Source organism: Saccoglossus kowalevskii, chromosome 4 (assembly GCF_978046115.1).
Source record: "Saccoglossus kowalevskii chromosome 4, keSacKowa6.1, whole genome shotgun sequence".
Classification (NCBI taxonomy): domain Eukaryota; kingdom Metazoa; phylum Hemichordata; class Enteropneusta; family Harrimaniidae; genus Saccoglossus; species Saccoglossus kowalevskii.
The window spans coordinates 8,702,595-8,823,164 of NC_140644.1; the positions used below are offsets into that span (position 1 = coordinate 8,702,595).

The 120,570-nt window shown below is 36.0% G+C and overlaps 7 protein-coding genes across 10 annotated transcripts; 4 read left to right on the forward strand and 3 right to left on the reverse strand.

Annotated features, from left to right (window-relative positions):
• The first annotated feature begins 3,120 nt into the window (after positions 1-3,120).
• On the forward strand, positions 3,121-29,767 carry LOC100377672 (ATP-binding cassette sub-family E member 1-like). Of its 2 annotated transcripts, none has more exons than XM_085497711.1 (16): positions 3,121-3,188; positions 4,554-4,672; positions 5,037-5,122; positions 5,759-5,856; positions 12,332-12,449; positions 12,695-12,832; positions 13,637-13,706; positions 14,263-14,359; positions 15,266-15,355; positions 19,034-19,155; positions 21,231-21,380; positions 23,535-23,669; positions 24,298-24,467; positions 27,889-28,031; positions 28,335-28,457; positions 28,888-29,767. In XM_085497711.1, the coding sequence occupies exons 2-16, from the start codon at positions 4,567-4,569 to the stop codon at positions 29,045-29,047; spliced, it is 1,806 nt and encodes a 601-aa protein (XP_085353837.1). In that variant the 5' UTR covers positions 3,121-3,188; positions 4,554-4,566; the 3' UTR covers positions 29,048-29,767. The 2 variants fall into 2 exon arrangements, with proteins under 2 accessions (XP_085353837.1, XP_085353835.1); XM_085497709.1 differs by lacking the exon at positions 3,121-3,188 and adding an exon at positions 3,741-3,873.
• A 2,968-nt stretch (positions 29,768-32,735) lies between these two features.
• On the reverse strand, positions 32,736-38,893 carry LOC100377517 (malignant T-cell-amplified sequence 1-like). Its single transcript, XM_085497713.1, has 6 exons — positions 38,786-38,893; positions 38,035-38,187; positions 36,771-36,868; positions 34,755-34,888; positions 34,160-34,227; positions 32,736-33,819 (listed from the first exon to the last, which is right to left on the reverse strand). The coding sequence occupies exons 1-6, from the start codon at positions 38,794-38,796 to the stop codon at positions 33,744-33,746; spliced, it is 540 nt and encodes a 179-aa protein (XP_085353839.1). The 5' UTR covers positions 38,797-38,893; the 3' UTR covers positions 32,736-33,743.
• LOC100366505 (CWF19-like protein 2) lies at positions 38,865-53,688 on the forward strand. 2 transcript variants are annotated; one of them, XM_002733503.4, is made up of 15 exons: positions 38,865-39,047; positions 40,648-40,752; positions 41,194-41,289; positions 41,531-41,638; positions 41,764-41,886; positions 42,987-43,199; positions 43,675-44,523; positions 46,193-46,426; positions 47,276-47,416; positions 48,108-48,320; positions 48,914-49,030; positions 49,714-49,869; positions 50,710-50,790; positions 51,130-51,231; positions 53,471-53,688. In XM_002733503.4, the coding sequence occupies exons 1-15, from the start codon at positions 38,916-38,918 to the stop codon at positions 53,615-53,617; spliced, it is 2,817 nt and encodes a 938-aa protein (XP_002733549.2). In that variant the 5' UTR covers positions 38,865-38,915; the 3' UTR covers positions 53,618-53,688. The 2 variants fall into 2 exon arrangements, with proteins under 2 accessions (XP_002733549.2, XP_085353838.1); XM_085497712.1 differs by having other exon boundaries at positions 48,980-49,030.
• A 1,056-nt stretch (positions 53,689-54,744) lies between these two features.
• On the reverse strand, positions 54,745-63,492 carry LOC100366350 (uncharacterized). The gene is made up of 11 exons (XM_002733502.4): positions 63,365-63,492; positions 63,055-63,162; positions 62,176-62,323; positions 60,878-61,033; positions 60,337-60,382; positions 59,225-59,359; positions 58,492-58,619; positions 57,980-58,192; positions 57,058-57,154; positions 56,036-56,540; positions 54,745-55,359 (listed from the first exon to the last, which is right to left on the reverse strand). The coding sequence occupies exons 2-11, from the start codon at positions 63,159-63,161 to the stop codon at positions 55,152-55,154; spliced, it is 1,743 nt and encodes a 580-aa protein (XP_002733548.2). The 5' UTR covers position 63,162; positions 63,365-63,492; the 3' UTR covers positions 54,745-55,151.
• A 555-nt stretch (positions 63,493-64,047) lies between these two features.
• On the forward strand, positions 64,048-88,339 carry LOC100377370 (F-box only protein 8-like). The gene is made up of 6 exons (XM_002733491.4): positions 64,048-64,179; positions 67,111-67,396; positions 79,907-80,033; positions 84,536-84,654; positions 87,534-87,718; positions 88,025-88,339. Exons 2-6 carry the CDS (start codon positions 67,158-67,160, stop codon positions 88,219-88,221), a joined length of 867 nt encoding a protein of 288 aa, XP_002733537.1. The 5' UTR covers positions 64,048-64,179; positions 67,111-67,157; the 3' UTR covers positions 88,222-88,339.
• Positions 88,340-98,302: 9,963 nt separating this feature from the next.
• Positions 98,303-100,314, forward strand: LOC102805927 (carbohydrate sulfotransferase 1-like). Its single transcript, XM_006814917.3, has 2 exons — positions 98,303-98,409; positions 98,666-100,314. Exon 2 carries the CDS (start codon positions 98,674-98,676, stop codon positions 99,946-99,948), a length of 1,275 nt encoding a protein of 424 aa, XP_006814980.3. The 5' UTR covers positions 98,303-98,409; positions 98,666-98,673; the 3' UTR covers positions 99,949-100,314.
• Positions 100,315-105,522: 5,208 nt separating this feature from the next.
• LOC100379009 (L-aminoadipate-semialdehyde dehydrogenase-phosphopantetheinyl transferase-like) lies at positions 105,523-116,104 on the reverse strand. Of its 2 annotated transcripts, none has more exons than XM_085498473.1 (6): positions 115,891-116,104; positions 114,783-114,941; positions 112,923-113,148; positions 111,269-111,390; positions 109,030-109,269; positions 105,523-106,183 (listed from the first exon to the last, which is right to left on the reverse strand). In XM_085498473.1, exons 2-6 carry the CDS (start codon positions 114,924-114,926, stop codon positions 106,016-106,018), a joined length of 900 nt encoding a protein of 299 aa, XP_085354599.1. In that variant the 5' UTR covers positions 114,927-114,941; positions 115,891-116,104; the 3' UTR covers positions 105,523-106,015. The 2 variants fall into 2 exon arrangements, with proteins under 2 accessions (XP_085354599.1, XP_006814968.2); XM_006814905.3 differs by having other exon boundaries at positions 114,783-114,945.
• Positions 116,105-120,570: the final 4,466 nt, after the last annotated feature.

Consider the following 120,570-nt stretch of genomic DNA (forward strand, 5'->3'; position numbering starts at 1 on the left):
ATACTAGTATCACATGGATATGTGTAGTTGTAGTCAGATGGTTGAGGTGATATACTAGTATCACATGGATATGTGTAGTTGTAGTCAGATGGTTGAGGTGATATACTAGTATCACATGGATATGTGTAGTTGTAGTCAGATGGTTGAGGTGATATACTAGTATCACATGGATATGTGTAGTTGTAGTCAGATGGTTGGGTGATATACTAGTATCACATGGATATGTGTAGTGTAGTCAGATGGTTGAGGTGATATACTAGTATCACATGGATATGTGTAGTTGTAGTTGGATGGTTGGGTGATATACTTGTATCACATGGATATGTGTAGTTGTAGTCAGATGGTTGGGTGATATACTAGTATCACATGGATATGTGTAGTTGTAGTCAGATGGTTGAGGTGATATACTAGTATCACATGGATATGTGTAGTTGTAGTCAGATGGTTGGGTGATATACTAGTATCACATGGATATGTGTAGTTGTAGTCAGATGGTTGAGGTGATATACTAGTATCACATGGATATGTGTAGTTATAGTCAGATGGTTGGGTGATATACTAGTATCACATGGATATGTGTAGTTGTAGTCGGATAGTTGGGTGATATACTAGTATCACATTGATATGTGTAGTTGTAGTTGGCTGGTTGGGTGATATACTAGTATCACATGGATATGTGTAGTTGTAGTCGGATGGTTGAGATGATATACTAGTATCACATGGATATGTGTAGTTGTAGTCGAATGATTGAGGTGATATACTGGTATCACATGAATATGTGTAGTTGTAGTCGGATGGTTGAGGTGATATACTGGTATCACATGGATATGTGTAGTTGTAGTCGGATGGTTGAGGTGATATACTAGTATCACATGGATATGTGTAGTTGTAGTTGGATGGTTGGGTGATATACTAGTATCACATGAATATGTGTAGTTGTAGTCGGATGGTTGAGGTGATATACTGGTATCACGTGGATATGTGTAGTTGTAGTCGGATGGTTGAGGTGATATACTGGTATCACATGGATATGTGTAGTTGTAGTCGGATGGTTGAGGTGATATACTGGTATCACATGAATATGTGTAGTTGTAGTCGGATGGTTGAGGTGATATACTGGTATCACGTGGATATGTGTAGTTGTAGTCGGATGGTTGAGGTGATATACTGGTATCACATGGATATGTGTAGTTGTAGTCGGATGGTTGAGGTGATATACTGGTATCACATGAATATGTGTAGTTGTAGTCGGATGGTTGAGGTGATATACTGGTATCACATGGATATGTGTAGTTGTAGTCGAATGATTGAGGTGATATACTGGTATCACATGAATATGTGTAGTTGTAGTCGGATGGTTGAGGTGATATACTGGTATCACATGGATATGTGTAGTTGTAGTCGGATGGTTGAGGTGATATACTGGTATCACATGAATATGTGTAGTTGTAGTCGGATGGTTGAGGTGATATACTGGTATCACGTGGATATGTGTAGTTGTAGTCGGATGGTTGAGGTGATATACTGGTATCACATGAATATGTGTAGTTGTAGTCGGATGGTTGGGTCATATACTAGTATCACGTGGATATGTATAGTGTAGTCGGATGGTTGGGTCATATACTAGTATCACATGGATATGTATAGTGTAGTCGGATGGTTGGGTCATATACTAGTATCACATGGATATGTGTATTATATGTACATGTCGGATATGTTGTCTTTTACGCCTTGATGAGTCTGTCACAGGGTTCACAAAGAATCACGTGTAACTGCCCCTTAAAAGAAAAATAACATTGCATACTCTGAGGTTAGTATTAAAGCCAATCGGCGAATTTTGCAGGGGCTTATTGCCAGTAGCCCATATTCTCGAAACCGTGGCGAAATGAAACATTAAGCTCAGTGGTTAGTTTACGCATCTTTTAAATGTGTTTTGATTCACAGTGCATTCGGCAATCAACTGCAAGTCAGTTATGTGAATATGAATTGCATTCACTGGCAGCCGTACTAATGAACAAGTTGAAATCGCATTTAACGGTAGAAATATGATAATTCTTAAAACATCTACATTTCTATGAAAGGCCTCAGTACTCTATATTGTTTTAATTTTTATGTAGCTGTTGTTGTATTGTCTGATTTAGTAGTAAGTGCAATGTATATTTCATTAAATGAGTGAAACAAAGACGTGGAATTCATCACCTAAACTGAGTATAATAATTTGTCAAAATAGCAATAGAAAATAATATTTCTTTGGCATTACCCAATCTCATTTAATATACTTATTAGACAACAGAAAGACAGACAATATGCAGGGTTACATCCTTAAATGACGATTCACCGTGAATGGAAGGGGTTCACTGCCAAGTTGAAGCTCCTTGTGTTGGAGAGGTATAGGTACATTCTGCGCTACGGAGTTCTCATTTCAAACTGTTTAAGCCCTCTTTTCAGTGTAATGTAGAACTATGTCTTATTATGACAACACATCTTCATCAAAATGTCGAAATTTGAATATCCATTTTAGTACAATTTACCCAAAATGGAGCCTGAGTTTTAAGACCTTTTCTAATATAAATAAGAAGTGGAGTTTAGAACACCTATTAAAACATACCATCTTACATATTTCGACATTGATTTTGCAAATAAAACATTCGCTTGAATGGTATCATCACACTGCTGTCATTTGAAATAAAATTTGCACTCTGAGAGAATTTATAAAGCGTTATTAGTGTACTGGAAAATGCCATTCTCTGTAATAGCACGGACTGTGACAAAACGTGAAACCGTGAGTTCTATATAAGTTTGTTGAACGTAAATAGTTCCATTACAGCATTAAAACATGAAACTTAGTGCTGATGGTCAATTCAAATAATGGGTCAAATATTTTTTTAGTCTATGAAGACGAATCATGTATATTTTATGTAATAGATTGAGAGTTTCCTGTCACCCAGATTATTTGGAAATCTGTTTTTCAAAGCTAAATTTAGATAGCACCGCAGTTCTATTCAACCCACACATTTATAATTATAAGCAAACGCTGTTTTATTTTAGAATTATCTTGCGAGCATCATTGTTTGTTGTCATCAGAGTACTTCGCTAGGACCTACAGGACTCTATAGTAAACGTGTCGCTCTCCATGACCAACTTCTACAAAGTACCGAAAAATCTAATTGTTGAAAACATCACTACCGGTAAGTTGAAGATTATGAACTGGAACTCGAAGGCCTCAAAACACATTCTGTGCCCAGGAATATAACGGCACACGGCGTTTGAATCAGTCACAGTACCGACCGTTACATCGCGAGTCATCGAATAGTAGCACCGCAAACCAAGGGTCATTCAATAACCAAACACTCCCTTGCTCCCTTGCTCTGTCCGACTGTGTGCGACCCGAGTCCACGTCGCGAGCTCAGTTTCTATTTACGAAATACCAAATATATTGATACTAATGGGCCCGGCAACGTTAAATTATAACGTGCCACAACGCCATTGAACAATCAATACGTCACTTCCTGAGTCCTATTCGTGAGGTCGTATCTGTGAGGTTCTATTCGTGAGGTATATAGCGTGCGCATACATCCACCGGCTTCATACGTGAGCAATCGACAACTGTGTTTTCTGCAGTGCGCCCTCTGTATATTTAGATGTCTCGCTTTGCCGCACTAAACTCGTACCTTGTACAAGGTACGAGCTAGCTCAATGACACATGTGTGCGCAGTGAGCTATGCGCACACGTGTTACACCGCCATTTTACTTCGGAAGCGATTTTCCGACTGTGATGTCTGGAAAAGAAGTTCTTCGTAACACTCAAAATATTTGAAACTCGTATCTAAAAGTGATCTTAAATAACATCCTAGTTATTCGTTTTTCTTCAGGGTAAGTTTCGAAATTGTTGACCTGTGAGCTTTTATTTTTCAAGTAGTTTTATTTCTTGCCTTGTTTGTACCATATTGAGCTTTGAGTATTCTTTACATGTAATATTAGCCATGCTGACGATGGTTCCCATTCATACTTTGAAGTCGTAGTCGTAGTCGGTGTTTTAATGTTTTCACCGCAAATCAGTGATTGTCGTAGTCTTTTTAAACCTTTCGTTAACCCTTCTCGTGTTCGTATTGTATGTGTACCTGGAGAGGACTGTCACGGACTATGCGCATGTCACATCAAATAGTATTCAAATAGTGTTTCACAACACTAGGAAATGGTTGTATACGCGGTTTACTTTCTTATCAGAACATAATCTTTACTATTTACTTTAAAGTGAGAGTAAGAGTAGAAAATTTGTTAAAAACTATGTTGCCGGTGTTGGATTATTGATTACCAAGCCTAGTATTGTTATTTTGTTTTTTCAAATATTATTCTAATAATCTGAAAAATACCACTGAGACAGCAATCCAACATGATACGGTAAATTTGTTCAATTAGTCAAACATATAATTATTATAAGTGGCAACTCTGCTTATACTGTGATGCGTAAACACTTAATAACTTCAATCTGTTCAACCTGTCTGTAGTATCTTCATTAATAATACGGTGACATTGTGATTGTGTTTTTACAGGAGAAAAGGCAAAATGTCTCAAGACAAGTTAACACGTATTGCTATAGTGAGTACAGACAAGTGTAAGCCTAAGAGGTGTCGTCAGGAATGCAAGAAGTCATGTCCTGTTGTAAGAATGGGTGAGTATAATCATGGTGTACAATTTGAACTATCCCTCCACTCGCTTATACTTGTCACAGCTAAATGTCACTCATCAAACTATTTTGAAGAGATTTTGTGAGATTTTATCAGGATTCCCCTCACTTCACAAATAGAGTTACGATGACAGGTGTATAATAATGTTCAATAGTCAATGGAATACATGTAAATAACAAACTCACTTTATGTAGGGCAATTTGGTTGTCATGTAATCCCTAGACAAACATTGGTACATCAACTGCCCTACCGTCTTCACCTATATCCAAGTTTTCAGATGATGTATAGGTACTTATAGTAGTGTGCTTGGTAACTTAATATTGTAACAATATCTGTATTATTTTCTAGGAAAGCTTTGTATTGAAGTGACGTCAAACGATAAAATAGCATACATCTCGGAAGAATTATGTATTGGGTGTGGTATATGCGCTAAGGTAGGAATCAGTTGTTAGTTAGAGCAGTTGCATCACTTCTGAGACGACAGTTAAAATACTTCCTCTCTGGAGAAATGCAATATTTGTTAAATTAAGTGATCTACCGTAAGTGTTATTTGTGGTGATTGGTTTGTGGTTATTTTAATTAAGAAGTCCTGGACACTCAATTTCTCAACAAAAACCACTGAAAATACCATTCATAGAAAGTTTTGAAAAGTTTTATATAATTTGTACTGCACTTTAGCTCTGCTGGTGTGGATTTATGTTATGTTAATAATTTATGAGAAGGCAACCAAAGATTTGAGTACATGATATATTCATTTGTTATATCATAATAATTATTCTTTGGGAAATAAATTTTGGGTATTTACACGAGTCAACTTGATTATTAAATATCATACTTGATATCACAATACCCAACATGCACCTTGTCAGTCGTCGAAACGATGCGTTTATCATTCCTTTTTGGTTACATTAAATGGACATGTGTAGACAAATTTTTGAGTCGACTCTTTTAACCTTAACCCCTGTCAGACCATTCGGAGGGCGTATGAAAAAGGAATGTAATGTTGGCATGTTTATTATTTTCTCAATATTTATTCAGTGTTTTAATGGTTTCTCAATAATTATTTACAGAAATGCCCGTTTGAAGCTATTTCTATCATCAATTTACCAAGTAATTTAGAACGTGATACAACCCATAGATACAGTGCCAATTCTTTCAAACTTCACAGGTGAGTCGTGTGTGAAACCATCCTCAATCATATAAATTCCCCATCATCGCCCAACTCCAAGGGCACAGAATTTCTATGTGATACAACAATTACCAGTGAATTTATAATTGCAAGACTATCGTGAAAATATTAGGGAGTACAGTGAAAAAATAAATTATTCCAAATAGCTTTATTGACAGTATGACTTTGTTACTCAGTCAAAAAGAAACAAAACATAAAAAAATTGAACAAAATTGGTTCAGTAGTTTTCAAGATATCGTATGTTGAATGTACTGAAAAACGTGCATTTTTGGTAAAATTGCTGGAAAAATCGTCAAATCAAGCATTTTCAAGTTTTAGATCACTGATAACACCAGGAAAATGTAATCTGGAAAGATGTTTTTTTTTTTAACAACAGCATTATACTTGTTTTAATAAAATTTAACTAAGTAGTCTCTTACAATACACCACAATCTGCACAGAAGACAGGCAAAGTTTGACAAAATTCAGTTTGACTTAGTTTTTTTGGGTGCGGCACCGTTGAAAATTGGCATATTCATGAAGTTTGGAGACCTGTAACTCAAAAATTAGAAAGTGAATCACAGTAAAATTTTGGCTTGGTGATGACATCAGTTTATAGACAGCATAAACAGTATGTTTTGATTCATAGCATCCTTACTTTTGTGGAGACAGTTTGTGCAAAATTGAAATAAACATTAATTTGTCTTTTGCAAGGTGGCGGCCATTTTGGATTTTCAACACTTTTGAATGTAAATTAACATTCAATACTTAGAGTCTGCTTTATTAATAAGAAACCTTTATAATATTAAATTAATATTATTCAACTATTCAATTTTCATTTTAAAATGAAATTTAGTGGTTAGGGGTGACCAAGGCAGTTTGTGGGGGGGGGGGGCACGCAACTTAGAAGGAAAAACCCATAACTATGGGTTGACTTTTATTTCTATCTCATAAGATTTGTACATTTAATTATAAAATGTGTAATTAGTAAACAATTATACATGTGAATCACTGAGCTATACAAAACAAACCCACCCCCTCAATCAACATTGAGGTGAACATGTCTTGTACAACAAGCATATTTTAGCATAGAAAATTTATATTTAACACCGAATAATTACACTTTAGTTTTCTGCAAAAATTGTCAGCCTATAACTTTATGAAAAGTACTTTGTTTTAAAATTGTTATACAGTGCATCAATCCTGGTTACGTTGTCCACTTTCCATGCCCTCAATAAAGAGTCCTTTGGAGCGATGTTAATTTCTGATAAAACAAATTTTATGTCAATGTTATCGATGTCATTACGTGATGGCCACCTAAATGAGTCACCAGTTTTCCTCTCCAGACAATTTACTGTTACAGTGGTAGAGTCAGAAGAAACCCCTATTATTTCACCAGCAAACCACTGTGCTTCATATGCTACAGCTACATACATGCCAACAGTCACATGTTTTATTCCAAAAGTATTGTGTACATTCTTCTTCACTCTTTTCTTGCTCCGTACTGGTACTGCATCATTTGCTTTTCTTTTCCTGATGTTATCATTTATTTCTTTCACATACTCTGGCATGCCTCCATTTGCTCTTATGATTGATTTCAGATTGTCTGTAAGTTCTTGTACAGTTAAAACAATTTTGTTACTTTGCCATTTTGCTAATTTCTTGTTTGGTAGATTTGATTTCAGTACTTGACAATGGTAGGATATTTGATCTTTTATTGCTTTCATTTGTTGCACTCTATTCATCTGTGTCAGCATCATGTCAACTTCTCTTTCTGTTTCCCAAATTCCCCACTTATTTTTTATTCGTAATTCTAATTGTACTTTTATTTGTCTTTTGCGTTCTAGCAGTTTACGGTTTTTTTCCAGTCTTTCAGTCTGCAGCAAAAGTCTTTTTTTTTTAATGTTTCTGCTGTGAACAAATTCCTTCTTTCTTCTTTCAGGGGCTTGTTTTCGTGCGATTGATAAATATTTTCTTTTGATGTCTGTTCCCAAATTATAGAGATATAATGAGGTTTTGTTTTTGTTGAAACAGATACAACCAGCTTTTGAAACCCGACTTTTCTGTGGCGCCCTGTGAATGTTGCGATCAAGATCAGAGAAATCCGACTCTGATCTTACATTAGTTAAGGGTGCACTTGCAACTTCTTGTCGCAATGACTCAGAGGGCTGGTTTTCTAAACCACCAGGTAATTGATTACCAACCTGTCTCTCTACGATGACCAGCATAGCTTTGCAGATACACCGTGCACTTTCTAATGTAAATGTGTTTAGTTCTGGACTACATTCTTTGAATAGTGCAGCATAGATTTCATCCTTGTTTATTAAACTGTTGGTAATGTACTTTGTTTCTTTCAACAGTGGTGTTGCATCAATCGCGTTGTCTGCTAGGCAGGTTTTTAATTCTAACCAGTGTATGTTCATATCATAATAATTCATATCTTTTTCCAGAAGTCGCATCAAAGGTCCAGTTACCAGCTTAGAAATAATTCCAAGGGCTCTGCACTCTGCAATTATAACCTGTTCATCCAAAACAGCCTGAACCTGGCTTATGAGTTTATTTGTAGAATTACATCGTCCTGATGACAGAAAATCTGAAATGTGCTGTTTGTGATAGTACAATGCAGCTCCCTGGTAAAATGCAACGTTGAATCTATTGTGTTCAAACTTTATCAATCTATTTTTCTCTTTCAGCTCATCTTCTAAATATGGCCCAAAATCAGTGTACACACCAGATTTTTGACAACCCTCATCAGTAAAACTTTTACTCGCTTGATATAACAAATTAAAACAAAATGACTGATTAGATTTATACCAAGCAAGTTTTTCAGTGTTAATTTGATCTTGTTTTTCCTTTTCAAATTCAATGCATGCTGAACTGGCTGCGGCAGCCATATTTACCAATACATGCATTCCGCATAGAAGATGGTTCAGTTTTCATTTTTGTCTTTTCATTTTCATCAAATGAGTCCCAGTTTTGTTCAACAATAGGCAATAAAGATTCACGCATTTCTTCCATCTTGCTTTTATATTTTTTGTTCACAACATGTCTGTCACTCATAATATTTTTGCTTCGAAGAATTAGTTGTGCGTATATATTTTTTTTTTCTTCATCGTTTACAGCTATTGACTGAGCTAGTTCTTCAAATGTTTCTATGGTAGCATTCATGTAGTCATCAGCTGACCCACTAAGCAATTCTTGGAAACCAAGAGACAATGATGACCTGTCTGGCAATGAAACCTGAAGGCCAGCATAGTCAATAAACTTTTTTCGAGTGCCATCACTGTGAAGTGTGTTTGGATCCTGTTGCTCAAGTATTGCAGTGGCAGCTTGGGCTTGAGCCAATACCAGGGCTTCGACCTGCATCATGGATGTCAGGGACTTACTTGGCAACCTATCAACATCAACATTCAGGATGTTCTTGAGCACTGACTTTACAACTGCTGTGCAGTTTTGTACCGAAACATTGTGTGTCAAAAGATCATAATAAACCTGTCTTATACTATCTGTATACTTTCCATTTTCAAAGGTTTTAATTTCGTTTGCATCCATCAAATCTTCTATTTTTTCACGTAGCTTCATATTGTCATTTTCTAAATGTTTCACGTGTTCCAGATTACTCTTCACTTTCTGAGAATGGTGTTCACTTGCTGACTGGGCTTTTGTTTTCCAGTAACTTTTGCTTTTCTGAAGGTTTTTTTTTTCCATTAAGATCTGATCTAATTTCTCTTGTAGTATTTCATTATCTCTTGTTGATTGGTTTATGTCATGTATATATTCTTTCATCACTTTATTTTGTTCTTCAATCTGATGTGTCATCTTCTTTATTTTCTCATCTCGCCTTTTAATTTTTTTGTTGAAATTTCTGGGAGTTAATGCTGCAAGTTTTGCTTTTAAATCATTTATTTGAATCAATTTCTGCCTATACTTGTCTTGCTTCTTGCTCATTTCACTAATTTTATCTAGTGCAGCTAATTTCTCACGTGAAAGCTCTTCCATACTTTGAGTAATTTCGCTAATTTCTTGGTAACTGTCAGCAAGATTTCTACTCAAACTTTCTAGAATGTTTTCCAGATCTTGATTACTTCTACTTGTTTCACTTACAGTTTCACTGACTTCATTGGGATTTGTCCTTGGAGCTTTGTATGACTTGCTTAGGAAGTCATCTAACTCATGCTGATGTTTGCTGCATTTCAGTTTTAAATATGCATCATGTAGCCGAGTCCACTGGCGTCTAATTCCAGTGACATTTAGTTTTGTTTCAGCACTAGGCCGCATAAATACATTTAACCAATTTAAAGCATTAGCCCAGGGAAGATTGTTTCTAATAAGAAAATTACGAAGTTCTAACACATTCTTAATTTCTAGGTTGATACTGTTATCCTGACTGGCTGTGAAACTACATGATATCAAAACTTGTGGTGTGACACTCTTTTCTGCAAACACTGCTGATAAACATTTTGCAGACTGTGTTGCTATAACTGTACTCAAGACTTGAACTTCCTTTCCATCTTTTCTAGCTTTCTCTACATTTCTGCGTACTCGTTTTGTTAAGTTGCTAATTTTCACTGGTAAAACAATATCTGGGTCAAAAAGCCTAATTATATCTGGCATGGTTTGTTGTATATTAATTCCCATTTTCTGCAGATCATCATGTAAATTTAAATACAGACCATAACTTAGTGGAACATTGCAGCTAATATCAACTAACTTCTTCTGCCCTGACAATAAACTTTCTAAGTTGTCCCTGATTCTAAGTGACACATCCATATTGGAATATCTAAATATAAAAAACAAACAATATTTATTATCTGTTTCTAATGTCTAACAAGAGTATATTAACGAGTTTAGAAATTAATTACTTATATGTTAGAACTAGGAAAAAACACAGAAAACAAACAATTGTGACTAAAAAGTGTATTTTATTTACAACATAAACAACTGTGAACACAAATTAAACAGGCAAAAATAATTGAAAAAAAAATCCAAACAAACAAATAATTGAGATGATTTAATTCTCTCATGCCATAAGGTAATAATAATGTGATTTTCGAAATCTTCAAAATCAAAGCCACGAAAGAAGTAAAGTCGATGTTGAACTTTGAATGAGCTACCGGTACTCAGATTTATAGTGCATAGCGTCGGCATATGGTTTCAAAATGCACGTAAACAACACAGAATTTCCCTAATAGTATACCAAATAATCGTGCAAAGTACAATTCACAAATAATTAATGGTAATGCCGGCGTAATAACAATAATATCGCGCTTTTGAAGCTTTGCGAATAATTGCCGTATTTTTTGAACCCGGCAACTAAACCCGTAGAAAATTTGCATTCAACCACTTCATTGCCGATTATGTGCCGAAATTAATGTAAAATAACAAAGGACCTTGTAAATTCGGTCACAAAATAATCGTACGAGAATTAGTTTCTTTGAAATCAATGTTACTACCCAGAAATTGGCGTCCCGTGAAGTGTAGACCTCCAAGGAAAAGTTCTGGTCGACTCAAAAATTGGCGCGTCGCCATTTTTACGTTCGATCTCAACTTTTGACCTGTCTTCCGATGACCTCGATTTTGTACCGGAGTTTTCTCAGTGGAGCTGGTCAATGAATAATTACAATAATAGTTTTAAACGACAGTTAAAATAGTAAACATGGTGAAACTTTCAGTTTAAAAAATTTACATACCGTATTTACATAAGAAAACGAACGGACAAAACTTTGACCTCAATTTTCTTTCGCATGAGTCATAGCTGCATAAATTAAACTAGTACCATCTTACAGCGAATTTTATTGGCCATATTTTCATCTGTGTTTGAAAGATCTGTGTTGATTGGCTCCCCTTTGGCTTTTCTGTTTTATATCACGCACCCTGCAAAATGTCGAGGGCCATGTTTATTTACAGCGCAGTTTTATCACTAATGGTCGATTTTTCCGGCGGGAGTGTGATTCAGTCACACATCGTACCAAGCTTTTTACGCGCGAAATAGACACACGACTAACCTATTTCAATAATTAGCGTTATTTTATCGATGTGCAACGTCTAGAATTTGTAAAATAAAAGTTTAAAATTCTTGGGAAAAGTTACAGCGTGCGTGAATTCGTACGGCCGCCATATTGGATTCTGAACTCCCTAAAAATATGGAATTTGTAATTTATAACTAGAAATTCATGAATTCTACATTCCCAAAAACTGAGATTCCTACTTGCACATTCCTGTTGTGCTTTCCCAACTTGATTTTTGCGACCAATTTTCAGTTTGACGTAAGAATTATACCCAAAAAAATGTTGCTAAACAGAAGGAAAATGCATTGCTACATGATTGAAATAGCAAAGCACATGTTGCTACCTCGCAAAATGTTGTCAAGTGTATTGTATTCATGCCTTTGGGAATTAACCTATGTATATACATTTCACATTTTTTTAGTGATGGTTACGTAGTCAATGTATTGAAATGCATTTCTCATTGACAGGCTTCCAATGCCAAGGCCAGGTGAAGTGTTAGGACTAGTGGGTACAAATGGTATCGGGAAGTCAACAGCTCTAAAAATTCTAGCTGGAAAACAAAAACCCAATTTGGGTAGATTTAATGTGAGTTTAACCTGGTAAAACATGGTAAGATAAATGAGTAAATCAAAGATGTAATTTTTGGTGATGACAAATTATATTCACAATCCATGAAGCCAGTAGATTGATATCAAACTTGGAGGCAACATTATTAGCAACACGGTTGTATTGTCAGCCTATTAACTGATATAGCTGGTTTGGTGTACACAAAATATTTGCGGCCATAGTAGTGTCGTCATTTTTAACATTTTAATACTTTCTTATCCCAGGAACCTCCTGATTGGACGGATATCCTTACATACTTTAGAGGTTCCGAATTACAGAATTATTTTACTAAGATTTTAGAGGATGATCTCAAAGCTATCATCAAACCGCAGTATGTGGATCAAATACCGAAAGCTGTCACGGTGAGTCATTGTTTAGAATCTAGTGGTGCTAAAACTTTGAGAACATTTATGTAACATTATATTGGTGTATTGAGAGGATTATGTGAAATATTTGATTGTATGTACATTCACTGATTGCTGGGTGTATTGAGGATTGAGCAAGATTTGTCGCGAACATTAATATTGATATTTATTATTGTTATATTTGATGTTACAGTGATATTGCCGATATCTTAGTGAAATTCTTAAATTATGTTAATTAGGGTCAATCTATGTCGGCACATGGTTTGCATTGACCAATCAGTGTTTAACTTCTGCTCGCGTTCAGTTAAATTTAAATTTCTGTTCCTGTCGGATATTTTCTTACCACTGTATTTTAGTAGGGTCGTTTTGGAAATAATTGTTTACAGGTTAAGTATTGTATCATATCGTTAGCGGAAGACTTAATTGTGTCTGTATTTCTGTGATGCTACTCACAAGATTCACCCATGAGATAAATCTTCGTGAAAATCATTTGAGAAGCCGAATGATCACCAAATTTAGATGTACTGAAAATAGTGCAACATGTATCTAGAATATTGGCAATTTCACAACAACTCATCACTGAATTTTGGTGAAACATTATCATCGTATGCAGCGGGACAATTTCAAGATTGTTCTGGTAGAAATCTGTGAATACACATGTAATAAATAAAATCTTGGAAAACTTGCTTCAAAGCAAATAATCTCATGTTAATGAAATCCTGGAATGAAAGTATTTGTGAAAATGTGATACTGGATTAGTAATGTGCATTTATAACTGTACTTGAGTTTTTTCTCTTTTAGGGAACAGTACAGTCGCTGCTGGACAGAAAAGACGATACAAAAACGCAGGTTCCAGTTTGTAAACAGCTTGGTAAGTTTCAGTAGTTAAGTAAAGTTATGAATAAGGTGCAAGATGTATGGCAGTTTGTTGATGCCTTTTAAGTTAAAATAATTACAATATACATATGTTCAAACCATTATCAAAGCAACCAAAGATTTGAGTACATGATATATTCATTCGTTGTATTATAATAATTATTCTTTGGGAAATAAATTTTGGGTATTTACACGAGTCAACTTGATTATTAAATATCATACTTGATATCACAATACCCAACATGCAACTTGTCAGACACCGAAACGATGCGATCATCTTTCCATTTTTGGTTGCATTAAATGGACATGTGTACACCAACATTGTAGTGTGTTTTAGCATTCATGCTTTTAGATAAACGTTGTATAACAACCTTGAATGATAGAACTTGTGCGTTTCTTTGCTACCTCAATGTGACTATTTAATTACATCAGTGTAGTTGTAACATTGTGTTGTGTGACTTCATTCATTGAATGAGCAAATCATAAAAATTGACTGGATGAAAAGAGTTTTTTCTTTTTTTATGTAAACATGTTTTCATTCTTATCTATAGATTTACTCCACATACGAGATCGTAATGTGTTGGATTTATCCGGCGGTGAGCTTCAACGATTTGCTTGTGCTGTTGTCTGTATACAGAATGCTGATATGTGAGTAATATAAATATAAAAATAAATTGTAAAATAAAATAAAATATAAATTTGCCTTGTCAAAATTGTCCACATAAAACTACGCAGTAAAATGGTTTACTTGTATCAAAACAACTTTTGCAATCAATTTGGTATACTAAAAAACAATTACTATTACACAACTCTGGCGTGAAAATAATTTTTATAGCACTGAAATTTACACTTGGAGGCCTCGGCAGGGAGTTAAACCGACTTCTGTGGCAGTCTTTGTGAATGACTTATCAAATCGCAAGTTGCGACAAAATCCAAAGAGTTGAGTACGTGGTATAGTTTATCTGTCATACCATACTAATTATCTTTGGGACAGTAATCTGGATATTACACGAGTCTGCTTGATTTTTACATGTCAAGTTAGATATCAGTATATCCTACAATAGATACCATCCTTAAAGCATTTCAGGCGCGACATGTCGTCTTTGGTGTACATACCATACAATGTATAAAAGTCTAAAATACTTTGTTTACATGATATTAGAACATGTGCTTCACAACCAGTGTTGTGAAATATTCTCTAAAGATTTGGTTTATACAGTGAGTGTATACCATGACAAAATCTTTCCTACCATCATGATCATTCTCCATAGTGATCGTTATGGTTACGTTTATTTGATATATTTACAAACTTTGATGTATTATCAATCTGCCAGAGTGCTGGACATTATTAGGTCAATGTGAGGAGGGCAAAGGCTTTTCACAATTTAAAACAATTGGATATTAGTGGTTAACAAAAAACATAGCTTACTGGACATTGATTTTGGTCAATCTTGAATGTTTGTTCATATGTTTTGCATACATTATTTATTTTCCTCCGCAGTACTGGGCCAATGTGTGCCAGTTGTTCACAATTTTTGTTGCTTTCATTTGCAGTTTTATGTTTGATGAACCTTCCAGTTACTTGGATGTTAAACAGAGGTTGAAAACTGCTGTGCAAATAAGAAATCTCCTATGTGACAAAAAGTAAGTCAATGCACAGTTCTATTTACGATCGTCATTTCTCAAAGAATGGTACAGTACTCATTCCGCCCAACCTCCCGCTTTTATCGCTTTTTTTCCGACCGCTTATCGCTTAATTTCCGATCGCTCGCTGCTTTCCGACCGGAAACCGACCGCTTTTTTTCCGCTCGCTCGCGTTCGCTTTTGTTCGCTCGCTCCTGCTATGGCTGGCTTCAGAAACATCGTCCGCTTGCAAACCGACCGCTGGAGTAACAATGATCGTACATTGTATGTATAAACTTAAGTTTTTATTCGTAATAAATTTAGGTTTTAATGACGATTCAAAACACAACGCCTATTGCTTCTCTGTTTTGGAACAAAGACGCCTTCAAATCACTTGACACATTGTAACGTTTGCTACGCAAGTCGAACTGTGACCTGTATTTACATATTTACGTCCTTGTGTGTGTAGTTCAAGCAGCTATATAACTGGTCAATCGCGATATGTATTGAGTACTAGTATTTGTGTGTGTTTCTGTGTGTGATTTTGACTAAATTTATTCCGAACGGCGCTCAAAATAATTTGACACTTTGTTATTTTCGAACGCAACTCACACTATGACCCTTACTCAATTTGCATAAGTAATACGAATGCTGTAGTTCAGAAAATCTATTGGTTAACTTTTGCTCGTGTCTGGGTGCGCAAAACAAAACTGCACATATAATTATCGCATAGCTGAATTTCTACAAATCAATTGGACTTAAACTACTAGTATAATGACTGTGACAATTAATCGCTTGTCTGAGTACATGCGGCGACGAATTATTGGATTGGCAGCAGCCGGACGAAAAATGAAAGATCTCGGAACAGTTAATTTGTTGAGGAAAACAAAACAAACGCAGCCAGTGATACATTTTGAAAACAAAAATATAAAATAAACGCAATCAGAGGCGCCGACCACGCGCGTTGGAAATAAATAAAACTTGTTGTGACAGTCTCACCAAACTCTTTCACTCGCGCAATATAATTATGTTATTTCCCAAAACACTTATATTTAATACATTGACGAAAAACACCGCAAGAAAAATGTAAATCAGGCTTGTAATTACTAGTAACTCTACTCGAACGCAATGTTGATCACTGTAAAAGTGGAGAAATTCGAACCGTCATCAAATTCAAAATTCAAGCGATCTCGTTGAATGTCAAAAATAAACTCGATGTTTAGAAAGACAAAAACAACACCTTATTAGAGTGCAAAAAAAGTTAGCAGCAAAGAACGAGAAGTGCATGTGGGAAAGCGATGAGTGAAATCGAGGGAAAATTATGCTGATGTGAGAACAAGCCATATACCCGCGGAGTACTCGCTAAAACATCGAGAAAATGTGCCATTTCAAAGGGCACCCTTACAAATAATGTCTGCGATTGTGTGAACATGATAACGTGCAAACAAGGAACAGAGCTCGTGGTCCACAAGGAAACTTAGCGATGACGCAGTTAGATGTATACGGCTGTTGAAAACAGAGACTCCTTCGATCTCATATAAGCAGGTTCACGTGGATGTATCATTTTCAACTATTACCAACAACGCTATGATAACAAAGACATTGTGAAATTCTTTTGTTTTTATGTAGAAAAAATACAGTAATTTTACCAAGTAAAATCATATTTATTAAAATTGTTGTTCATACACGAGTTGTCGAACACACTACATACTAGTAGTTTGTAATTTCATCTAGCTCCTTTCAGTCACGATTCAATACAAATAAAAGTCACAAATATAGATAATATAGCAAATTATTTTTTTCTGTAATATTCGTGTGTAATCAGTAATTATGAAAAAAAATTATGGGTACATATGAAATAGATTTCGTTATGAATTATTCTTAATATCAATTTCTAAATTATTTTGTCAAAATCAGTTTTTTTTTCCAGGTTTTTTCCCCCAAAACGAAAGAATTTCATAATGTCGGGAACGAGAAGTTTTTTTCTTCTTATTATTTATTGGGAACGGAAAGTCTTTATCGTAGTGCTTCGCCTCGGTTGAAAATGAGCTCTTCGGGTCGCTAAAACTGTATTTCCACCTCTGTTGGGGTGAACATTTGTATTATTATACTGAATAAATCTTAGAACAGAAATGGTGGCACTCAATTATGGCAATCTTCCAGCTCATCGTTAGAAATATTTTCGGAGGCAAATTTAATCTCGAAGGATTGCAGGAAATTGACCCTTACCGATTCATATTTATGAATTAATCGGGATTCAGGTATCATAGTGTTTGTAACAGGAAAAAAAAACGCTTTCGCGTGGGATTTTTCATGCAAACATTGTGAATGGTTCCCCGACACTGATTCCTTTTTAACTTTCAATTTTTCTAAGACGCGGCAAACCCTGCTCATGACCGGAGACGTCGTCGAGATGCAGCTGCGATTCCTCTTAGCAACGCGTTCTATTTATTTCCAAAGCGTGTGGTCGGCGCCTTTGATTGCGTTTATTTTGTTCTTTTATTCACGTAATCTATCACTGGCAGCGTTTTTTTTGTCGCGCCTCACAACTTAATGTCCAAGCTGACTTTGTTTTGGCTGTAAGTGAACTACGTACAGCTCATGAAAGTATTTCGCCCAGAGTTCGCAAAAAACGGAATACCCTGCAAAATTTGAATCCTTTATTTTATAACGAGACATTGGGCGCAAACATAAAAACCACAATTGTAGTTCAACAAGTTTATGTAACGTGTTAGTCCGCTTGCCAGCCGCCTAGTTAAAAAACGCGATCTCCAGTGATGTCGGCTTCGACAACTTCGGACAAGTAAGATGGGCGCTGGCCGACATTACATTTGCAAGTATTGTATTTGTTTGACAAATTGTACACTACGGTCATTCTATAACAATCGATCAGTCGTTTTTTCACAGTCTTACTATTCCTGCAGATATTCTTCAATTGTTATAGGTGCCACAGATTTTAACATAACTACAACTTGACCCGTGTTAAACCCAAACCATGCGTGCATGACAACCGTCACCCTACACACGGTTACTCAACGAATACCGTACTCTACTACAGTAGACATTTTTCGCTCTCCACCAAAAATAGAATGGTTTTATTTCATATTAGTTGTGTCTGTGTCAGTGTCGTATTTGATTTCACATGTTTGGTTCGATCTTGTTTATGGTGGACATTATTACTACGCGTATGTATTATTACCAATTTTATATGGCCGTGTGATCCACCGTATTTTTTTTCAACGGTCGTTCTATAAATTTCTGATTGTATTTATTCTTATTTTAACATCATAAAAACAAAAATGATACACTTGTACATGAAACAGTAGGTAATGAACTGTAAATGCGGGCGCTTGCGCTGTCAGGCGAGCGAGCGATTGCGCGAGCGGATACTTCCGGATTTGCGCGGTCGAAAAAAAAGCGGAAATTGCGCGGTCGAATTGAACAAAGCGAGCGAAAAAAAAGCGATCGAAATCCGGAAGCTGGCGGGAGGTTTGGCGAAATGAGTACTGTACATTGGTGGGTGTGTGGGTCCCCCTAGGCAACCAAACAAAAGCGAATAATTGGTTGAGTTTAGAGGTTAGACATATGCTGTTGAATGAGTTTAGTTGATAGGTATTTTGTAACATCCAGACTCTACTGCATTAATTGCATTAAAAGACTTGCTACATACCCTAGTACATTGTCTTTGATTAATTTCAGTTATGTGATTGTAGTGGAACACGACTTGAGCGTTTTAGATTATCTATCAGATTTTATATGTGTACTTTATGGAGTTCCCGGTGCCTATGGTGTTGTCACTATGCCGTTCTCAGTCAGAGAAGGTAAGATGATAAAGATTGTGTATGCCCTATGCAATCTTGGATAATTTTCTATTTTATTCCCATAACTGTACATGCTCTGCAGGGTTCTCCCCAGGGCTTTTTAGCGCCGAGGTCCGCGGCGCTATACCTGTGAATCTCGGCGCTTCACTTGGGACATCGGCGCTATGTGTTCCCACCTCGGCGCTTGATTTCATATTTGACATGCCAATATCAGATGTGAAAAAGCTTTGTTCGCCACGCCGGTCGGCCCCGACCGTCACTCAAAATTAGTGACCACCACGGAAATGCTTCCGACGAGGACTATTGTCTGATTGTTGGTATAATTACGTACCGACCGACACGCATCCTGCCAGTCGTGGATTATAATTTATAAACAATAGACCTACTGTAGTCGCACGATACGTAGCGGCTAGTCAAATTTGTGGAATTAGCACCTCTTTGTTTGTAAGTAAATACTTTCTGCGATAGACACAGTCTTTAGATTGAAAGCTAAAATTATTTCAAAATCAATTCCACCTCGATATAACATGGTCAAATTGGAGTTCACGATCAGTTCACGCTACTCAAGAAAAAACAATGTGTTTATTGCGTGATTTGGTAAAATACATTTGAACTGTTATCATTGCGAATCATGTAAAAACTCTTCTTACAAGACCTAATTTACCTTTTAAAAATTGCAAATCACCTCTTTCGAAAGCTGTCATGCAGTTTTCAATTGAAATCGATGCCAAGACATCGTGCTACGACATCGCTTTACTTCCGCAATGTAATTTTTATGATCACGACCATTCGGAAAACTTCGGGTTCTACCGGCATTACCATGCGGCATTTTGATTGGTTAATGGAATTCTTGACCCATCGGGTCAAAGGACAAATGCTAATGTTTCACAAACATCATGGCGGGTCTGTTTTTTTTACCGAAGCGATCAAGTGATCAAAAATAATCGCTCCCGATAAAAATAAGTCGGATTTTACTTGCATTTCATATCAAAAAAAAAAAGAAGTAAAATTTGTTGAGGAATTATTGCTATAACTGGTGTATAACATGGCCAAGTAAGTTATGTCACGTCGTAACTTTGATGATCGTTTTGAAGCTTTATTTGTTCGCTCATTACTGTAATTGTAAACGTTTTAGAAGTTGATGGTACGAATAATAAATTACAACAATACGTCAATTACGTGATCGATTTTTTGAAGGAGAATGTTTTTGGAGTGAATAAAATTATGAGATTCGTGAACATAAATCTGGCTTAACGTTTTGAATGCGTTTCCTTCAACGTTTTACAAAACAATTAAATTGCAACAATAATGTATTTGTGTTTGTTTTTAGTCTGTAGCATTTGTATTTCGAGAATGTTTCAAACTCTTCTAAATTGTGAAACATAATGTGTTGATTCCATTAAAAAAAATATTTGCCCTGTTACTGAGCTTACTAATATTCATAATTGTAAATAAGTTCTGTTAATCAATGAAGGAAAGATATGTAAATGATATGCAAATTATTATGCAAATTAGCCCCGGCGCTATGCATTTTTTCTGGGGAGAACCCTGCTCTGTTAGTGGAAATAAGTTGCATGCAATAGTTTTGCTTTTGTGGCCCTTCTGTTATTGCATGGTAAGTCGGAATATGCAATAAATTGACAATTTTATTCCTAGCACATACTTGGCAATATTGTTTGACCAACAAAACGCCTAATTGGTGATGATCTTGATACAAAGCAAGTTTTTTTACAAGATTAATGTCCCATATTAATAGGGATCATGCAATGAATTCTGGGAGTTTAACTCAAGTGGATGCATAATACTTCTGTAATAGTATAGATGTTGTAACGAATTGTTCGCCTATGATGAATTTATGTGGCTAGTGAGGTAGAGAACAGTTGTACTATGTCTGGTGAAACCCAAATGCACAATAATTTTACTGTAATTTTCGATGTCAGATGTAATAACGAATTTAATTCAGCATCTACCATCCATTTAGAAATCAGTTTGGACAAATTGTGTGGTGCTTTCTGACAATTTAAAAACTTAATTCACTCAGAATTTTTAATTTCAATTGTTTAATCTCCTCCTAGGTATTAACATTTTCCTTGATGGTTTTGTGCCGACTGAAAATCTACGTTTTCGTGAGTCGTCCCTCATCTTCAAAGTCTCTGAAACGGCCGATGAAGAAGAAATAAAGAAAATGTGTCGCTATAGATACCCACAGATGACAAAAAAGTTAGGTAAGATATCATTGAGCAAGTTGTACGTTTTCATATTTGCATTGATGTTCTCAAAAATGCATTTTCTCAATCCATATAATTCCAGATAATAGTATTTTGAGATTTTGGTAACTTTATTATCGGGAGGTCTTTTCCCCCTATAATTTTTTGAATTATTTCAAAATTGCAAGCCAATCAGATTTATTTTTAAATTCCTCACATTTATTTTAGCTACAAAATTTGATTGATCCCTATTCACAATGATGACAATATTAAACTGATGAAAACTCAAATGAGGGTTACTGTTTACCAAGTCTGAGTGATGGGTAACTATATTTTAACTTGATTACTGGTGTACAACTAATAAAAAATACTAGCTATAAATATTGCATTCTCAGAACCATGCCATTGGTTTTGTCTAAGAGACTGCTCTGCGTAATGACCTCTGACCTCTGAATCACATCCAAGCTGTTTCAACAAGTGATTCAGCTTCCCTCTAAATTATGTATAATAATTTGCAGGTTTTTGTTTAATTTCCAAATGTCCTATCACTAGCAACCAGTGAACTATTGCTAGCAACCAGTGAACTATCGCTAGCAACCAGTGAACTATCACTAGCCACCAGTGAACTATCGCTAGCCACCAGTGAGCTATTGCTAGCCACCAGTGAACTATCGCTAGCCACCAGTGAACTATCACTAGCAACCAGTGAACTATCACTAGCAACCAGTGAACTATCACTAGCAACCAGTGAACTATCACTAGCCACCAGTGAACTATCGCTAGCCACCAGTGAGCCACCAGTGAACTATTGCTAGCCACCAGTGAACTATTGCTAGCCACCAGTGAACTATTGCTAGCCACCAGTGAACTATTGCTAGCCACCAGTGAACTATTGCTAGCCACCAGTGAACTATCACTAGCCACCAGTGAACTATCGCTAGCAACCAGTGAACTATCGCTAGCCACCAGTGAACTATCGCTAGCCACCAGTGAACTATCGCTAGCCACCAGTGAACTATCGCTAGCCACCAGTGAACTATCGCTAGCCACCAGTGAACTATCGCTAGCCACCAGTGAACTATCGCTAGCCACCAGTGAACTATCGCTAGCCACCAGTGAACTATCGCTAGCCACCAGTGAACTATCGCTAGCCACCAGTGAACTATCGCTGGCCACCAGTGAACTATCGCTGGCCACCAGTGAACTATCGCTGGCCACCAGTGAACTATCGCTGGCCACCAGCGAACTATCGCTGGCCACCAGCGAACTATCGCTGGCCACCAGCGAACTATCGCTGGCCACCAGCGAACTATCGCTGGCCACCAGCGAACTATCGCTGGCCACCAGCGAACTATCGCTGGCCACCAGCGAACTATCGCTGGCCGCCAGCGAACTATCGCTGGCCGCCAGCGAACTATCGCTGGCCGCCAGCGAACTATCGCTAGCCGCCAGCGAACTATCGCTAGCCGCCAGCGAACTATCGCTAGCCGCCAGCGAACTATTGCTAGCCGCCAGCGAACTATTGCTAGCCGCCAGTGAGCCACCAGTGAACTATTGCTAGCCACCAGCGAACTATCGCTAGCCACCAGCGAACTATCGCTAGCCACCAGCGAACTATTGCTAGCCGCCAGTGAGCCACCAGTGAACTATCGCTAGCCACCAGTGAACTATCGCTAGCCACCAGTGAACTATCGCTAGCCACCAGTGAACTATCGCTAGCCACCAGTGAACTATCGCTAGCCACCAGTGAACTATCGCTAGCCACCAGTGAACTATCGCTAGCCACCAGTGAACCATCGCTAGCCACCAGTGAACTATCGCTAGCCACCAGTGAACTATCGCTAGCCACCAGTGAACTATCGCTAGCCACCAGTGAACTATCGCTAGCCACCAGTGAACTATCGCTAGCCACCAGTGAACTATCGCTAGCCACCAGTGAACTATCGCTAGCCACCAGTGAACTATCGCTAGCCACCAGTGAACTATCGCTAGCCACCAGTGAACTATCGCTAGCCACCAGTGAACTATCGCTAGCCACCAGTGAACTATCGCTAGCCACCAGTGAGCCACCAGTGAACTATCGCTAGCCACCAGTGAGCCACCAGTGAACTATCGCTAGCCACCAGTGAGCCACCAGTGAACTATCGCTTAACAATTATTTTTTACTTTCAGGTAATTTTAATCTGTCAATTCAACCAGGTGAATTCACAGATTCTGAAATTCTTGTCATGTTGGGTGAGAATGGAACTGGCAAAACAACTTTCATTAGAATGTTGGCTGGAAGACTCAAACCCGACGAAGGATCTGGTACGTTTATATCATTTGCACAGTTACTGTGAATGAAAAAGCATTCCCAACCATCAGTGTTGCAATATAGCTTACAAAGTAGCAATATTAGTACCGGTATGAGTTTAACATTACAGACTGCTATATTTAAAATATAAATATTGCTGTTTTGTTTGCAAAGCTGTGAGCTATATTGAAATACTGATGGTTGGGTTGCTGTGAATGCAACAATATAAACAAGTTTTGAGTTTCCTGGCGAGTTTTCTGGTTGCAGAGTGCACTTGCAATAAAAATTCGTGTTAATCATAACCATAGCTTCACTAAGTACTCACAGTGATGATTAAGTTGTGCTGATGCATAAGCAAATGAGGCTTAATGTTTACCAAGTCTGAGTGATACTTTAAACTGCATTACTTTCACGCAAGACTGTGAAGTCTTACTTCAGTGACATGCATAATTTTGTCTTCACGAATACAATATAATCGTGATAATTTCTGGCTTCGAAAATTTATTGGTTAATAGTTTGTAGCTGTTTTTTGATGCAACAGATGAGGTATCTGATTTATGTTTGATGATCGGTTAATCAAATATCAGTTACAACCAAAAGGGCAAGGTTTTAATTGTTTCACTATGTTTTCTCTTTTAACAGGTGACATACCTCAATTGAATATCAGTTACAAACCTCAGAAGATCAGTCCCAAAGCACATGGTACAGTGCGTCAGCTGTTACACGACAAGATCAGAGATGCCTACGTCCATCCACAGTTTGTGTCTGATGTCATGAAACCACTGTTAATAGAATGTATTTTTGACCAAGAGGTAATATATCCTATTTCAGTCGTCCAGATTTGCGAGGTTAGGGTAGGTTCATGACTGTCTGTTTGGGACTAAAGCTGTATCTGCTACGAGTATTACATCACAATGATGACAATATTGAACTGATGAAAACACAAATGAGGGTTTCTGTTTACCAAGTCTGAGTGATGGGTAACTATATTTTAACTGCATGTATTATTATCGTAGTTGTCGGAGTATAAACCCCTCTGGGAAAACAGCAAATTGGCGAAAAATTAGGGATGGTGGGCTTATAAACAGATAAAAGTTAAAACTTCTCCCCGAGCGATATTCACCTTACTGAGCAACTCGCTGTGCTTGGTTCGTGGTGGGGGAATTTATAAATGTTACCATGTCTCTCCTTCACAGATTGTTAGTACTGTTGTGCAGATGTTTTTAAGGGAAGAGTAGGAAATCAAACGGGCGGTGCACCGCGGTCATTACCGCGGTGTATCGCAGAACGCCGAGGAGAGCCGCGGACTGCTTATAATTAGGGGTCTCTACCGCTGTACCGGTCACTACCGCGGTCCTCGGTAATGTGTGAAATACGTACTTAACAGTTTCTTTGTGATTCCACGAGTCATTGTTTTAAAATCCGATGCTGTAAATGAATACGATATGCGCGCTTGTTTAGTATTTAGTACATGTATTTAGCGTAACACTGGAATAAAGTTTACAATTGAAAAGAGGACGATTTACAAAGTTTTAGCGTATCCAAGCCGTATCCTGGTTCTTGTTTGATTTGGCAGTATTGTGTCACACTCCAGAAAAAATGGCCAGCAAACGAGAAACAGGCGAACTAATCAAAACAGGTCAGGCTGTCTGCATTGCACTGACAATGACATGATTATTTATTTTCTGTTTCGTTTCACAAATCTTGCCTTGCGCATGTATTCTTGGTTGACAGAATCTTTTTTAAACAAAAGACGTTATTTTTCTGTTACATGTCCGTGTTCCATGGTACTCGTGAGTGTGAAAGGCATTTTGAATGAATAATTATTGAGTTTATGATACCGTACGATAACGCTAGCTGGCTTGATTAGAATTTCATTGCGTGTGAACCGCTGAGGTCATTGCCCGTTACTGTGTCAACCGCACGTAGTTCAAAAGCACCTGACGTTGTTTTGTTTTTTTTCACTGGAAATGTAAGCGATCGAATACTCTGCGTTCAAAGTACGCTGCCCCGAGTTTGAAATTACAGTAAATTGTAACGCATGGATTTTATTTACATGAAATTTAGTTTATTTCAAAATGATATAGATGTCAAACCATAATTATTATTTGAAATGTTGTTTCTTGACTTGACTTTTCTGGCTTTAATGTTTTGTGTGTGCGTGTTTGTTTACAATATCATTATCAACAACAGTTATTCAGTGGCCCCGTCTCTGAGGCAGTTAGTCGCGGTTTCGACTAAGTCGCGTAGTTCGATGGCTCCGGACGATTGTATTGTGTTTTGCCGTCAGTTTTAAAGTAGAAAAACTAAGTCTGGTATTATCGCGTATTTAATTGCCCGCTCAATCAGTTGGAGGTGACAACTTAACACCTACAGACCGTCAATTACTGAAATAGAAAGGGTGATAGCAGCCTGACTCGAAAAATAAGTTTGCGTAATTATTGCAAAGGCAACGCATTATCAAGTCGGCAAAGTTGAAATATTCACAGCCAGTACGTAAGCAATGGAAAATAAGTTTGCGTAATTATTACGAAGGCAACGCATTATCATGTTGGCAATGGTAAAATATTCACAACCAGAACGGTAACAATTTTTACGTAGGCTACGCAGAGCCAGTAAAAATTTGCGTAATGGGATGTGTATAATAAAAAGGTCAACGCGCAGAGCGCGAATGGTCACCAAGGTAACAACCCACTTGTTCAGCGCGTGACTTGGGGTTAAACTTGGGCCAAGGTTTATTAGATTAGTCAGTTTCGCCAAGAAGTGTGCTATTTTTTTCGCTGATCACCCAGTTGTTGTAGTATATATTGTAGCACCAAGTGTGTGACACTCCCTCTTCGACTTCGGCTTGCTTTTCCTACTTAGTGCATGGTCTCGAGGTAACGTAAACTGCGGCCTCTCATCGAGTGTTGTACACTCGGAATTTATACTTCGCCCGATTATATTGGTATACGCGAAACATTAATCTTTTAAAATAAATCCTGAGACTATACATGATGTAAATTCAAAATAATGTGATAATATTTTACATTATGTGGGGTCTACATTATTCTGGGTTGCTTTGCGATGTTATACCAAGACTCGTGAAAATAAAATAGTGTTCTTCTGCGAACTAATATAGACGATTTTTCCAATCTTCTGGTACCACTCGATTTTATTATTTGAACTTGGCGGCAAGTAACCTTTAGTTTCCCAGTCTATTGTGTCCGTCCATTCATAGTCTTAACAATAGGGTGTAAATTGCCATGTGAGCCGACCGCACACGACCGCGGTAAACCGGGGTCATGGAATCTATGCATAAATTTGCATAAAATGCGGTCGACCGGCGAGCACCCACCACCACCGCGGTAATGACCGCGGTAAACCGCGAGTTTGATTTCCTACTCTTCCCTAATTGTCTTGAAAAGTTAACATTTAAGAACTTATTAATGAATTTGTTTAAATACCATAACAAATCTTGCCAATAAATTCAAGGCAAGGCTTCCACTAAGCCTCCACCAGTGGCCGGGCTTTCGCTAACCCTTTCTTAGTCGTGAATAGCTGGCTGCTAACACTTTATCAGTTGCTAATAGCTGGACTTTCACTATACTTTTACCTCTCACCAGTTTACTTTCAAATTATGCAACAACAAAATCATATCACTAATATTCAGGGAAATTCCACGGATTTCTAACCCCCAGGGATCGATTTTTTGAATTTCAGTGGGGGGGGGGGTAAGAATACAAATCGTGTTCATTCACCGGAAGTAAACACGCTGTCAGGTCATTGTTATCGGCTGCAAGAGACCTGTATCAGTGTATGTAGACAACTCATGGTGTCTCCAATGCGGCATGTTCGCGACTCGTTTCATCAGTGCAATCGTAAAATCCGAAGTGGTTTTGAAATGTTAAAAGTAATATGTAACGATTAACATGATTGGCTAGGTTTGTTCTGATGGACCAATCAGTGAAGAGCTTTCATTTTTCTTTTCACCAACGCCGCAGTTTTATTGTTTCAATTGTTAGCTGCGTTGGATCGTTGTTTACAAGTTTCATGCAGCGATAATGGTGAAAGGCACAGTGTCTTTATTGTAACGATTTGATCAACTACGGTTCTCTGACCCCGGCTGCTTTACTTTCAACTGAAAATTAAAATTTCTATTCTCATCCCTGAATATTTAAAGACTGATTTAATAAGTGTATGTTACAGTACAGTTATTTTTTTTCTACTATCTTTTGCACATTTTTTTTGCAGGTTCTTAACCTTTCTGGAGGAGAATTACAGCGTGTAGCGTTGACGCTGTGTTTAGGCAAACCAGCTGACGTCTACCTTATAGATGAACCGTCTGCGTACTTAGATTCTGAACAACGTCTTGTAGCTGCTAAAGTCATAAAAAGGTACGCAAAAATATTTTCTAATTAAAGTTGCATTTTCACTCCTTAATGTCTTGATTACTCAAAAATCCTTATAAACTATCAATTAAAATGGTTTTGATTCCAAACCAGAAAAATTGCTGATTAAGATTTGTGTGTAAAAACTTTAGGTGAACTGATCAACATGTCCAACACTGGACTGCTTGCATAACACATTTCATTCAGTTGTGATTTTTGTAGCAGTGTGCATTTCATTCAGGAACTTCTGGACAGAGTTTTTGCTTCTAGTTTAATTCCATACTACAATTTTTTTTTTACCATTTACAGGTTTATCCTGCATGCAAAGAAAACTGGTTTTGTTGTGGAGCATGATTTCATCATGGCTACGTACTTGGCCGATAGGGTCATTGTTTTTGAGGGTGAACCCTCCATCAATACAACTGCTAACACGTAAGTAAAAAAAGATATTTATTACATTCTGTAATGTTTTTCAAATTTACTTTGATTCACTGAGGACCGACTTGGGGGTTGTGAACCAGTAAGCTGAAACTTAATAACGTGGTGATGCATTGGTTTGAATTCCATCACTGGCAGTAGTGGATAGTTTTTCATCAGAAACAAAAATTGGTTCAGTGTTCACAACACAGTAAGGTCTTTTAAAACTCAACTGAGCATCCCATCACATCCCTCCCCTCCATCCTATGCCCTCCATTCTATCCCATCCCATCATTCCATCCCACCCTTGCATCCCATTCCTCCCTCTATCCTATCCATCCTATCCAATCCCTCCCTTCCTTCCATCCCCTCTCCTTATCCCATCCCTCCCATCTATCCCATTGTTATTGATTAATTATGTTTGACTTTGTTTGACTCCTTGTAGGCCACAAGGATTACTTCCTGGTATGAACAAGTTCCTGAAATCTCTTCAAATCACATTTAGACGAGATCCCAACAACTTCAGACCACGAATCAACAAGTTGAACTCTGTAAAAGACTCAGAACAAAAGAAGAGTGGGCAATACTTTTTCCTGGAAGACTAAAATCAATCAGACTTTTAATAATGGAGTAACATCACTTAAAACTATTTACAAGATGTTACTCGTTCACTCTGCCAATCTCAGCTGCCAGGCGGACCTGTCGCAGGGATTTGTACTGTAATTACTACAGTGTACAGCAGACCACATTAAATGTGTAACGTTAAAGGGTGCATATTTACACTACCCTGAAATTTTGTATTATAAAAATTAATATGCATGCCTTTCTTATGCAACCAATCACCACAGGTTTCGTATTTGAATTTCAAGTGATTCTAATTCTTGAAATACAATGCAGATTTTATAAGGCAAAAAAAAATAAAGGGTTTATTTAATTCATTTGAACAAAAGTATTCAACCAATTTTGGTGTTGGTTTGCACCAAGAGCCTAGCTCCTCTATTCATGATTTCTTTACAAGTATCTACATTTTTCTGAAATGTTAATGAACATTTAAATGAATTGTTACAACAAACTCTGCTCAAGTTTTCCCTTGTATACAGATATTAAGTACAGGTTCAAATGCAGGAATCTAAATTATAAAATTTTATTTTACCAGCAAATACTGATTTCATGGACACAACTCGTGTTGTGGTCATCTGCTATGTATTGTGTGCATCCTTCATGTGAATATTATAACTGTAGTGTATTTTACTTACCTTGTTTCCACTCTGGTATTGTGAAGTATATAAATGAATTTGAGTAGAAATATACATATTCAACATAAATCAATATTGGATTTTTGTTTTACTATATACCGGTACATTGCATATGCTCAACTAGGTAAAAATGTGCACCTGTAATCAAATATGTACGATACTGATGCACAACTCAATTCTGCAAGAAATGATTCTGGACAAATTAGCTTAAATTCAACAAATTTGATAGTCTGTCCCACATTTACATCAATTTGTTCAGTGTTTCTGAAGATGATTTTCACATTTTGTGGGGGGATAAAAACGTAGTGGAAAGTCTTACAACTGTCATAGTTTGGCTTCTACAAAGAAAAATTCAAAATGTCTAGACCATCAGGAAGTTAAAAATGGCAAATGGCCACTTTGGGTTTAACTTAACTTAACTTAAATTTAAGATGGCTGCCAAACATTCTTGAAGTGGGAGTCACGAGGTCACATTGGCCTCTGTCAGTATAGAATGTTTGAGACCATTTCAGCAGTTTACTCAAATGACAAAAGAAAAATAGAATCCCTAATGTATGTCTGAAGGTCCTTTGTTTTTGTTTTCCGTAAACATAGGAAGCATCGGATCCTACCAATATCAGCAGAGAGGTTGTTATCGCCGTCCCTCCAACTAAATGTTCTGCAGATGGGTGCCAATTCAAAATTAGAATTTCTCTGCATGGTATATCCATTTCAACGTAGTCCCTCCACAAACATTGTCTACCTCTTGTTCATTTCAGAAATAGTTTAAACAAATATTGACTTTGTTATTTCTTGTTCGGACATAGTCCGAAAACTGAGACTTACAGATTGACCTATATGAATTTGTTTCTCGATCTGATTCAAGATGGCTGAATGGTGACCATTTTTGTACTAAAAAATCAACAAAATCAAGCATTTCTCGGATGTCTACGATGGATTTTGTTCAAACCTGGTACATTGGACATTGAGACTGTGATGCACGTCATTTTTTTTTTCAGATCGGATTTAAAATGGACCACCAGCGTCTATTTTGTTTGAATGCAGTTCTAGTGCCGATCTCTGACATGCTTTGACTTTGACTATGTTCATTATACATCATGTAACAGATATACAGATGTATTCAAAATGGTCGACTGGTGGCTGTTCCAGAGCAATGTCTCTCATTATGGACAAGTACTCGTTTATTTATGGACAAGTACTCATGACTATCAGACACAAGATAACAATGTCAAACATTTTAATGTTAAAAAAATCATCAGCTTCTAGACTCGTATCTCTGACATGTTTATGTTCCAACTATAATGCTATAAACAAAACTGTATATCTTAAATTTCTATACTGGGACTGTGCCATGTATGGCTTGTTATAATTGCCAGGGCTGTACTGCATTCTAAGATTTGGGTATTGGCAAAAACAGAAGTATTTGGTCCAGCAGCAGCCTGGTGACTGCTACCCAAATTTGCACATCTTAATCGGCCTTGATGTAATCACAAATATGAACAGAAACTGAACCTGACATTGCATCTTGTGAGCGAAACTGTAAATGGAAAGGTAAATCAGTTTTTCGAAGTGTGGTTATCACTTGTATACCTGTAGTCTGAAAATGAGTTCAATGACAGAAAGTAAAGCCAACTTTAATGATCTTGACAGCGATATTTTATGTTAAGATATGTACATTAGATGTCAAAATTCAGTAGATAAGACTTAAGACGAATCTATGTAACAGTAGGGGACAATCCTCATACTTTAGGAGCTAATCAGCGACTGTCTTACAGTTGGATGGCAATTTCGCTTTGAAATATACCAGGGAAAGTGTTCTATGCCCTTCGTGTCCACACAAAAACGACGAATGAGGTAGATTTTTTCAGCGGTTGGCTTAATGTTACCTCAACGGATCGTTTGAGTGGGAAAGTTTGTTATTTTCTCCGATTTGTAGGAAACTGTTTCTCAACTTGTCTATTTAGTTTCAAGTAGTGTTCAAGATGGTTACCCTCGTATATTCTCATCAGTGGATTAATCGCATTTATAATATCACGCCAACTGACTGTGGCCATTTTTTTCGGGCTCAAATCATTCAAGGGAATCCAGACATGTACCAGTCTGAGGATGCGTAAAAACATTCTATGTCCCCTAATGCAATATAGACTCGCCAAGAGTGGACGCGATTACAAACCGGTGCCAGCGAGATTCGAAAGCCAACCGTTTAGTCAAAACACAAGCAGTTAGCCAATTCGCTAGCGAGTTTGCAAATTGGCTGCCCCAATACTTCAGAGACTTGCTGTAAAATTATTTTTCAAGAGCAAATTTTGGCACACATGATGCAAGTTGAAATAGAACATTGAGTAGGGTTCTAGAGGTACTTGCATTTACTATTTTTCCAGGGTAGTACCGGTACATTGTATTTATCAGGACGTTCTATGTCCAAACTGGGCTTCCTGTAAACCTACATGTACACTTATTGGTAAAATAATTTTAGCTTTGACTATATGCAATTATGCCACTTTTACCACACAAGTATTTTCTGAATGAATTTGCTTAGGAAAACAATGTAGTATTTATTATCTACTAAGGTTACATCTGTTAATACACTTAATGGATTGATTGTATAGTGCATTGCCATGACAACACTTCAACCAAAATCACACAGTATCTTGCCAATAACTGAAAATAACCTAATATCCCCAATCATGTACAATGCTCATCTAATATCCGAATAAAAAGATTAGACAAAGGAATTTAATTTAAGGAGGGACATGAGACTTTAATTGACGGCACAATTTGTTTTACTCAGTGCATGAGGTAACATTAAGTAATTATTGGATTGAGACTGAGGTAGCCTGGAATCCAGACATTTTGAGTGTCTTCCCAATGCATTCAAGAATGGCCTGGTGAATCGTTGTGAAGACTGAACCGTGCTTAAGGCCTGTCCACAGCCCTCCAGAACAATACACAAGCCTATTATTCGTAGATTTTTCAAAGTCTTGTGATATTAGACGACATCTTGTCTAAGACTAAGGCAATGATTATAAGCAATAAGTTTTTATCTGCAAGAAATCATTCTTTAATTGTTTCAGAAAAAAAGTTTTAACAGAAATTGTAACACATGATTTGTACTCAGTCACCATATCTCAATGATATACTGTTGAATAATATATAATATTTTGATGAAAATGTTTTTTTTTTGCAGTCATTAAATAGCTGCAAAGTAAATATGCATGATGTAATTCACAACTCGTTCGACATTTGCCATATATGGCGTATGAGAAAACAGCTCCATATATGGCATACTGAAACTGAAAATACTTCCCCATACATGTAGTGCATGAGGAAATAACTTCCATGTACATATTGAAAATACTTCAACGTAGGGCAAACAGAAAATACTTCCACATATGGCTCATGGAAAATGCTTCCATATATGGCATTCGAAAATACAATATGTGGTATAAGGAAAACGCTTCCATGGATGGCCTACCGAAAATACATGTAACTTAGGAAAAATACTCCTACATATGGCATATAGAAAATAATTTTGCATATGAAACCATAATTACATATGGCAAATATCGCTATAAACTTGTCGTTAGTGAATTCCTGGGTACATGAATTAACTAACAGATTAACACAGATTACTTTTTTTCCCAACACCGAGGGTTCTGAAGGTCATATCAACTACGGTACATTCACACCATAATGTAAAGGTTATTCAAATTCTCTTAGAGAGGGTGGGGGAGGTGGTCATTGTCCTTCAAAACAAGCATAGACATGGACAATCAATACATTTTTGGGGGGATCATGCCTGTAAACTCTTCAATCCAACGAATAAATAAATGAAATAGTACAGTATTTAAACACTTTTAAAATGCATCTCCATGATGTATATACAATACATTGATGCAAATGTAATGTCATCCCTGTTAGACAACTCTCCGCATAGTTGTTATTTTGCAAGAATACCATGTTCGGAGGATGAAGTGCTTGTTTACTGTGTTCCAAGGTATTGTAGACGTTGTTTTAGCATATTCTTGAGGTGGAGTAATTTTTACTAAAGTTTCACATGCCATAGTCCGTCATTCAAGTAGTGAACATTCTCTACACCAATCCCTTTGTTAATTGTTTGTCTGTAAAATTAAAAACGATATAATGAAGTTTCCTAGAAAGATAGGGGGCACATATAAGCAGAGCAAACTCCTTAAGTGATCCAAAATAATTATACTTCAACTGAATTTCTTCTTGGAAAATACTTGAATCCAAGATGGGTTTAACAGTAAGCTTGCAGTAGGAGTGAATACCCAAGAATAAGCTAACTCACTCAATTTTGTTGTTTATTTGTTTGTTTGTTTTCTATTTAACTTCAATTTAATTAGCATGTAATCAAAATCTCAATAAGGATAGGAGTTCAATTTTATTTAATATTATTATTATTATTATAGGAACTCTAAAAATATACTGCCAACTTACATATCAGTTGATGACATTTTCATCACACCAATCGCCAATGCATGCTCTTTGCCTTCTGCCATTATCGCCTGTACAATGTGGTTAAGGCAAAAACAAATATCAACCATAGATAGAGAGATAGATCATGATTATCATTCTACCTGATGTGTGGCATGATGGTTAGCATTCCCGCCCATCCTCAGTAAGATTTAACCTACCCAGCTACCTGGAAAAAAAATACTGCCAACTTGCTGGTTCTGTATGTTACTGTGATCTTGTGTGATGTTTCCGTTTCTAGTATGCTCTTTGCAACAAGAAGAGGATTACTAAATCCAAAAGTGACATAAGGAAGGTTTGCCTCAAACTTCTGCCTTTATAAATAAAGTCTAATTAAATAGAAATATTTGGTAAGTCAAAAAACAGCAGTATTAAAATAAAATCCATCAAGGATATCCAAATTTGTTGTCTTAGAAGCCCAAACTCAGAAAGCAGGTACTAGCTATCATAGGCTTGTAGTTGGGGAATGTATTAATGTGAGCCCTGCATGCAATGTGATAGTAAATATATTCATCTCTTTCTAAAATGGCACCAACTGTCACACAGTTTAAAAGGATACCACCACTGAGTCTTGCTCTGCTGGTATTAGGGTAGCTCCCGGCGATGTCAACCCCGGACACATGATATTTGCACCACTAAGAATAAACCGTATGGCTCCCCTGTCGACTCTCTGCTTAGGTAATATCATAGGATCTGAAAGAAAACTTGCACACTGACTTCTAATAATGCTACAAAAGGGTACATTACAAGATAGCAATATTGTTGGTGGTGTCGTAATCTCCAACATTCAATCAGTGGACTGCATATAAGAAGAATACAAAGCTCACTGCCTGTACATTAGACACAGCCTGTTTCAATCATTCTTTGTTCACGATGCTTAAATTTACATGGGTCCAGTTTTTTTTTGAAAACACAAAAAGCAATTTTTGTTACAACACTGGGAACACAACTTTTAGCAACTGAGTAAATGGGTCTTAATTTCCACTGCTGTCTAATCAGTGATGCATATAAAGCCACCAAAGTATGTACAGATTAAAATTCAGGGACATTAATCAACCATCAGACATGTCAGTTAATGAATGAATGAATGAATGAATGAATGAACAAGTCCAACTCACCGCTCTGAGAGACAAGTTTGCAATATGGGGATAGAAGAATTTAAAGCATACACAGCATTTGTGTAAAAGACAAGTCATTGTCAATGACACGTCCCTGTTCCGTTCATATTTGAGTGACATATACATTCAAAGCAGATCATGACCGAAATGCACCTGCATATGTACAACACATTGTGCTAAATCTGAACAAAATCCATCCATGCATGACTGAGATCCGGTTCTGGAATTGTGAAAATACGTGATTTTGATGCATTTTCGGCCTTAAAATGGCCATCATTCCGCTATTGTTAAGCAGATCATGAAACAAATGCACATATCTATTTGTGACATGATGTACCATGTGTGTGTGAAGTTTGAACTTGATCAATCCAGACATGTCTTGGATACGGATCCAGAACTGAATTCTTTAACAAAATGGCCGCCAGTCGGCCATTTCGAACTTGATCCGAAAAAAAAAAAGACGTGCATCAAGGTCCTATTATGTTTAATGTATGTACCAAATTTGAACAAAATCCATCCATGCATAACTGAGATACGGGTCTGGAATGGTGAAAATGTGCGATTTCAATGCATTTTCGGCCTTAAAGCGGCCCCCATTTGGCTATCGTTAATGAGATCATGAAACAAATGCACATACATATTTGTGACATGATGTACCTTGTGTGTGTGAAGTTTGAACTTGATCAATCCAGACATGTCTCGGATACGGATCCAGAACTGAATTCTTTAAAACAAAATGGCCGCCAGTCGGCTATTTCGAACTTGATCCGAAAAAAAAAATGACGTGCATCAAGGTCCTATTATGTTTAATGTATGTACCAAATTTGAATGAAATCCGTCCATGCATAACTGAGATCCGGGTCCGGAATGGTGAAAATGTGCGATTTCAATGCATTTTCGGCCTTAAAGCGGCCGCCATTTGGCTATCGTTAATGAGATCATGAAACAAATGCACATACATATTTGTGACATGATGTACTATGTGTGTGTGAAGTTTGAACTCGATCAATCCAAGCATGTCTCAGATACGGATCCAGAACTGAATTCTTTAAAACAAAATGGCCGCCAGTCGGCCATTTCGAACCCGATCCAAAAAAAAAAATGACGTGCATCAAGGTCCTATTATGTTTAATGTATGTACCAAATTTGAACAAAATCCGTCCATGCATAACTGAGATCCGGGTCCGGAATGGTGAAAATGTGCGATTTTGATACATTTTCGGCCTTAAAATGGCCGCTATTCGGCTATCGTTAATCTGATCATGAAAAAAATGCATGTGCATATGTCCCATATAATGTGTGATGTATGAGTGAAGTTTGAACTTAATCGGTCCATGCATGTTCGAGATACAGGTGATCCCGGCGCACGGACGCACGGACGGACGGACGCACACAGGGCAAAACATAAGTCCCCGTTTTCGGACTGCGTCCGAACGGGGACTAATAATGGTACTTACATTTATGTAGAAGCCTAAGGCAAGGGTAGTAAGGACTTTCTCTCTGTCTAAAAAAAATTAATTCATTCCCAACAGCAAATAATTCTATATGGTCATGACTGAAAATAAAACAGAAACAAATTAGAGATGAACAAAAAAATATATTACAAAACAGTACAGCACAATTAACCCCCAAAACTGTTAGTGCAGACCCATGGGGAGATGACAAAGCAACTGTTCCCATAGGAACAAGTTTGGGTATTCCTACTTTTCATTCACTTTTTTTTTCATTTAGGCAGCCTTGCTCTATACACATTATCAAGACTTTTCTACAAATATAATGTACCCAATTATATCCTGAACACTTTCCAAACAGCTCACAGTCAGCTGGTGCACACATGATAATAAAATAAATGTGATATTTACTATATGGGAGTCGCCATCTTGAATAGGACATGACACTAAATAAAGAAACAAGTTTTGAAACGCATTTTTCAGATTCCTACAAATCAGCAAAAGAATACCAATCTTTCACAGCCAAACCATCTTCGGTGTTTTATTAACCAAACCACTAAAATCGTTTTTGTGTAGAAAAATCTCTTGCATACGAGCAACTAATTACACGAAAAACATAGAACATTTTCCCGGTGTATTTGAAACCGAAATTGTCATCTTACTGTAAGACCTTTGCTGATTGGCTGCTGAGTTGGAATGCCAATTTTTGGTTTCAAATACCCCGGGAAAGTGTTCTATGTTCTGAAAAATGCAATTCACAACTTGTTTCTTTATTTAATTTCATGTTGTATCAAAGATGGCGGGCCCCCATGGCGTAAATATCGTCTTTATTTTATTACCACTTGTGTGCCAGCTGAATGTGAAACAGGTCGAGGAAACCATGGCATAGAAGTCATGTGAATAATGACCACTGAGACCTTGACATTAAATGTATTTTACAGCTTATCAAATCCGAAATTATTCTCAAACTCAGGGATCACACATATAGCGCTGTAATAAGTAAGAGAGGAACTGAAAGTACTTTACATGATATGCTATGTACATGTACATGTATTTACATATGAAAATGCCATTTGATACGTAACACTTGCTTTATCCCATTAACAACTAACTTTCTTTTTGTAGTAGTAGTTATCACAACTAATATTTATTTCTATTAACTGATAGTAACATTGTATTTCTAAAGATGCAATAAAGTTATTATTGTTATTATGATTATTATTATTATTTGAGTACAGGAATTACCAACACATGTACATGCCAAACTTACCATTTTACTACTTTTAATCCCTCCTTCTTGGGCATAATCTGAGTAATATACGGTTCTATATTGGGATACATTTGGATTATTTTATTCTTCATAGCTTTCTGGACAGATGACTTCAAGGGTGTCATACCCGAAACATGTTCTTTCTCATCAAATCTAAATGAAAAAAAAAATGCATGAAACTGTAGACGTGTAGTATTTCATTAATAGTTTTGAATACCATGGCATTCTGTTATGCGAGGGAAACTTGATAGTCACATGCCCAGTAATCTTGGGTACACATACATGTACTCAGACCCCTTGGGTGGGAAAATTCACACTACTTAAAAAAAGAGGGGGGGGTCAAATTCACCCATTCAACGAAATTGTCTCTATAACAATTAACAGAGCATACGTACACTTCATGACAGATGCGACAGTATCAATATGTAATATTTTAACGATCCACCATACAATTGTTTTATTTAAATAAACTCAAAATAAAATAGAAAATAGCTTACGAAAAATTATGTATATGAAATTTACTATCAAAACACTATGAAGTTTTGTTTAACAAATGCCGGCTGTGAGATTGGGGGTACATACACAGGCGCGCCTGTGAGTACATATGCATGTCACATTGACTGTGTGTCCCGCTGTCTTATACAGTCTATATGAAGCGTTAAGTATTAACTATTTTTGGTGATGTTCCCGTTATCCAGAACAATATCTTCCTTCAAGATGTTATCATAACCAATAAGACAACTATACTTACTTTTTAAACATGTTGATGACGTATATGCTGATTTTCTGTCTTAGTTATTTCTCAACATGGATTACTATTACCCTTTAACGACCAGTCGCAAATAGCAAATCACCGTCGCAAAACCATAAGTTTTTATGATATGCGCATGTACGGTTCTCATGCGATGTGTCAAAAAACAAAGATGGCTGCTCCCATAGCTTTCGAAAGTTCGTGGGTGAAATCCAAAGAGCGCAAGCAGAAAAGGGAAGCAAGAGAAGTCGTTTTGCAGAAAGTAAGTGCGAGTATAGAACATCTTGTCGATATAGGGAGTGGTTGATACATTTAAATTTAAAAAGCTGTCTAAATGTCGCAATAGAATGCCCTCGGCTTTACATGTCGTAAACATTGGCTCGGCTCGTCAGTCAATGTGTTCACGGGGTGACCACCGAACTCGGCCAGATTTCTACTCGGCCAGTGACCGATCACGGCCAGTGACCGTTGTGACCGTTGAGTTCGGTTGTATTCGTTCACGGCATTTACTTCGTTCAGGTAGCCGTGGTTCCGCTTTGTTTTGGACCCGGATAGGTCCCGGGCATTGCATATCAGAAGCTCAGAAACTATCCTAACCCAAAACATAGCGAAAGCGCATTTATACCTTGGATATTGTCTCGTAGGTTGTGTGTCAGTAAAAATTGTAATTACATGTACAACTTCTACGCCGTCAAGAAGTTCTACCGTCGATGGGTCGCCGTAATTCGCGATTCTGTTGCCAATTTTATAGGTATCAACTACATAGTTTTATACAGTAAAAGTGTTGCTGCTTTCGACCATGCGATAATGATGTTTCCAAATGGAATACAGTCGATCTCGGCCAGATTCTAACTCAACCACATGAAATAGACAGACTCGACAAGTTGTAATCGCCGAAGTTTGAAGTGGTCAGTGACATACGTTTACAAAAAAAAAAAAAAAAACTATATGCGACACAACATGCCCATATTCCACACTAATCAGGTCGCTGTAGTAGAGCATACAACAGCTCCAATTGTAGACAAAATAAATTTGGTTCGCTGTCTACGACATGCATTAATACAATTCTGTATTCTGTTACACTCGTTGTATACTGTTTCTGTGCATCCAAATAAGTTGGTCCGTCTTCTTTCACGTTCCTGTGCACGTCGCTTCAAAATTAGAACAAAACATGCCAGCAGCAGAAATAGAACCTCGCGCATGTCATTCATTTTTCGTTCGTAAATAGCGGCTTACCAAAGGTCACGACTAATGGCACCCCTTAGCCCGTGCTAACGACTGGCCCTCCCTGTGCGTGGACGCAATTGGGTCTAGCCGAAACGCAAATATGCTAGATAAGCCTAAATCAGCTTAAATCTTAGCCCATACTTCGTGTAACGTGAACACAACTAATGTTTGACTCACTGGTGATACATTTGTATGTATGGGTGACTGATAGAACTGTAACCAAGTTTCTCCAGTCCCCAACTTACAAGTGACTCGTCGGGTGCCTGTGATGGAGTCACAGTAGTACGCAAGTTGGTAGCTACCATTGAATGGTCCTTGTTAATGCATCTGTCTTCATCAAGTAAACTGCAAGCTTATTGGATGACAACACTTTTCTATCAAACAATATGAGTTTTGTAAAAAATAATAATATCTTTATTGCAAGCAATTATCCACTTTGGAATGTTGATGTTAAGGAACAAAATATGTAAATAAATGTATTTGCATAATGGTGCAGCTCATCAATCATGCAGCAAAATGTTCTAGCTATTGTTACTTGCTGTTTGGTGCTGAATCATGCTGAGTATTTTTGTATTCTCATTCTGATTGGTTGATTTCACTGGAGTAATAATATTACTGTATTTAATGATTTGTAGGCAAAAGAACGACATGATAGGAAAGAGAAGAAAAAAGAAGAAGCGCGACAAAAAGGTGATGATGTCTGGATGCTGCCGTCAGTGAATCAAAGAATAACAGCAGAGGTAATCTCACGCAATGATTATTGCCAGTGCAAGTTTTTGTAATTAGAACTTACTTCAATTCCGAGCCTATAAATGGGCTCTCATCTCATTGCAATAAGCTCTAGTCTTTGAATAAAATACTGTAAAATGACTTATTTTCACTGGGTTTAAATTTCGCTGATTTGCCATTTCAGGCATATTCAGTGGGTTTTAAATTCACGGTTTTGTCATTTAGATAATGTGTTCTATGCTAAATTTTACATATTCACTGGGTTTTAATTTAGCGCATTTTCCAGTCAGCGAAATAAGCTAAATTAAAACCCAGTGAATAATTAACCCCTTTACAGTATATTTATATTTAGTGCATCTTTAAAAAAAACAGTTACTCTTTTCTGTTTTCATTTTTTAATATTTCTGTCTTTCTCTAGAGATGTAAAAAAAAATGTGTTTTTTTATTAACAGGAAGAAAAAGAGAAGAAGAAGAAACACAAAAAGCATAAAAAGCATAAGAAACATAAAAAACACAAAGACAAGAAAAATGATGATGAATCCTGTTCGGTAATTCAGTTATAAATTATATATGCAACTGACAATGAAGAGTGTTATAATAACTTCTATTAGTAGCTTGTGTACTTTTTTCCTATATTCTACATCCAACTTGTCAAAAATCAGTGAAAATAAATTCCATACAAAGCTCCAAAAATGTCTTTTCAGCGAAAATTAATTCAAGCTAAAATAAAGTATTTTACAGTAAGTCATATATACAAGTATGAATTCATTTCTGCACATTCATAAACAGGAATCCGGAGAAGACGTCTGGGTGGAAAAAAGTGATTTGAAATGTGAATCGAAAGACGTGTCTACAGAAGAAGAGTCCCACACCACTGTGAAAGGACCTCAATTACCAGTAAGATAATGACAATTATATTTCTAATACAATACTTTAGAGCCTATTATTATTCAAGGATAATATCTGACGTGCGTGTCTTTATTCAAACTTGTGTAAAGATCCCATGTCATTTCTCATTGCAGAGACAAGACTGGATGGAAAGTGACCCGTTTTCCTTTGCTACATTTACACGCGACGACCTAAGGAAACAGAAAAAAGACAAAAAGACATCGGAGAGAGAGGAAGAAATGTCAGTACTTGATACTGTAAGTTGTACAGATCTGCACACTGTTTTCTGTTTCAGATGCATTTTTCACAGCACTTCTGACTTGCAGGGCTCTCATAGTATACTGTAAAACATGTTGAAAAAGCGACATACTATTTTAGCGAATTATGGTAAAATGACGTAATAGCGAAATGTTGATTTAGCGAATCTTTCTTGTCTTTGTTGATTTCACAATATATGTTTGTTGCAGTTATCACCTCCATAAAAACAAAGAAAACTATCAAGTGTAATAAGGTAGCACTCCAGATTATTATGTTTTCTGTGTTTAAAAAGTGTGTGCGCGGAGAAAAAGTCGTTGTTTGGCCGCTATTTTGATTTATAATGAAGTCATTAGCGACATCTTAAATTAGCGAATTAGTTCTCTCGCTAAATTTTCTAAAAAGACATGCTCGCGAAAAAGACTTGTTTTACAGTATTTCACCTGACTGGTTCTGTCTAACAGGAATATATTAAAGAGAGTGTGTAATACTGTAAACACCTTAATTTATACTGCTAGAAATGTATACGATTTAATAATTTATGCCAATCACCAACACCCCATATCATAAGGACCCCAGAGGATTATACCAGCAAAAATTTGTCCATGGTTCTATTATTGTACTTCTGTTCTGTTTTAGGGTTTGTATTGACATGCGTAATGCACACTACTATCTATAGAACGTTTGCTCAAATGCAATACGGCATGAAAATTAAAAGCATTGCTTGCAATTGTAAACTATAAGACTGTATTGTCCAAAAAAGCTTTGAACTATGACCCGACACCTAATTTGCTATATTAAGCATGATGTAGCTTATGTATTTACTAACTTGTCAGTACATGCACATCATGCAATTTGTTTTTGTAGAGATTCATATCAGCCTGAGCAGTTAGGCACAGTTACTGACAGTGTCACTTTAATGTTTTAAATTCAAATTTATAATTGCTAGCAGCTGAGATGCTGCATTCCAGTTGTTTATCAAAGTATTTAGGTCACGCTACCTTCACATTATTGGTCGCAGAGTGTTTTGAATGCATACAAAACATAAATTACCGTAGGGTAGCTGACTCAATGTCAGTTGTTCAATTTTCTTTGCTTTCAGCCAGGGCAGAGTAAGAATGAACTGAATCCCTATTGGAAAGATGGTGGCACAGGCCTGCCAGAGGAAAACCCACAGAAGCCGAAACCTGTACTTTCATCACTTGGAATCGGAGATGGTGGACTGTCATGGCTTAAAAAATGCTACCAGAGAGCAGTTGAACAAGCTGAGGACAGAGGTGTGCAAGTGGAAGAAGTTATGGCTGAGAGATATGGGGTAAGGAACGCCATTTTTATCATTCATAATGTCTGTATTTTATGAAGCCCATACTCAGGGGTAACAGAATAAAAACTGAATAATCCAAGCCAAGAAAAAAAAAAAACTCATCTTTTCTTTCCTCATCTTTTCACACATTTCAAAAGATGTTGGTTTCCAAACAAACGAAAGTCTTGGCTGTTTGATGTGTCTCCGAAGAGAGTTGGTCTTACTGGTAGTTGTTAAACATGGCGTGGCCCAAAGTGCCATGTTGTCAAATGTTGTTGTGGGAGGGAGCTTCTGAAGGTCTAAAAATAACTAAGTGATATCCCATCAGCTACTTTGGTTTTTACTATGGCTCTTTTCATGTGCATAGAACCAGAAACTCAATTGGTTGTGTATTAACTCTGTCTAGTATCTTATCTTTAGTGGGTGTTCAAGTCATTATGTATCTGTCATGTGACTTTAATATATCCCTTCCCATTTCGCTTATTAGTCTATGGAGAGATTTCAGGATATGATGAATGCAGCTGAGCAACACCAGCGAGATAAGTCAAATGACAGATACAAGGGTAGGGATTGGGAGAGAAATAGAGAAAGGGATAGATACAGAGACAGTGATAAACAACGAGAGAGAGACAGAGACAGCGATAAACAAAGAGAGAGAGACAGCGATAAACTAAGAGGGAGAAACAGAGATGATGAAAGGAGACAGCGAGAGAGGGGTCAAAATATGTATAGAGATAAACACACAGACAAGGAAAGATGCCATGACAACTACAGTGGTAGACATGAATACACAAGAGAGAGTCGCAGTGAGAGTAGAACTGGTAGAGATAGTAGAAGTAGTAGTAGAACAAACAACCCAATAAGTGATGATGCTCCTCGAAAAAGTGGACTCCTAAGCTCCCTGGGTGATAGGAAATTCAAGCGGCCATTCGATGAGCCATGTGATCACAGTAAGAGTCTGGCAAGCAGAGACAGTTACAGAAATGATAGTGATGTGCCCAGATGGAAGAACAAGGGATTCAAGAAACCTTCTGATGAGAAACTGGATTCTACTTCGTCTGTTTCCCACAGTAACAGGAACCGAGATGGAACTCCAGGATGGAGAAAGAAAGCATTTATAAAACCAACTGATACATCAGAAAATAAAGCTAGTGAAAAAAGTCGTAGTCCTCCGAGTGAGCACAGTAGTGAATCCAGTGATGGCGAGTCGAGTAACAGTTCACTGTCAGAGTCTGAGGAAGAAATAAGGGTGCCCTCGCCTGTCCAGATATTGACTGAAAAGGAGATGAACGAACTTGGCGCTAAAATTGTCAGAGCAGAGATCATGGGAGATGAGGTGAGTGCTCTGATTTAGTTTTGTATTTATGTTTATTTATCTGGGAATTATTTACCTATTCAGTAGTGTTAAGCTTTGTACTTACAATTCAATATGTTAATGTAACATTATAGTCTTTGTCATGTGACCATTTGTTCAGGCCTTCCCTTGAAGTGTTATTCCCATAAACACACATTTGCCACTTTGTCTTTGCACAGATTGTAAACTGCAAGGTCGATGTGATTTTCATGTTTATACCCACAGTACAGTCTATAATTTTAAACATATGACAAAGTGCACAATTATCTACTTATTAGATGGGGCTATTGCTATTAGGAGGATACTGCAACGTATTCACAAAGACAGTACAGTGAGAGTATCAACTGACCCTTAGCAGAGCTTGATGTGACTGCGCAATGTGTGTTGCATACTTGGTGATTAATTCGTAATAACATTATTTCTAGTCCCCGTTCCTGTGTAGTTTGATAACAAGGACTTATGGATTGACCTCTGTGTGTCTGTGCGTCCATGTGTCCAAACTTAGACCTGCCTGGACCAATTACATTCAAACTCCACACATACATCATATTATACATGTGCACATCAATTTGTTTCAAGATGGCCATTTTTGCACTGAAAAATCATTAAAATCAAGCATTTCTTTGCTGTTTATAAATGGATATGGTTTAAACTTGGTACATACATTGGACATTATGACATTCAAAATGGCTGAATGTTGGCTATTTTTTGTGCTAAAAAGTCGTCAAAAATCAAGCATTTCTGGCATTCCAAAACTGGATCTTGGTCGTTTATGGATGGATTTCCTTCAAACTTGGTACATACATTAGATATTGTTGGTCTTTGATGCACATAATTTTGTTTTTCAGATCGGATTCAAAATGGCTGATTGACAGCCATTTTGTTTTAATGAATGCATTTCTAGTGCCATACCTCTTAGATGCTTTGACTGATTATATTCAAATTTTATGTACGGTGTCAGAGGTACATTACTTGGGGTTTGCAACGCGCATAGTACTGTATGGTGACATCATGTCAAGATCCCATTCAAGTCTCATCTCGTAGATAGCGAGACTGATGCTACGACCTTCAAACATGAAATAGGCGGTTTGTAATAATCAATAAAACATGTATTACCACATTCATAGTGAAAAAAATTAATACATCGAAAATGTACAGAAAATAAAGTTATCGTAATCCGTCATATCGTGAGCAGCTATTTTGGTCCACCTGGACGTTCCAGTATCCTAGTTACCTCGGGCATGCGCATTCGCATTTTTCTGAGTTGGAATGCTTATGCGAGAGCGAGATTGAAACGGAATCTTGGTATCATGTCACCGGTGTTCATTATACATCATGTCATACACATACAGATGTATTGATTTGACGATATAATTCAATATGCCCAACCAGTGGCCATGCTTGGCTTGTTATACATCCGCCCGATCTTATCGTTATTTGTATGATGCCCAGAACTGAGCAAAATGGTAAAAATTATTGGAACTTTCTTGATGTGAACTTTGTTTTCCATATTTGGAATTCAGAATGAAAGATGCAGTTTTAGCATGTTTCTTCCAGTTAGTACAGAAGTAATTTGGACTCGTGAAGCCTGGTTGACGTACATTGCAAATTTGTGTTTTTTAATTATTTCATGTACCGTTCCATTTGACAGGATACAGCTTGCAAACTAAAAGCTAAATTGGAAGCTGCCAGGAATGCAAAGGCGACACAAACTCAGAGGATACAAGAACAGAAATCTAGAAAAGTAAAAAGTGAAGAGAATTCTGAAGATGAGGATGATAATACAGTTATACTAACAAGAACTGATCAAAGTGGACAGAGTTGGCCTTTAGAACAAACCACAGAGGGAGAACACAGGCAAGGCAAAAAAAGGAGAAGAAAAAAGGTAACAGTCTGACATTGAAGCAAATAGCAGGAAACTTAGAAGGGAACGTCTTGTTTACCATACTCTATTTCTCTATTTTGTTCATCACTCCATCAAATTTTTCCAGAGACTCATGGATTGATTTTTTAGTAATATATGATACGTAATGGTATACATATGTATACTCCCGATTAGTGGCCATATTTATTCTATAAATTGCCTAACACTCTACATTTACACAGTCTCTTGTGCTAACCAACTGAAACTTGGAATATTGATAACACCTGTTGGCTTAATATCACATTCATAATTTTTCAGAATTAGTTTGAAATTGACTGACTGGTGGCCAGTTTGTATGTCAAAAATACTTTTGGTCACTAAGTACAATTTTCAGATCTTGCACTGCTATGCAATTGCTTTTGTTATAGTATTTCTAGAGTTTTCTGTTCGTATTATCTACTTTTTTTGGATCAAATTGCTTTCACATTGTGCATCCAAATGGCAAAGTTAATTTCAAAGATATATTACCTATATTTATTTCATGTCTCTAGAAGCACATAGGAGTGCCCTATCTAATTTTTTTTTTTAATTATTATTGATATAAAATAAATACAAATGAGTCTGGGATGAATATTCAAGCGGTTATCTTAAAGCGAGGGAGTTGTCACCTGCGCATGCGTCAGATGGCCATAGCGTGATATTGTTTACAAATAAGCGTCTACCCATGAGCCTTTGGATTTTTAACATATATTGTCATCAGCACTTGGGACTCAATTCCTGCATGTCCGCAGGTGACGACCCTCCCACAGTTTAGTACTTTCTGTTGTCATTCTAGACGATAAGCGTGACTTTTCCTAATATTCATTATAGGTTGCCACCCATGACAGCGGTGGGAAACGGGAACGTTATTTTGCTGACGATGACAGGTACGATCTGAAGAAAATGGTGGAACGGGAAAAGATGAGCACGTCTGAAGATCATAATGCAATGTTTGCGAGATTGGCTGGCCGAGTAAGTATAGTGTTTCATGCAAATATGATGAATAATCATTATAAATTACTCAATATATATACTTAGTAACTAATGGTTAATCTCTTAAATTTAACACGAGTCACAGTCATCATGACTCCTGTTCAATGTGGGTGACATATGAAACATGTGTAAATACATTGTTTGTTTCGACAAAATTTGAATGTGTGCTGTGCAATGACAGTGGCACTTTAAAGACACAGATGATAGGAACTTAGTTCCCCCATGACCACTTCATAGTCAGGTACAATTACTGTGCAATACTGCATTTTTTGATAAGGCCACACCCAGCCTCCATTCCCCAGGGGCAATATACAAACATTCAGAAGGAGAGAAAATGCATCAAAGTACAGAATGTGTTTTTTACGAAACGTACAATAAACTCAAGTGCTTCTAAATTCTGTATGCTGAATGTGCTCAGAGAAGAATCTTAAAAAATAGCTAGAATTATAAATAAGGTGAGAGAATCGAGCACATATTTCATACAAGTGCCACCAACTGCAGATTTAAAAAAAAAGGGGAAAAAGAAACTTTCCAAAAAAATTCACAGACAGTGAATCTGCAGAGCAAGTTATTACGTGGAACATATTTTTTTTTTTTTTTTGAACACAATAATTTTGTGTGTTTCACTGAAAAGAACATTCAAAACAATTTCATATATTTTATCTTTCAGTCCTTGGAGAAAACAAACCAAGACGAATACACACTGGATGATATGTTTGTATCAAGGGCTTCTAAAGAAATGTCTAAAGCTGAGACAGAAGAGAAGGCTAGGGCTAAAGCCATTGCTGAACACAGACGACAAGCCAAGCAAATTGACAGCTGTATATACTGTTTTGGTAACAAAGACATGCCAAAGCATCTCATAGTTGCCATAGGGATGAAGGTAAACTTGTGCCATCTTTAATACACTGTTGTTACTATATCACACATGCATCACCAATACCGATAATAGCAGTGTACCACCAATAATAGAAGTGCACCATGAATAATAATTACATCACCAATAATAGAAGTGCATCAGCAATAATGACAGTGCATAACCAATAATAGAAGTACATCTCCAATAATGACAGTGCATCACCAATAACGGTAGTGCATCACCAATAACGGCAGTGCATCACCAATAATGGCAGTGCATCACCAATAATGGCAGTGCATCACCAATAATGGCAGTGCATCACCAATAATGGCAGTGCATCACCAATAATGGCAGTGCATCTCCAATAATGGCAGTGCATCACCAATAATAGAAGTGCATCTCCAATAATGGAAGTGCATCTCCAATAATGGAAGTGCATCACCAATAATAGAAGTGCATCTCCAATAATGGCAATGCATCACCAATAATAGAAGTGCATCTCCAATAATGGCAGTACATCACCAATAATAGAACTGCACCATTAATAATAGAAGTGCATCTCCAATAATGGCAGTGCATCACCAATCAATCGTTAATCATTTTCTTAATGTTTACAGGTGTATATGTGTTTACCAGTAAAGCAGTCATTGACAGATGGTCATTGTTTTATCATTCCAATGCAGCATGCTATATCGAGTACAACGTTGGATGAAGATGTTTGGAGTGAAATCAAAGTATGTATACAACTTGTTGTTATTCCCTGTCGGACATACAAAATGTAGTCCAAAACTGCGACTTGTGTTTTGGTTCTGTGTTTGTGACTGTCCATCTGTGTCCGCAAGTCGGCGGTGTCCATATTGATGGTGATAAAAGTTACATACTCTTTCTATACATATAATGTGAAATAATTTATGTTCACTTGAATTAATTTTCTCTGAAAAGACATTTTGGGTATTTTGTGTGGAATTTATTTTCACTGAGGGTTGGCAAGTCGCCTGACAAGTTGGCGTAGGTGGCGCCCTGGACTGCTGCAATGGATCGCACCAGTCCAGGGCGCCACCTACGCCAATTTGTCAGGCTAGTTGGCAAGTTGAATGTAAAATATAGGAAAAAAGGTATATTCGCTGGATTTTATTTTCACTGAATCACTCCTTCAGCAAAAATAGCGAAAATTAATTCCAAGCGAAAATAAAGTATTTTACAGTATATAAATACAGTGTAGTGACGTACAGGTGAATTATGTCTGTTTACGCCGGTTCTACGTTTAGTAAGATCTCGTAACATTAAGCTATTATTGACAACTGAAAATGTCAAAAAATAGAATGAATGTCAGCAATAAATAAAATTTAAAACTCACTGAAACATTCATTTATTTTAGTAAGTCTAGAAATTAAGATGCTACTTTTGGTCTTTGCAGATTTTTCGTAAAGGTTTAACCAAGATGTTTGAAGATCAGGACAAGGATACTTTGTTTTTAGAAACCTGTATGGATCCTAAGAAACACCGGCATATGATTATAGAATGTGTACCTGTACCAAAAGAAGAAGGCGGCATGGCACCAATATACTTTAAAGTAAAGTACAATATTTAGTCTTGGTAGTCAGAAACAGTAAACACTATTTTGATTGATACTTACTTTTTTTTTAAATATTTTTGTCCTAGTTCTTAGTTTTTAATATTACATGACTTTTTATGTGCAAATTTGCAAATGCGAGTGCTGGCGCATACTTCATTTTGCCACAGAATCCATATTCCTGTTTTTGGATTACATGACGTGTGATTCTCTTCCTGTTATAATGGGGTTTTGGCAATTTAACCATCCAACCACCAAATTTTTTGGAGTAAATTTGTTCACATTTGCTGTAATTTTCACTGAATTTTAATTTTGGACCAGACAGACAAAATGCGACATTGCTTCTAGTTTTTGATTGCAAAAGTTGAAATTATTGTCAACATTTTTTTTTTTTTGGAAAAAGGACAACAGAAACTATTTTGTGGATTGTACTTTAATGCGACATCATGGCGTCAACAACGCCCCTAAATCCCATCCATTAGTGCATGGGTCTCTGTCGGTGGTTTTAGCCTTCCAGTTGAGTCTGCAGCACACTCACCCTGGGTAGGGGTTGACACTGGTAGAATTTGAACATGGGTCTATTGTTCATAAGTCTGATGTAACAACCACTATACTGCCATTGACTGGTTTTGAATGTCAAGAATCATCATTTTTTTCTTAACGTTTTTTTTATAATTATATAATTATTTTTTAATGATTCAGTTTTCACAACGATGAATTGATGTTAGTGCGGAAAAAGTAATTTCTGAAATTTGTCATGCAAATTAATTTTATTACAGAATTAAAAAGGTTCTCCATCTATCACAATCATAACTTTTTTTTGAAATTTCCTTTTTCCAGAAAGCCATTATGGAGTCAGAAAGTGAATGGTCTCATAATAAAAAGTTGGTTGATACAAGACATAAAGATATTCGTAAATCCGTAAGTTTATTTTTATTTTTGAAATAATCAAACAAGTTTCTAAACAGTCAGCTGTTCCTTTGTATGATGTGCTCAAAATTGTTACTTTCTTGTCAAGTTTTCCAAACTAACAGATCTTCAATAGAAGTGCACATAAACCTGAAATTGTAATACGACTTATTTTTGCCAGAGATATACCTTTGTCATTCAGTGCATGCACTGCTATTAGAGCAAATGACAGTTTGGGAAATATAATTGAAATAATGGACTCAACAAGACTGATTAATGCGTGATAACATATCCGTATATATACAAATTACACTGTACATGTAGGTTTCATTCATTCTTTCTTTCTTCCAGATTCCAAAAGGCCTGCCATATTTTAGTGTTGAGTTTGGTGTTGAAGGTGGTTTTGCCCATGTCATAGAAGAGGAACATCTTTTTCCTCACTACTTTGGCAAGGTATTTTTATTGTCTTCTCAAGCTTCATATTTGAGGGTGTCATTTATATGTATATATGTGTAATCCGCAAAATGTTTAAAGTGCCTGTGCAATGCCCACCCACACGCTTCCCATTTTAGATCTGTGCCCCACTGAAATGGGCAATAATTGATTTTTTTGCTGAAAATGATTACTCGTATCCAAGTAAATTTGAGATATTTCCCGTGCTGTAGCCACGCCCACCTATCCTGAAACGGTCGACTGTTTCCGGATTTCCGACTCTCGCCGAAAGTGCGCCACCAAATGCAAAAATATGAGAGGAAGCCATACCCCTGGGCCGTACTTTTATATCACTGTGTCATTCAACGTACAACTGTACTTTTAAACGATATACCGTGAAAATAACGAGAAAAGGTTGGGGTGGACTTCCTCCTAACAGCGTCATATGCAGTGTCCACTTCACCTCAGATTCTTTTTTTTTTGAAAAACTGTCCTTGTCCATGACAAAACAACTAGGTTTTAACGAGAAACGCCGAAAATACAAAACGTTTTCGAAAAAATAGATTCCGGACCAGCCCATGATCACTGAGACGGATTTCAGAAGGGAGAGAGACATCGAGTATGTGTTTCAAATGATTTGATTTTTTTTTGCGATCCTGATTATCACTTTATAGAGACCACCCGTGTTATGTAAAAGGTAGCAGTAATTTTGATAATGACACGAAAACGAAGCGTCGGACAAACAGGAAATTACGCAGCCCTCCGGATGTTTTCATTTTCGCAGGCTAAAAGTGTCTGAATTGTTCGGTTATTGGTGTTGAATGTCGAATTCACACCTTTGTTGCCTTTACTTGCAGCTTGATCGGCGTAATAATTTACGGAATAAGAATCCGGGCTTGAGCTGTCAATGTATTTCTTTAATATGATGCCATAATCATGAAAATCACGCTAAATCCACTCTGAATTTGTCTGTATATGAGTCGCTCTCAATTATTTTTTTTTATCCAATTAAACGCCGCCATTCACGCACTTGTCCCCCTCATGACCCAACGCGTTCAACCATTACAACGCGGCAGTCATGGCCAGTCATTTATTTAGTAACTGTGTTTTGTCGTTTTTTAATTATTTCTCTATTTTATAAATCAATAGCGTCTAGTAACCTGCTAAATAACAAGACCATTCAGCCTTCAAATTTGTTTTTGTCCAATGCCGGAGTCCAGCGACAGTGTACAAACGTGCTCCAGTGACGGTGACAACCACGGTGACTAGCTACACCAGACCGGACATATTTCGCATCTGACTCAACCCCATGCAACAAAAATTGATAATGTGTGTTCATTATGGCCCATTCTTCCTCGAAGAACAAATACATAAGTGGCAATTTAGTCAAAGACGAGAAAACAGCACAAGAAATTTGCCTTATTTACACGTATCGGCAATGCAAGCTGCCCAGCGACTTCCTCTTCTGACGTCACAAGGGGAATTTCTGTATGCAAAGGAGAAGCTAATGAGGAGCCTCGTTTTAAAATACACAAAAAAAAATTTCCGTAGACTGAGTTTAAAACACATTTTTTCACTTAAAAAAAATTATTTATGCTTAGAAACATAAAAATTAATAATATTTATGTATCAATGGATAATTTTAGGCGTGAAAATAGCAGCCATTTCACAGGCACTTTAAGTTTCTTGATTGTAAGTAATATATTTATGTATTGAAGGCAACAAAAATGGTATTTTCAAGATATCTACATCGGAAACCAATAGACAAAAATCAATGAGCAGTTCCCCCTGGATTTGGTTGTGCTTGAGTCAGGGTGTCACCAAATTGCACACAAGATTCTCTGTTCAACGGATTACAAAATCAATATTAGAATCTCTTCTGCTGGCTCTCAAACAGCAATGCATGACAAGATTGATTGTAGCAGATACAAATAAATGGTTCAATCAGTGTAACTTTCAGACTTCATTTTCGCCAAAAGTTTTGCCAACAACACAACTTTTATTTAGGGTTTTTAGGCTTGTACATGTCCCAGAATGGTATGAAGTAGTTGTGCAAGTTTGTAGCCCTGCCACATGTAAATGTATTTTTGATATGAATTGCCGTTTGAGTCGTCATGTTTTTATTAGTTATACTTCTTAACTTACCGTACCTAAAATATTGTGCAAGTGAGGTGGTTCACAAAACATACTTTTCTTCAGGAGAAAATCTCGCTTGTTTACTTCACGTCAAATCTAATTCGGTATTGTGCCTTGTTTGTAGGAAGTCATTGGTGGAATGCTGGATGTGGAACCCAGGCGATGGAGAAACCCTCTAAAGCAAAATTTTGAAGACCATAGAAAGAAAGCCCTACAATTTGCTGAGTGGTGGAAACCATATGACTGGACACAACGAATTGATAGGGATTGAAATATATATTTTTCTGTAAATATAATAAAGAAATTGAGCATTTTTTTTTAATAAACAATACTTTCAAAATCTGTTTTGCATATTATTTCAAACTTTTCCCATAATGCAGCTAGAGAATTTATTTTTAAAGTAGAATGGTATGTAATGCTGTGTACGATTCGTCATTGAATTTTATAATTTAAAGGCATCTACAAGAAAAATTTCACCCACATTACTGCAACCATCCTAAAGATTCCAATGAAATGTCAAATGCTACAATGTGATTAAAGGTAGTAATTTAAAAGTTCTTGATATACCACAATCTTGAAGGTATTTTAATATGCAGTTGTGCAGGCATTTATATTTTGCACATGTTGCATAATTGTCTCCAAGAATGTCCAAATGCATTTTACTTTGAGCCAATAGCAATCAAGTACTGAATCTGATAACAAGAAATATTCGCAGCACGTATTGCCTTTCTGAAACTGGCAGGATGCATCAATTATAAATCAAGTAGTGAAAATTGATAACCAGGAGTAAACAATGCCACGTTTGAATGGAACAAGAGGAATGGTCAACATGAATGTGTATACGACTATTATGTAGTGGTTTTTTTTTGTACCTACTTTGAACAATGTTCATACCAGATTCAAATGAAATTAACCAAGACGTGTTTTGAAGTGTATTGCGCGACTAAAATGATGTAAATCAGTAACGAATGCACGAAATTATGCAAAAATATGTTCCATGTTCAAATTATTTTTTTTGAAAATGCACGACTTGTACAAGATAAAATCCCGAAAAGATCTTGCCATTACCATTATCAAAAAAAAAAAAAAAAGGTATCTGCAAGTGTATCAGAAACAGCCATTTTTTAGCAAAATCTGGAAATTAAAAGATGCACATCAACAACCCAGCACATTGATGTCAATCCCAAGTCATTCCAGAAAAATAGAACATGTTAAAATGCCGATTTTAGGTTTTCGATCAATGGAATAACAAATCAACATGTACTCAGTTATGATCCATCTTTACAACTTGGTCTGAATATACCCGAGAACTGTCTGCCAGTTGGGCACCAAAACACGAAACACAAATCCCTTATTCGGACTACATCTGATGGAGACAAATAACCATAAAACCAAAGAGAATTTTCAATTTCTTTTAATATAAATATACAAGATTTGATTATTCACAAGACAGACATGAATACACTGGTATATATACATGCACAAAAAAACGTAAAACAAATACAATAAAATATTTTGACACATTCTTATTCACCCCATACATAACAGCTAGCAATGTGCTATAAAGATTCGCTCTTGTCGTTTGCATTTACACCAATTTCAGATTTTTTTGTACATTTTTTTTATGTTTACCAATTGGGTAAGTTTTTCTTAATTAATTCTGTCTTTGGAATATTTCTGTATACAGACACATTCTGGGGAACATACTATAAATATTCTATATTTTTATAACAATTGCATTAAAATCCATTGGCAATATTATTCTTTCAAAATGAAGCAAGTGCCTGCAACATCCAGCATCTCCTTTAAGGTAATATCACTACTGCATGTACCACCATTAAAATATATCCTCTGAATGCAGGAGAATAGAGTAATTCTTTATACGTGTTGTGTTGTGTTGTGTTGTGTTGTGACATCTCTGAGTTGGCCTCTGTGTACACTTCATCATCTTCTGATGAAGGCGAGCGCACTAGACTTGTATCCATGCCAAGCATCTGTTCAGTATCGCTTATTCTACAACAAAAGAAAATGATTACTCAGGTTATGAAATTTAGGAGGTTCGATACAGTTGGACTTGAGATGAGTGACCTTTTGCATAGACACACTATCATGTACACTAGTCTCATGAGCGCTGGCAAAAGGTAAATTTTATATCACCCAAATTAAAGCAGTTGCACATTATCAGTGAAATTAAAACCCAGTGAGTAATTCACTCGTAGTATATCAAGTGTAATGCAGGCTATATAAAGTAATTAACTATCAGTTTTTAATGTTGCCATTCTTGTATTTATACAGTCAGTATGACGATTATTCCAGGCATTAAATTCAAACCACATTTCAACCAGCTCATCTCAAGACATTTTGCTGTTGCCAGATGCCATAGAAGATAACCAATCACAAAATTGGAATTCAATATGTTCCATCAAGCGATCAGTCGGTCGGTCGGTCGGTCGGTCGGTCGGTCAGTCAGTCAGTCAGTCAGTCAGTCAGTCAGGCAACATACACTATGAGAATGGCATTTGACAAACCAAATACACTGAAGCATATTGTTGAAAAAACAAATTGTGTAAAGTTTGATTACTACGGTAATGCCATTAATTTGAATTAATGTAGATACCAAAAAAGAAAGACCTAGACAAATGTGAAAGTTCAAGGTTATTGCCCCAACCCTTAACAGCAAGGTACTTACAATTGAGTAAGTCTGTCAAATTTGCTCATCATATCTTCTGGTTTATTGTTTTTTTTGTCATCTGATGATGATGTCAAAGGGCTTGCAGCGTCGTCTGTAAGAGTACCTGGAGCTTTGTCTGCGAGGGAGCTTGCAGCTTCATCAGCAAGGCTTGCAGCTTGGTCTTCACTACTATCATGAGCATGATCAGACGAAGTTGTCGATTCAGGAACGTTTTCTAGTGATTTTGATGCACTAACCGAGATAGTTGGCAAAACTGATGATGATGATTCTTCTTCACTTGTAACTGTTGAATCTGGTGTGGCTGCAGTTGTACTTTCAGCAAGGACCTGCGTCTCTCTATACGGTACTGCAACGGCACAGGCAACTGCAGCTGTTGCAGCAAAGTTGTAGAAAGTGTTGCTTTTAGTACTAGTAGGTATCACTGGACTGCTCGAATCGATTGGAGGAGTGTCTGGGAGTGACGCAGCAGCAGCAGCAGCACCTTGTAAAACTGGAGAACCAGCTACAGAGGAAATACAAATATTTGTTAAAAAAGCTCGTACTCGTCATAGACCCACCATAAACTAGAAATCTCAATCTATCCATCCATAACACCAAGGGCTGTGCAAAACAAACTGTTTGCTATGGTAGACCATAGCCTGACATTTAGGCGCAAGTGGCATCCTTGTTGGGCGAACAGTATCAGACCCTACCAATGGCTGACAGAATTGTGTAAGTTTCTACGTCATAAGATCAAAATAAGTAATATTTAAATGATTGCGTATACAGTTAATGTAATTGTTCATTTACAAAGTCTATATTGGAGATGTAAAGTACTAACTGAATAAAGGAATACAAGAGAGTAGCAAGTGTTAATCGCAATTTTACCTTTGTCAACTTTTTTCCCCACAACCACCTTGACACCCTTCACACAAAATTTGCACCGTAATGTGTTGTCACAGAGAATACACAAGACAGTGCATAGAATTGATGAGTACCTACTTCTAGACATCTCTCAATTCATAACAGCAGAAACTCACCGACTAGATGGCCTTGTGGCAAGGTCTTGTGAGATGCAGGCTTTGTAGATGGCATCACTTTAGCTGCAGGTAGTGTTCGCAGACCAAAATTCTGGCTCTAGAAATAAATTTATTTCATATATTTTTAACTTTAAAGCTAATAAGTAACAAGTATAAAAAGACTAGACTAAAAACTTGTCTATTTGAATAAGCACCACTACCAATACCACCACTAATAAAGTTGCATTCCCACCTCGCAAATATATGAAACATCGCTTCCAGAACAAGCCAAAAACATAAAATGTGATATATTAAAAGTATACATTCTATCCTCGCTGCTCATTTCATTTTTTTTTATTATTATTATTTCTTTATTTCGGGTACACAACTCATAAAGTACACACAAAAAAGAAAACATACTAAAAAAAAACTATAACAAACATTTAAACATACAAAAGGCATCTGTAATGGCGCCAAAAGATTGATTTTTAAAAAGAATCGCAGTTAATGCAATCGGAAATTACTGGAGGTTCAATTAGGATAAATGAGCTTCAAGAACAAACAAAGCCCCCTAACTCATTTGCTTTAAATTCCTATTCTGCATTCAATTTACTTATCCACAATCTCAACATTTGATGCAATATATGGAGGATGGAATATTACAGATTTTCAAAAAGGGAATACAGCTTTAACTATGTGGGATGCCAACTTGAACATTGAATTTCATCCTTTACCTTACTTTTTTTTTATAAAATATTTTGATCTGGATTGTATCAAATAGGAAAACTAGACCAGAAATTAATAGAAATTAATAAAAATATTTTAGTATAATCTAAAAGATTTTGGCAGTAAAATGTTTAAAAGGTTTCATGCCTACAGACAATGATTAATTACACATTTTATATGTGTACACATGCAAGTAACTGTTAGTATGGTTTCATACCTGGGATTGAAGAAGTTGAACTCTGGATTCAACAAGGGTTAGGCGACTCAAGATTGTAGTTAAATCTTCATCAGTTGTGCCATTTTTATGGTCATCATGATTGCTCTGTTTGTTGCTCAGTTCATCTACAGTCTCTTCCAATTTGGTCAGTCTGCGCTCAAACATTGCCATTCTTTCTTCCACCACTCTTAAGCGATTTTCTTGTATATTGGACTGTAGTTGAGAGTAAATCAGACATTTTTAAAGAAAGCTGACAGAATGTATGTAAGCAATCTGTTCGGAATACAACAACACTGAACAATTAAGTAGCAGTTCGTTAAGGGGCTTAGCCTGTCAGATCTGTCGTTGTGATATACAAGACAAAAATTTGCATCTACCAGTACACAACAGTTTTTCTTTCTTTCAATTTTACAATATTTTGGCAGAAACTCCCCCAAAATATTCAACACAACTTTTCAATCTGACATGTGTGCTGACCAAAAGCAAATCTACAGTAATACAAATATTGTTACCGGAACAGCTCCTCTGTCTAGTACTGGCGATACGTTAGCACTTTTGTAACCATCATCCATTGGCCTTAGCTCTTCGTCATCCTTGCGTTTGACACCAACTGGAATACTAATATCTTCCAATACTGCTTCTGATAAAAGACATAAATAACGATACTAAATTTTGGTTCTGCAAATCAAATTTTTACATATGGATAAATATTTAATTCAGGTCACTTCAGATCACACAGAAACTAAAAGTGACAGACACCTGGACTGGACATGTGATTGTAGTCCTTTCAACATTAAAGAAAACGTCAAGCTAAACATAATGACCCCTCAAGAAAACGCTCCACAAATGCAGGTGAATGCAATTTACAGTTTTCTTTATATCACTTTTCATTCTCTAGATATTCAACATAAATTGATGAAAAGTTGAATATCTAGAGAATGAAAAGTGATATAAAAAAAACTGTAAATTACATGTTCTTACATTTGCCAAGCACTTTTTATCTGGGAGTATTATGTTATTAGTCTTGACTTTCCCTTTAAACATTTTTCCACATTTTTGTGCTACATCTTTTTCTCAAAAACATTGATTAAGATTTGTACATGGAAAAAATGTGTCTATTTGGTTAAAAACAGAAAATAATCAAAAAAATACAATGGCCAGATTGTTGCATCAAAATGTTGGCAGGATAAAAGGATTTATCCAAATGGTTATTGTGGTGTCCTGCAATTAACAGTGAAGACTTACCGCTTTCTTCTCTGGCTGACTCATTAACAAGAATCTCCTCACCAACAGTTAAGGGATGATGTCTTTGAACAAGGTTTTCTGGAACAGGTATTTGGGGTAAAGTAACTGGAATACGACTAGCTTCCAATGTAGCACCTTTAATTAAATTAAACATTCTTAGTAAATTTCATTTATTGGTGAATATATACTACGACAATGATGGCTTGATATAATGGATGTAATTAGGCATGTCCTGGAATTGAAAACTTTTGGAAGGTGCAGGGTAAACTGAATGTAAAAAGTAATTTTTTTTTTTTTACTACAGAAAAAAAAATATCAAGTCTAGTCTATATGGCTATATTAGAAAATAAGTCCATAATAAAACTGTTCAAAAAACAAACATTACATTAATACTGCCACAGAATATTGTATCAAAAAAATACAATTTATTACACAGACACACCTCTCTTCCATTCATAACCACCTCAGCCTTGTGCAGTATTTAAAAAAAACAAGAAAAAAAACAACATTTGATCATGGAAAGAAAAAAGTTTACAAAAGCAGCAGCATTATTAAGTGAAGAATAAAATATTTTTTTTCTGCATTCTCTCTCTAAACTTTAATGATTGTCAATTCTCTAAGTTTCTTCTTCGTAAAACAGAAAAGTACATGTTATTCTCCGAGGTGGATCTACGTCCCAGAAATGTCTACGTTGCTAAGATGCATACCACTGTACCATGTATTTCTATGAGCTCTGCCCAAACTGCTGTAGAACACTGGTCAAAAAGCCAGTGAAAACAGCTAAAGTCACAGAAACAGCACAAACCCAACTTTAATGCTATCCTGAGCAACACAATTTATACATGTTGCACAGGAGAATCTCAACAACTATCCCAAAGTACAGTTTTCTAATAGTTTTTGACCTTTGTTTTCACCGTGATGGTTGCCAAGCGTTGAAAATGCCCGAATGTCCTCCCTCAAGATTTGCTCAATACTGCCAATGACTGATGTAGCAACTATAGAGGGCGCTATAACAGTTTCATGTATTTTTTAAGGAAAATGCACAAATTTATGAAAAAGTTGTGGCCCATCTAATAGTCATTACCAGAAGACCATAAAACCCACTATCTCACCTGGTGTGAAAGACTTTGAAAGGAATTTGTTGCAATGTAGATTTGTCTGTAATGTAAATAAAGGTTCAAGTTAATATCATAATCAACTACTTCCGAAACGGACACATTCTCTTATTTTATCCTACCCGGTAAGTGGAAATCTTTATTTATGCTGTATAACAAACCCAGCTATGTTTGTCTGGGTTATAAGCAATAATAACTGTACCAATAAAGATGACTGCCAGTCTGTCATGAAGCTATCTTGGATTTTACCACGAGAAATCAACCATTAACAAAAGCTTTTCATTTTCATGGTTTTTAAACAGAAGTTTCACTTGCATCATTTTTAAATCACGAGTCAGATAAACCTGTCATTGTAAAGGCATGCTTGAGAGAATGCCACATGTTTAGATTCCAGTGAACACAGACTTTTGGGGGTCACAAAAGCATTAATGACCTTACATTAGCAGTTGAACAATCGTCAACTGTATTGTCCCATCTTTCTCAAAAGTCCACCTGACATACAAGTGATCAACCTAAATACATTATATGCATAATTTACCTTGGGTTTGCGAGATTTACGTTCCAGCTCCTGGTGTTTAGCTTTAATCAGATTCAAAATATCGTATGTTATTATGATTTTACGCTCTGTGAATCCATTTGTCATCATTTGATCTTTGGTCAATTTGGGTTTGTAAGAAAACAAATCTCTGAGAACCTACATAGAAAATGGGAAAAAAAAAACTAGTTCGGGAAATTGATCGAATAGACACTGCTGGCGCATGTGCACATGGTACAACAGTTTCATGGGCCAACATACAGTTTTGTGTTTGGACCGTAGCATTATGGTCTGGCCTGTACCTGGACTCCCTATCTGAACCAAAACTCTGCAACAGCTATACCAAACGTAGCACGTCTTTTTGATATTTCACTATAAAATCATGGTCTAATAATTTCCTCAACACTGAAACCAAATGCGCATTTTTGGAACTTGTCGAGGAAAAAAATGGTACAAAACACTAGTCATTTTTTTTCATATTTTGCACTGTTCTGAGTGTATACCAGGGCATACCATTTATAACATACGAATGAAAGATAATTGAATGTGAATTCGAGAATTATCGTAAAAATCTGTATTAGAAACCACATCCCTAATAGAAGTCGCACTCATTCTTTTTGAATAATTGAAAATCAAAAATTCATCATTCCTCATATGTGTACATGCTCTAATAGAAGCCGCATCCCTTCTTTTGCATTGAACTATTTTAATAGAAGCAGTGGTTTCTAATACAGATTTTACAGTACTTTTGTTTTGGCTTACTACCAAAATAATTACTGTCGTATTAGACTGAATTTCTATACATTTTTTCTTACTTCTGTTTAGTTAATATAAACATTAAAGGATTATTTTGGGCCAGTACAGGGTGATTGGCGGGATAAACTCCTACAAATATATTGCACAAGTCATTAACGTCTCAGTTGGCCACACCTCTGTATTTTCATTGCTTGGGTGTCAGCTGCACATTTGATAGCCATCTTGGAAAAACTGCAGTCACATGATGTTTGTGCCGTGCCCCACATAAAACAAACCTTTCCTACAAATCATGCTTTCCAGCAAAATAGCACTTTCTGTGTTGTCGATGGGCGAAGCTATGTCAATTCCTTGTGACTACTGTGTTTAGTAGTTGTGTAGTTCTTCATCATAGAATACATTTATATGGTAAAACATTATTTGTAATCAATGGACAATAGAAAAAATTTAAAAATATGGAATTAGGAGCAATGGTAGTCAAATGAAGTAAGACATGTTTAACCATTTTTTAAGACACTTGTTAAGTTTTACCTTTATATCATACTTACTCTGAAAGCAATCTCGACAAAACGCAAGTCTGACTTTCCAAACAATTCAAAGTTCTTGGACGATATAAACTCTGCTACTGGAAGGGAATATTTCAGGAACGCAAAGTGCCATAATGGAAGAAATGACGTCAGTCGACCCTCTGTGATCCTATTGTGAAAGAAAGACTGGTTTTAAGGATTTTTTGCAGCATTGAGGTAATCTGATGAGCTGAGCTGATGCTTTCCGTTGCTGTGCCAATACAGACCTGAGCTATATTATACCAAGTACTACCGGTATACATTTTACACCAAAAAAATATTTAATATTTGTGCTCGTTTCTTATTTAACTAATATAAACATGTTTCAGTAATTTTGTGATACCGGGTAATCGCATAAAACACCACACATGTCTTTAATATTCACTGTATAAATTTGTTTTGTACAAGTTTATAGTCGTTTCACCCCATTAGGGGAGGGAACACTGGAGGAGCAGGGTTAGGATTAGAATTATGCGAGTGTGGGTCTTGAAAAAATCCTATCGACCAATAGGAACAAATCGACCATCCACATTTTGCATGTTCCATATTAACAATGCAGTTTACTATATAATGGCATATAGATGATAGATAATGATAAATCGAAAAAAAAAATATCAACAAGTTGCTCTCCGAGTCTAATGAGCTGAATGTCTTGAGTTCATGTGCCAGTACAGGCCTGATCTGCATTATACCAATACTATTACCGGTATACATCTAGCACAAAACACGTATGTTTTATGGACGTGTTCCATCAGGTGTAGCACATCAAAATTGTCAAAAAAAAAACTCAAACCGAAGCCAGGAAATCGGAAGCTAGGTGTTATGTAATGCATTATCACACGGCGTACACTCCTTACTTACCCCTCATCAAAGATTTGTTGCGGATCATCAGACTGGGGACAGTACTTCATTTCTCTTAGCTGTCTTCTCAATTTTCTGAGGTTGTTTTTTATATCTCCAGTAGCCATGCTGAAAAGGTGAAACGTCAAAATGGAATTTTAGTATGTGCACAGTCCCTCACTGTGGTATGTGCTAAGGCTGTAGTGAACTTGTGTGGAACAAGTTTATTCACGTCAACTTCACGTCGTTGCGCAGTTGCACATCCATCACTTTATTTACTTACACGCTGGTTCACTCAGTAATATGCCTGAAAAACAATTGTTCAACTCACATTGATTTTTGAAAATACTTTCCGTCTATGAAGATTCCTGATAAACTGTTGTCTCAATAAGTTGTGTCACTACACTCGTGTCCACGCCACCTGGAATATAGTACACCGAAACACTTCGAATCTCGCGGACAAAATAAGATAAATGTGTTTTAGATACGTGATCGATGATTGGTTAGGATTTTGAACGAAACATTATTGCGAAGGGAGGGACCTTAAAATAATGCAGTGTATATATCAGAAATAAATTTAATAACTGATATCTAACTAGAAACTAAGTTGAAACTATATATTATACTACTATTTATAGTTATATAAATCAATTTTTCGAAGATATAATGTCACAATTATAGTAGATACAGAGCATCTACCCCTTCTATTTTGATGGTAAAAACCAGCACCAGCATTTTTGACCAATCAAGGATCTTTTTTCATACACATTGTGCCTGAAAAGATTGTTAGATTTGGGTACTCGGAGTTCAACACGGAACTTAAATTTACAATTTATATATTTCTTTATTATTAATTTGAAAAGTAATAAACTATTTTTATAAACTATTTATTATAAATATATACCGCCACGCAATTTATTTATTGTTTATAGCGTTGTAAATTCTTTGAAATTGGAGCTGCAAATCTTACAACGTTTTGCGTAACCTTTAACTCACAAACACGCAAAGTCGGTCTTGTCATCCTCGTACACGCTGGAAGTAATGAGGTCATCGGGGAAGAAATAGCTTCTTATATTTGACAAGAACTGAAAAGAAGACACAAGACCGATCTGTGGCCAACTATAGAGACCCTGCCATCTCCCAGAGGTATGTAAAGTCAGTTGTATAAGCCCGAATGGGTGTTTTTGACGCAAAAAATGTGCATGTTTCGTTCGTCACGTCTGCGGCTGCAGTGCAGACTACAGTGTATAAGTATGTTTGCTCGGTATTTGATGTAAACAAACATTGGCATACGACGTAGCGGTAACGGCAATAATTTAATTTTCTCGGCTTACGACGACCAATTTAGATTAAAGAATTGGACGAACGTGCTGTGCCTTGAACAGTTTCTCTAAAGTTTATTTAATGCCGGTGAATATTTTCATGTTCTTGGAAGTTTGATTATTAAAAATTAAGAATACGAATTTCTAGTAAGTTGAGAGATTAACACAGTTTTGTACTGTACGACATTAACTAACAATCAATCTATCAACCCCCTTCAATTAAACTTGTTTATAATGCATTCAAATAATAATAAATATGTAGTAATTTCTTATTAGTTATTTATTTATATACCGGTATTTATTTATTCGCTGCATCCCATTCACAACATCGGTTCACCAATTTTCTTCAATAAGGACTTGATTTTCCAACTTTTCTGCAAAACGGACATTTACAAAAAGATTATTTATTAAGATGTTAAATTTATAAGAAACATGAAAAAAGGTACAAAAAGTTTCTATTGTCAGTATTGAGACTACCGGGTAAGTTTCTTATGTAGTTATGTACTACTCATTGCATACATGTATGTATGAAACTTATAATGTAATACTAGACCAGCTGTACACTGTTGCAACAGATATCATATTAGTTTTGTTTAGTTTTGTACTGCTCAAAATGTGTTACCCAGTATGCAATTGTAGGACAATAACAAATGAAAGGATTATATTTTTATTTATAACACAACACTGATTAGAAATAGTACAGCAGTGTCACTCACCCAAGTTTCATATCAAATTTCTGGCTGACAATTTAACATTCATTTATGATTTTGGCACAGTGTGTACGAGGCTGATCTCATATGTATTTTGCATGGCACATTAGAAATCAAGGAAACAAATTATTTTCTTAAAGTTATATTGTTGGTACCAGTTTTTTTGAAACCCTTGTCTTGTCAAGCAAAATGCTATTGTATATTTAATGCATCGGTTATGTTTCTCAAACATTTTTTGCCAATAACCCTAAATTTACAGAACATTTATGATTGGATTGTATTGTGGGAAAAATATGAAGCCTTTGATATGTCAAGTAGTATGTGTAATGTAGCACCTACAACATACCATACTCAACTATGTTAGCGCCCATGTCCTAAACTCAGAAAAGTTTTTATAGGTAAGCAATTAACCAATCAGAATGCTGTGTTGTACCAATGCAATTAGTTGGAAATTCCTGAAGACCTTCTGGTTATGCAATGTGGAATGAATTATCGATTTCAAAGTATGATCTGTCAGAATTGATTTCGGTGAATAAGCGGCAAGCTTTTTTCAAAAACTGGTGACTAGCAATTTTTGATAGGTAAACTGAATATGACATGAAGTATTGACCGCATTTCACTTTTACTAACAGGTCATTGTCAAAGTGTAGTTTAAGAATGGTTATCGTGGTCTACGCATTCACAACATATTCACAGCAGCCAATATCCAAGCTGTATCATATAAAAATGATTACCATTATTTCGGAAACGTTAATCAATGATCAAAGACCAAGTTTTATGATTAGACATCCGAATTAGGGCATTTTGAAGGGGATGAGTGCTTAGTCGAACGTTATCCCGAAAATAGAAATGTCCCAACAGTGGGGGATGGGCACTTAGACGAGCATGGGTGTTAAGTCGGTCGAGTACAGTATAAGATATCCACATTAGAAGTTGTTGTTTTTTTGTTTTGTTTTTTTATTTAATTTTTCTATTTTTTTTTTTTTTTTAAATATTTTTTTTGTGCCAGGCGACAGTTCCGGACATTGAGTGTCACTGTTGTCTCTTCTGACTTTTTTTCTGTATGTGCAAATTGCAAGTGCTAGTGACGACACATAGTGCATTTTGCCACAGAAGTCATATTCATGTTTGGGACTACATGACAGGGCTGTGTGGCCATCTCTCTGTCAAATGGCAATTTGTAATGCGCTATCCTTGTGTCGACCTGGCCCGATCGAACACAAACACCTGCGAGGTTCCCCCAAATGCCCAAAGTCGCATTCGTTAGTGAATGAATCTCGGCCAGTGGAATTGGCCTACCCATCGAGTCTGCGGCACACTCACCCAGGGTAGGGGTCGACCCTTTGATGTTCAGCCTAAGGTAGGATTTGAACTTGGGTCTACCGATCGTGAGTCTGGAACAACAACCACTATGCTACCAGTGACCGGTTGGGGGGGTACGTTTGTATCATGCTTTTCTAGCTCCGCTGTTGACTTTGTTGAGCGGAGCTTATCATTTGAGTGATTGTCTGGCGTCCATCATCTGGTGTCCGTCGTCTGCATCACTAGAAAATTTGTAAAATTAATACTGACACTTTTCTAATCACGCTTGAAATGTCAAAATGTGCCATTTTACCCTATGATACTTTTCTACTGGTACATATATATCATGTTTTTTTTGCTCCGCTGTCAACTTTGTCGAGCAGAGCTTATCATATGAGTGATTGTCTGGCGTCCGTCGTTCATGTCAACTTCTTGTTGAAAACCACATATCTGATTGCTTTGTTATTATACATATAGGCACCTCAGCTGGACCTCTACCAGATTTGTTCTTTTTGTGGTGATACGTTTAATTTTCTAATTTTGAAGAATATTTTTGTCATTTTTGGTAAAAAGTTATATTTTCGACTTCTTGTTGAAAACCGCAAGTGGGATTGCTTTTATATTATACATATATATACTACGGGTGGACCGCACTCATATTTGTTCATTTTGTGATGCTATAAATCTACAGATTAATGAAACCCTGAGCATACTGACAATCATAAATATTCTTTGTTCACCAGAAAAGGACGATGTATTGGGATTTCACATGAACTATTAAATTAAGGAAATGGGTCAGTCCTTGAAAAAGGCCAACCTGAATCACCGTCGACATCACTATACCCTGGTCACAGACAGACATAGAAGCATCTTTGAAGAGTTTGAATGCCGATTTCCAGATATATGTGACCTACCACCAGAGTTAGCACTCATTGTATTGTCAAACCTCAACGCAACTGAACTGTGTCTAGCAGCATGTGTCAACCAATTCTGGGCTTCTTTAGCAAAAGATGAGATGCTATGGGAAGGGTGAGTGGCGTATATTTATTTCCGAAAATAATTACTGCGAGCCACAGTAAGATCGACGAAAATATTCAAAAGCATTGTCAAATTACATTGAAATCAACATTCAAAACAACACAATCACACTAACATTCGGACATGCTAAAATTGAAAATTAGGCATTTCACTATATTTTCGTGCTGCCAATAAAGCTTAGGTGATGACATTTACTGTCATTGTCACTGTTGTGCCTATTTACAAATAAGTTAATCTATAACTGTGGATTTTTGAAATTTACATGTAGTTTGACATTTGCCCTTTGCCACACGGCTGTGACTGCAACACAGTAGTCAGAATAACATTGAAAGTTTGTTTTGTTGGGGGGAGGGATAACAGTCGCAGCCACTGCATTTTTGAGTGAATACAAAAAAGTATAACATTACCATAATTATATATTATATGATATCATATTTTCTGTATAATTATATATAACTTTACCTAGAAGTTGGATTACTCGTTTTAGCATGACATAAACTAAACATTAACTAGACACGCTTACCATTGATTGATGATTACATATGATATGGTAGGAAAGCACTGAGATTTTGCTTTACTTTTTTTAGCCATGTAATCAGCTACTGTAAAATACTTTATTTTAGCTGGAATTAATTTTCTTTGAAAAGACTTTTCAGGTGTTTTGTATGGAATTTATTTTCACTGAATCAATCCTTCTGTGAAAATAGAGTATTTTACAGTATTAGAAAACACCAGTTTTAAATTGAAAAATATATGAAATTAATATTAACCTTTTTTTCAAAAGGATTACTTTCATTTAAATTATAGTACCTATAAGTAAAACAGAATATAAATTTATTTTTTTAAAAGATAAATCCATGAATAATTTGGCTAACTATAATTTTATCTCAGTATTACCTGTCTTTCTTGCAATATACCGTATTTATCCGGGTATAAGCCCAGGGTCCTGAACATGGAAAATTGCCAAAAAGAAGGGGTGGGCGTTTGCCAGGAGATCCCCGGTAAAAAAAAACGAAAATTCGCGAAAATTGACAACACGCAGATCGAACTGCGACAGGGAATAGAACGGCAAATGAAAACATGCAACGGAAATAAATGAACAATATGCAACACTAGAAGTAAAACAAAAATATTGTATTGCTTATAATGTGACAAATAAACCAGAAATAATAAAAATCTACAGTGAGGAATCATTTGAATTAGGATTTTCCCGCCGACAAACACGCCCAATACGCGTGAACTCAAAATGAATTGAAATGTCAGGGGTTAAACTGCGTAAAATGATTTCTGGTCTCGACAAATTACGAATCAATCGTCATACAAGATCAATAATAATTTACAAATTTACACAGTAAAAATTATAAAAATTCATTGCTGTCAGATCTTTATTTGTACGTTTATTGCCATCTTCGTCAAACTCTAAACCCTCAATTGTCCAAGTCGGCGTCACTGTAGCTGTCCAACAAAATCCCTACAACTTATTCCTGAGGTTCTTCGATATCGTCCCACACAATTCGGACTTAGCAATTTTAATCCACGGATTTCGCAGTCTGTCAGCTTGGCACTTTTCATTCATGTCCAATCACAATAAAGAGACAAGAAAAATGGGGTCGCTCTGCTGCGATGGCACACGATGCTTTTGTTTACAGTCTGGCAATCATCTTTGACCTTTATCCATCTGATTTACTGATTGGCTAAGAATGACATCACTACTAGTATTTCATCATAAAGGTCATATCGTGACATTGCTTTCTTATCATACTCGACGCTTATTAATCACTGTGAAAGTTATCATTCAGCAAGTTCTGGCGGTTGGAATGTATCACTATGTGGACATCGCGGTGGACTTGAAATAAGAAGTTTTTTTATCCAACGACAGAAGAATAGTTTTCATGACAGAAATGCAATAGCGGTGATAAAAGATGGTAAAAAAGTTGGCAGTCTTCGGCGTGACATTGCAAAATTGCTGGCCCCAGTTATGAATTCGCAAGCTGCTACAAAATATTTATAAAGCCAAAATAACGTGATTTCAACCGTTCTCCTCGGTACGGGTTGCTACAATATTGCAACATTGTTTTCATTGTCGACGACGCTAAAGCCGAACGAGTGCGACACTTGCTTAGCGGCTCTCCTTATACGATTTGCTTGAATCGTTTCTAAGGAAGCACAAACCAAACGGCCGGCCCTTTTTAGGACCACAACATATTTCAAAAGGAGAACTACCGTTTCTGCTTTTCTATTTATTTTTATAGACTTGCTGACTGTTATGATTCTGAAAAAAAATCAGCGGTGAATGCGCTGCCCTGAAGGCAGAAAGCTGTCACAGCTATTTTGCTTTCACCCCTTGTTTTACGCAATTAACAATTTTTATAAGTATCACGACAGACTTTAAGAAAGTCAACTGTTTATACAACCACAGTCAACGAATAGAAAATAGTTTTTTAGCTCCGCTGTCGACTTTGTCGAGCGGGGCTTATCATATGAGTGATTGTCCGTCGTCGTCCGTGTCAATGTTTTACTTTTTCGACTTCTTCTTGAAAACTACAAGCCTGAATGCTTTGATACTTGATGTATATGTACCTTGGGCAGACCTCTCTCAGATTTGTTCATTTCATGATCATATCTTCAATTCTCTAATTTTGGTGAATATTTTTGTAATTTTTGGTGAAAAGTGATATTTTCGACTTCTTGTTAAAAACCACAAGTCCAATTGCTTTGATATTACATATATAGGTACTACATGTGGATCTCTCTCAGATTTGTTCATTTTGTAATGATATCTTTAGTTCTCTAATTTTAATGAATATTTTTGTCATTTTTGATAAAAAGTGATATTTTCAACTTCTTGTTAAAAACTGCAAGTCCAATTGCTTTGATATTACATATATAGGTACTACATGTGGACCTCTCTCAGATTTGTTCATTTTGTAATGATATCTTTAATTCTCTAATTTTGGTGAATATTTTTGTCATTTTTGGTAAAAAGTGATATTTTCTTCTTGTTAAAAACCACAATCATTTATGGTGAAAAATGATATTTTTGAATTCTTGTTGAAAACAGCAAGTCCCATTGCATTGATACTATGCATATTGTTCATTTTCTAATGATATCTTCTGTTCTTTAATTGAAATGTGCATTGCTAACAGCGGAGCTATCTCAGCCGAGAGGCTGCTTGTTTGTTTTGTGTAGAAAAAGACCCCCTGGACGTGTGCCCGGATATGACTTCAACTTCTTTATTGTGTCAAAAGTGGGGGGTGGGCGTTTGTCCAGGCATGGGCTCTTACCCGGATAAGTACTGTACAAAAATATAGTATCAAGAAATCTTGTTGTGGCAAAATGTTGCTTCTCATCTATTTTCCATTTGTTTCTCACTGATTATTGTTGATATTTAACAGATTTCTTAATGGGGAAAAGACATAATGCTGAAAACGATATTACTGTATTTATCTGATACATGTATATTGCCTTGAGCGATATTTTAGATAATGGGAAATCACCAGACATTTTGACATTTTTTTCTTAACATTGTTTTATAAATGTACAGCTAACTATTTTCACATCCATGCATCAACACAGATGGGCTTTCACATACAGTAGTAGTCCAATCTACACTTGGTACCATGAAAACCAGTGAACTCTACTAATTCATGTATTCGATCGAAAAAAAAAAAAAACAAGTTATTTTTCCATTATTTATTTGTTTTTGCACCACCTAAAAATATTGCCCATTTTCTAAAACATTTTCCATCGGTGATATTTTGCAGTAGGCGTTCTTTTAAATGAATACTGTAGTTGCTGAACCTTATTGTGTTTGATAAGAGTCCCATGCAATGTATACAACAGATATATTAAAAATACATGACTTTATTGGTACATGTATAAGAATTTTTTTCTGTTCCAAAATCTGTACCATTCCTAATTGTTTGGGACCCCAAAACAAAGGAGTAATATGTACTTCATTAGAGATTCAGCTTTGGTTTCTTAAAACGCTTTTTTAAGTTTAATTAATTTTAAGTGATCATACAAAAATTTAGTTCTATATGCCTAAAATACCATTATGAAACTGATTTTGTTACTTAGAACTTAAAAGATGAATTTTTTTAAATAAATATGGATCATATGGATAATATGATATTATTAATCTGCCACATATCAATTTGTAATTGTACTGTAAATAGTGCATTCATGTTAAAGATCTCGGAATGTGTCCAGACTCTGGGTAAAGTAGGCACGTGCCAAAACATGTGTGTGAATGGTCAGAACCAAGTTGCCATGTGCCAAAAAAAACTCGACCTCGGTCCCGATAGATGCTCGGCATGTGCCGAGATTTTCTGCCCGAACGCTCAGCGTGAACCGAAATCGCGCCCCCCCGTGGCGAATTTAAGAGAACTTATATTTATTCATACTAGTATGATATGATGATAGAGGGATGTGAAAAATCAAAGTGAAAAATAATTGTTTTTCAAATTTTCTTTGCCTTTCAAGTGCACGATGATTCCTAATAAATACCATAATAGCAGATGGATATAATTTCAATATAGGTAGCAATTGTTTTTAACATTATATGCATGTCGTTTTCCAAGTTTAGGTCAGATCTACGAATGAGAACGTAATTTCAGCATGAGCTGAGTCGTTCCCAAGTTTGTCCCGACTAACGTGAACACCACTGCTGTATTTTCTGCAAACACAAAAGATTAAACATTTCGGTACGCGCCAAGATCCTATAATGTGAACATAGCAATTGTGTTTTGTACTCTCATCTTTCAAATGTTATAGAAAATCCATAAAGTAAATTAATTATGCAAATTAACCAAGTCACAGAGTAATTACAATTTTGAGCAACAGAGTCAACTTGTATGGAAAAGAATTTCTACCAAGGGAACTGATCATTACCACCCAGCCGGTTTCCTGTGAGTTTGACTCGGTTTACCGTACCAGTCGTTGCTTTACCGTACCGGTCATTGCTTTACAGTACCGGCCGTTGCGTTACCGTACCGGCCGGTGCTTCACTGTACCGACTGGACAATTACCGTACTGATAGGACCAATACCGACTATTTATCACCTTCGATTAATGAATGCATGGTAAACAAAGCCCTGGTTACTGATCGGCGCCCTGCCGGTAACCGCGACTCATGCATAAATTAATTGGGCATTTTGCAAACAATAAGAATTTTTTTTACCCATTGAAAGTGAATAATTTGAAAAGGACATGACTTGTACAACAGAGTGTTACGTCCCAGTCGACTAGAGGACTCGATGGGTTAATTATTTGTTTATATTTGTCAGTAGCTCACACAGTGGAAAGAAAGTCGGACAACCGTCGAAATACAAATAAATAAATTAAATAAAAAAGTCTTTCTGAAATTCTTCGCATGTGTTTTTTTCAATATATGTGTGTTATTCACATATTCATGATCGCCTGTAACGCTATAAAACGACAGTCCTACATCGTAGCTTACCCACGACGTTGAATAAAACGTCTCAACCTGTCGCACGATGATACTTGCATAATGCATTATGTCAGCGTGACTCGCTTGGCCGAGCTCACATGTATTTAAATTCAGGCTTGGGCGTTCGAAAATCTGTTTTGATACTTTGTTGACAATAACACGCGCAACGCGTGCACGTAGTCCAGATAAAATTCAAGTGCGTAAAACGCAATTTGACCTTGCTCTAGGTCAACATTTTTCCATTGCTTTTCGACCTCATTTTGTGATTTTGTTTATGGAATTGACGAAACACACTCCCTCCAACAATCCCCAATGTAACTTTATTATAACAAAACAGAGTGTGCAAGTGTGCCGGTATATCTCTTTTTGGAACATGTGATTGGCCCTGAAAAGGGCTGTTTGGTTTGGGGCAGAATACGATTAAGACTGGAAAGGTCGGGACTTTTTTTTGTTTTACAAAAAAAATATAATTACAGCCAATACAAAGTCAGCTTGGACATTCAGTTGTGAGACATAACATACTAGTAATGAACGGTGCCAGCAATAGATTTTGCGAATGAAAGAACAAACTAAACGCAATCAAAGGCGCCGACCACGCGCGTTGGAAATAAACTAATAAAACGCTTTGCGACGAGAAATCTCGTCTGCATCTATCATTCACGCAAACGCACACACATGCTATTTTCGTATGTTGAATACGTTGGCAACGTCGTCAAATATTTAGCCCAATCACTGAATAAACAAACATCCAAGCACACGTGCACTGGCGCCAGATAAAGTGAAAAAATGAAAACAAAATTACGTCTGCACTGTGCATTTGTAACAATAACCAAAACCATTAGGTTACATGCCAAAACTACAAATATAGGCACTTTCATGGAACTGTTATTTTTGTAATCCACTTTCTCGGCTCAGTTGATTTGAGTGCACTGATCCCAATTTTAAAAAAATAAAAATATCGTATAAAATAAAGACACAGTTCCGTCTGTAGTCATATCCAACATTTGACTGTTCCAAAGTTGAGTTGACAACGATAGGACGCCTTAGTGAAGCTCTCATTTTCACCGTGGATGTACTGGGAGCTCCATGCTCTCACAAAAATCATGTGTAGCATTATCACACACAACTTGAAAGTAAATATTATGCAATAATAATGGTAAAGTTTAATCTCTGACAAATAAAAAGACGCAACAAATTGACCTGGTGGTGTATTTGACCTCGAAAGCTACCGCATAGCAAAAATGAACAAAATGATTTATAAACAGACTATAACTACAAACTAAACAAATTCTACTCAAATTAATTCTACAGTTTTGCTTTCTCTGGCGATCCTGTGCATAAAACTGAAATTTAAACAGGTCGGCATTTTACCGGTAAACCGGAAAATCAATGCATAAATTAACTTGTCAGAAGTGTGAATTGCCTCCTGTAAGTACGGTAACGGCCTTGCGGGTACGGCTAATGACCTTCGGGTACGGTAAAGAACCGGCCTGAACGGTAAAGAACCGACCGGTACGGTAAAGCAGCGGCCGGTACGGTAAAGAAACGCATGCCACAGGAGACTCACAGGAAACCGGCTTGGTGGTAATGATCAGTTCCCCAAGTTTGTGTCGTACACGTGACTGTGAAAAGTAGATAGAAACATACTGATAATAGATAGTGAATCTTTCCTCTTCCTTTCCTCTTAAAAACCAACTTTCACTGTGTTTTATTTCCTGTATAAACAACTTGCAATCATCAGAAGGAAATTATTTCAACTCAGTTTAGAATATTAATCTTGCAGCATATGCATCTTTCAGTTGTGTAGATAATTATTTGAGAGTCAATCCCCATAACACGGTTACCATAACACGGTTATACTTGCACAACTAGCTATTTATATGCATGTGAAACCACATTTATATTTCTATACTCATGCAAGTATACAATGATTGGGATTTGGCTATTGTCTACTTTAACCATGTCCCCAACATTTGTCCCAGGCTATCTTTAATAACAGTAGCCCATTCTCTCAGTTCATACTCAAAGTTGCTCTTAAAGTTGAAGGGGGCATGCATATAATATATATAATATAATCTATATTTAGGCCCATCATATTTTGATAATTTTAGACCAAATAGGCATACTTTCCCATTGGCTACAGGTCTTCATTTGAAAAAAAAAAAATTGAAAAAAAAACATGTGAAAGGTGACTTAGGGTTAATAATTTCTGCTTGTAATTTACACCATCATTTGCATGTTGATGAGATCCTTTGACCTAATTTAGTTGTTTAGTTTACAAGGTTAAGTTAACCTTCCTTTCATGGTTGAAAGAAGTTTGTGCAGAAGAATGTATGCTGTGAATAATGGACTATCAATATTATTGTCTGGGTTCTTATTAATTTGAATAAACCATAAATCACCAAACGGCTATTTGTCATTTATTTGTTGATGTTCGTAGCTCCTTATTTATTACCTTGACAGACTAAAATCTAAAAAGAAATGAGGTACATCATCAGTATCATTTCCGCATTTATAAACTAGGGGGTGGCTGAATAATTTTGTGGAAAAAAATTGTTGTGTATAAGAGAAACGAAAAAAAAAAAATTATTTCTACATACTATATTAAAATTCATATTTAGACATACCGGTAATATAAATCAATATGGAAATATTTTAAATAAAACAATTGTTGTCTGTAAATAAAATACTTGCAAAAAACAAATTCCTCCAGTTTCCTGTTTTAGTAGACAGATATCATACAGTGTTAGTGACTATAATCTCTAAATAAGTGTGTACCACAATTATACTGGTACTAATACAGTTTTCTATCACCTATACGTGCACTAACTGTAGAAGTTTGTAGGGAAGTTACACAAATGATGGGTGTTACCTGTATGCTCTACATTATAACACCTACAAAGGTATTTAAAAACATACACATGTCCTGCTAGCTACAGGTCCACAGTGCATCTAGTGTCAGTGTTTAGTTTTTGTGATATTTTACTACTTTTGGTACATTTTATAGTTTGGAATTTTTATTGTGACATATGGTTTCTCTCATTCATATGCATTAACAAATACAAAAGTGTATCACATATAAAAGACATTAGAATGACCCTTTTTTTCTCATTTTACATGATCAAAACTATCATTGCCTGATTATTTAGTAAACTCTCACCAGAGCAAAAACCATGCTATTTTGGTGTTTTAGAAAGCTAGATCATACCAGGGTTTTACATGATGCAATATATTGTGTCATTGACGCATAATTATGACTGTATGACCCTCATGAAAATCAACAGTGCGTCCTGCGTGACGTAGGAATTTTGGCGTCAAGTCGTGAGTAATCCACCCCTCCATTTGATCTGCAGTAGTTGCTAAATGGGCTCTTGTAACACTAGAACCTCCCTCGATTTCAAATGGAATGCTCCAAATCATCATTCGTATGTGCGTCACCATCTTACACCAATCACACAAAAAATGTACTATGTAGACGCTTAGTGTTTATAGCTCGTCTGATAGTTCTCCCGTTGAAGCTTCACCAGCTACGTCCAGTGAAAAGCCCCACGTTTTACTAAAGAAGGATCGTTCTTTGAACGATGGGTGGCTAAATCGTTTTAAATGACTTTGTTACATATCAGATGGAAGTTTGTGTGAGAGCAAAAGCCAAAAACCCTTTCACTGATGGATGTTCAAATTTTCGAAACTAAACTCTCATCCCATGTATGTAAATGTGTTGAGATGGGCGTAGTGCGAGTGGTTAGTGCTAGTAGCACTAATCCAAAAAAGTACTAGATCTAGTGGTAAAAATGGCACTAGATCTAGCGCAAAAATGGCACTAGATCTAGTGCTAAAATATGCACAGTGCGAGTGGCATCGTTATCGCATTGTCAACGACGTCGAATAATAGGAGGGGCATCAACAACCACTTCATATGCAAACTACAAACAGTATAAAACATCGGCAATATCTGTGAGATATCCATAATAATACTTCCTTTATATAATACCGGATTCTGCTGTAAATTCACTCATCAGAAAAATCGTCCTGGGGATTTCACGGCTGGTGGGCGCTTATTTGGGGTTAAAAATTTCAAAAAATAATCATCAAATATTTTTGGGGGACTTATTTTCATTGAAGTATCCAACTACGCAGACTTTCAACGCCGTTAGTTGGGCCACCCAAGACGAAAGAAACTATTTCAGAATTAACAATAATTAATAATTCTTGCTGAATTAAAAAGTAGACTGCCTGAAATGTCATTACAGTGTCGCCCAGTGTTATTTTTCAAATACATTTGTTTTTATTTTATTGGTAACGAAAGAATATTTTAAACGAAGTTTCATATAAAAACAAACACAACTGCATTGCGTAGCAAACGATCAGTTGCGTAATCCGATCATGCTGCGTTTGACAATTGTTGATTATTACTCAGTAGTGATTATAATAACGCACAAAAAATAAATTCGTTGAATTGTTATGAAATTCAAATAAAATTCAACTTAGTTTCATCGTAAGCAAATGATTCCGATCGCATATAAACGCTCGATGCTGTATGGTATCCGCCATGTTTCTCTTGCATGAGTTGAGGTCAAATCGCTAATTAACCAATCAAAATGCTGAATGATGCCAACGTGTTCAAATCACCATAGCTCATTTAAATATGTTAATGTAATTGAACGCAACGCGGAGAGATTTACCGATGTTGTAGTACGATCTTTTGGCTTGGATTTTGATAGGGAAATGGCATGATTTTTTTTTCAAATCTAAAAATAGTTGTTTTCAAAAGATGAACTGAGCATTAGAAGAATAATTTAACATTGTTTACAGTGATAACAGCTCTTTGTCCAAACGAGGCTTACCCATTCACACTAGTCACAATAAACACGCTCTTGAATAAAGCTGTGAAGGGTTAAAATACGCATTTCACAACCGGAAATTCAACAGACGAACTTGTTACTTCACAGATTTTACATGTTTTAATTATTAGCAACTGTAACAAGAACAAGATTTCGAGAGTCTACAGCAAAAAATCCTAAGGACTCCTAACAAATATCATTGCAGAGAAAGTGTCTAGACATATATTATATGGTCACGTTAAAAAATCGGCGAGGTATATCATATTCCGCTAACTGGTTACTTGTGTAAGCAATCGCAAACTATCATCGACATCAAAGATGAGCTAGACAATGTCCATATCAGGATTAACTTGTGTTGAAACAAAAGGAAATAAGCCAGGCTTTATAAATGGTCACTTGAGATGCGTCGTGGACCCTTTAGTACCTCCATGCTCCGAATATTACCGAATGCTTGAGATTAGCGTAATCCATTGTAAAAAGGGGCTAAGAGCTAACGAGACCAATGTTTGTGAACGAATATTGACAAACGATCACAGGGTAAAGCTAAAACAATAGCGTCGTGGCTTTTTCCCCGTTAGTACCGCCATGGTACAATGTAACAACAGAATTGCGTGAATCCACTTTTACCATTGGTTGATTATGTCCGCAAAGGTCAATGTCATGACAACCAGACAACGGTTCATTATTTTCTGTCTAGTTCCCAGCGGTACTGAGCAACATGTCCATTCACAGGTCGCCGTACACACAAAATCCGCCGAGCTTTACAGGGACCCGGGACTTAGACTAGCAGTATACACATTTTTTATTTAGTTCATACATGCCATCATAATTTCATTTACGAAGATCTATTTTCATTGAGTGTGGCGCCGACCAGAAATAAAACGGCACGTCAGCGATTTAAAAAAAAAAATCAACGCTGAATTCCACCATTTACATACAAGTTACAAGTTTACATACGCCGAAGTTGAAAACACAAACTTCCACACAATACCATTTCATACAGTGTATCTATTCACAATTTGTAAAAATTGCGAAGTTCGACCTGCAGTTTCACTGACCATGGAGCTAGTTTCCCGGCCGATCGCGTTGTTTCAAAGGTCTATTAGTTACGATACACGTGGACAATGACATTCATGTACATACTCAGTTTTCCCACTGTAGCACATTTCCAATAAATGAAAGATACAACAACTTTACGTAAATATTAATTTATTTTCAGACAATTACGGGATGTCTCGACGTCGTTGACAACGCGATATCAATGCCACTCGCACTATGTACATTTTAGCACTAGATCTAGTGCCATTTTAGTACTAGATCTAGTGCCATTTTAGCACTAGATCTAGTACTTTTTCGGATTAGTGCTACTAGCACTAACCACTCGCACTATGTCCATTTCGACACATTTACATACCTCCTCATCCGGCATCAAGACTCTAGAAGTCACATCAGTGTCCGTGTGTTGACCATGAAGTCAGACTTTATGGCCGCTCGTCAGGTAGCAAACGAGAGGAAATATCAAGGTACAAGTGACAATCTGAAATCATACGCAGCTCAGCTGCGAACTGTTTATGTTATGGCTAAACGGGATCTCCCTTGCAATGTTTTTACCGATTTCATGCATGTCAGAATTTGTTGTATGAATAAAGACCTTGATAACATTGAACTCAAATCATCTCATTAACTCTCCATTGTATTGTTTTCCCTATTTAACAGATATCAATTCCTTGATTTGTGTATGACCCTCAAATTTGCAATTATGACCCCCGAATTTTCAGACAAGGGGTCCCAATGACCCCCACATCTAAAAAATGATGTAAAACCCTGCATACATAACTTCAATGGCAGCTATTTTCATCAGGTTGACTTTCATTTGTTCTTCTATGTTGATATAATCCCAATATTCAAAATTAACAAATTTAAAGATATTAAATTTACCAAAAATGAATAAAACACCATCACAAAGACTAAATACCAACACAAGTAGATTTATGTCCCATAGCTATAGTTCTGTGTGATACAATGTATACTGATCGAGCCATATGGTTTCTATTTTATAGTTCACAATAGAACAATCCATTATAATTTAGCTCTTTTCTGTTCATTTTTAAAAAAAAGATCATAATGAATGCTAACATTTCCATTCATCATACATGTAGCACACAATTTATGGTTAATTAACTTAAAACTTTGTGTTATTGTTCTAGGCTTTGTAGAGCTACCTGGGGTTGTGTATCGGCTTATAGAAAGCATCATGGTAACTCTTTCTCATTTAGAAAGTTATACTTGGATTTAGATGAAGGCACATTAACATTTAATGCTGATCCAGAATTGGTAAGCCTACTATATCACCATTTTTGCACATCTTCAATACAATCACACATTAGCCAGCAATTGCAATCAAGTGTTTTATTTCATTTATTTATTTATTAAGGTAGCGAGAAGGTTTTGTGATGTTTTCGAATAAAACATTCTCTGTCTGTTGTCTCGTTCAGAACAGTAATTTAGCTTATATATTTCAAAAGACTAAGTATAGAGGTTCAAGTTCGCACAAACTGGACAGTCATTGTTTACATAATTATCACGTGACATCAAAAATGGCAAACCTTGTAAAAATGACTAAGTCCGCGATTGCGAGAGCACACTGCGGAATTTCCTGGTGAAATTTACGTCATGCATTGTCCGTAATCAAGTCCATTGAAATGTGTCCCCGGTAATCAAAAGACCTATTATTCCAATTTCTATGCAGGTTTGTTTTTTTGTCCCCAAATTATTTCATACTTGGCACATTTAACAGACTATTATTCTGTGACAAAGCATTTTCTTTAAAAACCCAGACATATTTCGCACCATCATTATCTTTTGAACGATAACTTCGAGTTTGAATGTCCTAGTCCGAACGCACTTCATTTGGCGGCGGTCCCAATGAGTCGTACTCAGTCAAAACCTCAACTCGAGAAAAACGCGAAAAACAGTTTTGGTTAATGAAACACTGTAGATTTGCTGCATTATTATAAATATACACTAAAAATGGCCAAAAATATTAACCTCTGATATCATAGAACTCATAAAGAGTGTCAGATAATGAATAATTTCATGCTCGAGCGTGAAAATTGAAGAAAACTGCTGGCATTTGAGTCCGCACTCCAGGAACGTTCGTGTTTTCATTGTTATGCAAACGAACAATGATGGATAATCCTCTGACAAACATTACTGTCCCACTGTACATGCTGACAGTTTACAAACAGGCTAATCCTTCAAGTGTCTCTGATAAGAGATCTAATAGAACGGTTTTCATGGTGAAACAAAATGCCCGATGTTTGAAAAAAATTTCTGTTTCAGCCTGCGACACTGAGTGGCAGATTTTTCTTTGCCTCGTCTGTCAACGCTTTCTTTTCTTCGCCATTGCGTTATAAAAATGGTATTAGTAAAATAGATAATTGACTTGGAAAATAAAACGATTTAAAAGAAAGTTGCGCAAAGTTACAGTACTTTTTCGCACAACCTCCCACCCGCTTCCGCTTTCCAATCATCTTTTTCACTCGCTTTTGCGACCGCTTGTTGAATTCGACCGGACAATTTCCGCTTTATTTTTGACCGCGCAAACCCCGAAATATCACCGCTCGCTCGCGCGCATTTGAAATTAGGATTAATAGAAAAATTTCCGAGGTTCACATTGTCTTATAATTGTCTTTCTGATTTTTATGAATGTTCAACAGCTGACAAAAGTTCAAATACTTTTTGTTTTAACTATCTATAATTATATGCAAGCAATCTGACCCTTTGGCTTGGACTGAATATTTTATTTTGAACAATATTCTGACGTGAAATACAAAATGTATTTCAACACAAGTACGACATGTTGTCTGGGTTTTCTTTCCTGATTGTTGAGTCTTCGCAATGTGTTTTGTATAATTATTGTTGTTTTTCCTCGAGGCAAAGACAAGCTAAAGGACCATGAAGCTAAATGGCAGTTTCATGCAAGGGCTGAGTGAAAGGAAATATTTCTAAGCCTAAAATAAAACCTTATATTACACCTCTTTGTGTATTTGTTAATTTTACATATGTTTTTAATGACAGTATGTCTGTAAATATCTAGAAAAATCTCGTTTTCGTTGATAATTTCGATTGTTTGGAATGTCTGTTTACCGTGTCCCAATAATTTGTTTGGAATGTCGATCCCAGTTGGTTTCTCCATACTGAGTTTAGGAAGGGCGTCGATCAACACAATCAGCCGAAACGGGACAAACATTTACCGTAATTCATGGGGATCATGTCCGTAATTTGTGGGCTGAGACCCCAAATAATTTAACAAGTACTATTATTATTATAATATATATTTTAATTACATCGCAAAACTACAAAAGAGCTGGAGTTTTTCGCGGTGAAACAACCGCCTTGAAGTCGATGCAACTTCAACTAGCCATTTCTTACCTTGAAATAAAAAATAAAAAACTAAAAATTCGAAGAGCATCGGGGAAAATATTAATAATCATTCTTATCAATCGCTTGCTTTATTTTATTAGAATCCACGAAATTCACGAGTTTTTTGACATTTGTTGGCAACTTCCGCTCTAAAAAAGATTGAAAATGTGGGTGTGGTTCTTTTGCGAGGTCCTGTTGATAATACGGACAAATATGGTTCTGTGACCCAGGTTGTGCTCCGATCATGTGACTTTCAACCAATCAATGATGTTGTAACAAAGCATATTTGACGCTAATTGAAAGGTCGTCGTACCATCCAATTTCCGGCGTCGATTCACATAGTTGTTTGTGCTGTGACCGGCTTCAAAATTCGCTGAAAAACATCGGTATATTTTGACAAACGGATGGAATTTGACCTCAGTTCAAAAAGAAAATACTAGGCTTAGATACATTAGAGTCCACGGCGAATCAGTTTTCTCTGCAAGTTGGGAAATAAAGTAAACCAGAGTAGGGTCGATGATTTTCAGCCCTGGAGGACTTCCGTGTGAATCCTGAGTTACGAATTGTTCATCGACTGGCCACCAAATATTTATGACTATAACTAAATTTGACACTTTTTTTTAAGCCCAATAAATTATTCATTACTTAAATTACTCTGTTCGATTTTTTCAGGGCATGTGGCCGTTTTTAGTCGAAAATATTTGTTGTGGGAACACTTTTACGGTACGGTATAGACTGAACTCATTCAATGATCGTGACTTATTTTTGAAAATTGAATGTCAAATTTTACCAGACATGGACCGACGTGGATTCGGTATCGTTATTTTTGGAATTGATCATTAACATTTCTTCGTTTCTCTACTCTGTCATAATGAGTTATCTCGGCTTTTTTCACGTAACTGTCTCATTAAAATAATAAAAAATAGTACATCTAGAACAAGCACCCAAAACATGTAACAAGAGGTCACAGTTCAGTTGCTTTCACGATACAAGTGTCATACAACTATTAGATTTGAGGTGTCGTTCAGAATTTAATAATAGTTAATACTAGTTGTATGTTCACACTTTACTATCAAAACCACCATTTCGACCACTCATGTGCCAGTGATCCGTGTTTGGGTAAGTGGTCGGTGTTTCAATGAGCGAGCTAGCGAAAAAAAACGCGATTAAAATGCGGTCGGTTTCCGGTCGGACAAGACCGCAAGGTCGGAAATTAAGCGATAAGCGGTTGATGTAAAAGCGGAAGGTTGGGCGAAATGAGTACTGTATGCCCGGACTGTATGACCATGTTTCTCCGACGAAGTCTCGACTGACAATAATGCTGGCAATGGACGTTAGATAAACACACATTGTTTGCGATGGAAAGCTTATTACCCGTTATATCAGAATCGTCAACAACAGAGTCTACAGATAAGATGTTATCATTTAAACCCTTCCAAAGATAAACATTATGCAAATATGCATGAAACGGCAGTTGAAGTCTTTTCTTCTAGCGTTTTAAAACACTAATTTAAGCAACGTTATTTTGCAATTTCGATCTTTTGTAAACCTGGGATGATGTATCAAGGTCTGAAGTAACCGTTTTATAAATTTTTGAAAAAAATCAAGAAAAAAGTGAAAATTTCCCTCCTTGCTACCTTAAGGTAGAAGCCTAGCCTAGTCATAATTTTTGACAAAAATGGTCATCAATCGTATGACAATGTTTATTACGTTATTATGTACAATCATGAAGCTAATGTCTCATGGTACAATTAAATAGCATTATTTTGTGTGTGCTTTTTGAGAAACGTGTCCTAATATTTCTTGAAAATTACTATTTTTAGAACAATTCTATAGAACATAATGTTAAAGAAAAATCAAATTTTTTGACACTTTTTAAAACCTAGATTTTTCAAATAATTCAAAACAACAAAAAGTACTCATTAACAATATAGGATTTTTTTCAGCCTATGTCACCAGGCTAGATATTGCATAATATCTCTTCCATAGGAACCTGGGGTAAAAGTGTTATAATAGTGTCAAAATGGTGACTTTCCACTAAAATACAACCATCATTTTCTTGAAAAAAAGGCTGGTGACCGCCAACTTTTTTAAGGTCAATATCCTTGTATTGCCTTGGAGTACAGTTTATTGCAAAATGAATAAATTCTGGGGTTTTTAATTTATGAGTAGGCTTCTACCTTAAAGGATATGCACTACTGGTACAATTACAGTATGTGGGATGTATGTCAATGTGGTTTTTGTCTAGAATGGTATTATCATATTCTGGATATATGCTTTTATCAGAGAAGCACTTCTGTTAGCAAATATGGTATTTCTATTTATTGATTCACAGAATTAAGATCATATCAAGTTTACTATTTATAAATAATTTATTGATTTACAACTTGGGAATTTCTCTTTACTCACAGGGTATGCAGTACTTGTTGAACAAGGAAATAGTGGATAATAATGCTCTATCTATTGCACAGTTTATACATACAACAAACAGACTGGATAGAAAACAAGTTAGGATATTTGTAGACAACAGGTAGGCTTCAATTCAGTATTTATTATCCCTCTGCATATTGCCGACAGGGGATATAGTTATTACTGTTGTACAGAATACATAGTCATATCAGGAGCACTATTGCAGATAGAAACATTCACATACTGTTATATTGAAGACTTTGCACACTAGATCTGATCAACATATTTAATAACCATACATGGACATGTGACCTGATTAAAAAACTATATCGTCTTGAGCACTGTCATGATCATAGTGTAAAATACTTAATTTTCGCTTGCAATTAATTTTCGCTGAAGAAATGATTCAGTGAAAATAAAATCCAGCAAATATACCTTTTTTTCTATATTTTACATTCACAACTCGCCAAAAATCAGTGAAAATAAATTCCATATAAAATACCCAAAAGGTCTTTTCAGTATATAGTTATGTGACCTTATTACAAATGCATAAATATCATATCTGGAGCATTGTTGCAGATAGAACTATTCAACCAGTACTTTAATGAGAACATTGGGCTCGTGATCTGATCAACATATTTAGTCACCATATATGGTCACGTGACTAAGTACTTCATAAGTAGACTCATCTGCCTAATGCTTGAATGCATACTTGTATGCTATTTAATGCTTATTTATTCAACAAAATTACTTTACAAAGTCACGCCAGGTTGCCGGGGGATTCACACCTCTGATCATTTTCTTGTTTTGTTCAGCACTATGTGTAACAAATCAGTCAGTATACCATAAATGCATTAATTATTCACAGTGTTTTGAATTTCAATATTTTTGCTCATTTTTAGCTCCACTGTCGACTTTGTCGAGCGGAGCTTATCATATGAGTGATTGTCCGTCGTTGTCCGTGTCAATGTTTTACTTTTTTGACTTCTTCTTGAAAACTACAAGCCTGAATGCTTTGATACTTGGTGTATATGTACCTTGGGTAGACCTCTCTTAGATTTGTTCATTTCATGATGATATCTTCAATTCTCTAATTTTGGTGAATATTTTTGTCATTTTTGGTAAAAAGTGATTTTTTCAACTTCTTGTTAAAAACCGCAAATCCAATTGCTTTGATATTACATATATAGGTACTACATGTGGACCTCTTTCTGATTTGTTTATTTTGTAATGATATCTTCAGTTCTCTAATTTTGTTGAATATTTTTGTAATTTTTGGTAAAAAGTGATTTTTTCAACTTCTTGTTAAAAACCGCAAATCCAATTGCTTTGATATTACATATATAGGTACTACATGTGGACCTCTTTCAGATTTGTTTATTTTGTAATGATATCTTCAATTCTCTAATTTTGTTGAATATTTTTGTAATTTTTGGTAAAATGTGATATTTTCAACTTCTTGTTAAAAACCGCAAGTCCAATTGTTTTGATATTACATATATAGGTACTACATGTGGACCTCTCTCAGATTTGTTCATTTTGTAATGATATCTTCAATTCTCTAATTTTGGTGAATACCGGGGGGTATTTTTGTAATTTTTGGTAAAAAGTGATATTTTTGACTTCTTGTTGAAAACCGCAGGTCCAATTGCTTTGGTATTACATATATAGGTACTACATGTGGTTCTAACTCAGATTTGTTCATTTCATGATGTTATCTTCAATTCTCTAATTTTGATGAATATTTTTGTAATTTTTGGTAAAAAGTGATATTTTCCACTTCTTGTTGAAAACCGCAAGTCTGATTGTTTTGATACTATGCATATTGTTCATTTTCTAATGATACCTTCTGTTCTTTAATTGAAATGTACGTTGATAACAGCGGAGCTATCTCAGCCGAGAGGCTGCTTGTAATTAATTCCATGTGAAAATGTTTTCACGAGAAAATTCAGTGTATATTTTCTCAAAATATCAAAGTACTAGTAAAACACCAGTCACAATTAATGGTGTTTTAGTGGCTTGTGTCTTTTATAAACAAAATTACCAGCAACTGCCCCTAAGTGTTAGGTAAAATCTAACTACCGATAATGGGGAACTCAAATGTTGCTATGCTTCTTAGGTGGTTGAATTCAATTAATGCTATAATTTTGTATATGATCTTGATCAAGGTTAAGGGCAGTCTGTAGATGTCTGAAAAACATACATATCGCAGCTTTTTTTTTCTCCAGATTTTTAGAAAAAAATAATGAAAAAATCAGTTTCCATGAGAAGTTATGAATATGACAATTTCAGGGTTTTTTTTTTTTTTGAAAACAAATTGACTGTAGAACATTTGTAGCACACCCGAGAAACAGTAGAATAAGCTACACATATTTCTTTCATTAGTAGAACACCTGTTAAAAATAAAATATTGTAATTTTTAGACTGTAAGCAAGAACTTTATTGTACCTGCTGTGTGGTTGTGGTACCTTACAGCTCAAGTCAACCTAACCTGTATAAGGTGACCAGATCTGTAAATTAATGCTAGTAAAAAATGTTGACCATGGGATTAACTATGCAGACAAGCTGTGTTCATATAAAAGGAAATGTACTGTCTATGCTCTCATGTGTAATCTCTGTCACCTCGATGTCTACCATATGTGTCACTTGCTTATTTAAGCTCACTGGGATTCTTTCATGTCATTCTCTATCTGCTGCTGGTGACAAATTGCTTTGAACTCATACAAATGTGCTTCCCATCAGGGTGATTGTACCTTTCCACTTATTTTGATTTACTCTACTAAAGCAAGCATCACAACAATATTTTCACAAAATAATGATGATGTTTTTGATCGTCTTGGAGCTATTAAATTTTAAAGGTCTGAATTGGGGGAAATATGTACTTAATGATTTTTATACCGGCAAAATGTTGGCTATTCTTTGGCTTTATATTTGATTTGATTTTGCACACACAAAAAAATTGAATATCAGACAACTAATAAATGTTGTTTTTATCTGCAGGCGTGATGTGCTAGACGAACTTATTAATTTACACAACTATGCAAATAAATTTCTGGCTAATGCTTTGAGGTTGTTCTTCTCAAACATTGATGCACCTAGTCAGAGAAGCAATGAGCTACAGACATTGATTGAGAAATTTGCCTCCAGGTTTATTGATTGTAATCCGTCTTGTGGTCTCACAGCAGGTAAGCTACAGAGATTAGCTGTTTACCAGAGGTGGGTCTGTTTTGTCTTGTGATCTCATAGTAGGTAAGCAGGTAAAGGTGACAGTGTATAGTGGGTAGGATTTGTGTTGTCTTATGGTCTTACCTGATGATATGCAATGAAGATTCCATTGTAATCTACCTTGCACAGGTATGTAATACAAATCAAGTTACACACAAGTGTCATTTGAGTATGGTCTGTACAGTAGCATCACACAAAGGTATTGATGTTTAATAGTGAAATGTTTAGTTCAGTACATAATTTGTGTTGTTTTCTTCTAATTTCAGAGACAATTTACGTCCTGTGTTATTCTTTAATTTTACTGTCAGTTGATCTGACTAGTCCTCATGTGAAAAACAAGATGTCAAAGCGAGAATTCATCCGGAATGTACGAAGAGCTGCTGTTCATGTGGATGATGAATTCTCAGGTCATCTTTATGACAACATCTACTTAGTTGGCCATATTGCCCCACAGAGATGGTAGTCTGGAGAAAAGCATACCCTGGTGGTAAAAAAACAAGTCAGTTAGAAAGTCTGATTATAACTTTTGAAATATATCTGTTGTATCTGAATATCATTAAAATGTTAATACAGTTTTCTCTACCAGAATAACAATTTAACATATTGATTACCAATATAAGTTTTCATTGTTGCTCCATTGTGGGCCCTACTCTATAATGTTCTTTGGAGAACTCAGAGCTCTTGCAATAACAGCATACTGAAAGGGTCTTCACTATCCACTCACAAATTGGTCTCTAAAAATTGTATTGGCCATACATGTTGTAGTATTACCTTATTCAAAATGCTGACTTGCCTATCAATTTTGAGTCTCAGATAAGAACTGATCTTTATCTGCCATTGTGTTGGAATGCATTGACTGTATTTGATGAAACATTGCAATGTTTTCATTTCATTACATATTTCTGTATACTGTGAAAGAATTAATTTCAACAGATATTTAATTTCACTAGTGTGATATTTTAACATATTCACTGGGTTTTAAATGCACAGATTCTATTGTAGTGTCACATGTTTATGTAGATTCAATTTAAAACCCTGTGAATAATTTATACATTTACAGTACTGTAATTGTGTCTAGACAAAGAGAAATAGAACTTTTACAACAGCTGTACAAGAGATTACATGGCATTTCTAATTTTAATTGTTTTCCACCCAGATACACACATCAAATGTACACTAATGTAAAACCATTTATTTTCACTGACATTTAATTTCTCTGTTTTGATATTTTGAGCATATTCACTGAGTTTTAAAGTTCATGAATTTGTCAGGGAAACAATGAATTCTATTATTTGACATTTAAATTTACTCATCAGCATAAATAGTGAAATTAAAACCCAGTGAATAATTGGTGAATTTTCATTATTGCTAATGTAAACCAGTCACAATCTGACAATAGTGGTGTACCTTGTATTCTGTTGCACAGAAATAACAGCTTTTTACAACAGTATGCCATATTCTGTGCCAGTAATCCCATTCCTTTTCGAAACTAATATTGCAGGTTTTGCAATTAAATTTATTCAGAGATTCCCCATTTAAAGACTAGAGGGGAGAATTTCGTGAAAAAAAATTCCTTGTTGCAAAAGGGGAAAATGAATGAAATTCTTAACACTGTGACGTAATCTCAGGGGCAGACATACAGGCGCCTGGCAACCAACCATCACAGTGAAAACGAAGGTCAAAAACACTCAGAAATAGTTGTTGAGACTCTCCCCTACATACACAACAAATATAAATTTGGTTGCTCAGGATTATTTTCAAAGTTGAGTTTGTGCTATTTAGCTGTTTTCACCGACTGATCGACCGGTGTTACACAGCAGCTCACAAAGAGCTCATAGAAATGCATGGTACAGGGGTCCGTCTCTTAGCAACATGGAATGTTTGGAACTATTCAAAACAGCTAGAAGTTTTAGGCAATGAAAATGTTTCATATGCTACTATAGAAGATCAGTCACCATCATTGTAACCTGTACATTTCACATGCAGAAAATGTACCATTGCCCAAAATGTCTTTGGATACAGTACTACCCTGTAAGTAGTTATTTAGGACAGTGATTACCAAATATTGTCCTAGAAGCTATCTATTCTATTATTTTTCTTTTTGGAAACCTCTGACCTTTCTTGCTATCTGATCTAATCTCTCACTCTCATTGCACTCCTTGTTTGAAATTTATGCTCTACCGTAATAATTACACATCTAGTGTGCATTTACTGTCATTGTATCTTGTATCAAATTCACTCAAAAATTGTACTATTTCTTTGCTCATTTTGTGAGCACAGTTTTTTTAAATATAAATATATTTATAAAATACATTGATATAATTTTTTTTCATTTTTTTTAACTAGATTATATACTGGTAAATGCATTCCACCTGTTTTGATAACGTGAAAGCTTTGTATCTGCAGAACTCTTTCACTGTCCACTTGAACTGTAATACATTGTATATAGATTATATGCATCAGGTATTGTTGTATTAACACTCAAATTTATCACCTCTTAAAAAGTAGTTGTCATTTCAAATGAATCCATCCATAAGGACTTTTAAAAGTGCTTTGTCACCAGTATTTTATTGGAAGCCCTTGACATATAAAGTAATATGTGTCACATACGAAGTGTGACATTTGGTAAGGTATTTGCAAGATATCCAGTTCAGAAGCTTCTTGTCAAAATTACCGAGCCTTCCTTAGAGTCTCCTCAAATTACTGGATAGTTATGGGATTTTCTTTCAAAAATTTGAAGGTAATCTGTGTAAAGCATTTCTCAATAACATTTGTTTAGACCGAACATAATGTAGTTGATAAATGGCGAAACATCAGGAAAGATCCCAAATGCTGTTAATAGTATGATTTGTTTATTTTGGCGCATGTTACTTAAAAGTTAAAGGGCTTACAACGAAGTGCTGCCAACAATACAACGGTAATGCTATGACAGTGTTCTCCTTGGAAAAATTGCATACACTATCTGGCAATTTGCATAACAAAATAGTATGTTAATGACTTGTATTTATTAATGATAAATTGGTTCTATTGTTTATCCTAAATTAAACATTTGGGAACCCCTATTCTATAATGCCCTGGGGAGAATCCTGTATGAACAAAATGAAACTGACTTGTTACACCTTTTCGTGAGGTAGATTAAAGAATGCGAGTACATTCTAGCTTAGAGTAGATGGAGTTCCATGTATTACATGGTGAATGTTTCTATCCTGCAATTGAAGGGCAGTGGTTGTCTTACCACACATGCTAGAGATATGGGTTTAATATTGACAAAGTTGGTGACTTGATTGTTGCACAAAGATACGTTACCAACTTTTAACTAGGTAATTTGTGGGATGATTGGAATGTCTCAATGTTAGCATTCAGTGGACATTGTGCATTCATGCTTGCCTCTGTGAAAGCATTTTGGTTTATCACTACAAATCTTGCACATACATGGTGGGAAGACCACTGCCCTTTTAGTGTTGACTGTGTTATTAATAGTAGTTATGTAGATGGTTGATGTGTGAATACACCGCAATCTTTATATTCTTAGTATGACATTTATTAACTGTGCAGTCTAGTTACTATATAATTGTCTTTATTAATATACCACTAATGGAGAAGCATTGTTGTCAAATCAGAATGGAGGTTAGATATTGTGAGAATATGATTGGTTCTTTATGTGACATGAGGAGCAGTGTAGTCCAATCAAAGTGAAGGTTACATTTCGAATATGATTGTTTTTTTATGTGACATAGTCCAATCACAATGAAGGTTGCTCAACTTTCTGTATATGATACATTGTGTTTCATTGAATATAAAACAATTATTTTAGAGAAGTTAAGTTATATTGCATACTTGTACTGTTCAGTCTGCCATTCAGTTACTAAAAATGACAATTATATTGTGTAATTAGGATGTGACCCAAGAGTTAATCGGACTTTTGATAAAGCATCACTACAAACTGGAAATTTCTTAACAAGTCATTTACAATAATTATATGGACTGTTTTTTAATATAGTTAATTTTTAGTTAAAGTTGTACTCCAAGATCAGTCCTAAGGCTTTTTGGGGGTCGTAGGACTATTTGATCGACTGAATTTGTATGACTTGTGGAAAATATCTACTAAACATTAAAATTTCAGTCATATTCAACCTGTCAGATTGTTGTCAACCATTTATAGAGAATTGCTTCTTCTCTGACATTCTGTAATGCAGAAGGAGGAATCATTTTCCACAAATTCAGATCGTAAAATAAGTCACATAATTGTTCCAAGACTCAAAAAGACATAGGAATTATCTCAGAGTGCAATTTTAACATTTATCTAAAACGTTTCACTGAAATATAGTAAATTTTGTTAACTGTTAATATATTAGTGTTCAATCTTTTACCAGAATCTCAAAATGTATACCAAATGCAGGATTTCACCATCTAATAAAACATAGTGATGGATTTTCACAAATTGTTATCTAATCTGAGTGCATTTAAGCATTCCATGAAAATTCAAACAATTCATGCTTTTATAATAAGAACAGTCATCTCTTGAATTTAGTCAGTTAATATAAATATCTTGCATCGTTCTGTTGTCAAATCCAAATCTTTGAATAGCCTATTGCTGTGAAAAATCATCACTGTTTTTTGTCAAAATGGTCAAAATTTTGAGACTGGTTACTGTATTTGTTAGAGTATTGCAAATGTTTTTTTGGATATGTAATTATTGGACTATGACTGGTGTATCAAGTTTTCAGTTAGTAAGTCCACTGTGCTTTGTTGATACATCATTAACACTGTCAACTGTTTATTTTTTGCTACATGTATTAGTAATTTTCACAATTAGAGTGTTCTGTGGCACTTTTGTTGTTTCATATATATTCATATAGGACAACTATTTTACCTGTGTTATTAATGCATCCTCGTGGACATCAAACATTCTGTACAGGAACTTCCTAAGTTGGTTGTGTTTTGCTATCACCGAAAGCAGAATTCTAACAGCAGTGCCTGACTGGATTTATTGTAGTGAAGACGAATAATAACTTAATCGGAAAACAGCACAATACATCAAGTTTTAATCGGTATAACTCATAAATGCCAAATTTTTGGCAAGTTGCTCACAGTTTACCGGGTAGTAACTAAGTCTTGCCTGCAGTACAACTTCAAAGGAGTCCCAGTGACATTTTAACTTCTACAAAATGTCAACACATGCACTGGTTCATAGAATTTATCTCTTGCACAAATAGGGAGTTTTATGGTAGTTCCTACTACTTCATAACTTGAGCACATAACATACATTGAACATATACATTTGTAAGCTACATTTGCAGTAAAATAACGTAAATATAATGAAGAGATGAAAATGAAATTAGTCTCACGACTTATAGATGTGTTTGTTTTCCCCCCTGACAATTTGTAATATATAAAAGTCTTAATTTATCGTAATTTTGTAAATATTTATTGTCTACATGATAATACATGTAATTTTATATATTTGCATTTTAGAGACAGAAATGCACACATTGCAAGCTAATATTTTTGTAAATAACTATGATTTGCAACAGTACATCCCAATTGTCTATTGTTATTTTTTTATTGCTTTTATTTTGAATGCATGTCAGGTTTATGATGAAACAGCTGTATCAAACAACTCTCAATGACATCACCAATAAACCTATTGTTTGTATGTTTCACACAAAATAAAAGGCAACCTGTGTTTGTGTAGCATGAATGAACATTGTGTGTATGTTAGTAGTATTTTGCATTGCAAGAAATTCTCAATTCGCCAATCCCTGCATTTGTTGAGGCTGTTCAAGTCACATTGAAATTTACTGTATTATGAAAGGGGAACTTTTTATTGTGTATTTCGTAATGAACACTGGAGATGTCATATTTTTAAAATGTTTTAACAGTATTTGGATTACTATCAATATTTGACTCTTTCATCTTGAGTCAATAAGCAAAAATTTGAAATATGAAGAAAGAATAACACAATAGAAACTGGTGTCAATTTCCATGATATTTTGAATTTTGATGACCAAATTGTGTGTTTTTTTAGCTCCGCTGTTGACTTTGTCAAGCGGGGCTTATCATATGAGTGATTGTCTGTCATCAGCCATATCAACTTTATACTTTTTCGAATTGTTGAAAACCGCAAGTCCAATTGCTTTGATATTCTATATATCAAGTATAAATTTTGTCATCATGGTATATACTAGTGAAATGTTAATTGACTTGCACAAGTCCGTATGAACTTTGGGAGTATTTGGTTAACCTTGTTACATTATTCCATTGTACTGCAAGCTGTGTCAAGTTCAAGGTAAAGTACTGTACTTTATTTTCACTTGGAATTTATTTTCGCTCAGTGAAATTAAAATCCAGTGAAAACACTTTTTTTTTGTCTGCATCTTGCATTCAACTCATCAAAATTCAGAGAAATTTAAATGTCATATAAAACAGCCAAAATGCCTTTGCAGTGAAAATTAATTCCAGCTAAAATGAAGTATTTATCATATTTACCTAACGGTGATAGAAGTGAGTAGATGGAAAGAGTAGTCATGCACGTATTGAGTACAGCGCCATCTAGTGGTAGATATTCCTGTATTATTTGGCTTTGTTTAGGTTGTTACAAAACTACACAATTCCATGATGTAAAGGAAGGTTCACCACCATAGCAATAAGATTTGTACATGAAAATATTGTTCAGAAAAGGGGGGTTTCCTAGGTAGTCATCCCCCTTCCATGATGTAATACAGGTGGCAGAGAAACTGGTTGTGCAATTAGTATTTCAGCAATGCACGTTATGTGAATGGTAAAATTGGAATCAACAAAGGTATGTAGAGGTATCTAGTGTTTTACCCCTGAATCTTCTCTGAAAACAACACCTGACTTCACATATTGTAGTGTCACTATCCATGTTTAAATGAAATGTGGTAGTATTCACCAGTACGTCACTTTATATCTTTTATATTATCACCAGTACGTCACTTTATATCTTGTATATTATATGGGCAGCCTATGCAACTTCTGTGGGGTTGAATTTCTGTCACAGCATTTTGATAAAGATTTATATTCGCTTCATAATTGTTCAAGTATACTCCTGGAATACATTACAGCTGAATGTCAGAACCACGAGATACAAGACTGGTTCGCATAAATTAAAACTACCACTCATTCCATCACAGACGAGTGAAATATCGCACATTTTCTGTGCATATAAATTGTCTATTTCTAAAATACAAAAATAAAGTTGTTTGTCATTTCAAGGTAGTCAATACTGGACTGAACTGACAGCAAATTAACAGCGCCCTATGACAGAGTGTCGACTAGTGCTTTTGTATAGATGTACTGAGCAATGATAAAAACAAAAGAAATTTAATATATGCTGCATGAGGGCATATCGTGATTTTTGTTTTAATTCATTTTGAGATTACCATATAAGAGTGCTATGTTAATTGTGAATCAAAAATCTACAGATCAAATTAAAACACGTGATTGTTGGTTCATGGATGTAAATCAACACAAATGAAAAGTTCAGCAATTCTGGGGAGGGCCATCCATTCTCATATCTACGTCTTAGAGGAGTCTGCATTGTTTATGCCAGTTCTGAAAAAAATACTACCGCTCTCACTGGCAATACTACCACTATTATGATGTACATCACTAACAATATTTCAACTATCATGGCTACTATGACAACCACCATTCTCACCGGCGGTAGTACCACTATTACGAACAAGAGAAGAGAGAAAGAAGTGGATAGATGGATGACTCTCTGGACAGATGCACGGACGAAAAAAACGGACGGATAGAACTCAAATTAGTAGTTCCCAATTTCAGTACTGGGAATAACTGTTACTGGGGGAAGGTTCATTATTTTTTCAGCTTGATATTGGCCAAGGTCGTCCAATTTTAGTTTAATTTTGAGGAAGGGTCATCATTTTTCTCGTACTGACTTGAAATTTCGGGCCCTTCCCCTGCCAATAAACGACGTGTCCCTTATCAACAGACATGGCCCCTGGGATGTGTGTGATACACTGGTCATATACAACTCAGACTGTCGCGAGATTAGTTACCAATAAATGGAAATAAAATTCACATATCCTGCATTTTGAAGGAAACACCACAGCTCAGGTCCCAAGGCTGTTATTTATTAAATTACCACGTGGTGTTGCTATGGTTCGTCATCTGTCATTATTTACAGTTTGAATAAAGCCGAAAAAAGGCTGTCGTCGAGAAATGTATCATTATAAACCTAATAATCTTCCATAACCAGTAAGTATAGCCACAAATCCTTGTGTTTGAACTCAATGCAATGCATACGCAATAACTGCCGTTGAGAGCATCGTACATAAACTGGAAGGACTCTCAACGGAAACCGCCGGTGATACGGACTGGAAATGGAGTCAAACAAGAACAGTAAATGTAGGTTACGTGGTCGGTGAGCTTAAAAGCGTATTTTAAAAAGTGTGAAATTCTCGGGTATTGATAACACGTCTTGTCATCGTAATGGATATCGCGTAATCACGAATTGTTTATCTCGATGGGCATCATGGGTCACTTGTTCAAGAAAATTGTGCCAAGTACCTGAAATATGTGACCTTGATATAGTATCTACTGTCACACAACAGAGGAAGTGTCGGGGTAAATCTACCCACAACATTTCAAAAGTTTAGTCTTTCCAGAATACTTTAACATGCATCTCATTGTTCCTTTGTTAGATTTTCCGTTCCTTTTGATAACATTTGTTAAAGGGCGGTGGTCGTCGCGCAGCGCGTGTTCGAATTTCATGTTAACAAACAATGTATTTTACACGCGTTGTATACGTCGCTATGAGTCCCATGTCGAACAGGACGCGGCGCGAAGACTGCCGCCCTTTAACCATGACGAAATGTCTCGCAATAAGTCATCCTCCCCACACAGAACTAAAAAAAAGTTCCCTAATCTTCATGGTATTGCCGAAAGAAACCTTTTCTCTTGCAATATTTAAAACGCTCACAAAATAATCATATGTATGTTATCAAGAAATCAGAATATTGTCTTCAAACGTTTTCGATGCATACACGATTTGCTGAACTGCTACTCGTACGTTTGTTGACATGTGCGCATATTTTAGCGCAAAACGTCTCTATAATTAAAGCGAGAGGGTCGTCACCTGCGCACGCACGGGAATTGAGTCCCAAGCTACGATAACAATACACGCTAAAAACGCAAAGGCTCGTGGGTAGACACTTGTTTGTAAACAATGACACGCTATGGCTACCTGACGCTTTAATCGTCTTAGTATTAGTCATCAGTATATGAACTTTTTTTCAGAGAACTGTCAAATAATATGCATAAAATGACAATTTAGCAGTGGTTTCAAAAGACCACAATCAAAACATATTTTGTCATTAAAATCTTACTACAAATTGTTAGTTTTAAAATATAAAAACGCAAAGGTTCATGGGCAGGCGCTTGTTTGTAAACAATGACACGCTATGGCCACCTGACGCTTTAATCGTCTTAGTATTAGTCATCAGTATATGAACTTTTTTTCAGAGAACTGTCAAATAATATGCATAAAATGACAATTTAGCAGTGGTTTCAAAAGACCACAATCAAAACATATTTTGTCATTAAAATCTTACTACAAACTTCTAGACATGAACAAGTATATTGTTGGACACTGTATATCATTTTATCGTATTATTGAGATTGAAATGTAACATATGTAAATTTGTAAGAAAATTACATATTATATATTACGGAGCATGCATGGAGAGTCGCAACTCAGCGGGTGAATTTTCATTCAAATCATCTTTATCACAAAGGTACACGCCAGTAGCGTGTCGTTTCTTTTCTTTACTCTGTAGGAAGTCAATTGTTTTTTTCTAAATAATGTTGTGACAGGCGATTTTTTCCGACATTGAATGTCACTGTTGTCAAACTTTTTTTTAGATGCGGGGGAGAAGTGTGCTAGTACTTATAGAGATTGTTTTTATCATAATGGCATTATAGCAATTTAAAGCGTCTTTCCGGTCAGTCAGGCTTGGTCGAAAACAAGCACCTGTTGACTATGGCCCGTGACCTTAACTAAAGCCCAGCAAATTGTAGCATCTGTTAGTGGAAAAAAATCACATCCTCTCAACTGGAGCACTGTGATGAAATCAATCTTCCAATACACTTTCCTATAAGTCACGCCATCTAACGACGAAGTGTTTTGTGACGTAAACGAATGAAAACAGCGTGTGTCATCTCGTTGTCCATATGGATCCAATGCAACAGACACAATTCATGTAAACAAATTGATACACGAAATTCGAACACGCGCTGTATGACAACTTTAACATTTTCATAATCTTCCAAAAACATTGTATTTATTGAAGGGCGGCTTTAAAAAAACAATATCGACATTATAAACGGATTCTTTTCGTCTATTGACGTTATAGGAACACTTCATCGATACATGGCGTGGCACCGAAGCAACCATCTAAAATTCAAGCGAGGAGAGTATCCTCGGCCGCGTGAGCCTGGTGTTTAATAAATACACGCAACCACTATACATGCGCAAGTTGTGTTATCCTAGCACCAGCTGTGTACCGACAACGTATACACTGACAATGTCCACACTGACTCTACAATATTTGATATGATATGATATGATATGTATTAACAGCAAGCGTCCATGTTCCTATTTTAGGTATGTATTAACAATCATTCGCTTTGATTTACTGAAATATGGAGCCGAACAATGTACCAGGCTCATCGTGCCTTAATTTCTTTCACTTAAAAGTATAACATGCCCATACCATCATTATAAGGCATTATAACATCGACCTAATATATTACTCTGACGACAGATGCATGCCTTGTTATTAACAACCGCAATATTAATAGGTGCCTATTATAAATTGTATATTACTAAACATACATTTGTCATTTTATTTGCGCTGTAGAATAAGTGATGATGAAAATGACTTATGTGCTACGAAAAATGGCGTTCTGTCTAATGGTAGTTGCCATAGCAATATCTGTGTATAGCATTAGAGTTGCTCTGGGAGGAAATAGTCTGATATTGCCCGAAGATGACTACATTGTTAATGAGATATCATCCATGAACAGTCGGGACGATGACGTACAAACATGGTCTCCTAGTAGCGATAAGGTCACAGAGGTGGGTTCCATTTCGACGCACTATACGCCGGGTCGTGGTGCTATGGAAATCGAGGATGTAATGCTGAAGAAAAACGTTGAAACCACATATTCTAAAACTGAGATGGGTGAACTGAATCCTGCGAAAGATAAAATGAAAGAAACCAAACGAGTTCGTCTGTTGGTAATAGGCAGAATGACAACTGGATCCAAAGCTATTGCTGGATATTTCAGCGGCCGTCCAGATTTTTTCTACGCATACGAACCGGGGCACATGCTGTTCAGTATGAGTAATTTATTTAAAGGCAGCGTTCAGGACGACGGACATGTGAACCTCGAAAAAATACAAGTCACCCTTCGCGATTTTCTACATGGAATTTATAATTGCAATTTTACCAACCATCCGTATTTCACACAGGGGTTCAACGCTCCAATATCAATTTACAAAATACGCGCCGGTCTGAACAGTCTTCCAATGCCAATAACGGAAGATACGTTGACGTCAATATGCAAATCAAAACGCCACGTCATCGCAAAAGTAGTTCGACTAAACGATCTACTTCAACTAATGCCAATGTTGGAAAATGATGAAGTCAAAGTGTTGTTTTTAGCCCGTGACCCACGTGGTATGGCCAGCTCGAGGCATAAGAGATTCCTGCAACATCTTGATCATCACCATGGCAACAATACAGCGGATGGTGAACTTCATCCCAGGTTAATAGATTATGTTGTGGAGCACTGTAATTGGCTGGAAACTAACTATAATGCTATAACGCAAGGTCCACCTTGGATACGAAAAAACTCCATGGTAATTCGCTATGAGGACATGGCGATCAATCCAAATAAAATTGTGCCCTCTATGTTCAAGTTCGTAGAACTGACTGGTAACGCTCCTGCGGAGGGATATGCCCCACATGCTGATTCTGTGTCTAAATGGCGTAGTTATTTCTCATTTGAGGAAGTGATGAGAATTCAAGATCTGTGCCCAGATCGTCTATACGATATGTTTGGTTGGAGAAAAGTTCGAAACAAACATGAATTCACTGATACCAATATGACCTTTGTTGGGTCTATGCCAAATATATAACATAACATAAATACATAACTCAAATTAAACTAAACCTGGATGTATAATAGTTATGAACATTCGCTGGTTATTTAAAAGAAAGTATGTGCAATATTGAATAATGTGCGTCCGTCCTTTAGCTGACAGGTCGATTCCGATCATTTGGCAAGACTATTTTGCCAACAGATGAACAGATTCTAAAACCTATTAGATTGTGCAATAATGTCGTACAAGTTTTGTGGTTTTGCTTTCGATGCCAGCAGCCACCAAACACAACGCAAGAAGAAAAAAACAATATATACTTGGAAGTGCATGAGTGCGTGCGTGAATCTAAACTAAATTAAATTAAAATCAATAAATTTATTAATGATGGAATTCTCATTTAAATTTGCGTTTTTAAAATGATCCAATAAATCTAAGATTCCTATGACGATAAGATGGTATCTTAAGGGACTTTTATAAGCTATGATGATATCACGAATTGTTATGACGTTAAAATGGTAGCTTAGGTGTTTTTTATAGGCTATGATGAAATTATGAATTGTTATGACGATAAAAATATAGTTTAGGGGGCTTTTATAGGTATTATGAAATTATGAATTGTTATGACGTTAAAATGGTAGCTTAGGTGGCTTTTATAGGCTATGATGAAATTATGAATTGTTAGGACGATAAAATGGTAGCTTAGGTGGCTTTTATAGGCTATTATGAAATCATGAATTGTTATGACGTTAAAATGGTAGCTTAGGTGGCTTTTATAGGCTATGATGAAATTATGAATTGTTATGACGATAAAATGGTAGCTTAGGGGGCTTTTATAGGCTATGATGAAATTATGAATTGTTATGACGATAAAATGGTAGCTTAGGGGGCTTTATAGGCTATTATGAAATCATGAATTGTTATGACGTTAAAATGGTAGCTTAGGTGGCTTTTATAGGCTATGATGAAATTATGAATTGTTATGACGATAAAATGGTAGCTTAGGGGGCTTTTATAGGCTATTATGAAATCATGAATTGTTATGACGATAAAATGGTAGCTTAGGTGGCTTTTATAGGCTATTATGAAATCATGAATTGTTATGACGATAAAATGGTAGCTTAGGGGGCTTTTATAGGCTATTATGAAATCATGAATTGTTATGACGATAAAATGGTAGCTTAGGGGGCTTTTATAGGCTATTATGAAATCATGAATTGTTATGACGATAAAATGGTAGCTTAGGTGGCTTTTATAGGCTATTATGAAATCATGAATTGTTATGACGATAAAATGGTAGCTTAGGTGGCTTTTATAGGCTATGATAAAATCATGAATTGTTATGACGATAAAATGGTAGCTTAGGGGCTTTTATAGGTATTATGAAATTATGAATTGTTATGACGTTAAAATGGTAGCTTAGGTGGCTTTTATAGGCTATTATGAAATCATGAATTGTTATGACGATAAAATGGTAGCTTAGGGGGCTTTTATAGGCTATTATGAAATTATGAATTGTTATGACGATAAAATGGTAGCTTAGGGGCTTTTATAGGCTATTATGAAATCATGAATTGTTATGACGATAAAATGGTAGCTTAGGGGCTTTTATAGGCTATGATGAAATCATGAATTGTTATGACGATAAAATGGTAGCTTAGGGGGCTTTTATAGGCTATAATGAAATCATGAATTGTTATGACAATAAAATGGTAGCTTAGGGGGCTTTTATAGGCTATTATGAAATCACGAATTGTTATGACGATAAAATGGTAGCTTAGGGGGCTTTTATAGGCAGGCTATGATGAAATCATGAATAGTTATGACAATAAAATGGTAGCTTAATCATAGTTTTTGAGAAAGTTGGTCATAAATCGTAAAATTATGGATCTATTGTCCCATGGCACCATAGAATAGCATTCTTTTGTTTGTTACATTGACATATTTTGAGAAACTTGTCCTAATATTTTTAAAAACTCGCCATTGTTAGAACAATTCCATTCTATAGAACACAATGTCAAAGAAAAACTGCATTTTTTAACATTCTTTAAAATCATTCTTTTTCAAATAATTTAGAACAACAATAAGTACACTATCATTAACAATATATGATTTTTTTCAGATTTAATGGCATAATATCTCTGCCACAGGAACCTATGGTAAAAGTGTTATAATACTGTCAGAATGGCCACTATCCACTAAAATACAACCATTTTTCTCGAAAATTAAGCTGGTAACCCCAAACTATTTTTAAGTCAAGACCATAATAATGCCCGGAAATACAATTTATTGCAAAATGAATAAATTCTGGGTATTTGCATTAATGAGAAAGCATCTTATAGGATGTGACGATATCACGAATTGTTATGATGATAAAATTGTAGCTTGGGGGAGGGGGGGCTTTTATGAGCCATTGTTTATTATAACGAATACCATAGATGGTTTAAGATTACATGTATATCAGAAATTTATTTATCGAAAGCAATTGTGTTATGAACATATTTGCGATTTAGATAAATTCCTTTTATTTAAAATATCATGAATAATTAAATAAAACATGTCTCAGTATTCACTTGATGAAATGATGCAAAACGGAAATCAGTAAACGCCCTCAAATTTACCTATATGTACTGGTAATACGAAGCGATGCGCACTAGCGACATTGTTTAGCATTTTATCGAACGAATACTTCTATATCTGTGTGTTTGTTTTATGATAAACACCTAATCAGTGATTTTATCAAGGCGTGCTATTAAAGGACGGTAGTCGTCACTCCGTGCATGCGCAAGATATGAGTCTCATATAAACAAAGATGGCGATTTTGACTGTTGCAACTAGTACAAACTGAGAGGTTACCAGGCTTTAATTACGTATTTTTTGTTGGTGATTGGAAGGTATCGAAGTCGTACTCGTGATTTCATTTGCAAAACGCATTGGAAACGGGAAAATCAATGTTTATCAAAACAAATGTCGCATATGCGCGGCGCGACGACTACCGCAATTAATTACACCTGCTTAAACAATATACGTTATCGGTATTATCACATCGATTGATAGTAGTAACACTTGTGTGTTACCTCGATATCATAGATTGTATCGTGATAAATTAAAAATTAGTGTGTCATTTGAAAATGAAAAATATTGAAAGTTGATATTTTTGCAGATTCCACAATCAAGCCCTGACTGAACACGCATGTTGAAAGATTAGTTAGCAGCTGGGGTCTCGTAAGCGCACTTCGGATATGTATACATATAGTGGCATGGATTTTTATGCTAATATTGTTAGTCTTTTATGCTACTCTGTGTTTGGTTTCTCATTTAAAAAATATTGAAATTAGAGATGTCTGCAGATTCCATCATCAAGATCCGACTGGACACACATGTTAATGGATTAATTAGTAGCTGATTCGGGGAGTCGTCACCTGTGCATTGGTCATATGGCCATAGCGTGTCATTGTTTACAAACATGCGTCCACCCATGACCCTTTACGTTCTTAGCATGTGTTGTTATCATCGCTTGGGACTCAATTCCCGCGCTTGCGCAGGTGACGACCCCCCTCCCCCAGCTTTAAACTCACTTCATACTTGTCAAAATGAAGTAGCGTGAGTAATATGCTGATATTGTTGGCTGTGTATGTATCCTACTCTGTGTTTTGGCTGTTCCCTGTGAGACAAGCTGCTGTTAATCCTAACATCAGTTATATGCACAAATACACAGACAATGCATAACCCAATATTTTGTGACAACGGATTAGAATGTAATATCATCGAGGAGTTTTCAAATATGGTCTGACGTACCCCCGTTTCAATTTCCTGCATATTGCGCAATGTGTCACTAAATATGAAGTTGAAAAGTGACAACACAGTAAAACAACCATTGTATGGAATATCATGTCATAATATCAATATATTTTAATAATTTGAATTTTATTACAAAAATCTGTACTGTAGATAATGAAGATGTATCACCAGCCACATGACTCAGTGATTGAGTTCATAATCTGTAAGGTACTCTGTGTGGTAAGTTTGAATAGAGCAAATCAAATAAAACAGGTCAATGACACAGTCCCTGTTTGTATTTTGGATGAATTTACAAAATATGTTTTTCATACTAATTAACTTGACTAATTACATTGAACAAACAAAGCCCGAGAAATGGTTGATGACATGTTCAATTTTTTTAGTTGAATTCGTCTGAACAAAAATGGCAAGAGTCAAATTTTATCAAAACCCACAAACAACTGAGGAAAGTCAGCCATTTTGAAATAAAATGTTGTGCATCAGTAATCCAACAAGCGTGATGAACTAAATCAGCAAGGCTTCCCTAAGAAGTGGTTTAATGTATGAATGGCACTAGGTAAGATAGCATGTGTTTATTATATAATAACGGTATTCAGTAACAGTGTCACTGTAATGATGTAACAGTGTCACTGTAATGATGTAACACAATGTCATTGTAATGATGTAACAGTGTCACTATGATGTAACATATTGTCTTTGTAATGATGTAACACGGTGTCACTGTAATGATGTAACACGGTGTCACTGTAATGATGTAACACGGTGTCACTGTAAAGATATAAAACACTCATTGTAATGATGTAACAGTGTCATTGTAATGATGTAACTCAGTGTCATTGTAATGATGTAACACAATGTCATTGTAATGATGTAACACAATGGCATTGTAATGATGTAACACAATGGCATTGTAATGGTGTAACCCGATATCACTGGAATGATGTAACACAATGTCATTGTAGTGATGTAACACAATTTCATTGTAATGATGTAACACAATGTCATTGTAGTGATGTAATACAGCGTCACTGTAAAGATATAAAACTCATTGTAATGATGTAACACAATGTCATTGTAATGGTGTAACCCAAAGTCATTGTAATGATGTAACACAGTGTCATCGTAATGATGTAACACAGTGGCATTGTAATGGTGTAACCCAAAGTCATTGTAATGATGTAACACAGTGTCATCGTAATGATGTAACACAGTGGCATTGTAATGGTGTAACACAATGTCATTGTAATGATGTAACACAATGTCATTGTAATGATGTAACACAATGTCATTGTAATGATGTAACACAATGTCTTTGTAATGATTTAACACAATGTCATTGTAATGATGTAACACGGTGTCACTGTAAAGATATAAAACTGTCATTGCAAAGATGTAATACAGCGTCACTGTAAAGATATAAAACTCATTGTAATGATGTAACACAATGTCATTGTAATGGTGTAACCCAAAGTCATTGTAATGATGTAACACAGTGTCATCGTAATGATGTAACACAATGTCATTGTAATGGTGTAACCCAAAGTCATTGTAATGATGTAACACAGTGTCATCGGTGTAACACAGTGGCATTGTAATGGTGTAACACAATGTCATTGTAATGATGTAACACAATGTCATTGTAATGATGTAACACAATGTCATTGTAATGATGTAACACAATGTCATTGTAATGGTGTAACCCAATGTCATTGTAATGATGTAACACAGTGTCACTGTAATGATGTAACAGTATCACTATGATGTACATGTACCGGCATTCTTAACTATAAAGACAAATAAATAAGAACAACATTATATATTTATTCCATAAATTTTATTTCCATTTTTGCATTATGATTTGATTAAGGGTGTTTACCGTGGCTATGTCTAATACGTACTGTATTGAGTGAGAATGATGAAATTAATAAAAAATGATCAGCGCCTACTTTCTTTGGTAGTATGGATGTTGACTAGAAAAATACAGTAACTATCTTTTCAGTTCACAACATGCTATAGTCACGATGATGGATAATACCCATTCAATACATATAAAATACATTGTATGTTCACATGAAATTGGAATGTCCGCTGCATATTTGGTGCTGGTCGGTGCAGATCTTGACATATTTTATAGAAGTGAATGAAATATAAATATATATGGTTGTCAAATAAGTTTATAAATCAAATCAACACCCAGCCATGAACAGATTGAGGCTCAACCGTTGATGATTTTCTTTTCTTCCAAATCACTTCCTGCAGTACTGTTGTGCTGCAGCATTCCTGTTATCAATGTCTCCATGTAGAATTACGTTGTATCCTTTGGTATATATCTTTCAATCTTTTTATCAAAAGCTTGCCAATAAGCGTCATCTTCTTCAAGAAGTGGTTTCGCTGTTGAAATCAACTGAGTAAAGTCCAGAACTCTGAATTGAGGTGGTGTGTCTTCTGTGATGTCACTTCCTGTTGATGCATCCTAAAAAAACCAATAAATGCCAACATGTGAATACAACAATTTTCTTTGTTAGAAGTTTCAATCTTCAGATCACTCCCAATTTTTTCTGAACATGTTCTAGATACCAATGATTTAAAAATAATTTATTGGAATGTTGTTTATGTTTTTTTTGGTTAACCATATGTAAATTTAAAAAGATAACAAACTTTATTTTTGTTGTGACAAATAGTAGAGATTAGATTAAATTAGATTTGGTTGATTGATTGATTGATTGACTGACTGACTGACTGACTGACACCAGATACCAGTGATTTAAAAATAATTTATTGGAATGTTGTTTATGTTTTTTTTGGTTAACCATATGTAAATTTAAAAAGATAACAAACTTTATTTTAGTTGTGACAAATAGTAGAGATTAGATTAAATTAGATGTGATTGATTGACTAACTGACTGACTGACTGACTGACTGACTGACTGACTGACTGACTGACTGACTGACTGAGTGAGTGAGTGAGTGAGTGAGTGAGTGAGTGAGTGAGTGAGTGAGTGACTGACTGAGTGACTGACTGACTGACTGACTGACTGACTGACTGACTGACTGACTGACTGACTTATTTATTTATTTATTTATTTATTTATTTATTTATTTATTTATTTATTTATTTATTTATTTATTTATTTATTTATTTATTTATTTATTTATTTATTTATTTATTTATTTATTTATTTATTTATTTATTTATTTATTTATTTAATAATAATTTTAACTAGATTCATTCTAGTTGTTAATAATTTCTTATTAACAAAAAAAAATCTTTTTACTTGATGCAAACACTATGTAATCTACCAATTTGCACAGGAACAAAGTTCATTATTATGATATAATGAATAGACACAGCTAACTTGGGGGAAATTGTGAAAAGTGAAAGTTCCATAAAAAAATTACGAGTAAAACTTTTCAAATGGAAAAAAACGGCTTCATGATTCCTCTCATAGCCTTAAAATTTTGAATTAAAAATTTGGTAATATATATATATACAATTGATGTCCCATTTGTTATTATTATTATTATTATTATGTTATTATTTTTGACTTCCAAATATTATTGCAGTCACAGAAAATTGCAATTTCAAAAGTATATACTGTAAACAATATTTATAAGTTAAGAATATTGTTTGTAATTACATTGGATAGACCATTTAATTAATGTCACTCAAACAACAATATTGTTTAGTGACATTCAATCACAATTAGGAACATAACAGATATCTCAAATTATTTTTGTATTGATGCCTTCAAAACAACAACTACAACGCTGTAAACAACCTTGCCCTCCTTCCCCCTACATTTTACAAAAACAATATACAACTACAACGCTGTAAACAACCTTGCCCTCCCTCCCCCTACATTTTACAAAAACAATATACAACTACAACGCTGTAAACAACCTTGCCCTCCCTCCCCCTACATTTTACAAAAACAATATACAACTACAACGCTGTAAACAACCTTGCCCTCCTTCCCCCTACATTTTACAAAAACAATATACAACTACAACGCTGTAAACAACCTTGCCCTCCCTCCCCCTACATTTTACAAAAACAATATACAACTACAACGCTGTAAACAACCTTGCCCTCCCTCCCCCTACATTTTACAAAAACAATATACAACTACAACGCTGTAAACAACCTTGCCCTCCTTCCCCCTACATTTTACAAAAACAATATACAACTACAACGCTGTAAACAACCTTGCCCTCCCTCCCCCTACATTTTACAAAAACAATATACAACTACAACGCTGTAAACAACCTTGCCCTCCTTCCCCCTACATTTTACAAAAACAATATACAACTACAACGCTGTAAACAACCTTGCCCTCCCTCCCCCTACATTTTACAAAAACAATATACAACTACAAGCAATATAAGCTTCTCATTCTGGATTACCTTTCAAAAGATCAATTCTCAACTTCTTTAGGACACACATACAAATGTTGTTACCATGGAAACAAACAACACAATTACTCTTATTTATCATTATTAAAAATAAGTTACCAGATTCACAGTTCACGTTCAAGGGTAAAATTGACGCTGCGTATATGGCATATATAAATAGTACTTTATTGATAAGTTGCAAAGAATACAGAATTATGGTTTGTGGACAAGTGACGGTATCCAGATTACTAAATTATGTGACTACAGATTTACAACTGATATGGGAGACATTAGGCATATTTTGATTAGGAGTGGTCAATGTCAGTTTGACCTTGTTATTGGAGGAATGAAAAATTCACTTGCTACTAAGCAGAGCTGGAACTACACTAAAGACTACAACAGGTCAGACTTAAGTGTTTCTAAGATATGTTTTATTAAGTTGAAGAACTTAATTACATGATTTGCATACTGTATTAACATGCAAAAACCAAATTACCACCTATATAATGAATTTCTTGATATAATGAACAGATTTCAAGTTTCTCACTCAAAAAAAAACCCCAAAGTATAATGTGCTTTATTATATATAAATAACACTTAAATTAATTAAACAAACTAATTATATGTCCCCCAAAGAGGTCATTATAACAAGGTTACAGTGTATTGCATTTATTATATACTAGATTATCAAATTACAACTTTTCATAGATACCTCTATCATGTAAGCGCTACTAAATACAGTAATTTCATGTGAGTATATTTCAACACATTAAGACAAAATCAAATGTCCAACTATCTATAAATTAGTAAATACTTCTGATGATTTTTTGTTTTTGTTTTTAATTTAAAAAATTGCCTTGAAAATCAATTCATTTTTACTAGTGTTTTGAGAAAAAACAATAATTTTTTATTGACTTTTCATCTTACCTGATGGTTATCCTTACATGGCGACAGTGTATTCTGTAACGCCACGGCAACGCAATGCTTGTCATCAAGCTTGGTCTCTTGGAAATGCCAATTGTGGTGTAATGCACCATCTACGTACACAGCAGTATCATGACTGGTCACATTTACCCCAAGTTCTTCGGTTTGAAGGTGAAATTCTAACCTCAGTAGGTCATATCCCAACCCAATCCCAATGGCCTTAATGTAGCTTTCCTTCAGACACTGGATAACAGAAAAAAAAAATGAATAAGCCTAAATGATAAAAGAGGGTACATATTCTGGTCCCGGACATCATAAAAATACTATTTTATAGCTATATATTTGAAAAAAAAAATAACTTATTTTGCCAAAAATAGCATGCAAAATATAAAGTACTGTAGAATACTTTATTTTCGCTTGGAATTTATTTTCGCTGAACGGATGATTCCCTGAAAATAAAATCCAGTGAATATACTTTTTTTCCTATATTTCACATTAAACTCATCAAAAATTAGTGAAAATAAATTCCATACAAAACGCTCAAAAAGTCTTTTCAGGGAAAATTAATTTCAGCGAAAATAAAGTATTCCACAGTATGCAGTTACCATGGAAATTATAAATTACATTTGGTCTAGTAAATACTTTGTGTCATTCTGTGCAATGGTTGAATTTGTTCATTTGCGTTTTCATAAACTGTATACTGTATTTGCTTTATTGAAAGCACATGTTAGAGATATGTGAATGGTCAAAATATGTCAATTTGGGGTTACTGTGACTTCACTGATGTTCAGTGAAAAAGATTTTGCAGTCTGCCCTTCTTTCTGGGTTACTGGTAATTTAGAAATGCATATGTAACACGAATATCACCTTGAACACCAGCACTGTAGTATAACTTGTAGCCAGCTAAGTGAGATATAAGAATACTGATGAGAAATGACGAGTGACATTACTGACATTACACTGCATCCCCTGCTTTCATATTATTAAGCTAATGGTAACTGGTAACACTGCATCTCCTGCTTGCATATTAATGAGCTAATGATAATTGCTAGCACTGCATCTCCTGATTGCATATTAATGAGCTAATGGTAACTGCTAACACTGCATCTTCTGATTGCATATTAATGAGCTAAGAGTAACTGCTAAAACTGCATCTGCTGCTTGCATATTAATGAGCTAAGAGTAACTGCTAAAACTGCATCTGCTGCTTGCATATTAATGAGGTAAAGGTAACTGCCAACACTGCATCTCCTGCTTGCATATTAATGAGCTAATGGTAACTGCCAACACTGCATCTCCTGCTTGCATATTAATGAGCTAATGGTAACTGTCAACACTGCATCTCCTGCTTGCATATTAATGAGCTAATGGTAACTGCCAACACTGCATCTCCTGCTTGCATATTAACGAGCTAATAGTAACTGTTAACACTGCATCTCCTGCTTGCATATTAATGAGCTAACGGTAACAGCCAACACTGCATCTCCTGCTTGCATACTAATGAGCTAATGGTAACTGCTAACACTGCATATCCTGCTTGCATAATAATGAGCTAATGGTAACTGCCAACACTGCATCTCCTGCTTGCATATTAATAAGCTAACTGTTAACACTGCATCTCCTGCTTGCATATTAATGAGCTAATAGTAATTGTTAATACTGCATCTCCAGCTTGCATATTAATGAGCTAATAATAACTGTTAACACTGCATCTACCACTTTCATATTAATGAGCTGATGGTTATTGCTAACATTGCACCTCCTGCTTGCATGTTAATGAGCTAATAGTAACTGTTAACATTACATCTTCTGTTTGCATATAATGAGCTAATTGTAACTGCTAACACTGCATCATCTGATTGCATATTAATGAGCTAATGGTCATTACTAACATTGCATCTCCTGCTTGCATATTAATAAGCGAATAGTAACTGTTAACACTGCATCCCTTGCTTGAATATCAATGAGCTGATGGTAACTGCTAACACAGCATCTCAGTGGCATCACTTTCTACTTCCACACACTACTGTGCAGGGTGTAAACAAAGACACAAAGCATCGCCTTGGTACATGTGTGTATGACAAGTGTTCCTACAGTCAGCATGTACAAGAAACAGTCAGTTACGTTTGCACCAGAAAACACAGACAACCCAGAACGTTTCTACAATACAAAACATCCAAGTTAATGCTCCAATAGTTTCAGAAAAGAAAGTGTCTTTGCATGTGTAACTATGGTTACTCACCCAATGCCTGTAAAACATTTCAAGTTGTTTCCATTCAGTTCTTGGTCTCTTAATGGTTTTCCACTCGTGTTCAGTAAACTGTTTTCTCATGGTATGGAAGAAATCAGGCACATTTGTCCAATCTGAAAATGCAGAACACATTGTGTATCAAGATTGTTGTTTTGGTTTCTGAAATGAATGTGTATCAATAAACAAAAAGTTAACATTTGAATGTATGGCTGCATGGTAATAATAATAAATATTATAAGCTTTCAGCCAATAGCTTCCTGCTAATAGCTTACTGCTTGTGATTTATGCTAACAGACCCGTGATAATAGCTTCTTGCTAATAGCTCCATGCTTATAGATTTAGCTAACAGATCCCTACTAATAACTTCCTGCTTATAGATTTAGCTAACAGATCCCTGCTAATAACTTCCTGCTTATAGATTTAGCTAACAGATCCCTGCTAATAACTTCCTGCTTATAGATTTAGCTAATAGCTCCCTGCTAATAACTTCCTGCTTATAGATTTAGCTAACAGATCCCTGCTAATAACTTCCTGCATATAGATTTAGCTAACAGAGCCCTGCTAATAACTTCCTGCTTATAGATTTAGCTAACAGAGTCCTGCTTATAGATTTAGCTAACAGATCCCTGCTAATAACTTCCTGCTTATAGATTTAGCTAACATATCCCTGCTAATAACTTCCTGCTTATAGATTTAGCTAACAGATCCCTGCTAATAACTTCCTGCTTATAGATTTAGCTAACAGATCCCTGCTAATAACTTCCTGCTTATAGATTTAGCTAACAGATCCCTGCTAATAACTTCCTGCTTATAGATTTAGCTAACAGATCCCTGCTAATAACTTCCTGCTTATAGATTTAGCTAACAGATCCCTGCTAATAACTTCCTGCTTATAGATTTAGCTAACAGATCCCTGCTAATAACTTCCTGCTTATAGATTTAGCTAACAGATCCCTACTAATAACTTCCTGCTTATGGATTTAGCTAACAGATCCCTGCTAATAACTTCCTGCTTATAGATTTAGCTAACAGATCCCTGCTAATAACTTCCTGCTTATAGATTTAGCTAACAGATCCCTGCTAATAACTTCCTGCTTATAGATTTAGCTAACAGATCCCTGCTAATAACTTCCTGCTTATGGATTTAGCTAACAGATCCCTGCTAATAACTTCCTGCTTATAGATTTAGCTAACAGATCCCTGCTAATAACTTCCTGCTTATAGATTTAGCTAACAGATCCCTGCTAATAACTTCCTGCTTATAGATTTAGCTAACAGATCCCTGCTAATAACTTCCTGCTTATGGATTTAGCTAACAGATCCCTGCTAATAACTTCCTGCTTATAGATTTAGCTAACAGATCCCTGCTAATAACTTCCTGCTTATAGATTTAGCTAACAGACCCCTGCTTATAGATTTCTGCAAATAGACTACTGCTAATAGCTTCCTACTAATAATACAAATGCTCAAATAAATATGCAGCAAATTCAAATTACCTGTCTTCCTAAGCAAATAGAAAATATTATATTAATGCTTTTCTATCATATCCACAATATTAAGCTATACGCATCAGGAACAAATTCACGTCCAGCGGGTTTCATCCTCCTCCACTAATGGAATCAAACAAAAAAACAAAAAAACTTACTTGGCTGTTCTACTTTCATTACATCTACCCCAACCTGTAGTGCGGGTTCCGCTGCAATCACAGAATAGTCACCTTGATGGGAGACATTGAAATTGAAATTTGGCAAGTGTTTTGGAACTGTGTTTAAAAGGAATGGTTTTCCTTTATCAGTTCTGGCTAATTTGACCTCATTCCACGGAATCTGTAAGGTGTCGCTCACAACTTTTCGTAGCAATAACCTGCCTGCCTGTAAAAAAAAAACGAATACCATTAGAGGGCAATATATAAATCACATATTGAAAACTCACCTGAGTAGTGAAAGTGCTGTGAAACGTTTTATTTTCACAAATATCAATTTTTGACATTTCATAATTTTAGGGCATTCAAGAAAACTTTTCGGTTACTTCTACATATGCTGTCTTTTACGTTTACAGAGCCTGAACTTGAGATTTGAGTGGGTACCCAATTACAAGGCAAAACTTGATCACAGAGCAAATTAGTGTTTAGGAACAGTATGGAGAAAATCTGTATTTTTCGAAGGACACTAGAGCAATCTTTCATGGGCATTGAGGCAACTGCCTCCATAACCACTGTGAAATTCAAGCCCAGCATTTGACCTTTAATTAAAATCTGTAACTGACAAGAAATTATGTCAAATTAGCCCAAATTTAACAGAAAAAAAATTCATAAAAATGTGAAAATGATACTCCACAATTTTGGCAGTAAAATCATGACTTTCCAGGACTTACAGTCTACAGTTTATTGACATCTTTGAACAATAAAAATGTTTCCCTGCAAGACTAACTGTTGTAAGCAGCTCTTGTCTTGGTTTACATGTCATCAAATTGGTCTGAATTTTGCACACAGTATGCATTGCCATACTGATATAGTTGCTGAGTATTCAGAATTGGGCATTTAATTACGTAATGCATAGTATATGGTCATAAATAATGTACTTAACTGCAAATTCGTCTTAAATATAATAGTAATAGAAAAATGCAAATTGTATAATTTCAGTTTTATCTTCATTTCCATCTTGTAATTACAACCGCAGACAAACTTGGAAGTATGACAACAATAATTTGGCAATGTGACAAGGTGTCTTAAACATACAAGGATAATATAACATGACAAGTTTCATAAATCATAGTCTGCGAATACTCAAAGAGGCTTGAGGTGAAACACACATAGTGATTAAAAAGTGTACTTCGGTCCAGACAAAATTAAGACATTTCTGGTTAAATGGTTGTAAGCTAGAGTTGTTTTTTTAAATAATTTTCATGAAAATTTGATTATCTTTTTTTGTTGTAAATTTGTTCTAAAATCTGTTACCCAGAAACATGATTACTTGGTAACATGATTATTAGTATTTTGACTGACGCACATTGTGCCCAGAAACATGAATACTACTTTTTTTAACTGACGCACACGGTGCCCAGAAACATGAATACTAATTTTTTTAACCAACGCACACAGTGCCCAGAAACATAAATACTAGTATTTTTAACTGACACACACGGTGCCTAGAAACATGAATACTAGTATTTTTAACTGACACACACGGTGCCTAGAAACATGAATACTAGTATTTTTAACTGACACACGCGGTGCCTAGAAACATAAATACTAGTATTTTTAACTGACACACACGGTGCCTAGAAACATGAATACTAGTATTTTTAACTGACACACGCGGTGCCTAGAAACATGAATACTAGTATTTTTAACTGACACACGCGGTGCCTAGAAACATGAATACTAGTATTTTTAACTGACACACACGGTGCCTAGAAACATGAATACTAGTATTTTTAACTGACACACATTATGGTGACAAAAGTTGCCTTTGAAGACATTTTACAACATTGTACATTCACTAACCATTGCTGCTTTGCCATCTTTTGTAAAAACAAATTTACCAATTCTTTCCTTTTCTTCTGACTGGATGCACTGTGCCGCTAACAACCATTCAGATCTTGACGGTTTCCAACAACCGAACTTGAACGCCAAACGAACACTCTCCATTGTGAATGTACAAAACTGTCTAAATTATAGAAGATGGTTGATAGTAAAAATCATAAAATCTATCAAAAATATCAAGATTTAACCTATTGATTATAGAAAAAGAGCACTTTATATACACATGTATATAAACAAAGGATGGGACATATTAACATACATATTTAGCTAAGAAGATAAATAGATGATAATCCTATTTTTAAAAGCTGTCACATTTTTGATGAAACAATACAAAATAAAAACATTTTTACATCTAACATCCACCTGAGAAAAAAAATACTGACACCTCAAAACTATAGTGAAGAAAACCCTATTTTGGGTAACACCTAAACATGTACCGTTTTGCTGGGTTGTTCGATGGGTTAACAAAATTTATTACTTTACAACTGTAATTATTAATTTTATGTGCTCTATTTTGTTCCTTTCGTGAAAGTGAATGAGCGCATACGTATCCATAGAGGTTGACAGCAATACACTTTTCACAGAAATAAACATTATCTTCAAATTAGACGATTTCTATCAATTAGTGTTCAATATAGTGCTTTATTTTTGAAAAATATATGTTCTATGTGTGAACAAATTAAAGTTAATATTGGAAAAAGTCAAAGGAGAGTTTAAGCTATTTTTCATTGCATGGAAAAAAAAACCCACAGCGGTTAATTCTTTTGTGGGGGATGGGGGTACCCACCCACCATCGAAACCTAAATATGTCTCCCGATCTGGTGAATTTGAGATAATCTCCATTTCGGGGGCAAGATGCCTTGTATCCCTCCACGACGACCTGAATAATATCTCAGGCTTGATAGTCGCAAACCTGGGGCCGCGAAATCATGGTGGTGAAACCACGGCAGAGGTCCATCAGCATCATCAGCATCATCACGAGGTGTCGAAACGCCCACGATGTTACATACAATGTAAGGATGGAGGTAAAATAAAACAAGAATGGATAACCAAAGGGCATGAGACTTACATATAGTTCTTATAATTCACTAGAGAACATGATGTAGTGCTAGATCGTCAGCCAGCGTGAATCATCAATGTTGACACAGGCTATCTAGAATACAATGTTTACTTCAACATTTTCAGTTAAATCACATAAGTAAGTAATTCAAAATTTGCTCCCTCACAGCTTTCGGGACACGAACCCGGAAGTAAAATTCTCACACGGAGCTGCCATATTGGTTAAAATGCGCATGTGCACAGTCTGTGCCCTCATTGGCCTAATGTTTCGTGGGATAGCGGTGATCAGAACGAACTTCAAGTTTCTTAAATCCTCCTGTGAGCGTGTATGTTTGTTTTTGTTTTCTTCATAAAAATACTATAAAAATAATGTCATTATGCAAATTGGACAATTAAACATGTTATTTTTTTAAATAACAACCCAATGATCCCAGATTACACTAAAAGCTGCAAATTTATTCAAAAGTTGTAATGATTGTAGTTTACCAACCGCATGAACCAACACAGTGAGTTCGAAAGCATGTGAAGACAAGATACGTGTTCTCCGTACAAAAAAATGCTAAAAATTCTAATGACGGCTGCCCTCTACGATGACTCGTCGATATTGCCAAGTCTTTTCACCGATTTTCTAAAATATTACGAGTACGATAATAATGTCGCCAAGTTGTTACTAAACAATAACTGTGCTTGTCATGAGAACTAGTATGTCCGTCTTTTATGTGCAATAGTTTAATAATACTCACTACCAATGGCTCGAAACCAATCACAATAGTAGTCAAAGATACACCAGAAAACAATGTTCACGCATTTTTTAAATTAAGCACATTTAACTGCCATTTAATCCCGAAGGGAATACATAATTAATGGCAGTTACCTTCGTCACGACGAAAACGTGCAAGTGTGCATAGAATTTTGCTGGTTGTGCATAATAATAAAGTCCCTCTCCACGCGAGGATTTGGAGAGAGGCGCGCCCCCTTCAGCCCGCCAAAAAAAAAGAAAATTGGCAAATCAATTAACAAACCCAGCCCTACGGAGGTCTACATCGACCACGTCAATAGGAGCGCCCATCCACCCTTACCGAATTTCTGGATCCTCCAGTGCTCGCGTATTTGGTACACTGTGACCCTTGGTAGTACCGTGACGTCATCGTTCAATGTGGTCCTCTATGTAACACTCACACTTACTATAACCATATTAGGTATGTCAATATACAACATCAAAGACGTGTTAGTTGTTACATGGAAGGTAGTACCTTACCACCGTCTTACATAGTCTATGACAATGTCCATAACAAACTGTTCATACGTCAGACCCTATCAAAGCGACGCAGTCGTCGCGCCGAGTTGTTGAAGTTTATAACGCCAAGTAAATTTCGAATGTGCGCCGCGTGACGACCGTCTGTAAGGCTTTAGGGAATGACGCGCTTAACAAATAAAAATGCAGAACATTTTGATGCACGGATAATCCTTGATATTTTTAAAATAGACAGTTTGTCGTTTTAAATATTCGGGAAATTTCTTTGTCAAAAGTGTGTGTGACCATCCATGAGACAGGTCCCTCTGAAAATACGTATTGGACAAAGTCTCTCCGCTGTGCCCCGGAGTCACAGTTCCTCTATAACGTCCGAAACCACGTGATGTGACGACAGCAAGTCTCGCGAGGGCGCACCTATTTCGTACCATACTTAATTCTTCCGACCCATACTACCGTCTGTCATTCGGAATTTCAAAACATTCACCAAGAATGTGCACTGACGTATTTTATCACATCTCGGCTAATTCGTTGGCACATAAAATAAATGAACAAAGTTAAGCTTTACAGTGCAGATAGTTGTGGTTGGAATAAACGATATACATGTATACATAGAGAAAATACACAGAAATCGCATTGCTATACAACAATGTTCGTAATGAGCTGTAAATTTGAAATTAATCCAAGAAAGATTGGTATGTCTTATTATTTGAATGTTTATGTCGCTAGTTCATATGTGTGATTACAATGCATTTTTCGATTACGGTGGAGCACGCATGATATTTGTAAGCGAAGTAAAGACGAGTCAGAGTGTCGGTGATGCCTGCTAATCTGACGAGTCTTAAGTAACGTGAGAACAACCGTCTGAGTGACCGGCGCGGTCTTCACGTAGCATTGACAACAGATATGCGAGTAGAATGATATTGTAAACACACGTGTGTGATCTGGCCGTCGCGCGGTGCTATCTTTTTAGTCGGAAACACCACGCGTAAGTAGCCGACTGTGTTACTAATATACTCTATCTCAGAAACAAAAAAAAATGCATCAACTTCAGACTGGGAACTCTTAATCATAATTATATTCTCGTGAGACCGACTTTGTTGCCGCCTTGCACGGTTCGAAGTTGTTTAAAACCTCCTTGGATCTGTACACCACTATAAATTGACCCCGATCGCCTCGGCAAACTGAACTGATTAACCTGGTTAAAATTGCAAACTGTTTAAGTGGCTATCACGAAAGTACTTTAATATTGCTAATAAAACTAACAGTTTTCCCAGGCTTGTTAGGAAATATAAACTTTTTACTGTCTGATATTCTGACATTTCGCCGGAAACCCTTTCGACATATCGTATCGGTATGTTAGTGAATGCCGATAGCCGGCCAAAGCAGGGTGTTTCGATGTCTCCTTCCGCTGTCAATTGCGTGAAAGGGTGTGAATTATCATTCGCAGTTTACACCATTTCTCGCATTAAGTGAAGGGTTTCTTCCGTCTATTTGGCGAAGAGTTGCCTCGTATTGCCTATAGAATAATACTAGATGCGCAATATTGGTATATATATATATATAGTTGGTACAGCCTACTCGACCCTTTTCTCGCGACGAAATTAGGCCAAAAGTATATATCCACCGAACAAAGTGACTGCGAACCTAAAAAATATCGCCACCCCTCATTTGGAATTTAAACCACACGTCGAAAACAGTACGCATTTGGTTGATTGAATCCGTCCCTTTGCGAGGTTAGAATAGTGACGAATTCATTGGTTGAGTTCACGTCCATGTCCACGTGGTGTTCTAGTTGCATCGTGCGACACAAGTATGTTCCGTCTGTGGACGGATTGGTATTATTATGCATATATTAGAAATTTAATTTTGTAAATCAAAATGTATTTATTTTTTATCCCCAGCAATCTTAATACCACTAACAACATTGAAAAGTACAGCGTTTATCGAAGGAACGAAGTCGAGTTTGTCATCACTGTTTTCGGCATAACAAGCTTACGTGACCCATGGGACGCGGCGTCGTAGGATAAACAAAAGAGTGAGATCTCATCTAGCTCTGTGTTCTCACAGCTTTCATTTCGATCGGCGTAAATCAACTCAAAAATAAAAAAATTTCATCAAACCCATGCGTTAGAACACCGCCACACGCTTTTAAAAAAACGAGACAGCATGGCGGGAGCTGGAGCCAAGAGACAGGGGTGTTTGTCGACTTTCCACTTACACTCCAGAACTGACGAGTGACGATAAAACCACGCAACCACTTTAATACATTATATATATTGCTATGTTTGCGTTACTAATATAAACATTATTCTAGCGAGTCGAGAATTAAAGTGATCGTCTTTCCCTAGCGTTTAACCTTTGCAACACTGGATTGACATACAACTGGATGACGAATATACCCACGACGAATGACGTCATTTCTGATTACAAACTGTGAAATCTTTCGAGTTGTGGGATTTTATTTTTTAAGAAAAAAGAAGTTATTTTCACCGCTCCTATTTTGTTTGCATCACTGTCACTGACATATTCCCTGCAAATTAATCTTAATTAAATATAGAAAAGGTAATTAGAATTCAAGTCGGAACTGTATTTTTTAATGATCTCTAATCAAGAATTGGTATTCTAGAAGAGCGATGACGCGTCAGGTAAACTGACGACCAATTCACATGTGATTTCATGGGTGGATGCGAGCATATTCTAGATGAACGACTTTTCAATGATTTAATCGATTTCTAACACTAGATATCCGCCACGAGGGGGCGTGTACCACACCTTACGTGATATATAGTGGATATATCGCCCACGGTTCCCTTGCGGTTGAATGAGTACACATCCACTGGGTGGTGTTCCCGTAAAGCAATACTTTCACCCAGTTTCATTATCATTATTGATAGAGAGGTTACGGCGCGTATCCGTAGTTTACTCGGGGACCGATGCTTAACTGTCAAACTGTTTGTTTAAGGCGGAACGAGACAATAAATCACATAGTTTAATCGCAAAGCCGGGGTCGGCGATTTGGATTCCCTGGACAGCGAGGCGTCTTCCCAACCGCTCTCATTGGCACATTGTTTTGTGGTATCGTGTTTCCAGTGTTGTCTGAGGCAGCTTCGTCAAAGGGGAATCGTGATCAGGTTATGCAAACTATCGGGGAGATAAACTTTTTTTTATTCACTAACATTAACAAATAGAATGCGAATTGTCAGAATCAGTGACTGTGTGGGAGAAGTTATTGGGACTTGAAATGGACAGACTTCTAAATAATCCTCACACATGCCACCACTCTGTTAAAGAAACCAACACGTCTCTTATTGTTGACATATTTTCATTTTCATTTATTTTGTTCATATAGAGCAGGGACACCCCACCCCTCCAAACTTCGGCCTGTACGTCCCGTTAGGTCAACACCGTGACGTGTCATTGCATTTGTCCGTGATT

Bases quoted from the DNA above. Each gene is read 5' to 3' on its own strand.
- LOC100377672 (XM_085497711.1), top strand. From the start codon at position 4,567: ATGTCTCAAGACAAGTTAACACGTATTGCTATAGTGAGTACAGACAAG. The intron at 21,381-23,534 runs GTAAGATATCAT...TTTTACTTTCAG, and splicing joins ACAGATGACAAAAAAGTTAG to GTAATTTTAATCTGTCAATT. The intron at 28,032-28,334 runs GTACGCAAAAAT...TACCATTTACAG, and splicing joins GCTGCTAAAGTCATAAAAAG to GTTTATCCTGCATGCAAAGA.
- LOC100377517 (XM_085497713.1), bottom strand. The intron at 36,869-38,034 runs GTAAGTTTGGCA...TTTTATTTTCAG, and splicing joins GGATTAAAAGTAGTAAAATG to TCATGACCATATAGAATTAT. The intron at 34,228-34,754 runs GTATCCTTTTAA...CACATTGTACAG, and splicing joins CAGAGCAAGACTCAGTGGTG to GCGATAATGGCAGAAGGCAA.
- LOC100366505 (XM_002733503.4), top strand. From the start codon at position 38,916: ATGCGCATGTACGGTTCTCATGCGATGTGTCAAAAAACAAAGATGGCT. The intron at 46,427-47,275 runs GTAACAGTCTGA...TATTCATTATAG, and splicing joins AAAAAAGGAGAAGAAAAAAG to GTTGCCACCCATGACAGCGG. The intron at 48,321-48,913 runs GTAAACTTGTGC...TAATGTTTACAG, and splicing joins TAGTTGCCATAGGGATGAAG to GTGTATATGTGTTTACCAGT.
- LOC100366350 (XM_002733502.4), bottom strand. From the start codon at position 63,161: ATGGCTACTGGAGATATAAAAAACAACCTCAGAAAATTGAGAAGACAG. The intron at 58,193-58,491 runs GTAACAATATTT...TCTCAACTACAG, and splicing joins TAGACAGAGGAGCTGTTCCG to TCCAATATACAAGAAAATCG. The intron at 57,155-57,979 runs GTATGAAACCAT...ATTTATTTCTAG, and splicing joins TTCAACTTCTTCAATCCCAG to AGCCAGAATTTTGGTCTGCG.
- LOC100377370 (XM_002733491.4), top strand. From the start codon at position 67,158: ATGGGTCAGTCCTTGAAAAAGGCCAACCTGAATCACCGTCGACATCAC. The intron at 67,397-79,906 runs GTGAGTGGCGTA...TTATTGTTCTAG, and splicing joins GATGAGATGCTATGGGAAGG to GCTTTGTAGAGCTACCTGGG. The intron at 87,719-88,024 runs GTAAGCTACAGA...TTCTAATTTCAG, and splicing joins GTCTTGTGGTCTCACAGCAG to AGACAATTTACGTCCTGTGT.
- LOC102805927 (XM_006814917.3), top strand. From the start codon at position 98,674: ATGATGAAAATGACTTATGTGCTACGAAAAATGGCGTTCTGTCTAATG.
- LOC100379009 (XM_085498473.1), bottom strand. From the start codon at position 114,926: ATGGAGAGTGTTCGTTTGGCGTTCAAGTTCGGTTGTTGGAAACCGTCA. The intron at 111,391-112,922 runs GTAAGTTTTTTT...CTGCATTTTCAG, and splicing joins AATGAAAGTAGAACAGCCAA to ATTGGACAAATGTGCCTGAT. The intron at 106,184-109,029 runs GTAAGATGAAAA...TGGTTTTTTTAG, and splicing joins CATGTAAGGATAACCATCAG to GATGCATCAACAGGAAGTGA.